This window comes from Drosophila teissieri, chromosome 3R (assembly GCF_016746235.2).
Source record: "Drosophila teissieri strain GT53w chromosome 3R, Prin_Dtei_1.1, whole genome shotgun sequence".
In the NCBI taxonomy this organism is placed as follows: Eukaryota; Metazoa; Arthropoda; class Insecta; order Diptera; family Drosophilidae; genus Drosophila; species Drosophila teissieri.
In genome coordinates this window covers 18057553-18194761 of record NC_053032.1, presented here as the reverse complement: position 1 = coordinate 18194761, position 137209 = coordinate 18057553, and the positions used below count along the sequence as shown (strand labels likewise).

The 137209-nt window shown below is 47.5% G+C and overlaps 19 protein-coding genes and 1 non-coding gene across 29 annotated transcripts; 11 read left to right on the top strand and 9 right to left on the bottom strand.

Moving 5' to 3' along the window:
• Positions 1–9344: 9344 nt before the first annotated feature.
• Positions 9345–11411, bottom strand: LOC122619657 (MAP/microtubule affinity-regulating kinase 3). Its single transcript, XM_043796710.1, has one exon. The coding sequence runs from the start codon at positions 11310–11312 to the stop codon at positions 9519–9521; it is 1794 nt and encodes a 597-aa protein (XP_043652645.1). The 5' UTR covers positions 11313–11411; the 3' UTR covers positions 9345–9518.
• LOC122619655 (MAP/microtubule affinity-regulating kinase 4) lies at positions 11373–13676 on the bottom strand. Its single transcript, XM_043796709.1, has one exon. The coding sequence runs from the start codon at positions 13647–13649 to the stop codon at positions 11508–11510; it is 2142 nt and encodes a 713-aa protein (XP_043652644.1). The 5' UTR covers positions 13650–13676; the 3' UTR covers positions 11373–11507.
• Positions 13677–35781: 22105 nt separating this feature from the next.
• LOC122619383 (homeobox protein prospero) lies at positions 35782–49085 on the top strand. Of its 2 annotated transcripts, XM_043796287.1 has the most exons (5): positions 35782–39532; positions 40022–40926; positions 41741–41895; positions 46140–46284; positions 46549–49085. In XM_043796287.1, the coding sequence occupies exons 1-5, from the start codon at positions 35782–35784 to the stop codon at positions 46726–46728; spliced, it is 5136 nt and encodes a 1711-aa protein (XP_043652222.1). In that variant the 3' UTR covers positions 46729–49085. The 2 variants fall into 2 exon arrangements, with proteins under 2 accessions (XP_043652222.1, XP_043652221.1); XM_043796286.1 differs by having other exon boundaries at positions 35782–40926.
• Positions 49086–62615: 13530 nt separating this feature from the next.
• Positions 62616–63481, top strand: LOC122621764 (39S ribosomal protein L40, mitochondrial). The gene is made up of 3 exons (XM_043799742.1): positions 62616–62739; positions 62798–63043; positions 63104–63481. Exons 1-3 carry the CDS (start codon positions 62714–62716, stop codon positions 63420–63422), a joined length of 591 nt encoding a protein of 196 aa, XP_043655677.1. The 5' UTR covers positions 62616–62713; the 3' UTR covers positions 63423–63481.
• On the bottom strand, positions 63472–64639 carry LOC122621765 (prefoldin subunit 3). Its single transcript, XM_043799743.1, has 3 exons — positions 64454–64639; positions 63982–64376; positions 63472–63915 (listed from the first exon to the last, which is right to left on the bottom strand). The coding sequence occupies exons 1-3, from the start codon at positions 64538–64540 to the stop codon at positions 63813–63815; spliced, it is 585 nt and encodes a 194-aa protein (XP_043655678.1). The 5' UTR covers positions 64541–64639; the 3' UTR covers positions 63472–63812.
• Positions 64640–64835: 196 nt separating this feature from the next.
• Positions 64836–67228, top strand: LOC122621761 (ATP-dependent DNA helicase 2 subunit 1). The gene is made up of 2 exons (XM_043799738.1): positions 64836–65591; positions 65839–67228. Exons 1-2 carry the CDS (start codon positions 64919–64921, stop codon positions 67059–67061), a joined length of 1896 nt encoding a protein of 631 aa, XP_043655673.1. The 5' UTR covers positions 64836–64918; the 3' UTR covers positions 67062–67228.
• On the top strand, positions 65632–65768 carry LOC122622730. The gene has a single exon (XR_006326330.1). It is a non-coding gene; the product is annotated as a small nucleolar RNA SNORA79 (small nucleolar RNA).
• A 108-nt stretch (positions 67229–67336) lies between the features above and the next one.
• On the top strand, positions 67337–70981 carry LOC122621760 (importin-9). The gene is made up of 6 exons (XM_043799737.1): positions 67337–67627; positions 67710–68357; positions 68414–68832; positions 68903–69454; positions 69512–70300; positions 70358–70981. Exons 1-6 carry the CDS (start codon positions 67489–67491, stop codon positions 70868–70870), a joined length of 3060 nt encoding a protein of 1019 aa, XP_043655672.1. The 5' UTR covers positions 67337–67488; the 3' UTR covers positions 70871–70981.
• A 123-nt stretch (positions 70982–71104) lies between these two features.
• LOC122621762 (sodium-coupled monocarboxylate transporter 2) lies at positions 71105–73962 on the bottom strand. The gene is made up of 8 exons (XM_043799739.1): positions 73137–73962; positions 73009–73074; positions 72595–72869; positions 72281–72530; positions 71845–72225; positions 71604–71788; positions 71364–71547; positions 71105–71312 (listed from the first exon to the last, which is right to left on the bottom strand). Exons 1-8 carry the CDS (start codon positions 73494–73496, stop codon positions 71250–71252), a joined length of 1764 nt encoding a protein of 587 aa, XP_043655674.1. The 5' UTR covers positions 73497–73962; the 3' UTR covers positions 71105–71249.
• LOC122618890 lies at positions 73495–74223 on the top strand. Its single transcript, XM_043795487.1, is given in 4 exon segments — positions 73495–73567; positions 74016–74122; positions 74124–74168; positions 74170–74223. Coding segments are annotated over 4 exon segments (279 nt in total).
• Positions 74224–74450: 227 nt separating this feature from the next.
• On the bottom strand, positions 74451–76643 carry LOC122621763 (neither inactivation nor afterpotential protein G). The gene is made up of 6 exons (XM_043799740.1): positions 76625–76643; positions 76438–76572; positions 75066–76342; positions 74801–75012; positions 74698–74738; positions 74451–74560 (listed from the first exon to the last, which is right to left on the bottom strand). Exons 1-6 carry the CDS (start codon positions 76641–76643, stop codon positions 74451–74453), a joined length of 1794 nt encoding a protein of 597 aa, XP_043655675.1.
• Positions 76644–77096: 453 nt separating this feature from the next.
• On the top strand, positions 77097–85066 carry LOC122619120 (zinc finger FYVE domain-containing protein 26 homolog). 2 transcript variants are annotated; one of them, XM_043795855.1, is made up of 9 exons: positions 77097–77516; positions 77575–79362; positions 79421–80699; positions 80757–81739; positions 81777–82493; positions 82551–82809; positions 82865–83934; positions 83996–84123; positions 84196–85066. In XM_043795855.1, exons 1-9 carry the CDS (start codon positions 77442–77444, stop codon positions 84623–84625), a joined length of 6729 nt encoding a protein of 2242 aa, XP_043651790.1. In that variant the 5' UTR covers positions 77097–77441; the 3' UTR covers positions 84626–85066. The 2 variants fall into 2 exon arrangements, with proteins under 2 accessions (XP_043651790.1, XP_043651789.1); XM_043795854.1 differs by having other exon boundaries at positions 80757–81745; positions 81783–82493.
• Positions 85067–85134: 68 nt separating this feature from the next.
• LOC122619122 (D-aminoacyl-tRNA deacylase) lies at positions 85135–85865 on the top strand. Of its 3 annotated transcripts, none has more exons than XM_043795857.1 (4): positions 85135–85219; positions 85275–85365; positions 85434–85666; positions 85722–85865. In XM_043795857.1, exons 1-4 carry the CDS (start codon positions 85177–85179, stop codon positions 85829–85831), a joined length of 477 nt encoding a protein of 158 aa, XP_043651792.1. In that variant the 5' UTR covers positions 85135–85176; the 3' UTR covers positions 85832–85865. The 3 variants fall into 3 exon arrangements, with proteins under 3 accessions (XP_043651792.1, XP_043651793.1, XP_043651794.1); XM_043795858.1 differs by having other exon boundaries at positions 85275–85369; XM_043795859.1 differs by lacking the exon at positions 85722–85865 and having other exon boundaries at positions 85275–85369; positions 85434–85558.
• On the bottom strand, positions 85862–86674 carry LOC122619121 (probable ribosome biogenesis protein RLP24). Its single transcript, XM_043795856.1, has 2 exons — positions 86504–86674; positions 85862–86433 (listed from the first exon to the last, which is right to left on the bottom strand). The coding sequence occupies exons 1-2, from the start codon at positions 86582–86584 to the stop codon at positions 85939–85941; spliced, it is 576 nt and encodes a 191-aa protein (XP_043651791.1). The 5' UTR covers positions 86585–86674; the 3' UTR covers positions 85862–85938.
• A 203-nt stretch (positions 86675–86877) lies between these two features.
• LOC122620540 (apyrase) lies at positions 86878–88649 on the top strand. The gene is made up of 2 exons (XM_043798047.1): positions 86878–88046; positions 88101–88649. The coding sequence occupies exons 1-2, from the start codon at positions 87088–87090 to the stop codon at positions 88396–88398; spliced, it is 1257 nt and encodes a 418-aa protein (XP_043653982.1). The 5' UTR covers positions 86878–87087; the 3' UTR covers positions 88399–88649.
• Positions 88584–90885, bottom strand: LOC122620538 (exonuclease 3'-5' domain-containing protein 2). Its single transcript, XM_043798044.1, has 3 exons — positions 90523–90885; positions 89339–90466; positions 88584–89069 (listed from the first exon to the last, which is right to left on the bottom strand). Exons 1-3 carry the CDS (start codon positions 90735–90737, stop codon positions 88661–88663), a joined length of 1752 nt encoding a protein of 583 aa, XP_043653979.1. The 5' UTR covers positions 90738–90885; the 3' UTR covers positions 88584–88660.
• Positions 90886–90968: 83 nt separating this feature from the next.
• On the top strand, positions 90969–92849 carry LOC122620541 (solute carrier family 35 member G1). The gene is made up of 2 exons (XM_043798048.1): positions 90969–91242; positions 91313–92849. Exon 2 carries the CDS (start codon positions 91364–91366, stop codon positions 92405–92407), a length of 1044 nt encoding a protein of 347 aa, XP_043653983.1. The 5' UTR covers positions 90969–91242; positions 91313–91363; the 3' UTR covers positions 92408–92849.
• A 138-nt stretch (positions 92850–92987) lies between these two features.
• LOC122620537 (DNA ligase 1) lies at positions 92988–106875 on the bottom strand. Of its 4 annotated transcripts, XM_043798040.1 has the most exons (9): positions 106842–106875; positions 102848–104093; positions 96408–96531; positions 96182–96271; positions 95202–95952; positions 94015–94122; positions 93652–93914; positions 93361–93583; positions 92988–93300 (listed from the first exon to the last, which is right to left on the bottom strand). In XM_043798040.1, the coding sequence occupies exons 2-9, from the start codon at positions 103896–103898 to the stop codon at positions 93100–93102; spliced, it is 2811 nt and encodes a 936-aa protein (XP_043653975.1). In that variant the 5' UTR covers positions 103899–104093; positions 106842–106875; the 3' UTR covers positions 92988–93099. The 4 variants fall into 4 exon arrangements, with proteins under 4 accessions (XP_043653975.1, XP_043653974.1, XP_043653977.1 ...); XM_043798039.1 differs by lacking the exon at positions 106842–106875 and having other exon boundaries at positions 102848–104678; XM_043798042.1 differs by lacking the exon at positions 106842–106875 and having other exon boundaries at positions 103214–104673.
• On the top strand, positions 93185–121743 carry LOC122620539 (trichohyalin). 2 transcript variants are annotated; one of them, XM_043798046.1, is made up of 2 exons: positions 93185–93318; positions 119942–121743. In XM_043798046.1, the coding sequence occupies exon 2, from the start codon at positions 119970–119972 to the stop codon at positions 121473–121475; it is 1506 nt and encodes a 501-aa protein (XP_043653981.1). In that variant the 5' UTR covers positions 93185–93318; positions 119942–119969; the 3' UTR covers positions 121476–121743. The 2 variants fall into 2 exon arrangements, with proteins under 2 accessions (XP_043653981.1, XP_043653980.1); XM_043798045.1 differs by lacking the exon at positions 93185–93318 and adding an exon at positions 119531–119662.
• On the bottom strand, positions 108533–116449 carry LOC122620542 (peptidoglycan-recognition protein LB). 2 transcript variants are annotated; one of them, XM_043798049.1, is made up of 3 exons: positions 116296–116449; positions 109181–109549; positions 108533–109016 (listed from the first exon to the last, which is right to left on the bottom strand). In XM_043798049.1, exons 1-3 carry the CDS (start codon positions 116408–116410, stop codon positions 108721–108723), a joined length of 780 nt encoding a protein of 259 aa, XP_043653984.1. In that variant the 5' UTR covers positions 116411–116449; the 3' UTR covers positions 108533–108720. The 2 variants fall into 2 exon arrangements, with proteins under 2 accessions (XP_043653984.1, XP_043653985.1); XM_043798050.1 differs by lacking the exon at positions 116296–116449 and adding an exon at positions 113397–113959.
• Positions 121744–137209: the final 15466 nt, after the last annotated feature.

Genomic DNA, 137209 nt, shown 5'->3' with positions numbered 1-137209 from the left:
TAAATTTTTTTTGGTTTCTTTATATTCATTTCTATGTTGTTAATCGTAGTAATAAACAAATACAATTTTAATTTCCTTACAATTAATTATTAATTGAAATAATGAAATAGATTTATTTCTCATTTTTTAAATCTCTAAGAATATTAGATTTTTGTTATGTTATTTTTCTCATCTTCGGATTTAAATTTTATTAAAAATATTTTTTTCTTCACAAACAGAATATCGAAATCTAGCTAAAAAACAAAGCCATAAAACACACAAAAAAGAAAAGTCTTGCAAAATAAATAAGAAAGCAACAATGCTCGAAATTCTAAATTAAACTTCTAAAAAAAAACGAAAGCGCTGCGGCAACAAACCTTTGGAAAACCCTTTCGAAAGAAACGTATAAATTAACTAATAAATGCAAAATAACTAAATCCATAAAACCGGAAAACCGGAAATGCTCTGAAACAGTGAAAAGTGTGGCATAGTTTTCGGTGTGCCTCGACATGAAGTGACAACAAATGCAGCAAGCCGTGCGGCGGCGCCTTGAAAATAAATAAAAGTTACCATAATTAGTGACCCCTGATGACCCCACTCCCCGGCCCCCGTTGACCGCAGCGCTAGAGTGAATTGTGTTCGCCCCCCCAAAGTCCCAAACGAAAAGAAATTACCCCCCGAAAGTAAAAAGTCTGTGCACAGCGACTCGGCCAGAGAAATGAGCCGCCCTCATCCGAATTCCGAAAAAATGCATCACCAGCGACCGGAGCGGTCAGCGGCCACCACCCGCCCGCTCCTGCTCCTGCTCCTGGCAGCGGTACAGTCCCGCTCCTCGCGAGCGACTGGCGCTGCCGCCGCTCCAGCCGCCAGCTGCCAACGCTGAACACACGGCCGCCATGCAGCGGGGCGATCCTCTGAAGCGGCTCGATTCGCACTCGCCACTGGCACTGTAACTTAAATTAAGGGTAAAATATCGCAAATGGTATTGGTGCAAAAAACAAAAAACAAAACCAAGCAAACAAACAATGAAAACAAACCAAAAATCTAAGAACATTTCATCCCAACTCGAACTGAACATTCAAGAAAACCTTATATGTTGTGTCTATACAAATCTAAAAAATAGTTTTAGGCAGTTGAGAGCGCAGATAAAATACAGAGAAGCTGCAAGTTTTTACATATTCTAAATTAATTATTCATTTATTATTCAAGATAGAAACTGAACGTAAAAGAAATTTGAAATTTATTAGTATAGTAATACTAACAAATATGTTCAATGATGTGAATTACTTTTGATATTTTTGAAGCTGAAAGTCAAATATATATTTTATTATTTTTATTAATTATTTGTTATTGTAGCTTCGTGGATCTAATTTATTTATACCCATTGTTTTGTCAATACCGAATGCATTTTATTTTCGCTTGCAGCTTGTGACTTGCAAACCCATCCGATTACTGATAAATATTAAACCGATAAAACCGCCAAATAGCTCGCACTTAAAGCCATCCAGTTGAGTTAGCATTTCGACAGCAAGAGAGACAGATTCTACCATAAGACATAGGGCTTGTGAACTCCCCCCATTGAATTCTCCACAACATTTTCAGCCTACCATCTGAACCAATTGACCAGATTACTAATCTCACATTTACGTTGCGCCCCGTGCCATCGTCTGCTTTCTACTTGCAGGTTACACCATATCGAGAAGTTATCCAATGAGAAAGCCGCTTAAATTTTGGTAAGTCAACTCCAGTCCATCTTCATCCTCTTACTTTAAGTCTGCGTCCAGTCTTGGTCTAATGAAACGCCTTTGTGCTCGAGTGGACTTCATTTTTTAATTAGAAAGTCAACACACACACACACACCACTCACACTCACACACTTGGGGGGGTGAGGCGAAGTATCCTTAATCGAAAAGTGCTGGCATATGGAGAGGCGCCTTTGTGAGCTGCAGGACTCTGCAATCCCCGCTCGCTTGTTTGCCTTTGTTTATTTGTGTGCTACTTAAGATGAAATGGCAAAGAAAACTGACAGAGATGGTTGTTGGGCTACTAGGACTACAAGGACTTCTAGGTGGGGTGGATGGTGGAGGGTGGAGGGGCAACTGAATCCCGCATCTGCCCTGTGTCCGTTTCAATTTCTCCTACCAAGTCAGCTCTTCACGCAGACATTTTCTTTGACTTTCCACCCGCCAGGGCTGCTGGGAGAAAATAAAAAAGGAAAACAAACAGAGGCGTCTGGGCTAGAAGTAGATATAGTAGAAGAAGGCGAGTGTAGGGAGCGGTGTGCAGTGCAACAGCGGAAACGGAAATTGCTGAAGTTGCATGTGTGTGCCGTGTCCTCTCCTCTCCTCTCTCACGTGTGCTTCTCTCTCTCTGTGTGTGCGTGTGTGTGTGTGTGTAATGAGGCACCGTGTTATCCTTTTGCTGACAGCAGACGCCGCTAGTTGCTGCGTTGTTGGATTTACAAGCAGGCTGCAATTATTTTCAGCTTAAGCGACAAAATAGAAGGAAGCAAGTCTTAAGCATTTACCATTTCCCAGTCTCGTTATTATCCAGCTCGATGCCGTGTAAATGAGTTTGCTGCACTTTTTACTTGTTATTGCCAACTTCACTGCCAGTTGCTGCCAGTTCTGCTCTTATATTTTTCTCGTTTAAATCCACTCGGCGTAGGAAGTTTGGCCCTACGGCTTGAGTTGCTCATGTGCAGCCATCGCAGCCCCTTCTGCCTGTCTTCATTCCTTGCAGTGCATAAGTAAGTGCACCCAAGGCTACTTATGAAAAATGCTAAATTAAAGTTGACTTTTAGGCGCACAATGCCGTGGCATGCCACCAACTCATGCCCCTTATACTCGTGCTTAGCTACCCAAGACCCGGCCAAGTTGCTTGTTACATTTGTTTTATTCGCTGCGAAGAAAGTTTCACGGCGACCTACACACAAAATGTTTAGTACATTGTACGAAACACGGAAACTTTGGCCAGCATCCAGGTGGAAATGTCATGTAGAAAGTTTTGGGCCTTCGAAACTTGGCAGCATCGAAACCTTTCGCCATGCACGGCCAACTCCTCTGATGGTCGGCCGGAAATCGTTTTAAGAACGGAAGTGAAAATTTCTACCATGCAGCTGAGCGCAACCATCTAAATATACATCTATACATGGCCCTCGAATAATCTCTTATTGAGACCGAACAATATAAAAAACACACAGTGTACGAGTATGTGGGGCGGGCATAGAAGGTGGGGGAAGGGGTTGGTGGCGGCATGAAACGCAAATTCATTCAATTGCGAAAAGAAAATTACCCCAAAACGCGCCACAGAAGCCGAAAGAGACAGAGACACAGACAGAGGCAGAGGCAGAGGCAGAGCGCCGCAACAAGTCGCGATGATTATCTGGAATTAAATAAAGCACACATTCGCGGCATATAGTATAAACCGATTCCGAGTCCGAGTACGAGTCCGACTAAAGTATCCAACTTGCGCCGGCCAATGGCAGCGCTCACTTGAGCGGCGACCAAGTTGCACGCCTCGCTGAGCAAATGTCGCGGCCCTCGCCGAACTGACCCCACAGCCCGCTCCTCAAAACAACCACCCAGCCACCCATCCACCCACTGACCACCCCCCGCCCAGTGGAAACTACAACTACAGCAGTCTGCTCGGTTCCGTTCTATTCCGTTTCCAGCGCTGGAAATTAAGTCAGCAAATGACTTGTAGAATATCAACACATGTCCAGCGTCCGTCCGTCCGGCTTTCTGTTAGTCTGCGATACTCTACGAAAGGGTACGTTGAATTCCCCAAGTGGAAGGTATTTAGGGTGAACATACAAATTATGAACAAATCTTGTCCTTAGCTCCCTGGAAAATGTAGCAGACCATAAATAACTACATGAACATTTAATTGATCATAACTGAACAGCAGATAAGATAGTACGATAAAAGCAATTAGTGTATGCTTTATGTGTGCTCAATAGTTGACTTTGTTTGGTATAGATAACATATTGAAATTCCCGATTAATAAACCAAATACTAGTATGTGATCAAGTTGCTCAAGCTATTTCGTAAGCCAATGAAATTTGAAATGGAAGTGAATGAAAATGAGAGGGCATCCAAGTGGCGCAGTGCTGGCTAGAATAGATCTTTCTTGTTTTTGTTCGCCCATTTCGGACATGGACAAACTATTGCAACAGATCAGCGGCCGAGCAGCAGCCAGGCGAGCAACAAGATAATCAAGTGTAATTTATTTCGTATTTGGTGCGCGCCATGCATGAGTTCGAGCACCACGACAAGTGCGAGTGCGAGCTGCGAGCTACGAGCATCTGTGCGATGTCATCTAGTTCGAGTATCTAGTATTTAGTATCTAGAGAGTAGCCCCACACACATGCACACTTGCATGAGACAACCATTTGGCGTAGACTTATATAAACTAGCAGGCGAATCAAGCCTCAGCCCAACCCCCAAAACTAGACCGGATGCACGAGCACTTGGCGTGAGGCGATCTGAGTCGATTTGGCCTGGTGTCACGTCTCATATGGCGAAATCATTCAAGCATCCCCTCCCATTCCATCCCATCCCATCCACTGCAGTTGTGTTCTGGTCAGATCTGGCTTTATTCGGCGCTATCTCGATCGCTCGACTGCAGTGCACTGGTCATGCCAAGGCTCTAAGCTACACTTGAAATATTGGGTTAATAGAAAACAACGCAATTAAATGGCCATTATCATTAACTGGTTTTATATAGCACATATATTTATCAATTTTTACAGTTCGCCAGCAATTGGCATTTCAAACCCAATATCTTATCTGATTACCATTTCAATATTTTGGTATTATCTTCAAGTTAGTTTAAGTAGACTTGATTACTGTTAATCATTTGTTGCATAATTGCCAAGCGAGCAAGCCGCCCATTGTCCGAAATTAATAACGATATTGTCAAGTGTAAGTCCAGGCGGAAGCCCAATGCTTTCCACTTTCCCACGTGCTCCGGTCCACAACAAGTGGTCGAGACACACCCTCTGTCCACTAACCCATCCCCTTTTCCCGACCCAACCACACCACTCCACTCCATTTCCATTTCCACTGCCACTGCCACTGCCACATCCACTGCCCATTTCCCCCGCCATGCAGCACGCACCAAAGTGGCCGAAAGCAGGGGAGAGCCAGCACAAATACGTATTAAAACGTTAATAATATGCGAGGGCCGGCAACTCATGACAGCTCCAGCTCCAGCTCCAGCTTCTGGTGCAGAGCCTCAGCCCGCGAAAGTTGCCGGTTGCGATGAAAAGCCGCAGACAGCGGAGCAGCCGGCCAGGTGAAGGTGCCTGCCTGCCTGAGCTGCCTGCCTGTCCAGCACAAATCTTTCAAGAGTAGTTCCGCTTTTTTGTTGTGCCCACAGTCACGGCGACACTTCCGCTGCTGGGTCATTTAAAAGGTGGCGTGGCCGTGGGTGTGGAGTTGGACGTGGACGTGGACGTGGAGGTGGAGGTGCTGGGGCATGTGTCACCAAGAACTGGGCACCTGAGCTGCAGTCTCTCCCCTGCACCTGCCCCTGCCACGCACTGTTTTCGGCTCTCTGATTATCTTCATATTGTTTACAATTAAAACAATGACTGGTTTTCCAAAGGGGGCGGAGGCGTGAAATGTGCGGCACAGACCAAGTTGAAGCCTCACTGGACTGGCTTCCAACTTCCAACTACCAACTCCCGACTTTTGGTAATTACTTTCGGGCCGGGCGGAAGTGCTCACCATTTTGTTTGTTGTTTCCTCGACTTTATTTCTTACTGCGTATTGGCCAGTAATAATAATGCCCAAAGTTTCTGTGGGCCGGGTCCAAAGTTTCGTTCTGCCAGTTGAGCAGACTGAATGTTAGTTTCGATTGGTATAGTACAATTGTTCCGTGCGAGAGTGGTGGGGGTAGTGGGTGTATTTCTTTGCGCTTCCGTAAGCAGCAAAACGCTATTTTTCTATATTCTCCAGTCGCTGGGAGGCGGAGAATTGATTTCGCCGCGCTTCGCATTTGTTGACTTGACTCAGCAGGCTGCTTGAGTTAAGTGGGGGAAGAAGTGAGCCCCTATTATGTCTTATGAAAAAAGCTAGACGGACGCCTATTGGTTGTCTTGTTGGAGAGAGCGGAACAGACAGAAGAGGAACCTCCGCCAGCTAGAGGAAAGTCGAAAAGTTGAGCGGGGTGACGGCGACCACAGAAAGTTTGACCAGGCCGAGCTCTAATCAATAAATCACTTCAAGGTTTTCTTAATTAAAACTTTTCCCTTGCGCCCGACCACAAAAAGACTTGTCGAAGCATACTTGTAGACCAAACTTTTTACACAATCCATGGGAAAAAAGAAGGACATAAAAATTGATTAACTACCGGGCGACCACAAAAAACAAGGACGAGCGCCAGCAAAGTTTCGAACCCTTTCCAATAAGAACAACTTTCGACTTGAGCAAGAAAAGTGGCAGCCAAAGAAGACACACCAATAAGGATCGGAGCAGGGATATGAAACTATTGCACATACAAACTGAAAACTATTAAGCGCTTAAGTCAGCCGGAAAATGAGACAAAATAGTTGGCCAACTAAGCTCCGGCTGAGCACAAAGTTGAGTTGAATAAGCGAGCCATTAATTAAGGGTTGCGGCATAAGAAACCAAGTCATTTTGGGCTGGGTGAAACGAAAATAACTAATTGGCAAGCGCGAAAAGAACAATGGTAAAGAAAAGCAAAAAGTCAAAGATGAAAAGCCTGGAAAATGTTTCTTAAGCGACCGCAAAAGGCCGGCGAAAGGAAAAATGTGAAAAATCAAAGGAAGCGCCGGCCCCACTTGACATTTCAGCAGGTTAAGCCCCATAGCCCGGGTCTCGGTTACACTTTCTTGTGGCACTTCTTGGGCCGTAAAATATTTACCCAGTGCAAACAATACAAACCGCTCTGTGGGAGGAGGGAAACGGAAATGGGCGAACCTTTTGTCACTACCAAATCTCGGCTGGCCCTGAAAACTTGGCTATTGACATAATTGTGGGTGGCAGTGGCCCAGGACTCAGGACTCTGGACTCAGGACTAAGAACTCAGTACTCCGTACTCCGCACCCAAGTCACACTCAAGGCGTTGCCGGCAGACACTTGAAGGCGGTGCGGCCCCCACTTTTTCCGAAGAAACGAAGACGAATCCACCCTCAATTAGATGTGAAGAGCCTTGGCTTACACTTGGCCAATTTGGCACCCAGTCCACTGGATAAATGGGTTTAAGTTGCAGTTACAGTTGAACTTCCATTTACACGCTCGTTACGAGTTGTTGCCGCAAATTAGCCCGGCTCTTTGTTCTGCGAGACGTTGCTGATTAGTCCTAGATGGCTTTCTTATTGGCACTTCCGGGCGAAACATTTGCTGCATACTTTCTGGGGCGGGCGGGGGCACTCCAATTGGAGCCGGGGCGAAAGGATGAGAATGGAGTAGTGCTTGGTTGGTCTGTGGAGTGGCTATCTTATCGGATTCAGTCCTTGATAAACCTCAACTGTCGCCGTCTATATCTAATCGATGGCGCGCGCTTTTAGTTAAATTATTGACTCGACCTGTTTGCATAGGCACTTTTATTTGCTTCAAGTACTATTTCGATTTATCAGCACCATCTATATGCATATATCTGTATCCGTATCTATAAATGCGAGTGCGGTTTACCCTTAAAGCAAACAATCGAAGCTCCGCTCCGCGTTCTAGTCCCATGCAAATAGACCGCGAGTAGTTTTGTTTGCATTTCGGTTTCCAGCCCAATCTTATCAGTCGGAAGGATTGCGATTGCGATTGGAGTGGGGGGCTAATTGCTGGGCTGGCATTGTGGGAGAAGTTTTCCAGGAGTGGGCATGCACATTAATGCACTAGCTGGCTGTCTAATTTATGTGCGACCTGTTACTTGCAGTGACTGTAGTAGTCACCTTCTTCCGCCAGTTAACGAATTAAACGCTCCGCTTCCGCTCTCAATGGGTCCAATCAGTCCAAAAACCACCCTTTTGGCCAGGTAACCCACCCCTACCCACCCTACCGCCATCCTTTTCCCAACTCGGTTCCCACCAAAAACACATAGTCGTCGGCCCTTCTGCGGAATTTCCCGTTTATTGGTTTCTTTCCGGATATTGTTATGTTCGGCTGTGAACGCCTTTTCCTTCCGCCGCTCGACGCCTTCGAATTACCACCCCCCACCCCTTGAACTAACCTGTAGTGGCGGCTCCTCGGTAGTTGCTGTTCCTGCCTCGACGAAAAGTGCAAAATGATTGCGGTTTCGTGTTGCTCGGGGGAAACTCCCTCCCTCGGATATTTTCACTTGCAACCCCCATCCAAAACTCTCTCACCGCTCCACTTAATGTCGCAGCAACACGCAAGTGGAAATTGTTGCTGCTGTTTTGTGTGTGTGGCCCTTTTAATGTTCCACACAATTGGTTAATGTTTCTTTCTCATAGGTGATCATACCAAAGCAATTAGCAATCATGAGTAAACCGTTTTTATTATACCCGTTACTCGTAGAGTAAAAGGGTATACTAGATTCGTTGAAAAGTATGTAACAGGCAGAAGGAAGCGTTTCCGACCATATAAAGTATATATATTCTTGATCAGGATCAGTAGCCGAGTCGATCTGGCCATGTCCGTCTGTCCGTCCGTCTGTCCGTCCGTCTGTCCGTCTGTCCGTCTGTCCGTCTGTCCGTCCGTCTGTCCGTATGAACGTCGAGATCTCAGGAACTACAAAAGCTAGAAAGTTGAGATTAAACATACAGACTCCAGAGACATAGACGCAGCGCAAGTTTGTCGATTCATGTTGCCACGCCCACTCTAACGCCCACAAACCGCACAAAACTGTCACGCCCACACTTTTGAAAAATGTTTTGATATTTTTTAATTTTTGTATTAGTCTTGTAAATTTCTATCGATTTGCCAAAAAACTTTTTGCCACGCCCACTCTAACGCCCACAAACCGCCCAAAACTGCCACGCCCACAATTTTGAAAAATGTTTTGATATTTTTTCATTTTTGTATTTGATTTGTAAATTTCTATCGATTTGCCAAAAAATTTTTGCCACGCCCACTCTAACGCCCTCAAACCGAAAAAAACTGTCAGTGTTGAAGACTCGCCTTCGCACTTCCACTAGCTGAGTAACGGGTATCAGATAGTCGGGGAACACGACTATAGCGTTCTCTCTTGTTTTTAAGCTGCTCTTATGTTAACTAGCGAATAAAAAACAGTACCAAACTTTTTACATATAACCTTATATAAAATGTATTTGTTATATATTTATGTGATAAAATGTAAATCTTAAAATGATAAAGCGATCGTTATAGTTTATTGTAATGGTTTTGACAGTCCAGTTTCAAGATCAGTTTAGAACGATCACCTTAGCGCAAACACATATCCATCAACATTTATTTGTAACACTACATTTAAGTCATTTTAATTAAAATACCATTTAGACATAAGGTCGATCGTCCATTCGGGCAGGGCTGCTATCTATATCACTTGCGATTCTCTATGCAGGAAGGAATCCTTTTGGGATGCGCTGAACCCCTTGCCTATTTGGTGAGGTTCCTGCGCTGCTCGTCCATGTCCTTTTCGTCCTTGTGGACTGACTTGCGAACAAAGCGTGCGGACAGCTTCGAGAAGAAGCCCACTCGCGAGGTGCGTCCTGTGTCGTCGGCGGATGGTGGAGTCTGGAAGTTGGATGGCAATCTAAGCACCTTCAGGGGAGTGCTTGTCGTGGGTGGGGGTCTTCTGGTGGGTCCTGGAGCTTGACTTGGGGTCTGCGGACCGGCACTCCGAATGTGGTGTGTGGTGCTGGTCAGCTTTTGGTTCACAGCCAGCTTTCGTTGGGCACTCAGTAGAGTTGGCTTCACATCGACTCCTTTCTTGGGCAGTGCTGGTTGTGGGAAACTGGGAAACGGCTCGGAACGTCTTGGATTGGCGGCCTTGCTGGCAGTGCGGCAGATAACTTTTGAAGGCGGTTCCGCGGGTGGCGACAAGGGTGGCGGAGTGAGGGCATTGGCCAAACGTGGAGCCATGGGACGGATGGAAGCGGCGCCAGGCTTACTCGGTGTATGCTTGTCCGGTGCAAAGGTTACTTGGCTTATGGTAACATTGGGGGAAGTTGCAGGGACAGGAATCCGACTGCTGGCTGGGGTAAGTGTGGGAGCATCCCCAAAAGAAGCTGCCGATTTATCGCTGGAGGTTGAGGAGCGCGGTTTAGCCATGTCCAGGAGCATATAGGTGCAATAGATGTCGTCGAACTGCTGGTTCTTCAGCGACTGCTCTACATCGTGCAGTTTGTGACCCATGTTGAACAGCAAATCCAAGCGATAAAAGTCCTGCATATCCATAGGTTTCTCCTGAAAGGGCCTCAATCCATTCCCCTCCTCGTAGCCCATGTTAATCCACCGATCCGCCATGACTGCCGATAGAGTAGTACGTTTCGTGGGACTCAGAACGAGGAACTTCCTAATCAGATTCTCGCACTCAATGGAGACGTAGTAGGGAACACGGTACTTGCCCCGCAGAACGCGATCGCGTAGCTCCTTCAGATTAATGCCATCGAAGGGCAGGGAACCACTCACCAAGGTGTAGAGCACCACTCCCAGTGACCACGAGTCCACCTCCGGTCCAGAGTATTTCTTGCCTCTGAAGAGTTCAGGAGCGGCATACGGTGGACTGCCGCAGAACGTCTCCAGTTGGGCTTTGGGGTCAAAGGTGGTGCTGAAGCCGAAGTCAGCGATCTTCATTTTCATATGCTGGTCCAGCAACAAGTTCTCCGCCTTGAGATCGCGGTGCACAATGGACTTGCTATGGCAGTACTCAATGGCCGACACCAGCTGGCGGAAGAGCACCCTGGCATCCCGCTCCCGCATCCTCCCGTTTTTCACCAGATAATCGAAGAGCTCTCCCCCGCTGACGTACTCCATGACCAAGTAGAGCGTCCTCTCCGACTCGATAACTTGGAAGAGGCGCACAATGTTCGGGTGGTTCAGCATCTTCATGATCCTGACTTCACGGTACAACTTCTGCCGTGCAATCGTATTCAACGTGGTTTTATCGATCAACTTGATGGCCACTTCACGGCCGGTGGGCAGATGAATCGCCAGCTTGACTTTGGCGAAGTTGCCCTTTCCGAGTGTCCTGATGATCTTGTACACTCCGTGGCCGTTGCCATTTACATAGGACTGGAACTTAAGGTTGGATGTGCCTCCACTGCTATCAGCACATCCGCCCACATCCTGGGCAGCTGCAGGAGGGGACGTGGCTGTGGTGGACTTCGATGTATGGGGACCGGGATCGTTCTCCTTGTCGGACGTTTTGTCTGTGTTTGCTACCGTCATTTCTGGTAGGATTATTTTTTCGAAGTCTCAGCAAAGCGTTCGCCGCACACTTGTAAGGCAAACTGATTTGTAGACTTTTTCGCTGGACTTAAGTTCGTTAGAATGCTCGGGCAGGGCCTGCTGTATCACTTGCATCATTATGTATCACTCAATCTTCCCATCACCGTGAGATGCCCCAAGCCACCGGACAACTGGCTATTTGGTGAGATTCTTGCGCTGCTCGGTGACATCCTTTTCGTTCAAGTGGATCACCCTTCGACCGAAGCGTGCGGTCAGCTTGGAGAAGAATCCTACCCGCGAGGCGGGCTTGGTGTCGTCCGCGGATAAGGGTGGCGTCTGGTAGCTGTCCTCCTCCCCGCCGGCGCCACTTCCTGATCCGCCGCCCCGTTTGCCATTGCGAGCCTGGCCGAAATGGAAAGTGGCCCGCGCAACATTGTGTCGGGTGAAGGGCTTGTCGGAGGTCTTTTCCACGGCTCCCGCTCCGGGAATCCGTTCCAGCAGTCGACCACCGATGGCCGGCGACTTGGGCACCACAAGTGGAGTGACTGCAGGCTCCGCTTTCTCGTACAGGGTCGTGGGTCGTCTGGAGGATCCCTGCGCTTGATTCGGAGTTTGTGCAGCGGGGTACTGGAAGCGCGGAGGAGTGTTGGCCAGCTTTTGGGTCTGGGCCAACTGTCGCTGGGCACTCAGCAGCGTGGGCTTCACATCCATGTTGGCACTGGCTCTCTTTGACTGTGGCGTGTGCGGCAGACTCGAGGGCTCCGGACGTCCTTGGCCGCCCGCATGGTTGGTGGCCTTGCGGGCTGGCGTCCTGGCTGGAGTGCGGCGTGTGGGCTTGGCAGGCGGTCCTGTGGGCGGCGTCGAGGTGGGCGTATTGGGGGCATTTGCCAAACGCGGAGCGATGGGTCTACTCGAGGCGGAGGCGGTGGCGGCGTGGATGGGCGGATTCTTGTCCAGCGCAAGCGTGACATGAGCTATGGTGACAGTGGGCGTGGTGATATTGGGGAGCGGGCTACTGACAGATGGAGTAGTCAAGTCCACTGTTGGTATAGCCTCCGGTTTCGCACTGCGGCTCGAGGAGCGCGGCTTGGCCACGCCCAGGAGCATGTATGTGCAGTAGATGTCGTCGAACAGTTGCCCCTTCACCGACTGCTCCACATCACGCCGCTTGTGGCCCATGCTCATCAGTAGATCGAAACGGGCGGCATCCTGCAGCTCCATGGGCTTCTCGCGAAACGCGCGCAATCGGTCGGTCTCATCGTGGCCCAGATTTATCCACTTATCCGACATCACAGCCGAAAGCGAAGTGCGCTTGGCGGGATTCAGGACCAGGAACTTCCTCATCAGATTCTCGCAGTCCATGGAGATGTAGTAGGGCACACGGTACTTGCCCCGCAGCACTCTTTCCCGCAACTCCTTCAAGGTGCCGCCATCAAAGGGCAGCGAGCCACTGACAAGTGTGTACAGCACCACGCCCAGCGACCAGGCGTCCACCTCCGGTCCGGCGTACTTCCGGCCCATGAAAAGTTCTGGGGCAGCATACGGTGGACTTCCGCAGAACGTTTCCAGCTGGGCGTTGGGATCGAAGGTGTTGCCGAAACCAAAGTCCGCGATTTTAATGTTCATGTGCTGGTCCAGCAACAGGTTCTCCGCCTTCAGATCGCGATGAACCACGAACTTGCTGTGGCAGTACTGAATGGCGGACACCAACTGCCGGAAGATCACCCTGGCGTCCCGCTCCCGCATCCTGCCGTTCTTGACCAGGTGGTCGAATAGCTCGCCGCGACTCGCGTACTCCATCACCAGGTACAGTGTCCTCTCCGACTCGATGACTTGGAAGAGGCGCACGATATTCGGATGGTTCAGCAGCTTCATGATCTTCACCTCGCGGTACAGCTTCTGGCGAGCACTCGTATTGAGTTGCGTCTTATCGATCACCTTGATGGCCACTTCGCGACCGGTGGGCACATGGATCGCCAGCTTGACCTTGGCAAAGTTGCCCTTACCGAGTGTCTTGATGATCTTGTACACGCCGTTGCCATTGCCATTTACGTACGACTGGAACTTGACATCCGTGCCTTTACTACTGCAGGCACCGTCGCCCAGATCCTGGCCCGCTGGCAGAGTAGGCGTGGCTGGCAGGGCGGTGGCATTTGCGGCAGTGGGCGTGGCTGGCTGGGCAGTGGCGCCAGTGGTGACAATAGTGCCCGTAAGATGGGAATCCGGATCGTTCTCCTTATCCGACGTTTTGTATATGTTTGCCGCTGTCATTGCTGTTTTCTCGCTCTCCTTACCCGCAGAGAAGTCTAGAATACCCAGGCTGTTGTCCACGGACATTATAATACTGGAAATTTAGGAGCTCCTAGTCTGAGGCCGATTCTGATTGCCCAGGCGAAAGTTGCTCCTCCTATTCAGTGGATCTCCAAGTGTGCCGAGCACGCGTCGTGGGATGGAAACTATCGCCTCCCCTCAAGCTGTAATTGCTGGGTTTCGTCAGTCGTCAGTCTCAGTCATCAGTCATCGGGGCCGTTGTTTGCACATCTGCTCTACTTCGTCACCCTCCCGCCGACAGCCTGAGCTTTAAGATAAGAACGCGTGTTTGCAACCCTCAGCCACCCCAATACCCATGCATGGCTGATAAGCGACTCGTCCTGCTCCTTGCGGCAGGATCACTTTGTCTCGACGCACGACCGCATGAGTCGGTAGTTCTTTCAGGAGGCGCTATCAACAACCCCCTGCTTCATGTGGCACGAGTCTTTTGTGATATTGCGATCCTGCGATCGTGTGCCCCTGTTGTTCTTGTTTGCGACTGGCGAGGATATATCCCAGCTGGTGGTATTCGGTTTCCTTGGTCAGAGGAGCGGAGTAGCAGCTGCCTTCTGGTGAATGGAGAGAAGAATGATTCGATTAGATGTTGCGAGTAATCGGAATCGGGAATTTCATGGTTGCTTATTATAGAATCTATGTATTGGGGTAATTTCGTGTCAAATGAATAAAACTAATAACAACATTTACATGTAATCCCTCATTATAAACTTTTTTTCAGTAAAATGTTGTTTTAATAACTATTCCCAGTCAGAATTTGAATAAACAATTGTTTTTTGCAATTTTAACACAATTACTTTATGTTCAGCAGTGTTTCAGTACTAAAAATAATTTTTTGAAAGGGGAAAAAATCACAATTATGACAAAATTATTATTCATACGAATTGTTATATGCGATAGTACATAAATTTTCCATATTTCTCTAATCGCTTAGAAAGTTGAAAGAAACATCTCTTATCACTTAGAAAACAAGCGACAAAAAAATATAAAAATTTTGTATATTGTATATGCCTTGGATTTGTAATATACTGAAGATCTATCACATTATTTTTATAGGCCTTGCACCACTGTGCACTAAGTGATTGGTCTCTCCCCTAACAACAGATTTTCAATCGACCTGAAAAACTAATCTTTCCCTTTGTGACAAAAAGTATTTTCTTCGGCTCTCCGTTCTTTCAATTATGTTTTTTGCATGTCCTGCCGATCCCTGGCTACACTCACACACACACACGCACGTGATTACCTATGAGGAAACTACCCTAATGGGTTTTACCTACCTATGGATGTATTGTAAAAAGTGAAGTACTACAAAGGAACGGGTCCTTAATCTGCCTTTTCTTTTGGCCCGCTCGTTCGCTTGCAGTTCTCTCTTTTGCTTTGCGTTTGTGTAACGATTTCAGGTTTTCTCTGCCTGCTCCTTTGTGCGTGCGTGTGTGTGTGTGTGAGTGTGTGTGTTTTGGTGCCTGCGTGTCCTTGATCCTGCTGACTTGTTCTGCTTGCAACCTTTTCTCGTCATCCCTGCTTTGCCTTTTGTGTCTGGTCTCCTTTTCCTCCGGCTCTTCGCTTCCTTTTTCAGCTCCTTTGCTTGAATCCCTCTCTCTCTTTCTCTCTCTCACTATACTCGCCATATGCATATGTGTGTGTTTTTGAGTTTCTGTGAAATGTTGAAATTTCGGAATTGCAGCTGCTACTTTTGGGTCTTTGTAGTTATTATTTTTGCCTGCTCTTCTTGTTTTGCTTCCCCCTATCATCTTCTTTTCTCTTTTTCGCAATAACAACAGCACAGATCTGTGGAAATTTGCCATAACAACAAGAGTAACAACAAGTACTACTTGGCTTGGCTTGGTTTTAATTCTGGGAACTGGTGATCTGTGATCTCTTCGTGGGCCAGTGATCGCTCCCCTTTTGCCGCCAAGTTCAATGCACCCCACCTAGGGTTACCCCCACTTTTCCCGCCCCACAAAAGTCCCTTCCCCCTCACCCTCACCCTCTCTCCCTCTCCCTTCCGATTTTCCCAAGATACCAACACATGTCAACATGTGCGGGTCTCGGTCTCCCATCTCCCATCTCTCCTCTTTCCCCCTTTTTCGCCTTTGTTTTTCTGCCTGCCCATGGGATCTTTGGCTTGTTTTTTCCGAATGCCTCTCCGCTCCTCCCTTCTGGTTTCTTCTATTTTGATTCTGGTTCTCTGGCCGTTCTTCTTTGTTTTTTCCTTAACCGATTTTTATCCGCGCCAGCACTGAGTCATCGGCGACTTTGGGGATCTTCAGGCGCCTCATTCTGTCTGGCACTCATTCGTTAGCACACTTACTCTGCACAAAGCGATCAGATACAGATACATACAGTTGATCCATTAGCTGACCTTAATAAAACGCCTCTTGTATCGAGAACCAAAGAACGCCCCCCTTAAAGACACACACAACGGACGCAAGAATAGGCATTTCGGTACCCAAGGGATACGGATACGATCTGGCTTATCTGGTGCCATGGATGCGAAACTCAGAAAACTCACAGTGACCACCGCGTGCTTGCTTAATTACACTCTTTACTTACGCATCGGTCCATTGGCGATCCCCCCTGGCGGCAATCAAAAACGAATTAGCGCTAATCCAGTCCACACAAGTGTACCATCCGTACACTCGCTGCGCATCCGTATCGTTGAGCGAGAGCGAACTTTCAGATACAAGGCGCGCCGTAGTACTGAAACGCATTGAGCGGAATATCTGAAGACAGGTCTTGAACGTCTGAGACGGGTTGCTGAGCGGAGAGCGAAGAGCCAAGAGCGAAGAGCGTCTTCTTGCGCTCTTCTTATGCTCTTCTTATGCTCTAACTCGCTCACTGCTCTTCCTCCATTACCTGCTCTTCCATCGCTCGCCTCGCATTCCCACTCATTCGCTGCGGGCTGCTCTGAAGGTCGTTTCCTTGAGCCTTTCTTGAGGTGTGACGTCACGGCTGCGGAGGGGAGGCGGCACTTCGGGTGCCTTCGTCCGTCCGCCTTCGTCTCTGTTCGTCTTTGCGGCGAATTTGGCCTTTGTCGTGGTATTCGTCTTCGTCTTCGTTTGAGTTTCTTCATTGGTATGGGTTTTCTTGTGGTCGTGCTGTCGATGATTGTTTGTGTTGCCCTGTGTGTGTGTATGTATATGTATGTGTGCCATCGAGACTTCCCCATTCGTCGTCAACAGCTGTGTCGTCATCGTGCCATCGGTGTGGGAGTAGCCGATGGCCATATCTGTCTGCGCTGTCCGAGTGGTATTGGTGCACCAATAAGAATCGGCCAGTGGTTCTAGTGCTTCTTGAACAACAGCCCCATCCCCCTGTGCCCCCGTCTCCATCTCCATCTCAAACCAATCCGTTGGAGCGGTCTGTTTTGGTAGGGAATGATTAAAAAGTCGCCACAACAAATAATAATAATAATAAAATGCATTTCTTTTGGCCCGCAAAAATTTCTTTCATTTGGCATCGCTTTGGCCGGCTGAAAGGAAAAATTATAATGACAAAGTAGGCGACAAGAAGGGGTGGTTGGGTGGGTGTTGGTCCGATTGTAGACGTAGACGATGATTATAATAACAGTTTTCTGTGATTTCTCCTCGATTCCCGATTCGTAGTCCCCTCCTTGAAGGCAGGGCTTAATTAAAAAGCTTTTGGCCATTCACTTGGAACAAAAATTAACCCTAACTTCAAGAACATTTCCATTCAAAGTTCGTATCGTCTGAGTGCAAGAAAATGAGAACTTTTAATTCATCGCCACATTCAAGTACTTTCATTTCTTTTTAAATAAATTAAAACAGTGAACTTACTTTAAAGAAATGTTTGTCTCAGTGCCCTCCTTAGCTTGGCAGTTGGAAACTAACAATATTCTCTTGGCTTTGAGATTCGAAATTGAAGGTGTTTTTGGAATTTAGGTGGGGGAATTTGCATTTAGATGAAGCAAAGAAGGCAAGACAAGTAGGCCACAGTGAAATGTTAATGAGCAAGCGGGTAATTCAGCATGCAGTCGATAAGGCGGCTGCCTTTGGCAAAAGTATCTGCCAGATACACGTGGCACGCACACCAGCTGACGCCCCAAAAATAGGTGAACATAAGGCGATTGCAATTCCGATTCCGATTCCTATTCCGACCGACAAATCACAGTTGGCCACCAGAGGACACGCGCCACCTGATCAGGATGCGATATCTATAAGGAGAGCTCTTTCTTCGGCAATATTTGATCGTGCTGAATGCGGAAAAAGCAGATTGCAACTGCAGCTGACTTCGAATGTGGACAAAAGGATCTCCGCTCCGGCAAACAAAGCAGCCACAGGATATGCGATACAGCCACTTTTGCACATTGCCCCGATGAGTTATGGACTCCAGATTGCGGACCAGAAAAGGCCAGCTTCTTGGCAGACAAATGCGGGTGCATATCGATTTCGACTTCGGAACGGCAGGAGCGATGACTCCTTGGGCCGTGATCTGCATTTTTGCGTCCTTCTTGCCGCATCGCGAAAGGTGCAAAACGAAGGACGAACGTGCCGCAAAATCTGTGCGGCGACTTAGGTCTTTAATTGGGTTTTCCGTTTCACTGTCGATATTCAATAACAGCTGGCTCTCGGCTAAATACACAAATTAACCCATTCAAACAATGCCTTCTTGGAAAGTGTCAAATTCAACCTCCGATCAAGGACCAAACAATGGCCAACCAAATGAGGGAAACCGAAATGCATGCATATATCTGTATCCCGGACAATAAACGAAGAATCACAATTTTCAGCTGTCAAGGGAGGGGGTAAAATCTCCCGATATTCATCAAGAAAACGGCTGATTTTCTCACAGTTTTCCCGGGGCATTTTCGTCAATCATTTGTCGGCCACTTCAGCCCTTTGGTCGTGGCAAATCCTTTGCACTTACTTTGCATCGCCGTACTCTGTGCAGTTAGATTCATCGTTCATTCATCCATTCATTCATCAGTCCGCCATCCCCTCCCCTCAGACTCCTCTACCTGCCATTGTCAAAGAGTTTTCCTTTCGATTTGGTCGCAGTTCCACTGCTTTCTAGGCTTTTTGTTATATTTTTGCATAGTTTTGCCGGCTTTGTTCCTTCCCGGGAACGGGGCGAAGACTGCTTAGGGATAAACAATATTAGCTGACTGAAGGATTTGCATTCGGCATCCCCCATTGTCCTCACGGCGACCCGAAGAATTGTCAATAAAAAAAATATTTTGCCCATGCGGCAGTTTGCCTCCAGCTCCGCCAAATGCAACACTTCTGCTGTTGCCCACATGCGGAATAGATAATGATGGAACTAATCCTTTGCCTCTCACCAGCATCGCGATGGCTTTGCTTGCCTTGGATTGGCCTAATTGAAAAGCGGCGGCAACAACAGGAACGGGCTCAGAATAAGAGGCAGCCGCATAATGCATTTCGGCACAGCAATTCGGAAAACTGAACACTGAAATGTGAAATCTGAAATCTGAAATCTGCATAATGCAAGTGCATCATCTCATCTGTGCCATGTGTGGGTGCACAGAGAAAAACCTTTTGAAATCGAGTAATTATTACAAGCAGAGTGAGAAAGTAGAGACAGGTTTTTGTGCTAAATTGACTTTGTATTATTAGGACTGTCTATTTAAGCTACTAAAAAATATAAGATATATGATATAGTTAGTTGTTTCTTGATAGTTGTTTCCAAGTGTAGTTGTGGCGCCTGGGGGCCGGCTTATTAGCGAAGATTGTCAGTCAGCCGCCGAACAACAACGGCAGCAACAACAGAAATTGATTACCAAATGTGCACGGCTTTCGAGTGGTTTTAGGCCTAAATGCGAGGGTGCGGGGTGTGAGGAGGGTAAAGGACGGATAGGCAGGCTAATAAGCACAAAAATCCACATAGAGCAGCAATTCCTTTTAATTGAAAATCTCGCTCTCGCGAGCTTCCCCTTTTCCTTTTTCCCAATTTCCCACTTTTTGTTGTTTTCATTTTCGCAATTTCTTTGCGGCTGCAGTGCGTTTAGTTGATAGGGGGGCGGGCAAAGCAGGGGGGCGTGGCTGCAGCTCCAAATGCATTCGATATTGCATTTTTTTCTCCGGCAACATGCAAGGATAATAAGGACTTTAGCCAGCTTGGGACTTTTTTGTTTTCGAGCTGTTTCATTTTTCTCTCTCTTTCTTTTTTTTTTTTTTTTGGACTGATTGACTTGCGAAGCGTCCGCTTAACCATCGCCTGCTGCCTCGTATCTCACACCAGTTGGCGTTTCGTTATCCTGGCGAAGTTGATTGCAGCAAGGACTTGCGTCTACATTGCGGCCCGAAAAATTGCATTGGATGCATTTGCTGGGCAAACAAACTGCCGAAACAAGAGTCATGAAAAAAGTTTAAGGGCCCCAAACTCGTGGTTCTCCCGCTCCGCGTAAGACTCGCTGCATGTGCAATGCATATTAGCCGAGTTGTGTCCTGAGTCCTGCGACCTGCGTCCTGAGTCCTGCCTCCTGAGTCCTGAGTCCTGAGTCCTGAATCCGGTGCCATCCTCGGCCTGTGCATTGTCCTTTTGGTCGAGCGCCTTTCCCGCCTCCTCCCACGGCGTTGGGTTTTTTTCTGCGGCTGCCTTTTGTTTGATTTGCGAAATTGCAATATGCTGGCTGTCTGGCTGAACTCGTCTCGTCCTGGTCCTGGTCCTTCGGAGACCCCACCTCACCAGCCCCCTCTACATACGCAGGATAACTGCAGTTAGACTGCAGTGGAAGTGCAACCGGTTTGCGCCAGGACATTCCTATTTCGGGGTTAATATCTATAGGCTTTGCCAGCGCCCCTCTTCATGCTTATTAATTAATTGGAATTGTGTATACAATTTTTGTAAATTGCTTATAAATGCTTTTTAATCTGTTCACTTGTTTTTAAATGGTTTTCAGTTCAGTTACTTTTTGTTTCAGCTTTGTTGTTGCTACTTTAATATACATTAGGCACTTAATTTGACTAATTATTACCAGACAAGTAACTAGATTAATTAACATTTTTTATTTGACCTATTGAAAAGTAGATTCTTACATTATTAAATATTATTCTTGAAGTAATAACAGCACTGCAATTGATGCCTTTAACTATAATATATTTACCCCTGGCTCGTCGAAAATTCACTTGTTCAAATGACAGATTATCCCCATAAATATTTTAATTTGATTCATTTGCAACCACTCGTAGTTCAACCCCCCAAAGCGCTGCAGCTCCTTCCCCGACATCAGGTTGATGTCCGGTCCCCCGTTTCCAGCAAAACCTTTTAATTCGAGTGCGTTTTTCATCATCAACTCCGCTTCGTTCCTCTGCTCCTCCGCTCCTGCGCTCCTTCGCTCCCCAGTTCCCTGCCCCTTGGCCAGGTTTCCGTTTAGGTCGTGGCGCACTGAAAGTCTTGAGGCTACGCCGGAGACCCTTCAACCGGCTGCGCCAAAATGCACTGGACGTTGGTCACGACGCGGAGCAGAAATCAAACAATCAAACAAAATGAAATCGCCGGTCTGCCCCTTTTCGCTCCTCGCCTCTTGTATTTTTCCCCCAAACCTGCATTTTTTTTTCTTCTTTTTTTCTGATTCTGCTGCTGCTCGCGAGTTTTTGTTGGCTTTGTTCTGCTGCTGCTTTTGTGCACACGCCCCCTCAAAGTCCAGTTTTGCAGTCATCAAGTTTGGCCCCCCCTCTCCTTGCGGGGGGAGGGTGGCAGAGTATAATACCCCTCTGCTGGCGGGCTTCCGGCTGCCCATGCTTCTTTGGCATGTCTTCGCTTCCGTTGCATCCGTCCATCTTGCCCGTCGCCGCAGTGCTCCACTCCGCTGCAGTGGCTGCCAGACGAAGGAGCCACCCTTCGAGGACTTTTCCAACCCCCCAGCAGCAGCAGCAGCAGCAGTAGCACCGAAAACTCCAACTCGCCCTCTATATATTTTATTTTTAATTAATTAATGCGAATGCAAAGTACAATTTCTACAAGGAAAACTTGTTTTGCAACTTGCTGGCAACCCTTTTGGGCTCGGGATCCACCCAGCCGCCCTTAGCCGCCCATTGCCACCCCTGGCCACCCCGGTCCACCCTTTTGCCACCCCACCACTCAGACCACCTGGCTGTGGCGCCTCCAAATATGCGGCGAAACAGCCGTGTGGCAGGCTGTGAAGAAATGCAGTTAATTTACTCAGAAGTAGCAGGGAATTGCAGTGGGAAAAGCGGCTCAAGTGGGCGGAGGGCTGAAGAAAATTGCTGCTGCAGAAAGTTGCTGCTGCAGTTTCTTTTGTTTTTGTGTGCACGCCGTAATGTATGCAACATAATTTTTGCGCTCTTAGCTGCCGCTGGATGAATTTTTGTTAGTACTCAGGTGGGTGGGGGAGGGGGGGAAAATCCTGGGAAATGGAAGGAAAAAGCGAGGAGTTGCCTGGCTGGATATGCAGTCACCTCCTTTCAGGCATAGCGCGATATGTGTGTTCGTGCTCTGTGTGTGCGTGTGTATCTGTATGTGCGATTTTCTGAGGTAGTTGGCGCAGTTGAAAAACTTTGCTCCGCAAGGTGAGTGGGGTTCGGAAAAACCCTTACAGCACTCGTTCTCTAGGCCTCCTCAGTTTTTCCAGCTTTTTATACACACACATATATATATATATATATATTTTTTTTTTTTTTTATTTCGGGGGCGCTGGATGGAAATGTTGCAAAAGTTATTTCTTCACGGGTTTGCCATGGCTCTTAATGAAATATCTGCATGGATGCGAGTGGATGCAGTTGGCAGCAAAGTGGTCTCCACGGGTTACTTAATAGGCAACAGCCAGCTCACATGGCCGGGCAATAGACTCCATACGTAGCTGCACAGGAAAAATATTTGGGCCATTTTATATACGTATAATTTTTGGAATATTTGTGACCTATTTAAGAAGCAAGGGAATTCTTAGGCAAAACGTGAGAGTTCATCTTAGACAATTAAATGGCAATTAATTTCACATCGATTATATCGGGTTTTTTCAATTTTTTTCGGTGTGGGCTTTAAGGCCGAATCAACTGTGGGGAATCGGGCTGAAAGTATCCGGCAGTTCGGGCGACAGTTCAGCGACACGCTCAAAAGCCTCAAAAGGAGTGCGGGCACGTCTTTCAATCTGTGACTTTTGCGCCAGCAGCAGCGCCACCCTATGCAAATAGACGGCCCTCCACCTTGAGCAAAGTAGGATAAAAAGAAAATGCAGCAAAAACGCAGCTGCAGGGCCGAAGGGGGGGAAGTGGCGGTGGGCCGTTGCCGCTGCAGACACATTTTAATGATGCATGCAACAGTAAACTGCAATCAGATATGCGCACATCGTTAGTCTTCAGCATCAGCCGCCGTTTGTTGATTATCTTAGAATGGAGAGCACGGCAAGAAAGATAACCCATACGCCCCGTTGGCCGCACAACCTGTGCACTTTCCGCATTGCATGGAAATTTATTTGCCGAGCAAATAAACTGCAGCCTCCTGTTTGCAAGAAGTCGGTCCCCGGATTCTTGGCCCCCACTTCCTTTTATCCAACTGGAAGGCAAAAGGATGGCGGAGGGGCAGCAGGGAGCGAGGGCGGTGCAGAGGAAACCCCTAACGGAGGCACTTTTTTATGCAACTTCTTCAGCACGAGTGGTTTCCCAAGTTGACGTTTCAAATGTCAATTGTGTGCTTAACTGCATTCTTTTGACGACTCCGTCGTCGTCGCCGTCGTCGTCGTCGTTGGCTTTCCTTATTTGCCACGTGTGTGTGTGTGTTCGCGTTGAGTTCCTCGGAGTAGGGCAACCCGTCTCGGATCCAGATTCCCTCCCATTCCCATTCCCGTTCCCAGGACCCTGTCTTTGTCTAATTTTGGTTTCTTTTTGTTGCAAATTGCGGCCTAAGCGGCATAGGTTGGGGTAAGGAGCGGAGAGGTGAGTGAAGGGCAGAGGTCTCCTTCTGGATATCGCCTTCGCTGCTAGTTGGCAGCTGGCAGGCACTTGCAGGGAGCACAGGACTAACACAATTGATCGACTATAATATACTGTGTTTCACCTTATGTTAGATAGATCCAAATCAGGAAATACCGATCTTAATCTGTGTGTTAAACTGTAAGCAATCATACGTATTGTAATATTCGTAACTCCCTTTCAATATACTGTACTTTTGCAGTTATTAGTTAAAACCCACTTGAAATGAACCCAAAGTCGCATATACCCCACTTGCAGCATCTGGGACTGGGCACGCGTAATTTCTTTTCTTTGGCTTTCACTTTGTTTGAGCAACGTTGCAGCGACTTTTGCCAAGTCGCTGGGAAAATATGCCGCATTCACACACACACACACACTCTCGTGAGGAACAGTGGCCCAGAGTCAGCGAGTCAGACTGCAATCTTGCCTTCAATTAAGCTTTGACAAGTGCATTGCACACAGGAGCAAGGGGAGGCAGGGGGAGGGGGGAGTCTGGCTTGGGGACTGGGGAAAGGGGGGGCTGAGACAAGGAGAAGAAGAAGTCGCAGGAGCTGCAAGCTGCCAGCTGCCTTCCACAAAGCGCATAAATATGAATGAAGGCAGGACGATGGCTCCTTGCCGTGAACTGGCCAAAAAAAAGAGAAACAAGAAGTGGAGAGGAGAGGAGAAAACAGAAGGCCAAAGAGCCCGGAGTGAAGAACCGTAGAAGGAAACGCAAATAAATGAATTGCACTTTTCCTTTGCTCGAATTTTCTTCTGGCGCCCCGTTTCAATGGGCCGCGCCTCAATGGCAGTGGAAAAACTTTGCATATTGTGTTTATTCTATGCCCGCGGAGATAAAGAGCTCCAAGCTCGCAGCTCCCAGCTCCCAGCTCCAAGCTCCAAGCCAGGTGGAAGTCGCAGGCGGAGGCAGAGGCGGCCTTTAATTAAGCGGGTCCAAGTCGCAGTCCGTTGGCATTATGCCCAGATAATGGCAAGGCCGAGCTGCAAAAAGGGGGCCAACGAGGGGCGATGAAGGGAGGGGGTGGGGGAAGACAGATATGAAATGCAAATTATGCGGCGAATTGTGTGCTCATTAATTAAAATTGAACCAAACTGAGGCAAGAACTCGGCCTGAGAAAGAATGAGAATGCTCAGCCATCAAAGCGCCAGCAGCATCATTAGAGCTCGTCCAGCTTAACCAGCCAAATCCTCAGTTCTTCATCCTTCTATTCTACATCCTGAATACTCAATCCTCCATCCTCAATCCCCAATCCTCCTGCTTTCCAAGGTCCTCTCTCACTGTCCACGCCACTGCACTTTGAGGTGAACACTCAAAAGTTTTTCCCGCCACGGAGGGGGGGCGAAAAATTTGAGAGAAATATTATATACATATATTACTTGTGGTCGGGGGTCTGAGTCAAAATGCAAATCTTGCAGATTTTTAATTTCTTTTCAACGAAAATTTTATTTTCTGTTTGCATTTCTTGTTGTTCGCCCAGGACGTTGGCAGGACCAACCCTTTTTTATTTGCCATCCTGCCAAGGATCCCGATGGCCCCCGTTCCACCGTTCCTCTCGAGATGGCGTGCTGCTTTTAAGCTTTATTATTATGTATTATAGATTCATATTATGCACTTTTTAATTTTTTGTTTTTGTCTGACGTCTCAGGGCTTGAGACTCTCCACACCGACAGCCCAAAATGAAATGCGTTTTGCCTCAGCGGTTGGTAAGATGGAAGTTCTAAGCTATTCAGAAGTCATGTATACGCTTTTAATATAATTTTTTATGATTTTATTTAATTTATTTAGAGTAATTAATAAGTTAATATTATAACCAGTAGTTGCTTTATATGCAGATTATTTTATTGAACATTTAAATTGATTGGCTAGAGAACTAAAAGAGATATTTCATATTTCCCAAAGTATATATTCTTACAACTTAAGATGCTTAGTATGTAATACCTCGCTACCAGTTAGGGTATTGAATAAAGTACTCCTTGGACTGGGCAATGCTGCTGCACTCAGACCTCGAATGTCCTTGCCAGAAGCCACCCTTCTGTGCGAGAAGTCCTGCGGTGTGGGTTGTCTTCTGGTTGCATTGCCACAACTTGCTGCTCGAGATACCCACCCAGTGGGGCACGGCTCCTTTGGATGCCGCCTCCTTGTTCTTGTGCAGTGCCTTTCAAGACTTTTTGCCAGCCTTTCTTGGCAACATTTGGGGGCGGCTTTTGGGGTTGCATCCGTGAGATACATTCGCGTAATGAATTCGGCCCGAGGGTGGCGACAATGAACTTGCCTGCACTCGCCGCACCAGCCCCACCCCACCGAAAACAAGTTAGGGCGTTGACATGTCAGGGCGAAGTATTCCGAAAATTACTTGCAAGGCTGGCCGGCCAAAGGAAACCCAGAGCCAAAAAACGAGGAGAACTTCACGCATTGCTTGTCAGGAGGCCAGGAGGAAAGGAGGCCAGGAAGCCAGGACCTCGCGAGGGGGAGGAAAGCGGGTTTGTTGTCGGCCAGCTGGGAACCAAAAGTGCCGATTCATGTAAAGCTATGCCGGCAAGCGCCTTGAAGCAGAACCAAACGAAAGGAAACCATTTCTATGCATTTGCATGGCGATCGCGGAGCTCGGAGCGCAGATCGCTGAGATCACGGAAAGCGGAGGAAAAGGCGAGGGTGCGCTTTTCACACGGTTCGCGCGGAGGAAAAGACCCAAGGGTCGCTCATAATTTTTAATAATTTCCTTTGTTTAAATAGTTTTTCCTTTGGCATAACAAATTCCCACCGCCACCGCCACCGCAGCCACAGCAGTGGACAATTGAAGTGTTAGATGCAAAGATCCAATTGCCAGCAAGTGGCTGTAGAACAACACAGATACGCACAAGATAACTTGATTGCACTAATTTGACTGCTGCACCCAAAGAGTACTCTATATATATGTATATACGAGTACGAGTTGTTCCCATGGCGGACCAGTTTCATAGTTCCGCATCGGACAGTTCCCAGTTCCTTCTTCGAAATGCAGCCCAAGTTGAGGTCTCAACTGGTCTGCTGGGGGTTGCTTCAATCAACTTCTGACAAGAAGTGTTAAATCTGCACTCGCTGCAATTGCGGCTGGAGGCCGCTTTATTAGAATTTCCGGCAGCTTAGGCCGCAGACAGTCTGTCTGCAGCAGCACCATTACCATTATCACTATCTGCCCTGGTCCACATTGTCATAATTCATAAATCAACTAATTCTGAAGTCGTTGGGCCAGCACAACGACAGTAACAAATAGCTTCCTCCCCCCAAAAAAATGTACACAAATCTGTGACGAAGACAGTTGGTTTAAGTCGAAAAGTTCTCAGGCCTGGCAAAGTCAGGAGGAAGACGAAACAATTAAAGGGTTTCGAGTTGCCTTAATGAACCGCAGCCAGACAAAAGGTCAAAGACAAGACCATCATCGTCATCGCCAGCGCAAACAAAGGCCTAGAAGGCCCAAAACCAAAGGCAAACAAAGGTGGGCCCCCACAGCCAAACAAAAGCGAAAGGGAGAAGACGTCACGGCGGTTGCCTGCACTTCCTGGCAAGGAACAGCAGGCAGAGGCTACAAGACGCCGCTGGGTTTCAATTACCAGGTCCCAAGACCCAAGTCCCAGGTTCCAAGTTTGAAGATTTCTCCCCGCTGTAAGATGAGTGACCTCCCTTAATTGAGCGTGAAGCGCTGCAATACTTTGACACCTTTATGACACGGACATGGAGTTCGACAGCGCCATCCACATTGCATTGACATCGCCATGGATATATGGACAGTAGATACGGACTACAGACAGTGGACAGCGGACAGTGGACAGTGGCAACCCCCTAAGACAGACGGAACCGAACCGACGGGCCGATGGACGACACTAATGAACATTAATGTTCGTATTGTGTAATGTCGCGACTTTAATGTAAAGTGCAATGAAGCAATGCAAGGCCAGGGGGTAGTAGTGCATCCACCGGATGCACTCATTAAGTGCTGCAGCCTTTGACTTGCGGACCCGAAAGAACTGGACGCAAATGCGAGCTGAGTTATGATGCCAGCTGACGAGCTGTCAGAAGCGTCATCCACCGCGGAGGAGGAGGTGGATTCACTGGGTTGGGCCACTGCGGCGATGGATGGCTGCAATGGGGTTACTGCCGCCGACTGGCCGGCAAGTGGTTGTTAAGTCTGATTCACGGCTCGATTCGGAAATCAGCGGGCAGCACGTGTTCCCCTGCTTTCTGCACCCTGCTCTTACCCTTTGATCTGACCAGGGGCCACTACTCAGCCCCTTTCCCCCTAGGTGCCACTTGATTTTCCTTCGCGTTGCGAAAACCATTTTCCACAAATTTAATTCCATTAATGTCGCAGCAGGAGCAACAGGAGCAGCAGGAGCAGCAGTGTCGTTAGCTCATCCTTTGGCCCTCCTTTCGCTGCTCGCGCTCCTCCAGCGGCCCTTCAAAGGTTCTTCAAATGTCAAGCGGCAAGAGGCCGGGGCAGGATTCTCCAGCAACTAAATTATCATAATGAATCTCGCAACTACTTGAGTTTTGTTTGCCCAAGCGGCAACTCAACTCGGTCCGAGGAGGGTTAAGCGATGGCTCTGCTCCTAACGATTTTTTAATTGAAACTGTCACTTGTCGAGGAGCCAAGGATGGCCAGGATCAGGATACAGCCGCAGAGGGTGGACAGCCGCAAGAACGCTGGCTCCAATCCTCATCCTCATCCTCTACGCCTGAAGTAGTTTCCATTGCAATTACGAAGGAATTAAATGCAGTTGCAGGAAGATGAGTGGCGATGCGATGAGAACGACCCACAAATCGCTTCTAAAGTTTTCCAAGAATTTCATCTCCGATGCATAAATCAACAATTGTCTCTGCGCCACAGACATACAGACATGGCCATTGTTTGATTAAGAAAATCTTTTCCATTCAATCCAAACACAACCAACTGGTGGAGAAGGAGGAGCCAGCTGGAACAATGGGAATTGAATTTTATGCTTTACAAGATTTTATTGCGACTTTTCGACTCGACGCCTCAGCTCGATTCCCAGTTTCCCCACCAAACTGCTGCAGTTTGTTATAAAAGCGAAAACGAATCGCAGTCCGCAGTCCGCCTTTATTAGCAGCAAATTTCATTATTCAAGTCAATTTGCCTCGGAGATGCCTCGAAAACTTGCCCGATAGTGACCCCCCACTTGGCTGGGCTCTTTGCATGGGTTCAATTGAATTAAATGCAATCAATTTGTTGATACGCAGATGAATTTAAACAAATTTAGCCCGAGAGTGTGCGGCGAGCGAGGCCAGCCGAGGATGACTCAGCCGCTTTGGTGTCCGGACTCCGGAGCCCAGGGTCCCATGTCCCCGGTTAGTCACTCCGGCGGGGCAAACGACACCCAAGTGCCGTCCAAGGCTCTGGACATGCAATCAGAGTCACCCCAACCCCCTTACCCTCTTGCTGCTCCGCCGGATCCTCTGGTAAAAAGCACAAAAAACAAAAAGTATAAAGCACAAGATAGACTAAAAGGGAGTCCCTTGTACAACCTCTAATTATCTCAAGCCATGACATGAAGTCATTTCTCCCATGTATCCTATTAATGCCAGCGCTCACGCTGAAATTGAAACTTCAAATATTTGTACGCGGCTCAAGGACTCGGCGGCAGGACTCGTCGGCCGGACTCGGACATGTGTGGGTAATTTCCTTAATAACCGCCAGCCTATCGCATTAACATATCTCGCATTTGTCATAAAAATAAGTCAACCACCGGCACCACCCATCCACCTACGTTTACCTTTACCTTCACGTTTACCTACTCACCAAATGGCCCAGCTGGTCTCCGCGGAGGAGGCGTTTTGTCAAGGAAAACTAAACCCCCCTTTCAGGTGGGCGGCGGAAGGCGGTGGGTGAAAGGCGAAGGAAGGAAGTGTTTATGCCTGCTCATGTGCGTCTCGTAATGACCACGGCTAAATGGACACATTACGCGGCGGACACACGAAAAATTGAATTATTCAAGCAAGTTTCGGAGGCGTCGCATTCGGAGCCAAACGATGTTGCGTGTCAAAGTTTATGCCTTATCCTAGCTCCACACCCACTCCTTGAACTTATTTCGAAAACGAGGCTAACAAATACGTTACAAAAGCCACTGGCAGCCGGCCCAGAAACTAAGTTGGAAAACCCTAAAGATGGTGTGAGTGTGAGTGCAGCGAGTGCCTTAAAGTTCCACTTGGTGACTTTGAGACGCCGTTTACGCTCAATGCTCATGCAGCACACGCCAGACCCAGGACACAGCCCGAAAACCCATAGTCCACCACTACCACTACCACTACCATAGAGCCTGAACCCTAAGGAAATGTAACGGCCGACGATCGACGACAGTTGGTTTCCCAGAGCGTCTTCAAGACGTTCGAGGGGGTGACTTATGCGGAAAAGGCACCCGGCATCTGCCAGCTGCGGATCTACCTCTGATTGCAACGTTAATGGTGCAACGGCAGGGGGTTACTGCCACGCACCAAAGCGGATGTTTGAGGGGGAAATCACTGGGACTTAAGAGTGGGTATTACTGCTACCTTCCATAGAACTTTCATCGCTTGGCGGGACTGTACTCACATTAGTTGGGAGCGAGTGCAAAAAGCACTTACGATTAAGAGCCAGAGGAGCAGGAGCTGTGGGCGGAGGGGAGAGATGGAGAGATGGGGGCAAGTATCATTTGGCTAACGCTTGAAATTGGCTTCGTGACGCTTATCGCGATCAATAAATAATATACGAGCAGCTCTAGACAGAGACGGGTAGCAACGGATGGATAGATACACGAACGACATCGAGGCGGAAAACAAAAAGTATCTGCCAGATACATTTGAGTAATTTGCGTCGTTAGTGCCGGAAAGAGAGGCAAAATAATAATAATAAAAGAAAGTACGCTTGATTACAATGAAAATGTTTTTAATGCCCAAGCTCCTCTCTCTCTCTCTGCTCCCCCACACGCCCCTCTACACCTCCCTGTACACCCACACAGAGACAGAGAAAGATATCTGCATAGATAGGCGAAGCAAAAGGACACACGTTAGGCATGCATTTTCCCCCATTTTCCTTTCTTTTTTTTTCGATATCAAAAGCGCGATAAGCGCTAGACACGAATGTGGGGAAGTGGGTTGTAGTGGGTGGTGGGAGGTGGGAGTTAGGTGGCAGGTGCAGGTGCAGGCTTGCAGGTTGGACAAAAGCCCATCGTGGGCTCTGCAGGCGGCAGAAGGAGGTGGAAAAGCCTCAAAGTCGAACGCGACCAGCGAGAACGACAACGACAACGGCAACGACCACTGTCCAAACAAAAGTCGGAAAAATGAGCAGTGGGAGCCGACTTGGCCACATATGGCCATTTTCTGGCCATTTCCATTGCGTGCCTGGTCGGAATACTAGTACGTATCCGTATCTGTATCTCGTCGTGCTCGTGTCTATATCCGTAGTATCCCTAGCTGCAGTGTACGGTACGGCGGTGTGTGCTATCTAATCAAGCGCCGAAAGACAATAAAAGCCAACAACGCAGCCACGACAAACAGCGACCACAAAATGTGCTTATGTCTGAAAACGACAGCAGGACAAGACCGTCCAGTTACGTGGAGACCAAAGGATACCCCGGAATTTCTGGAGCTAACAGTGACTTCCCATAACTTTTGACATTAATAAATCATTTGAAGTAGCCTAAAAATTACATTTACTCATTTTATGGTTAAGTTATGCAGAATACACTTAATCAAATGTAATCATAGTTTCCCAATTTTGGTTGTTGTTACAAACGCATGGCCAACCACATCCCCTAATTGAAAGTACCCCGTTCAACGAAAAATCACAGAGAATTCCGGGAAACCTACTTCTGTGCGACTAAGTGCAGCGGGAAAACCTTGCCGGCCACCACTCGAAAGTATCGCACGGATGTCGTATCTGTGGACCGCCATATGGCGAGCAAACGGCGATATCTGTGAGAGTGTTTCCATGTACGAGTATCTGTATCTTATCTGGCAGTTGGGGTATTAGCCAAGAAGCGTGCACCCCATCCTCCAGCTCCTCTGGGGCTCCGAAATCCAGCAGTGGCCATAACAATAACTGAGACTGGGCTGACATCATAATAATTCGAGTTTACTGCATCGCAATGCCGACAGCGAGACCTTTTGGCAAGTTCGTTGGAAACTTTTCGCATTAAATCCCTGTTTGAGACAGCGACTGGAGAAGGCAGAGAAGGACATTTTCTTTTAGCACAATTCGCAACACAAAGTTGCTGCCAATTCTGGTGGAAACTACCAACTGCCAACAAACTTTGCAGCAACATAATTTTAATGGCTTTTGCGGCAGGATTAGAGCTAGCGAGCTGCATCTGCATTGCCAATGGATGCCAAAACAAGTTGAAAGGTGTTTCTGAACTTTATTGATGTCGTCGACTTCGGGCGACTTCCGCTCCACCCGTTAGGCAAATAGGGAATGCTATCAGGTAAAAATCGGTTCCATCCCGACTGGATGGATGTCAAATGCCACCACCAAGCACGCCCTTCGGTTCCGTCTGCCTGGGCTCGCCTCTTCGCCTCCTCGATTCCTTCTGCTGCTGCCCCTGCTCCTCATCCTCCTCCTTCCTCCAGCGATCCCCAGCTTGTGCGCACGCGCATTGAGGCATAGACGAGCGAGTCCAGGTGTGCTCCGATCATCGCTCGCCGCTCGTGGCTTCAAGTACGTGCCATAAACACAGCCCGCACACTCGAAAAAAAAATACCTAAGAAATTAGAAGATACATTTTTATGAGAGAAAACTATCACAACCGTTTAAATATCAAAATATTCTCTGTGAATATAATTTAAAACATAAAAAACCCATATTTTAGAATTTTTTTCAAGTCATCTACTTATTAATATAAAGCAAATAAAATCAAAACTATCAATGAAAAACATCCATAAATAAATTGTTGAGAAGAAAACATAAGTAATTATTTATTTCAACTTTTTTTGAACCGAAATCAACCCCCCATTATCCTCAGTGTACCGAATCTCCCCTTGCACTCAAGCTGTAGTTTGCGATCATCAGCTGTTGGCTGTGGCGATCGTTTCCTTCCGCATCCGTATTGGCATAGGGGCTGCAGATTTTGCGCCGGTTTCGCGTTGCTCTTCGTGATTTTCCCCCAACCAATTGTCCATTTTCCGTTTGCCGTTTTCCAGCGAATCTCAGCTCGCCAGATTGCTTTTTAATCTCGCAGAGTGGATCTTTGAAGCGGAATCGTAATGCCTAATTGCCACTAGTTCGTTATTGGGACAGTTTTTTGTTTTAACGGATTTTAGGGTCACTTGACCGTAACACAACACCAAACCACCCCCCTCCCCCTGCACCTATCCCAGTGGGCTCTTTATGAGCCAAAGCATATTTTAATGATGACACCCGACCACGAGCACGAGGAGGATAGGATGTACGGAACACATGGCCGTGCCACACTTCGGTCGCTTGTGCGATGAGTACATTACCGTGTGCCGCGATCTGTGAAGGCACATTCCAAAGCACACTTTGAGATATATGTATGTATATTCATACCCCGACACCGTCCCTCCATGAAACACAGGCGCCTCCCTCATTTCCAGCGCATGCAAAGTATCCGAAGTTAGCGTTTTCCATCGGCCCATGCACGGAAAATGTGTTAAGGTCGTAATTATCTGCGCTGTCGTTTGTAGGTGGAAGTTCGCCTCAGCTGGCAACTTTCTTTGCTCCTCGTTCGCCTTTCTTCTCCTCGGCCAGCGCCATATGGTCCCTGTGGCCCTCCATTTACTCCTTGCGGGGTTGAAGCTAGAAAGAAAGGCCCATTGATAACGCTCCTAGATGCAAGCAAACCCATTCCAAGGTGCATTGAACTTGGAAATGCCAACTGTCTATGGCAGCAATTGAAAAGTATCTTGGCAAAGCGTTCCTCGAGAAAAGGTGGTTAACATAACGAGGCAATTAAGTAGTTTTCTTCGACTTAAGTATGCGGGCGCGTGGGCTCAATCTACCTATCAGATTGTACAGCAAGGAGTAGGGCATGTATCTTATCTTATTTGTATAACACTTGGAAATGGATTTTTAATTGAGATCTTATAAAAGAAGTGCAATCTGCTATACTATAGATATATTAGCTATATGTACTTAGGGAGTACTTAAGTAACCTTTAGTTGTTTTTCAATTTAACTTACTAACTAACTTCATTTCGTTTTCTCTTACAGGAGGATCTATGATGGACGACAGAGAAAAATAACGCTTTGTTTGTGGTAAATTTCTGCTATTTCCAATACCTCGATCTACTACTGTGCATAGGAATGGCCCTGCCCTCCTCTAGACCAAGCCCAACTTAATAAGTCCTGCATAGGGGTGGCTGTTTACGGATCCTGTCCCCTTGCCCGCTGCCTCTTTACCCTCTTTGCGTCCGTTCTTGTCCCTCCGGGTTGTCCTTGCAAGCTGCAGACTGGAGGAAGTACAGTTGCCCTTTGCCCAAAAAAGGGATCGAAGAACGGAGGGGTGGCATCCGTTGACATTGACTTGAACCTACGGGCTGCATTCCATTGCATTCGCAATTGAAATCGAAGGGCCCGAAAGTCGAGAGTCGAGAATGCGGCCTGCCAAAGGGGAGGATTCTGTTTGGTGGTTCTTGGAAAATGCACATGGCCCCTAGACACTGACGACTCGTATACTTGTATACGGTATACGGTATACGAGGCATTTAAGATACACACACTAAGTGTGATCGATAGTCGATGCTTTGACGCATTTGGCGAGTTCCAAAGTCCCCATATTGATTATTTCGAGTGCTTACGCATTCGACCCATGGCCATATGCAAAGTATCTACGTGTCTGTATCTGTATCTCTATCTGTATCTGTGGCAGAGAAAAGTAAGTCAAACTTTTTTATCAGCGAGAACGAAGTGACTTATCTTTATTTTGTACAAAAACAGAAAGGGGCGGTTAGACTCACTGACTCACACCCTCACACTCCCACTCCCACCCCCACTTACACACTCACACACATACACACCCACATACACAGAGACGGGCAGAGAATAAGCTCAAGTGGAGAAATTAGATAAAAACCTGTCTGGGGCGGGAGGGTTGGTGGGCTGTGCTGAATTAAGGACACCACCCGGAGTAACCCACCCGCCACAGGCTCGCAGGATCTAACAGCCATCCCCTGGACAGCCCCAAACCGAGCACCAATCAAGTGGCCACCCAAACCAGAAGCTTTTGGCCAGCCACTTTTACTTTCCATTTAAACACTCAGACCCATTTTTCCACAGCAGCTATTGCAACTTACGCCTTCCATTAATTTTACAGAAAGATTTTTTGAGCGCAAGCAAGGATTATTAAAACGAAAACCAAGCCAAACCAACTAAATACCCAAAACGACAAAAATCGACAAAAAACAAAACGACGAAAAACGAACAAAAATCCTAAAATCCATTCGCAAGTTTTTCGGGCAAAGCATCGAAAACACACTTTTGAGATTCAAGAAATCAAAGCGAAACGAACAAAAACAAACTGGAAAGGAGCAGAAAAGACCTGGAGGACGAGAACGGGTGTAAAACGAAGGGAAATACAAATCAAATTTAAATAAAATTAAATGCAAAGGACATTCGCATGTGTGTGGTGGTGGAAAGAAAATTCAAAACAAAATTCACAATTAGAAAACGCAGGAAAAAACGTAGAAAACGCAGACACAAAATCAAGAGTGCCAGCAGCAACAGCAGCAACAGCAGCAACCAACTGTCAACAGCGGGAAGAATTTTGAACTGGAACATTTCGACCAAAAAGTTTGTTGGGCGACAGCAAAATTTCAACGTTTGGCGCACTACAACACAGCAGCAAACAGCAGCAAGGACATCGCGGCCAGGCAGCCAGGATTGCAGGAGCGAGCGGTTTTGAAAGCGCAACACACATCGACAAACCCTTCTCACACGGACTAGTACTCACACTCGGATCGGAACCAGGATACCTTTTGGCTTAGAAATACTAGGCCCAAGGAAAAGCCGCAGCCAGAACCTTAAGCTCGAAATCACGCATACGCCGCGGCGAACTCGCGCTCTCTTTGCCGGAACGAAGGGGAAGCGCAGCCAGAGCAAAAACCCACCAGCCAATCCGAGGAAGCGGAGAGGGTGCCACAGGGTTGCTGAGGGGAAAGCAGGCAGCGAGGGCAGCGAAGGCAGCGAAAGCAGGGAGAGCTGAGAAGCGCGAGGCGAGAGAGCTGCTGCTGCTGGTGGGCATCATCTTATGATGTCATCAGAGGAGTACGAGGCGGACTGTTTTGGTTTGTACAGCGATGAGAACAACGTGCTGCTGAAGGCAACCGAGCCGGAGACAACTTCCACCAAGCAGCAACATCAGCCACAGTTACAACAGTTACAACAGCAACAGCAACAGCAACAGCAGCACCATCAGCAACCACCGCCGAGCAGCAACGGTCACACGTCACCAATACCCTTACAAGTCAACGGCGACGGCAGCGCGGCGAATTGCGGCGAGAGCGCCAAGACTAATACAAATACAAATACAGGCAGCCACAGTCACAGTTACAGCAACAGCAACAGCGGCCACACCAACACAGACGCAGACAAGGAGCAAGAGCGAGAGAAGGCGAAGGAGAAAGCGAACGAAGAGGAAGCCGAGTCCGACGATTCCGACGACGACGTCGTGGTTGTGCTCGAAGGCTGCGAAGGCAACGCCAGCAGCAGCAGCAGCAGCGCCAGCAACAGCAGCAGCAACAGCAACGCCAGCAGCAACAACCATAAGGCAGCGGCCACGACGACGACGACGGCGACGACGGCGAACCATTGTAATCGCAGTGGCGGCAGCAGTCGCAGTCATCGCAGCGCTCGCAGTAGTCGGCAAATCAGTCAGTCAACGGCCGTCGGCAAGACAACAACGTGCGCGGCTAAAAAACCAACAGCAGCAGCACAGGCGACAGGCAAGAACACGAACGTTAACTCGCACTGGCACTTGCACTCAAACTCAAACTCGAATTCGAACTCGAACGTGAACGTGAATTCAAACGGTAGCGGAAACGGAAACGCGAACAGTAAAGTGAATCGTCGTTCGCGCCAAAGATCCTTGAGCAAAGACATTAACAATCAGCCAGCGAGCAGCAATAGCAACTGCAATAGCAATAGCAACAGTAGCAACAACAGCAACAACAGTAACAACAGCAGCAACAGCAACGGCGGAGCAACGGCAACCGCTGCTGGCTTCATGAGTAGCGCTGCCGCGGCTGCTGCGGGTGCCGCTGGTGGAGGAGCCCTGTTCCAACCACAATCGGTCAGCACGGCCAACAACAGTAGTAGCAACAACAATAATAATATAAACAATACAAACACACCGGCTACTATTGCCACCCACTCGCCCACGAGCAATTCACCAGTTTCGGGCGCCAGTTCGGCATCGTCCTTGTTGACGGCCGCCTTTGGCAACCTGTTTGGTGGCTCCTCGGCCAAGATGCTGAACGAGCTGTTCGGCCGCCAGATGAAGCAGGCCCAGGACGCAACGAGTGGCCTGCCCCAGAGTTTGGACAACGCCATGCTGGCCGCCGCCATGGAGACGGCCACCAGTGCCGAGCTGCTCATCGGCAGCCTCAATTCCACGTCCAAGTTGCTGCAGCAGCAGCAGCAGCACAACAACAACAGCATTGCTCCCGCGAACAGCAGCACGCCCATGAGCAATGGCACAAACGCATCGATCTCGCCGGGATCGGCACACAGTTCCAGTCACTCGCACCAGGGTGTCTCGCCCAAGGGTAGTCGCCGGGTATCGGCCTGCAGTGATCGCTCCTTGGAGGCGGCAGCGGCCGATGTTGCTGGTGGCTCGCCGCCACGAGCGGCATCGGTCAGCTCGCTGAACGGCGGAGCCAGCAGTGGGGAGCAGCACCAGTCGCAGTTGCAACACGACCTGGTGGCGCATCACATGCTGCGCAATATACTGCAGGGCAAGAAGGAGCTGATGCAGCTGGATCAGGAGCTGCGCACCGCCATGCAGCAGCAGCAGCAGCAACAGCAGCTGCAGGAGAAGGAGCAGCTGCACTCCAAGCTCAACAACAATAATAACAACAACATTGCTGCCACCGCCAACAACAATAACAACAACACCATGGAGAGCATCAATCTGATCGACGACTCGGAAATGGCCGACATCAAGATCAAGAGTGAGCCCCAAACGGCTCCGCAGCCCCAGCAATCGCCGCACGGCAGCAGCCACAGCAGCCGGAGTGGGAGTGGCAGTGGCAGCCACAGCAGCATGGCCAGCGATGGCAGTCTGCGACGCAAGTCCTCCGACTCCCTGGACAGCCACGGGGCGCAGGACGAGGCTCAGGACGAGGAAGATGCCGCGCCCAATGGCCAGAGATCCGAGAGCAGGGCTCCGGAGGAGCCACAGCTGCCCACCAAGAAGGAGTCCGTGGACGATATGCTGGACGAGGTGGAGCTCCTGGGCCTGCACTCGCGCGGCTCCGATATGGAGAGCCTCGCCTCGCCCAGTCACTCGGACATGATGCTGCTGGACAAGGACGATGTCCTGGACGAGGACGACGACGATGACTGCGTGGAGCAGAAAACATCCGGCAGCGGATGTCTCAAGAAACCCGGCATGGACTTGAAGCGCGCTCGCGTCGAGAACATTGTATCGGGAATGCGATGCAGTCCATCCTCCGGATTAGTGCAAGCAGGACAACTGCAGGTAAATGGCTGCAAGAAGCGCAAGCTCTACCAGCCCCAGCAACACGCCATGGAGCGCTATGTGGCCGCCGCAGCTGGTCTGAACTTCGGCCTAAACTTACAGAGCATGATGCTCGACCAGGACGATAGTGAGTCCAATGAGCTGGAGTCCCCGCAGATCCAACAGAAGCGTGTGGAGAAGAATGCCCTCAAGTCCCAGTTGCGATCCATGCAGGAGCAGCTCGCGGAGATGCAGCAGAAATATGTGCAGCTGTGCTCGCGCATGGAGCAGGAATCCGAGTGCCAGGAACTTGACCAGGACCAGGATGTGGAACAAGAACAAGAGCCGGACAATGGCAGCAGCGATCACATCGAGCTGTCGCCCTCGCCCACTTTGACCGGCGATGGTGACGCCAGTCCCAACCACAAGGAGGAAACTGGACAGGAACGACCCGGTTCCAGCTCGCCCTCACCATCGCCCCTGAAGCCCAAGACATCGCTGGGCGAGAGCAGCGACTCGGGCGCCAACATGCTGTCCCAGATGATGAGCAAGATGATGTCCGGCAAGCTGCACAATCCGCTGGTGGGCGTGGCTCATCCCGCCCTGCCCCAAGGATTCCCTCCACTGCTGCAGCACATGGGCGACATGTCGCACGCGGCCGCCATGTACCAGCAGTTCTTCTTCGAGCAGGAGGCGCGCATGGCCAAGGAAGCCGCCGAGCAGCAGCAACAGCAGCAGCAACAGCAACAACAGCAGCAGCAGCAACAGCAGCAGGAGCAACAGCGACGCTTCGAGCAGGAGCAACAGGAGCAGCAGCGCCGCAAGGAGGAGCAGCAACAGCAGATCCAGCGCCAGCAGCAGCACCTGCAACAGCTGCAGCAGCAGCAGATGGAGCAGCAACATGTGGCCACTGCCGCCCCCAGGCCGCAGATGCACCACCCGGCGCCCGCCCGCCTCCCCACACGAATGGGCGGGGCTGCTGCCCACACGGCCCTCAAGTCCGAGCTGTCGGAAAAGTTCCAAATGCTGCGCGCCAGCAACAACAGCTCAATGATGCGCATGTCGGGCACGGACCTGGAGGGACTGGCCGATGTGCTCAAGTCCGAGATCACCACCTCGCTGTCCGCCCTGGTGGACACCATTGTGACGCGCTTCGTCCACCAACGGCGGCTGTTCAGCAAGCAGGCGGACTCCGTGACCGCGGCTGCCGAGCAGCTGAACAAGGACCTGCTGCTGGCTTCGCAGATCCTCGACCGGAAATCGCCGCGCACCAAGGTGGCGGACAGGCCCCAGAACGGACCCACGCCCGCAACACAATCAGGTAATAATGGTTCACTACTCCTAGCTAATAGTCAAATGCCCTCCCAAACGCCCGCGAGCGGGGCGAGTGCGCAGCAGCAACAGCAGCAGAATGCACAGCAGCAGCAGCAGCAGCATCAGGGCTCGCAGCAGCAGCAACAGAATGTGGTGCAGCAGCAGAGTGTGGCGCAGCAGCAGCACATGCAGCAGCAGCAACAGCAGCAGTCGCATCCATTGCTGCCGCCCAACTGCCAACAGTTGATCTCCGCCCCCCGCCTAAATGGCAGTCAGTTATCCTTCGCATCGCCCGCCGCTGCTGCAGCCGCTGCCATGGGTCTGCAGATGCACCATGCCGCCGCAGCAGCAGCAATGTCCGCCCAGCAGCAGCAGCAGCAACAGTCGGGGGATCCCGGCGCGAATACTAACCCCAACAGCGGGCCAGCGAACCCCACTAACAGTAGCTTAAGTACCCTTAATATACCGCCACCTCACATTCGTCCTTCGCCCACAGCGGCTGCCATGTTCCAGGCGCCCAAAACGCCACAGGGCATGAATCCGGTGGCCGCCGCCGCGCTCTACAACTCGATGACCGGACCCTTCTGCCTGCCGCCCGATCAGCAGCAGCAGCAACAGACCGCCCAGCAGCAACAGTCCGCCCAGCAGCAGCAGCAGAGCTCGCAGCAGACGCAGCAGCAGCTGGAGCAGAACGAGGCCCTCAGCCTGGTGGTGACACCCAAGAAGAAGCGCCACAAGGTGACCGACACGCGCATCACGCCGCGCACCGTCAGCCGCATCCTTGCCCAGGATGGCGTGGTGCCGCCCACCGGAGGCCTGCCGTCTACCCCGCAGCAGCAGCAACAGCAGCAGCAGCAACAGCAACAGCAGCAGCAACAACAGCAACAGCAGCAGCAACAGGCGTCGAATGGCGGCAACAGCAATGCCACGCCCGCCCAAAGTCCGACAAGGAGCAGCGGAGGAGCCGCATACCACCCGCAACCGCCGCCACCACCACCACCCATGATGCCCGTGTCCTTGCCCACCTCCGTGGCCATACCAAATCCCTCGCTGCACGAGTCCAAGGTCTTCTCGCCGTACTCGCCGTTCTTCAATCCGCACGCAGCCGCTGGCCAGCCAACGGCGGCCCAGCTCCATCAGCACCACCAGCAGCACCACCCGCACCACCAGTCCATGCAGCTGTCCTCGAGTCCGCCGGGCAGCTTGGGCGCTCTGATGGACTCGCGCGACTCGCCGCCGCTGCCCCACCCGCCGTCGATGCTCCATCCCGCCCTGCTGGCCGCCGCCCACCACGGCGGATCGCCGGACTACAAGACCTGCCTGCGGGCCGTCATGGACGCCCAGGATCGCCAGTCCGAGTGCAACTCGGCCGACATGCAGTTCGATGGCATGGCTCCTACTATATCCTTTTACAAGCAAATGCAACTTAACACAGAACAACAGGAGTCGCTGATGGCCAAGTGAGTTTCCACCTAGTCCACCGTGTGCAGCAGACAGCGAACAGAGAGAGAGAGAGAGAGTGATAGAGAGTGATAGAGAGGGGTAAAGAAAAGTAGTAGTAGTAGTAGGTACTTAACCCGACCCCGGACCTCGCTTACAAAACGAAACCAATCAAGTGTCTTCTTCAGTTTATTTATTTCCCAACTAAATTCTTTTATAAAATGTAATCAAAACCTTATTTATTGCCCCGCCGCACACTTAAGCCCCCAAAGACCCTCAAGTCATCATCATCATCGACTTGGCCTGGCTTGAGTTGCATTTCGCAACAGCCACAGAAATGGAAAAAATCAATGACGAGCAGCCAATCGAAAGAGCTGCACTCGTTGGCCTCTTACTAGCCCCCATTCCCATTCCCACACCCAAACCCATGCCCATTCTCAATCCCAATCTCAATCCCCTTCCGATTGCGATTCCGATTCTGATTCACAGGCGAGCTCAGCTTTTTCAATCAGTGGGCTGAAGGAGGAGAAAGCGGGGGCTTGTGCGGTGGCACCCTTAGACATTCATTATTGGCACTCGAAAGTGCAGCCACGTTAGACATTGCCAATCCAATCGAATATCTACATATATCTACATCTCTCTCTCTGTGTGCGGCTCTGCCACACACGAACATGGAAATTTGGAAAGACAATCGACCATCCGACACACATATCTCATTCATATACCCTATATCTGTAACGCCACCAGACATTGCGAATCCTTGACTCCTTTGCACTCTTCTACATTGACACCGATGCACCTGCGCAAGGCCAAGCTGATGTTCTTCTGGGTGCGCTATCCCAGCTCCGCGGTGCTCAAGATGTACTTCCCGGACATCAAGTTCAACAAGAACAACACAGCACAATTGGTGAAATGGTTCTCAAACTTCCGGTAAGTTGTGCAATTAACAATTTTACAGCTAGAGCTAAAGCTAAGTCAATATGTATTAACCATTCAGCAGCATTCATATTTATGATTTCGTTACGTCGCTTGAGTTTTTGGTCTTTTAAGTTTTCTGGGAGTTAGGCAGGGCAAATTGATTGCCCAAATTCGAGACTGCCACCTGTCGAAACCCTCGACTTGCACTCAAGAAGTAGTCGCAGGACATGCAACACCATTCGGCTGTCATTCCGCGCCTCCAACTGTCAGTCCGTCAAATTGCGCAAGAAGTTGCCAAAAAGAGCAGAAAGAGCCGACGACTACGGAAAAACGACAGCTGCCAGATAGTCCGTGGTGTGGGTAATTCGGATATTCGGATATTCGGCTATTCCGTGAAAGGAGTGGGCTGTTCTCAATGGAACAGAGCCAACGTGAAGTGAGGTAGGCCCGCATGCAGTCGCCGTGATTTGCGCGCCAAATCCGGGTCGCATCTGTCCGCCCCGAAGAAAAACGGAAAACGGAAAAAATGAAAACAGAAAACCGAACACAGAGCGTGGCACAAGGTCTCACCTGGATTTGTAACTTGCAACCCTCTTTCGTCGCCGGCTTAGCAGCTGCCCGTCCCCGATTTGTCTAAGACATGCGCAACGTCTTAAGGAATTGTCCGCAAGACACCCTAAGAAATTCCCCTACCTGCGCGCACAAGCGAACTGCACACAAAAGACAACAAATCAAGACCCGGCACGCTCGGGGTTTGTTCGCAATTCTCGTGGTCGGGCATTTCTTACTTCTTATGGGGGTTGCTACCCCTGCGATGTGTGCCTACCCTAACCCTACTTTGCATGGGAATCGGGGAGTTGGCATCTTGTCTTTGCCTTTGCCTTCGACTTCGGCGACTTCTTCGGCGAGAGGTTAAAATGGGTGGGAATATTTTTTGATTTCCTAACTGCTACTCGATTGTTTATTTTCCTTCTTTTTTTTTTGGACCGTAGGGGTAGTTGGAATGTAACGGTTTTCTTTGCGTTCCTTTCTCATGCTGAGTTGCCTAGTTTGATTTTAGTTTTCTTTGTTCTCGGGGAAATGCTTTCCCTCCTAATCGTTTGCCCCCTAAATTAACCTAGGAAATGAATACTTGTAACCGCTTTCTGCTCTCTCTTAGCCACTAGTTAATATTATGAGTTTCCCACACTCACAGACACTTTTGCGAACACACAGCACCACACACACAGACACTGGGGCTGAGTGCTCTAATAACATGTTGCCTAAAGTGGCCACTTAAGAAAAATGCAAGGGGTTAGGTCCCCCGTTTAGGATGCCGGTGCATATGAGCTGCAGAGTCCGGAGGATGAGCGCCACGATGATGAGCTGCCACTCGAGCTGAGGAGCCAAGTGTGAAAATAGCGGAGAGCGAGGCCAAGAAACTTGTGGCGCTGGCATATTAAAAAGTGTTGCCTACTTAAGTGGGCCCCACCCACGCACACACACCAAATACTCCGACCCCTCTGCCACATCTATGCATGTGTATGCTGTGTGTGTGTGTGTGTGTGTTGGCTAATTAACAAAAGTGCCTTTTGTTCGAGGTCCTCAAGCAGGCCACTTATATAATTGCATTAGCTGCAGTAACTTCTTTTTGTGCTCGCCAAAATGCAAATAATGAAAAGAAAGCGGCAAAGGACATGCATTCACACACACACCCACATACATATGCAACCACAGCCCCACGGACACTCAGACTCCTGGCGGGCTAATTAGTTTGTTTGCCAGGATACATTCAGTGAGTTTCTTTGGCCGCTTTCAATGGCGGCAGCTACTTGAGAGTCTCGTGCACAATGGCCAGGGCCCTACTGGCAAAAGGCGCTCAAGGATACGCCCACACACACACACACACACACACACGTACGCTCACATACTCGCACATCTCCCGCTGTTCTTTTTCTGTGTTTTGTTTCTCATCGAGCCGCTTTCCGTTTTTTTTGAGGTTAAGTGTCCTTTTGGCGCTTAGAGCAGCTCCCCAGCTTTTTCCCACCGCCCTCCACCTTCGACGAGTGAAAAGATCTTGCTGACAACAACAACAACAAGTACAACAGCAACAACAACAAGAGCAGCAGTTACAATTATATAAATACACACACTCACACATGCCACATACCACATTCAGACACTCAGATACGATACACGCTCCATTCTGTATATGTATATAGACGTATATGACTTGTACAGATGCTTATATATAGATACAATGCAAAAGTGTTGCCAATTACTTCATTAATGTATGAGGTAGAGATGTCTGCATATGTGTGGGTGAGTATGTGTGAGCTTATTAATAACATTCTACTCGTTCGTATTCGTAACCGTAATCCGTGATACGTGATTTATTGCGGAGGAAGTGAAGAAGAAGAAGGTGCAGCGAAGAAGGAGACACACGCACACACGAACAAAAAACCCACACACACACACACAGAAAGCACACACAAACTGGCACGCACACACACACAGTCAAGCGAAGTGAGAGTGAGCCAGGGGGGTGCGGCGTGGGTGAGAGATGAATGCACTTGACAAAGCAACGCCTGCCTGCCTTTCAACAAGTGTTTTAGTGGTTCTCCCTCTTCCATTCCCTCTCCTTCTGCCTCTCGCCTCACTCTCTCTTCGTGCGTGTGTGTGTGTGTGGGTGGGTGAGGGCCCAAATAAATAGGCTACGAAATATTATATGCAAACTAATTAGCACTTCCGTCGAGCCCCAACGCCATCTGCATTGCATCTGCACATCTGCAGTTCCACTTGCACGGCTTATTATCTAAATTAAGTGGCGCATTTGAAAACGCCAAGCCAAGCTTCCTTTTCCTGCCACATGTGGTTGCTTGCATAAGGATCGCCTCAAGCTCCTTTTCACGCCAGCCACAAAGCTAATTGCAATTCAAACCAAACCGAGCCCAACCAAAACGGGGCGGGGTTGAGATCCCGACAATCCCTAATAACTATGGACACCCGGCACGGCACAATGAACTGTCACACAAAACTGTCACACAGCGATTCCTTTCTTTCGGCCACGCCACGCCACGCCACGCCAGGCCAGGCCAAGCCATCAGCCTCATTATCCATCCAGAAGCCATCCCAAAACCACCCACCCGATCCCAGCACCCCTCTCCTCTTCAAGTGCCAGCGCCTCCGGGGAGCCGCAAGGGGGGCGCGCCAATGGGCTGGGGGGCCAGAAGGAAAAGATTTTCTATTTGCGCATTCTGCGCTTATTGTTTGGAAAATCAACACGAGCGCCGTGGCACAACATGAGAAATGCATTTGGCGCTGCTACTGGGAAATCTTGAAATTAGCGCGATTATCGGAGCGTTGTCAGAGGGGGTCGATGCGGGGGCGGGGGCGAGTGGTTGGGGGACTCCAAAGGATTCCCGGCAAAAAGACAACAATTAGTGCGCGGCAGACAATGCAGGATCGGTGAGCAGAGAGGAGAATCAGGGGGTGAAGGAGGAGGAGCAGCAGAGGCAGTCAGGCCGGAAGACAAGCAATCACTTACAGTTGCCAAGTAAGGCATATACCCCCAGTGCTATCCCCCTGCCACATCCTCGCCATATCCCCCTGCGAATGGCAGCTCACACACAAATCACTTGACTAAACAAGGCGACGCAGCAGCAGCGGCAGCAGTGGCAGCAGCGCGCTGCACTTGCTAATTAAATCCCCAACCCCCAAGGCAGTTGTGGCATAAAAAATAGGAAAGAAGGAATAAACCGCAGCTAGAAGATGCCGCCCCGACTTGCAATTGTTATTGCACCACCACGAGCTGCTGCTGCACATTTGAGATTTATTAAAAATTCTTTACACACCCACACATAGCCACACCCACACAGACACCCACACCGACACATACACGACGCGCCTAAGAGTATGCAGCGAATTATTAATAATGTCATACTCAAACAGCTATCCAATATAATGCATTAAGGGACCCCTAGGCACAGAGTGAGCGAGATAGCGTGACTGAGCGAGTGGGTGTGTGAGAGAGAGAGAGAGAGAGCGAAGCATTAGCGATTTCCTTTGAATTTGGTTTACCACTTTACGACTTTCCCCCTTTGTTTTACCCACCTCTCGCCTTGGTTCGAACCTTGATTATTCTTTCATTTGCGTTGCGATTTTGTAAATTTGAATGCTGAACTGAACAATATAAAAATAGAATAGAATAAAAAACAAAAAAAAAAACCAAACAGAATACTGACCAAACCAAACATTCCTCATCTACGCATCTGCAGAGAATTCTACTACATACAAATGGAGAAATATGCACGACAAGCTGTCACCGAAGGCATCAAGACACCCGATGATCTGTTGATTGCTGGAGATAGTGAATTGTATCGCGTGCTCAATTTGCACTACAATCGCAATAACCACATTGAGGTATGCCAATAACCACACCCACACCCACTAAACCTAACACTAGCCCACTAACATTAACACTAACCACTAACCACAAACCCCCAGAACCCCGACTCTACATGCACACACACTCCCAATTTCCAATAAAAAAAAAAAAAAAATCAAAAAAGAATTCAAAATGAATAACTAAAGTGTGTGTGGATGCGAGCGTTAGAACCACTAACCAGATGAAACCAGTGAAACCCCTTGCGGAGTCAGTCGCTAATCGAGAAACTCGGTCCACAGGTACCCCAGAATTTCCGCTTCGTGGTCGAATCGACTCTGCGGGAGTTCTTCCGTGCAATACAGGGTGGCAAAGACACCGAGCAGTCGTGGAAGAAGTCCATATACAAGATCATCTCGCGCATGGACGATCCCGTGCCCGAGTACTTCAAGTCGCCCAATTTTTTAGAGCAGCTGGAATAAGTGGAGGAGTTGGCGCTGCCGACGCTGCCATTGCCGCACCCACTGGGAATGCCACCGCCCATCAGTCCGGCCTCCATCTCCACCACCTGCAGCACCGCTACCACCACCAACTCCAGGCCCGGCAGCAGCCATCCGAAGGCGAGGCGCAGGCCAAAGCTAAAAGGCTAAACCTGCGCAGGAAACACGACTGGATATGACCAGCTACCAGCTACCCAGCAATAAAATCGAGGATAAACACGAGTATCCACACACAGGGCAGAAACTTAGACATAGCTGAGAGATATGCAAAAGCACACGAGTCGAAAACGCGTTTAGAAAACACATTGAGCAAAATATTTTTTCAAAAATTTCCAAAACCACACAACTAAACACACACACACACATACAATTACAACACACATGAACCTCAGCAAAAGAGCGACAAGAACATGAAGCATGTGGGCCACGGATATGCAAGTCCGGTGGGCCAATTGAGCAAAACCAAAACTTAACATAGAGCAGCAAGTCTTAATCTAATAATGTGAAATAGTGCAAATTGAAAGAAAACCTGAGCCACACACCTGAGAACACCCACACACCGAGCGTAATTTACAGGCAGTGTAAACTGTACTCGCCGTTGGTTTGTTAGTTGAAATTTTTTTGAAAATATTTACAGCAGATTACGTATACGTATGAATATTTAACAAATAGTTGAGCCGTCTAATGATCTACCGAAAGTTGACACACATTCCACAAGGAAATACCTACACAATAACCACACGCATTCCACGCACACACACACACACACAGAAACACACACGCTCGCATCGGTACAAAGTGTGTGTTCATTTGAAAGCGAGAGAGAGAGAAAATCGCTCGGCCAAACGGAAATGGTTTTTATCGCACTGCTTGGCCGACCGACTTTCCGGTAAGCAGTTTCCCCGCCCAGTTGCGCACTGCTTTACAAAAGCAGGCGCAGCTCCGACGGCCGGAAATCGGGAATTAATCTTAAAAGTTTAAAAGTCACCCGATCACTAAGGTTGCTACTTCCCTATATCCCCCATTTAAGCGCTAAGCATATATTCGATGTCTATTAAGCGAAACTAAAAGCAAAAAACTATAAAAAAAAAGTTAAGAAATTTGCGAAAACTATTTAGATTTTTAATGAGAGAGCCAGAGTTATTTGTACGAACAGCGGGCGTTAGGGTAGTTAAATTTACCATCTTATCTTTTACAATACGTTATGCGAACCTTCGACCAAAGTTAATTGTTAACATGAATCCCTTGAATACGATTTATTTTTAATCAATTCTTTTCCTTTAGTGCCCCACATTTGAGCACGCATCTTAATTTTATAGAATAATCGACAAACACACAAAAAACACACCACAAACAAAACACACACACACACTAGTCTGTTATTTATGTAAATAATTTATACGTTTAGTTAAGTTAACGTTTAGTTTAATTAATTTACTTTACTTGGCCTTGAGTTGCAACAAAACAAAATATACACAAAACACCAAAAATACCAATTAAAAATATGGTTTTTTCTTACTCCTCATTTTAAGAATATATATGTATATCTTAATGGCCCCCATATCTGGCTGGCTGAGATCGATCATGCACTTCTCACTCATCAGCACAGCAGACACAGCATGGAAAGTGGGCGGGTTTAGAGGGATATGTTTGCCTGCTCTCCGTCCGGCGACTTTTGGGGCTGGGGCGGGCAAACCCTGTTGTTCCTGCAGCTGCAATAACTCATCACCGATTGCAACTGCAAAGCGACAACAGCAACAACATCATTAACTGCATGCACAACATTTGAATATTTGGCACAGACTAAATCATATTCCTCGAACGAAACGAACGCAGCGAAATCGACCATTTCGGCCCAACAATTGCTCCGAGGAGCTCCATCAGCCAGCCAGCCAGCCAGTCAGTCTGTCTGTCAGTTACTAAGTCAGTTAGTCAGTTACTAAGTTAGCCAGCCCCGCACCCTAGCGCCCTCTGGTGGGAGTTTAGATTAGATGGATGGGAACACCGCCACAAGGAGCAGACGAGATCGCACCACAGCAAACCTTTCGGCCACAACAATGATCACGAAATTATTGAACAATAGTTGAATTTTAGCTAAAACTAAATTGAAACGAACTAAGCGAGTTTTTTAGGCTAAACCAGAGTTCCCATGGGGAATGTGAGCTAAATTTGATTGCACTTTGGCGTCACTATGACAAAATTAGTCGCGTTTAAGACGGTGAGTTTCCTAATCCGAGAAGCGAGATCGAGTGGAAGAAGAAACTGAGGTTCTTCAAAACGAAAACGAAATTGAAAGTGAAATTCAAGTTTGGATAATTGAAAAATAAGAAATGCATTTGCGAAATTAGTATTTAGGGAATCGTACAAAGCAGATGAGGCAGGCCGAGGCATTCGCTAATCGAAGTAATCGAAGCTTAAGTTTATCGCATTACCAAGTTGAGTTACCTTACCCCTAAGTTTCACCCATCTTCACCGCAGACAGAAGTCGAAATTCAAGCCCGATTTTGGGGCCCCAGGAGTGACGCGTTGATTGTTAATGCCTTTACAAAATTTACGAAGGAAGCGGCTTTTGGCAATGAAGTTGAAATTTAAAAATGAAATTTGAAATGAAATTTGGAAATGAAATTGACATTGAAATTGAAATTGATCTAAATACAATTGTAACTGATTTTGTGATAGAAAAGTAACTAACAACAAACTAAAAATCGAACTAACTTCATTATTGTTTCGGATAAAACCAATATGGAGGCTTCGCGCAGAAGCCTCCATACGAAATTATTGATTGATGTAAAAATAGTTAAATGACAATTGCGAGACGAGCGAAATTATGAGACGAAAACCATTTAGGCAATTTAAGGCGTATTAACAATAAACGTTTGGCTAACAAAACTTTAGGCGAAATTTTATCTTTAAGCAAAATTCGAAAATAGCGAGAAGCATCCGTATCTAAACCGTCGAAATTCAGAGAGTTAACACTAATACGAAGCAAAAAGCAGAAACTACGAAAAATTAATCACTCAAACCTTTCTGTTCTGTTCAGTTCAGTTTGAATCAGTTTTAGTCAGCGCTTTCTTTCTTTACCTCAAGGAAGGCGAATGAACCGATATACTTGCGTACCAACAAATGACACAGGAGCACACTTACACTTGCGTATATTTAATGCAACATACATATTTCATACATTTATACTAACATACATACTAAACATACATACTTAAACTTAAGTCAACAAATCAAAGGGGCGGACCACCAAAGGGTCCGTCACGAACGATAATTGGTTAATAAAAGCGAAATTAATTGAGAAAACAGAAAACACAAATGACGGCGCTTGGATTTTTCTTTACCAAAATTTAACCCCCACCTTTTGGCCGCTTATAAACTACCCACATTTTTGGTTCAACTCTCCCCAAAAACCAACCAAACGACCAAACTCCGTCAGCAGACTTTTTGGCATTTGTCACCGCAAAATTGGAACTGATTGGCAAGCACAACAACACCACCATCACACACCTCACTAACCCACAGCCACGAAACAACAAATTCAACTAATCGGTGGAGCGCAGAGGCGAGAAGGGTAAGCTAAATTCATTCTAATTCATCTTCTTCGAGCGACGCAAACCAAGCGAAAGAGACACCTGGCGGACGCGGACAGCAGTTGCGCCAGCCTTCAGCCACGCCCACCAAACTTCGGAACGCCCTTTCGAGAACCACTAGGAAAGCGAGTTTATTTCCTCCAGATCAATCTTTCGGTGTTGGAAAAATTCCAAAATGAACTACAGATCAGCCATAGGCCAAAGCAAAGTTCCTTCCTCGTTTTTGTGGCCAAGCTGCTGCCGCTGTTCGCCAGGTACAGTTTACACAGGGAACTAAGTTAGCATAAGCATTTAGATTAAGTACAGCAGCAGCAGGAAACCAACCAGACGAGAACCGGAAATGCACATTTCCGGACAAAGCAACCAATCAGCGACCCGAGTGACCAGTGTTGGTCAGCAGACCGAAATCGAGTTCACAGCACAGCAAATCCAAACTTAAACCATTAATGAACACCGCACGCAAACCGATAACGAAAACAAATCGATCAAATGATCGAGGCAGACGATGGGAAGCGAGATCGAGATGGAAGGCGAGATAAGTATATACCTACTACACGTAAACCAATTACCAAATATAAAAGCAGACGCAGCCATATGCAATTTTAACTAGATTTTAAAAGCATTAATACCGCAGAATACCAAGCAAACCAAAAGAAAATTACCCAAAGCATACCGATTACTGATTACTGAATGAAAAAAACAAAAAAACAAAACCGATAACAGAAATTGATCAGATTTGTACATAGCGACATTTAAATACAACTACATACACGTAATTAAAATATTACTACAGTCTAAGCATAAGCAAACCCCAAGCCCACTCAGAGCCCCTGAAAAGGACATTCTGGCCATGGCCAGGACGATATTCACTCACAGCCTTACCGCATTGAAAATGCTCGCATTGCGATTTCCGTTAGGAGGGAAGAAAGATGGAAGAATGAGGGAGTAGGGGATTGAGATAGAAGGTGTGCCAAACCCAAATCGGTATATATATCAAGCAGATCCCCTTTGGCAAGCCCACACACGCACAAAACACTGAAAAGCAAATCAGTCAAACTTACACGTAGGGTACATACTCCATGGTATAAATCAAAGCAACTCTATTCGTAACTTCAACTTCAGAGTAACCATAAGTTAGTTAAACATCCTTGGTTTGGAAAACATCTGATCACAAGACAGAAAGAACGATGAAAAACGAAATACACATAAATTTGCAGTTTTGGTATACATGAAAATGAAAAATGAAACGAAAAAACTTTTTAACGATGAAATATTTCCAAAAAAAAAAAGGAAACAATTGCGTTTTTTTAGTAGCAAGCGCGATTCTCAAAATTCCCAACAACTTTTGGCCAAAAATCGAGTCACCGAACAACAAACAAAAACCGTTTGGATGTCAAATTTTTATCACTTATTTGGCGTAGGAAGAATCAGACAGACGAGTGTAGAAGAGGAGTGTATGAAGATTAAGCCGTGGTGCATCCGAATGAACCACATCTTTATTTACAACAAACTGCAATAGAGCAGCACACAGTGCGAATACTTTCGGCATGCACTGTGTGCCTGCACCAATGGACTTAGTTAAACAATCAAAATTCCTGCAATTATTGCAACAGCAACCAGTATTACTAACATTTTTCAGTTGATCAATCAGGAATCAATTTACGCATCCTTATTTCTGAAGTTTATGAAGAAGAGGTTAAAACTTTTGGCTTATGACGTAAACCCAACTTTTCGGCCGCAATGAACATTGCCCATGGAAATTCCAAATTCGAATTGATATATATACATATATACAACAACATCAAAAGCACACGAAAAAGTATAAAAATATAAAGAAAATGTTGCATAAACCCCTAAAAAAAACGATAACCGAATAAAAACAACGATAACGATAAACAAATACCTTAGTAACCGATAACAGTGAAGCAAGGGAGGATGAGAATTTGCAATTAAGTTTTAACAGCCAACAATAGCCAGGGAAACATACACAACTCGTATGTGATATTTTTAAGTTAATCTCTCACAGTTTTCCACAACCACAATAAATATTTTTACTCAAATATACAAAGCGAAAAAGCATAGAAGACAAAAAACCAAAAAAAAACCAAACAAAAATCGAAATATGAAGGAGACAACAACAAGCCCAATTAGAAGCGACAATACATAAAAAATAAAGATTGGTATAAACAACAGCACAAAGCACTTCCAGCAGCAACTTTTTTTGGGTTGCGTACACATATCAAAGATAAATACGCTATATATACTATATGGAGCGATAGGAGAGAGATATTTCTTTTTTGTTGAGTCCTTAAGCCATCCTGAGTTCAAATTTTACACTGAATATAACTGAATATTTACCCATGATCGAATACAAATATAAATATATATACATATAAACCAATACCAAAACTAATCCATAAGTGTTTATAGTTGAATTTTGACAGGAGCGCATCAGCGGGAGAATCAGATTTAGATTTTATGCCACAGTTTCATTTGCAATAGTCGAGCGTGCCACGCACGAACCGGGATAATTTATAGTACAATACAATGCAACAAGCAGACAAAGAAACAAATAAACAATTAAGCAACAGCAACCAATAACTTTTTATAAAACGATTTATATTTTTATACTCAAACGAAATCAATCAACAACAACCGCAGCAATAGCCAATTAGCCAAATAAGCCAAAACTTTTAGTTCGTTCACCGAGATTTTCAGTTAGCAATTAACGACAACAGCAACAATTATGTTTTCATTTACGAATCAGCAATCGAGCGTATCTGAGTGTCCCCTTCGATCCCATCCCAGGTGTTATATATCCGATCCCCGGTGCAGCCAAGCATGCCACACAAGAAATTGCCAATAGAAGTGCAGTCCACGTGCTGCCAGTGAAAATATTTCAAGACGAAGCCCCGAAGAAGATGCCTGCCTGCTGAACCCGAGGGAACCGAGACCAGAGACCAGAGGAGTAGCCACAATCAAAACTTTATGCAACTCGTGCTTGGCCAGTCCGGGATCAGGATATATCTCAGCTGCCGACGGGTCAGTCAGCCAAACGGGAGCCACACTCAGATCACGACTCACATAGACAACAAGAATAAGTGATAAAAACCCTTTGTTTCACAATTCTCTTACGAGCAGGCCCAAATGGGCCAGAAAACTTTGCGTGCGTTTAACTGGTACCGTTCCTGGTAACAAGAAACCAAAAACCAAAAACCAAATCAAAAGTATATACAAATACATAGGTGTATCGCATATCTGGGGGACGTGCAACGCGCTGCGAAACGAACTGCAAAACTCCTTTGGTTTACTCTCACACAATAAAGCAAACAGTTACAGATACAGCTGCACTTGCAGATGCAGCAGCAATAAACAGGTGAAAATTGACAAATCGCAACTCGAGACGGGGGTCCAACACGGCCCCCAGACAATAGCCCAGCAATATTATTATTATTTCCCACTCGGCGTCCTTTGTAATCCCCCGAGGATTAAAGGTGCGCCACCAGCCGTCGTCAACTGAAGTACAACCAAACCGAAATCGCACCCATTGGCACCACCAAGAAGCAAGCAGCCGTTGCATTAGTCCCCCCCCCTACCACAGAAAGATAAACACTAAAACTAATTAAGCAGGTTACCAGGAAAGGGCCCAGACGTTTGTCGAAATTCTACACGAAATTTTATGTAAAACAACTGTAGGAGCAAACGAAAAACGCAATTCCAACGAGCCAACGAAAGAGCTAAGTAAACGAAATAAACGATTTTCAGTTTCAAGTTTTTCCTTCTCGGCCATCGATCCAAGTTTCGATCGATCGCCCATCCTATAATTTAGTCAAGATAAAGGCGTGCCACGGCATGTGGCATGTGTACAATATGTAAAGTAATTAAAAACGTAAACCATGTAAACGAAGGCGATAAGCGAACAAATGAAACAACAATATTTATACAGAGACTGCAAACAAATGTGATCAGATATTTTATAATATATAAGTTTACAGAGCAATCGACAGGCAACATCGACTATAGCCATAGCCGATGCGATGCTACCGATCAAATCAAAAGCCAAGAACAGCGATAGCTACAAACACAGCAACAGCAACTGCAACTGCAACAGCAACCACAGTAGGCGTTAAGGTAACCGTTAGCTAACCGTAACCCTAACCGTAACCGTAACGAAACGAGAGCCGTAAACGTAAGCAACCGATAAACAAAAAAGTATTTATAATGATATTTTTTACAATAGCATATACAACTAAATATAGCAAAACGACAAACAAACCGAGCGGGAGCCGCAGCTAGCGAAAGTACCCCAAAAACCCTCTAACCCTTAACCCATACCCTGTAATCCCCCAAAGCCGCGTTTATCCCAAATGTCCCGAAGGTCGAAGCTGCGGCCTCCACGCGCAACAGTTGCCTTTCACAGAAACAATTTACCGATTAAGTTACCAATAGTGAAATAGACAAGCCAAAACGGTGATCCCGCCCCCCGCTGATAAGCCCAGCGAAGGGGGCGTGGCGCCGCAGTTTTTCCAGCCAGTTTTCAGTTGAGCATTTCCTCAGTTCGTTCGAGTACAACAACAACAAAGGAAGAGGGCAGAGCAAAGTTCTTAAGTTCACGGTTCATACAAAGATTATACTTAGTTTTCGGGAGAAGTGGATGAAAGTAGTAGAGAGAGGAGCAATGGAAGCGGAGACAGTGAAGCGTCGAATAAGAAGTCTTAGGATGGGGTAACCAGTAATATACAGCAAAACACATGTATAAAGCAATCATATATATGTGACCAATTTGTTTCGATTTAGTGAGTCGAGTTCTTCAGTTGGATCAACAAAGTTTGGCAGCATTTTCAGCCTGAGTTAAGCGATGGAAGCGTTATGCGAAATTGAACAATACTTGAGTTCTGAACAATAGTGCCGGTAACATTTATACGATAAGTGAAACTATATAAATAGACATATATATAAAATACATACTCTAGACGTCGTAATCCGTATTTCAGCATAGCTAACAAATGTTCTAAATGTACACTGAGTAATGAAAATCCGGAACCCAAGCAACAAACAAAAAAAATGAAGAGAAATCGAGTGAGTGAGAAAGTTAGAGGGTATTCGCCTGCGCAGCATTTTCCGAGCGTAAACTGCAGATTGAATATTACCTGGTATTGGCCGAGTGACCCCACAAAACCCCCGAAAAACCCCAAGTAGCCCCGCCCCCAGCACACGAACCACACTCAACCACATTACGATCCACAACCTTATAAATATATATAACTTATTACTTATATAAGGAAATAAACTCAAAGCAAGCAAAACAAAATAATAATAAAATACAAATACAAGATAATGGTAGTTGCTATTTTAAATATGTATTACAAAACCAACGAAAATGCAAAAAAAAAAACAAAGAAAACAAAACTAAATAAAACCGAATGTCAGTCGAAATAAAATGATCTTCAGCGCAAGCAGCAAAAGTCTCTAGTAAATGTTAAGCAGGAACCAAAAGCCAACCTAAGCAACAACAGCAGCAGCAGAAACCGATTCAGAAGCAAAAGCAAAGCAAAAGCAAGAGCAGAGCAAAGCAAAAGCAACAGCAAATCAGTCAGACACACCTATATATTACCTTAATATATATACGCAGTTTGTTCTAAGCCAAAATCAGTACGAGAAACTATATGATATTTGTATGCTTTTTTACTCACACCATATAAGCCAAGTGGAAATTGGGACAGATCGGCAGGACCTATTCGCCAGGATACTCCGCCGCCGCATTTAGGTTTAATTTACGCACTCAGACACGCAGACACAGAACACACTCGAAAAAAAAGAGAAAGAAAAACAGAGATACTACGAAATTGAATGTCAGCATACATAGGTATAATCGTAACGAGAATCAACTAAAATTTATACTCATAGTTTAGCAGTCGCCGTAATTGATTTATATTTTGTCAGCCACACGAAGCAGAATCAAACCGACAGACGAGACGAACTCAACTAAGCTAGATACAGATACAGATACAAAGAATATCCAAAAGATACATTAAATAGAACTCATCAGCAGCCACCTAAAACAGAACAACAACCACAGTAACTACAACAACTCAATGCCGTTCAACCAACAACAAAATCGAGCAGGATCAGTTCACAGATGCAGCAGCTTACTTATAGTTTTTCAGGATAATAAAGATAACGATACATACATACTTATAGCCAAGCCCAGCCAAAAAAAAAAGGAACTCCAGACTCCCACAATCAAAAGCAGCACAGGTACAGATTTCAGAGCAGGATCAGAGGAGAAATGAGGAGGAATGAAGGGAAAAAGGATGAGGAAACATTTCAATCAAGTGGTAGCATTTCGAAGAACGTTTTAGCATTTCGGCTTAGAAATATGTAGAGAAAAATGAAAACTTTCGGCTCAAAAGCAACGCGCTGCATTTTGCAAAAGAAAACCAACAAGTATGAGAATTCTTGCAAATATGCAAGACTAAACGAACACCTAAATGAAGTAAATCACTCTCGGCTAAGACTTTGGCGTGAATTTCGGAAAATAAATGAAGAAAAACTCAGACGAACGTTGGATACAGACGTAGATTCAGATTGCGACATCAAAAAGGATATAAAACCAAATGTGACCAAAGACGCGGTGCAAGTGGCCCAGTAGTTTTCCAGATACTTCCAACACTCGCAGACCCCCAAAAAAATCATGTTTAGGTGTAAGTGTAAAATTATATATAAACGTATTTCGGTAATGTTCCTAATAAACATATGACACACATTCGCTCACAGACACACGTGTGCGCATATATGCATATGCAAAAAGGATATATGTGCGGATAAATTGCAGTTTCGGCCACACAGTAGAAATTCAGCATTTAACAGTTTGGCAAGTAAATTAGCGGGTATAAACAAAAACTAGGAAACAAAAATTGGTCTGCGAGCTCGATTTAGCTGGCAAAAAACTATCAAAGACTGGGCTGCTTGCAGAAACATTAGAACATGTAAAATGAAATTACCTTAATTGTTTACAGGCAGCATTCTATGAGGAGATTACTTTCAGATCAGTTAGATAATCTTATTTCCCGTTGAAAAGTGGACAACATCAGTGCTTTTCAATCAGTGACAACGCGTTCAAAAGCCCAAAAAAGAATAAAGAAATCATGCAAGTACGAAACAAATCACGAAATGAACTAAATTAAAAACCTCTCGGCCATGTTTGGATAATTCTCTCTCGGTGTAAACATTCAGGACAAATTTACAAAAAAAAACACAAAAAAAAAACAAAAAGAAAAGAAAAACTTTAGGATTAAAAAAAGGGAAAATACGAATTCAAAATCCAAAAATTATACGCAAAATTACTGCATTTTGGAACACAAAATTACGTAACAAAAACTTAAGATGTAAGCGAAAGCAGCGTAGAGCTGCATTTCGGAAAGCAGTAGAGGAAGCAGTAGACGAAGCAGGGAAGTAAGCAGTAGAGAAAGCAGCCTAAAACCAGAACGGGAAAATGGAAAACTTTGAAAGAAATTTTGAAAACGTGTTGGAAAAATATCAGAAAAAGTACAAGCTTATTTTAAGCACCTTCGCGCCTTATCTTTAAGAACGTAAATAAATCGATGCAAAATGAGAAAAAGTAACCAAAACAAAGCGATAACAAAAGACAAACTTAAATTAACATAAATTTAATACGAAAACATTGTACATTTAGAAAATACGAGCAAAATTGAGCAAAGTTTCGATACATCTCCGGGTAGTTAACCTTATCTAAGCTTAAGTTCGATTCGATCCGGCTAAATTCGGGCTCGGACACTGCAGAAAGCACCTTTAGTTTCCCCTCAGTTCGGGTTTTATGAAGAAACCAGTCCTAAATTGTATACACAAGCAAGGAAAGGATAATACGAAAAAGCAGTAGATGAAAAAGCTGAAAAGAACATGACTAGTCGACAACCAAGGCAGTGGCAGGAACTCATTGGAAAAATCAGTTCCGGTCCTAGCTGACAATTGAAACCGAATAAACAACAAACAAAATTCCAAAACATTGCAGCAGCAGACTTCAAAATTATAAAAAGATAATTAAAAAAGCCAACCAAATTAACAAAATTCATAACTGCGGTTCGGAGCACATAGGAAAAGTGTATGAAAGTATGAAAGGTATGATTAAAATAAAAATCCAAAAAGCTAAAGCGAAGATTGAAAGAAAAAGTAAACTTTTGTGTTCCCCAAATCTCTGTAAATGTTTAGATGTATGAAAGCAAACCAGTCGAGGACACTACTTGAGTTAGGTTTTGGTGGGGCTGAGACCGACTTCAAAATAAGATGTGTATGTAAAAAAAAAAACTAAAATGAATACTATAAAGGTAACGCTATGAATCCTAACCCAATTGCCCGACATTTAGTTTTAAAACTTGATATGTATCTAAACCTTGTCCACTATCCACCAGCTTACATTCGTGTATGTAACCCCCATTTCATTGTTTTTGAGATTTGCCAACGATCGATCGAGTGCGATTCCTTCTACGCTCTTGAGTTCCTTCCCCAAAGAACCGCATCCAGACAGATCCGTTGTGATTGTGGACCGGGCCAAGGAGTGGCCAGTTCTCAAGCCTCGAAAATAAACCCAAACTGCCCGGCCCAGTGGCCAGTAGATCGGCATTCGGTGGGCCGGGCAACTCCAGGACATCCAGATCCGTTTCGCACCATAGCACTCAAGGCAATACAAACAACCAGCGGCTAGAGAGAAGCAAAATGAAAAGAAAAGCAGAAGACAAGGCAAAGGACAAGTTTCGAACCAAGGATTTCGGTAACATTTCGAACGCAACTTTCGGCAGAGTTTCGAACAACTTTGGATTAGGCTTTTGTTGTTAATTTGTTTTTTTGCGACCACGTCTCCATAGCACTCGAGCAACATGCAATATGCAACAGCAACATGCAACAGCAACACACAACACAAGCAGCAAGCAGCAAGCGGCAACGTGATACACGAGTTGAGCAAGTGAAAAGCAATTTTTGAAATGGGGCCACAACGTCCGATCTAAAGTGCCTTCAAGTAACAATGAAAACAAAAGAAAACAAAAAGAAAATACCAAAACTAAAAACTGTTAATTTTTTATGTAACTAAAACCAACGCGGAGGAAGAAATTATAACAAAAAAAAATTGTATAAAGAAATTAATCGTGTAAAAAGTATAAAAAATTTAAACAAAAACTAAGCGATGACGATGGTGAACGCGAAAGCGGAAACGAAAACGTAAACGAAGAGAAAGGGCTCCAAATAGACCGGAAAGCAAGCAAAAACCAAAACTGCTCCATTCTTTGGCCTGGTCACACTGTCTCTCCGAAGGAACTCACACATATTAGTTACGCATAGGAAAAAGCGTAGGAAATCGATCGCAAATCTCATAAAACCCATCTTAAACATTTACTTTCGCATCCCTCCCTAGCAAAAAGTTGTAATTGACTACCTAATTAAGCGAGAAAATATGTATGTATTTAGTTGTAGTATGTAAGCGAATGGAAATTCACATAAAACTCGATTTAGACGAACATTATGTATGGGAAAATTAATGATTTAGACTAGCGAAAGCAGCAACAAAGGTTTGGATATAGACACCACGAGTATACCCCCAATACCCCATACATACGCCTATAGCGCTGAGTTGCTCATCTATCAATGTACTTAAAACCACAAGAACACAGCCACACTGACACTTGCATGTACTATGCTACATTTAATTTAGATTTAGATGCGAATAACTAAGTATTCAACTCAAAGTTAAGCGGAGAACAATGCTAGATGAACTGGGAACGGCATACTGACGAGGTGGCAATTAGGTATAGAGCGAACTATATTTAAGGACTCGGAACTAGCGACTCTCAGAAAAAAAGAAAAAAAAGAAAACGCGAGTGCGCAGCGACACAGGATCGCAGATAAACTATAAGACTTTCCAGAAACGAAGGGGGAAACCTGCCGTTTCCCACTTTTGTGCTTTTTCCTACCCCTAACACACTGCAGACACACACACACAGGAGATCTTGAGTTGGCAGCATCGTAATCGTTTCTTTAGTCGACGATGGGAACGAACTAGCAAAAATTAGCAAAATTTAAAATTGATTATGTATCACACGGCACACTGCACACCTCCCACTCACTCAAACACACACACGCACACCCACACACACACACACTCACCCAGATACTCCATGTATATAAGTATGTATATTCCTTTGAGCTGAACATTGTATAACCGAACGATTACGATACCACACACACACACACATGGAAAAACCATAAACTAAACCATCAGAAAACAAGGACACACCGAGGTGTGTAAAGGGTTCTTTGCTTACAACTTTTCAAACGAATTAAACCGTTTCGGCCAACCTTTAGGATTGACAAAAGATCGACTTGAGGAACACAGCCCCGCCCACTCTGCTCCGAAATTCAATGAGCGGGGGGCGGGAGAATGCATCGTTTCGGTTGATGGATGCAAACGATCAAAAATGTATTGGCCCCCAGGCCAAGTGAAACCAAATCGAGCCAAGAAATTGATTTATGTTCTATTAAGCAAGCAAAAACAACATGCGAAAATTGTGAAATATAGAAAAATAAAAACTTTCAGTTAAAATACAACAATAGACCGGAATGATTTCCAAGCAATAGTACAAACAACTTTAGAGATAACTTTTATAATGTAATTGTAAACTAAGTGGTGGAAGGCGAGCTCCGGAAAATGCAAATGGCGGGGAAAAATGCCAAACTATAGTATTCCTCGAAAATCTGAAAAATCTGGAGCGATGTGAGAATTAAATGGGAGGAAAACCCCGCGAATACATATACGATTTACCCTAATTTATACTGAGTTGAAATTTTAACACACATTGATTTGAAATTTGATTAGTGCGAAGTAAGCGAAATTGAAGGCCATCAGAAGCCGATGACATTTTCGAAATTCCAACTTGACATACGAGCATGCAATGCCGCAGGACCTTCCCTTCGCCAGAAGCTGGAGGTCAAGTAAAACGATTGAATCAAGTCACTTCACACACAGTTTAAATTTATAAGAATATGTACTAACAATAGGAAACGTCTCCCAATTTTCCAATTTCCCGATTTCCCGATTTACCAACACCCCCAGTGTCCCCTTGCCCCCAAAAACTCACACATTACTATTTACCACAATATGAAAAGAATGCAAATGAAAAGAAAACCAAAAGTAATGGAAAAATAAAATCAAGCAAAGCAAACATATATGAATGTAATACGCGGTGGAAACATACAAAGTTGGGAAACGAGAAAATTTCACAATCGACTATGTCGCGTATACACTTACGATAGTACGATATACTAACTTTATATGATTAACTAACTCATTTCGAATGAACCATAGCGATATATGTATAAGCCACGTTTTGGTTTCGGTTTCGATTTCGGTTCCGTTTTATACTTTGGTTTGGTGTACACTTTTGGAAACTTCGGAAACGCATTTCAGGCCAACAAATTGAAAATAAAAGAAAACATTTTGGACCAGTTTTGTTCCCGCTAAATCGGATAAATCGCTCAAAATTGTACATTTAGCGCAAACGAAAATTGCAATTAAATGATTAAAAGACCCGAAAACGGAAAATCGAAATTTGGATTTACATTTAGAGAATGCATTTAGCGCAAAACAAAAGAAAACGACACCACACCACACAACAACATCACCACACAAAATGAATGAAAATATGTATGAGATAAATTCAGTATTTCGGATATAAGCGAATATAATAACATACAAATTTATATTTATGCAAGCGACAAAATCGAAAGACATCATACTAAAAATGTGTAATGGAAAGGTAAAATTGTAAAACAAGAGGAAAACACTAAACTACAATATGACATTTTTAATCGAAAAAAAAAACAAAACTTATTTTATTGAAAAATTATGTAAAATTTACTAAGAAAAAAATACAAAAAAACACACAATAAAACTATATTGTTTATTTTCATCTTTAAAAATAAAGTTTTAAAATCGTATAAAAATAGTAAATGCATTGTTTTAACTTGGCAAAGTGAATGGTAAGTAGTGCAACAATTTGGCGATTCCAATTGCGGCTTATATAAAACAAAAAGGGAGCCAAAAAAAAGCTAAAAAGTAACAAATTTCTTTGTACTACATGTCGTATGCGTAATTCTAAAGGATATTTTGAAAATAACGTATCTGCGGTATTTTTTGGTATTTTCAAGTTGTCATACTGCTTTCTACATTCTACGTCACTTATCACCTATCGATTTTCCAATTGGACTCATCAATCGAGAAAGCACCATCGCTAGATTAGTGAACAGCAACAAGAACAGCTGTTCGTACATTACGCAAAGGTTTTTTCCACATTTGTTTATTAAAAATGTCGCTGCTGGGCGCCTTTGCCAGGTAAGTGGCCGCACCTGGTCCCTGAGTACACAATCGCTTACCCTGTCCCCTGTCTCAGATTGGGCCTGCAGAGAAGTGGCGGCGTCGCCGGTGTCGCAGTTGCACGTTGCCTCCACACGACTCCTGTTCTCTGCGCGGAGCCCCTGAAGAAAAAGAAGAAACTGGATCCGCAGATTGTCAAGCAGCGCGAGGACCGCAAGAAGAAGAAGATCGAAAAGCAGATTCGCCGGCTGGAGAAGAATGCCCGTCAACTGAAGCCCGTGGAGGAACTAGAGGTTCCACTGGAGCTCATCGATGAAAAGGAGTAGGTTTCCATACGGGTTTCCCTCTTTAGACTGAGATGTAATGCTATCCCATCCTTCAGCAAACGGCAGAGGAAGCTAGCCCCACTGTCCAGCGCCCAGTTGGAGGAACGTGCTCTCCTTAAGAAACAGTGGGCGCACTACAAGCACGACGAGCGCGTAGCAGACTTCCAGATCATCGACCGGCTGGTCCAGGCACAAAACAAAGCACTGGCGGAACTGCGGAGTGAGTCCGAGGAGCTCTACCAGGCGGCCATCGATATCGATCCCCAGCTGCTGCCCGTCGCTGTGAAAGGACCCGTTGCCACGCCCCCCATTAAGGATTACGTCAGTCCCGATGGCGACTACCTGCACCAATCCATGAAGTGGGAGGTCAAGTGAGACGTGCAAGTGCCGGATGTTAAACATTTCAAATAAACTGAACCATAAATCCAATGAAATGAATTCGAGTTTATTAGATTTAGATGCAGTTAAATGCCTTTTCAGAATTTCCTTACTGGTATTTTCCCCAAAGAAAGCAAATAAAATCATTAACTTCTGGGGCGGCTGTAACCAAAGTAAAATATTAGATTCCTCCGGAATAGGCACCTCTTTTGGAGTCAACTTGATGCGTTGTGTTGCGGTTTTATTGTTATCAGTGGAGAACAAGATTAAGCCAGGTGAATTGCCTGCCGAGCCCTTGCAGTGTACTGTCGAAATAAATAATACGCGAGAGACGTAGCAATGGCTGCTACCAATGTTGATCTTGGGATGGGATACGGAAGTGGCTTCTTAGGATGGGGTAGTTGCGGTGGTCTTGGCAGCGGCCTGCCGCTTTTTCACGCCCCAGTTGTATACCCGCGCCATGTTTACCTCCGTGGTTGTGATTTGATCTCTGAAATATCAATACAGACAATAAGTAAATATAACACATATGTAGGAGAACAGCAGTCGAACTAACCTCAGAAAGTCCTGATCGTGCTCCACGGACTTCAAGTTGCCCACGGCCGATGTGATGTTCTGCTTAAGCAGAGCCTCCGCCTCGTCCAGCGGATACTCCAGCATCACGCTGGCCCCCAGCCAGAGGTAGACTGTTTTCGTGGGCGGCACCAGTGTCTTGATGAACACCTGGTCGCTGAGCAGGAATTGCGTCTCGCGCTCCTCGTCCTCCTTACGTAGCACATTGACCATTTCCAGGGAGCGCTCCAGGTCCGGAATCTGGGACTTCAACTTACGCCGCCGCGCCTCCAGATTGTAAGCCATGAATCGGTACTTGCCGTGCTGCTCGTCCAATCGCTGGAGCGCCTTCTCGCAGTTTTCGTTCTCCGGCTGCGCCATGAACGAGTCGATCTCCTCCTGCAATTGCCAAAGGAACGTGAGTTAGCCTCCAGTGTCCAGCTGCAGGTGCACGCTTGTAGGTTAGGACCACTCACCAGGAACACTGCCTCCGGGATGCCGGCGAAGGTTTTCTGGTTTTCCGGTAATTTGGGCATTTCCACCGTGTCCATTATGCCAGTCATCCTGATGCCTTTAGCTGTGTCGTCTGCAATTGCAATTTAATTTCCAGGAGGTCAGCCTGCCGCTGTAAAAGTCGATGAGTCAAAATTGGGATGGAACAATCGATTGAACAGCTGCTATCGATAGGTGGACATCTTATAAAAACTACATTTAATTATATTAAATAAACTGCTTTTAATACACGGTGTTTCGACTTTGACCGGGATAATTATTAAAAATGTCTTAATAAGTTTAAATAATTTTCCAATCCCATCGTTACTGTCATCCCTATCTAAATCGATAAGAACAGACGATAACCACTCGCAGCGTCGATAAGCGCGCCCGCCCGCTTGTGAAATTAGCGGAAAATCAGATCTTCAGCAATCTGAAATAGCCGCGGAATGAGCACCTGGAATCCAGAGAACGATGTGGACCTGCTGTCCGGTTCCGAGGACGAGGAGGCAGTGTCCATGAAGCGGGACTACCATGGGCGCGAGGCCATTCTCTTCGTGGTGGACGCCAATCTGCAGACAGCAGGCGTGGAGCGCCTGTTGGAGGCACTGAACATCATCCGAACGGCCTTTATATCCGGAATGCTTGTCAACGACAAGGACCTTATCGGACTCATCTTCGCCAACACCAAGCACAGTCCGCCGCCGCTGGAAGCCAGTGCCTTGGACAACATCGTAATGCCGGATAACTGCGCTGTGTTCCTGCCCCTGCGCCAACTCACCAAACCCATTGTAGAGCACTATCTGGAGTTCATGGGCGGAGTGGAGACGCAGTTTGCCGATGTATATGGCCTGGCGGAGCCCGATGGCCGCGGTCGGTTTGACCTTATGATCCGGCTCTGCATCGAGATGCTGGAGAAGTGCGGCAAGAAGCTAAACAACGCCAAGATCGCCTACCTTACAGACGTTAGTACACCTCATCCATCGAGCAGCAATCACTTCCAGGCTGCCCTGCAAAAGGCCAGCGATCTGGAGGGCAAGGAGTTCGAGTTTCATGTCATTCCCATGGTCGATGACTTTGACTACGAGCCGTTCTACAAGGAGTTCATCACGCTGTCCAGAGGTAAGTCCTGAAACTTCAATTTCTTAGGGTTTTCAATGTGCGAAGTCTGTTCCCCTCATTGGCGTTCAATTTTCGCCTGTGAGGTTTTAAGATTTCGTAGATCAAATATGAGCAATCATTCACCCGCGTCCAAGTGAAGCTCAATTGGTTCGTGGTTTTGGATTGGCTTACAAAATTCCTACTTTCAATAAATAATATTATTCCAATCCAAACATTAGTTTTTATATAAAGAAACATCTTTTTACAGCCATCGAGCTAGACGCCTTTCAGGTGCCGGATGCCCAGATGCTGCGTGAGATCCTGGCAGATCGCAAGCTGAAGCAGGATTTCCTTCGCCGATGCCTGGGTCACTTCAGTTTTTATCTGGGCCCCAACCTATCCATGTCCGTACAGTACTACAATTACTTTCAACGACGCGCCTATCCGCGCAAAGTGCAAATCCTGCGAAGGGACAACAGTGTTGTGCGCACCAAGCGGGTGATTACGGTGCAAAAGCAGAAGGACGATGGGTCGCAGGATATCGAGCACGAGTACCAGATTAAGGTAACGGGCGGTTGGTACACTTGCTCCGTGGGCCAGAAAGACCTGCGCATCAGCACGGATCTGATGAGCAGGGTGCGCAACCTGCACAAGCCTCAAATGATGCTGCTGGGCTTCAAGCACCGATCCTCTATGCCCGAAGTGAGCTACATCAAGCCCTCGAATTTTATGTATCCCGATGATCAGAGCATCATCGGATCGAAACGTTTGTTCCGGGCTTTGTGGGAGCGTTGCTTGACGCGAGACAAGATTGCCATTTGCCTGTTCATGTGTAAGCGCAAGTCCATGCCTCGCTATGTGGCTCTTGTGCCAGTCGAGGCCCCGGATAATGGGGAGGAGAAGAGCTACCGCTCTCTGCTATGCGGTGATGGATTCAAGATTGTCTACTTGCCGGAGGCCAAGCACATCCGGCACATAGACATGCAGGACTGGAACAATACTGAAAACACAGCTGACGACAAGAAAGTCGAATTTTTCCAAAAGATCATCAAGAAGCTGCGCGTTGACTACCAGCCTAATCTCATCAACGACCCAAGTCTGGACGCCCTGCAGGCGAATCTTCTGGCCCTTTCATTGGACTTTTCGACGGACACCAAAGGCCTTGACAATCTGCTGGACACCTCGCAACAGGATAAGCGCATTGAAAAGCTCTTGCCAGACTATGAGATGTTCGCCGCAGAAGCGGAACCCCCCAAGAAGCGAACAGCAAAGTCCGCAACAACGGGAGCGAGCGCTCCTAAAATGGCCAAGATCGACGATGAGCACCTCAAGGAATACGATTTCGTAAGGGGCCTAATCAAGGATGAAGCTCTGACGAGTTGCACAGCCGCTCAGCTTCAGTTTATTCTGCAGCACCACTTCGATGTTACCATGCCCAAGTCGTCAACGAAGGCAAAAATGGTGGCCAAAATCGAGGAACTACAAAAGTAGTTAATTGATTCCATGCCATAAAGTGATAAATCTGTACCATTCTACTAGTACATACCATTAGTAAACATAGAATTGCTAGTTGATAAGAATGTTTTGTTGGCCGAATTGTTAATTGGATACATACCATATTTATAAAATAAATCATTAAATGTTATTTATAAAAAAGATTTGAACATCGTTATATATTTCCAGTGAAAAGGGGCCAGTTCGTATAAATGTTTATACTTAGCAGGCTTATCACTTTTTGAAAACAGCTAAAAATAATATTTAAAAATCGATTACTCGCCAATCAAAATATTGTCGTCACTAGATTAGCACGAAGCAGTGTTGTGAAGCGCTTGTTGACTACATGTGATAGCGCCGCGCCGGCTTCTTTTGTGCGAAATTGGACATTGCGAATTAATTTATTCCGAACCACTGCCGCAGAATGTCGCTGCAATTCCAAAACGACTGCGGGGACTCCGTAAAGCAAGCTATCATCGAGGAGCTGCAGAACCTCCTTAGCTCGGATACAGGCATCCTGCAGCAGGCGGAGAAAAGGACCAAGCAGCTGGAGTACACGGAAGGTGATTTGGCGGGCAGCCAGATTCGCGTGGCTTGGGCGCGGTTCACATGTAGCCCCTTTTTAACCATCTCATTCATTTGCAGGCTATGGGGTCTACCTGTCCGAGATCATTATGAACCAGGCGCACGAGCTGCCGCTCCGTCAAATCGCGATCGTGATGCTCACTCGCTACGTGGAGAACCACTGGACGGACGACGACGACGACGTCAAAGGAAAAGCTAACGGCTGCATGGCCAGCGAGCAGGCAAAGCGAACCATCCGTAACATTCTGCCCAACGGACTGTACGATCCCAACTCCAAGATACGCTCCTCGGTCGCGCATACCATCTCCACCATCGCTGCCACGGATTATCCACATGGCTGGGCGGAGCTGTTCGATATTATTGTCAAATGCCTGGGCGGCAACGAGGACTCCATACACGGTGCCATGCAGGTACTGCAGGATTTCAGCTACGACGTGGAGCAGATCAAGGAACTTGGTCCAGTAGTCATACCCGAAGTCTATCGCATTTTTGACTCGGAGCAGAATTACTCCATCAAAACCAGAGTATCGGCCATCCGCATCTTGAAGCCACTTTTCGCTTCAATTGCAACACTGATCACCAACAAAGATGAGCAGAGCACCATGATGAGCTCCATTTTGACAAACTTCATGGACAAGCTAATGCATTACCTGAGTATGAACAGCGGTGCCGGTTCCAGTTTCCTTCTTCGCTCGGAAATCATCAAGGGTGGGTTTTATTTTGTCTTTCCTGAAAGTAAACTAGACTTGATTATCTCACTTTAGTGTTTACCCATTTGGTCAACGAGATGCCTAAGTACATCAACCCCTTTATGGACCGAGTTCTGCCCATAGTCTGGCAGCTACTCACCCAAATAGCCGAGACTTACGTGAAGGTGTCGGTGAACCAGACTGAGACAAATCCCCTGGCCAGCGGCGACAGTGAGGAGGATGACGAGCAAACCAATTTCCAAACACTGATCATCCAGATTCTTGAGTTCATCAACTGCATACTAACATGCAACAAACTACGTGGCAGCATCAAGAATGTGCTGGCCGACCTCATATACATAACCATTGTTTACATTCAGCTGAGCGAGGAGCAGTTGGAGGACTGGCAGGATGATCCGGAAAAGTTCGTGGATGATGAAGACGATGGCGGTGTGGAGCTCACAGTGCGCATGTGCGGCCGCGATGTCCTCCTGGTGAGTGAAAAAGCGCTTTCCCGAAGACCTCATCATCAGATATAAATTCCAACTTTCTATAAATTCCTAGGCCATTAACGACGAGTTCGGAGCCAACGCGATTCAGCCGTTGCAGGAGGCGTTGGGCAGGCACTTTAGTGTGGCTGAGGCAGAAAAAACGGCCAACAATCCCAACTGGTGGAAGATCCAGGAGGCCTGCATGGATGCCGTGCACGCTTTCCGCGACGTCATCCTCGGCGGCGAGTCTACGTTTGACCTCCTCAACTATTTGACCATTGTTCGGAATTTGCTTGTACACCAAGAATCTCCGCCACTTGTTGGTCGTGCCCTTTGGACTTTGAGCATCTACTCTAAGTCGGACCTTTACAATCCGCAAATGTTGACCGAGATCCTTGATGTTACGCTGTGCAGTCTGTCTCCGGAAAAGTCACATATCCTACGAATCAGCGCAGTGCGCACCCTCAATGGCTTTCTGCAGGCGAACGAAACAATCGATGGAGAGAAGCGAACTTTGTTGGTCTCAAAGCTGCCAGGTTTCCTAGAGGGAATTATGGCTTTAGTGCCGGGTTGCAGGGCAACAGTTCTAGCTCTGCTTATGGAAGCCTTGACTTTCATGGTTAAAGTAAGTAATGAAAATACAGGTATTGTCTGCATATTTAACCCAATTATCTTACTCTAGTTCGATGCTGAGTTTGCCTTTGCTAGCCAGGCAAAGATTACTCCACTGGCCATTGCTGTATTCCTAAAATACACTGAAGATCCTTATGTGCTCGAAACTGTCCAGGATCTTATCAAGGCTCTGTGTCAGCGCAAGGAGTGCCTAGGACCGCTACAGGAAAAGTTTATACCAACTATCGTGAGCATTCTGGGGCTGACAGGAGCAGCTTCCACGGAAAAGCAGGATATTGCCCTGGACGTTCTCAACACAATCGTCCGCTACACGGAGCCACCGCTGAACAATACCCTGCTAGAGACAGCATTTCCCGCGATAATTAACTGCGTTTTACACACGGACGACCATGCTGTCATGGTAGCCGGCGGCGAGTGCCTGCGCAGCTTTATTAATGTCTCCCCGGAGCAAATCTGCAGCTACAAGAACGGCGAGGGCATCAACTGCATTATGCAGGTTGTGGCCACTGTGCTGCTGAATCCGATGAACAGCGAAATGACGGCGGCCGGCCAAATTGGACGCCTCGTCATCACTATTATCACCAAGATGGGAAGCATGCTCGGCCAGAATGTGGACATGCTGCTGAAGGCTGTGATAAGCAAAATGCAGAACCTCGAGTGCCTAAAAGTGATTATGAATCTTGTATTAATCTTCGCCCATTTGTTCCTGACGCAAATGGACGCCGTGCTCAACTTTCTGTCCACCGTTCCCGGACCCAACGGAGAGCCAGCGATGCAGTTCGTTCTCACCAACTGGCTCTCCCGCCAGAACTCCTTTTTCGGAAACTATGAGCGCAAGGTAAGTCACCATGAATTTCCAAACATACCTTTATTTTATTAACTTTTCTTGTTACAGGTCACCACCATGGCTTTGTGCAAGCTGTTTGAATATGGTGTGGCCACTCAGGACAACCGTTTGACCACAATAACATTCAAAGAAGTGGTGGACGATCCCACCGATACGCGCAGACGTACTCGCTCCGTGGCGGCTACAACCCAGAAGTGGGTAACAATTCCGGCGCTCGTCAAGATCTTTAAGGTTTTGATCTCCGAGTACCAGCACTTCCAAGAGAGCAAGACCGACGAACCTCTTACGGACAGCGAAGAGGACGGCGATGATGAGGATGCGCCCGGAAATCCGGCCAAGCCGCGTTACATCTCCGATCTGTTCGAGGCCGACGAGGATAACGCCGATGACGAACAACTGTTGCAGGAGCTGCTTAAGGAAACCAACTACCAGGGCGACATAGCCGACAACCTGCAAAAGTTCCTTACCACCTTCGCGCAGAACGAACACTTTCCCACTTTCTATGAACACCTCACTGAGGGTGAACGTCTCATCCTGCTCAGCAAGGTCCAGCACAAGTAGGATGTAGCTCGGAAACCTCTCTGTGTGTGTATTGTTCGTAATATTGTGTTATTCATATTTATGTATTGTTACTAACTCTTGAAATGAATATACATTTATATATTTTATTAAGAAGCCAGTTTTGAGTGGAGATGAAAGTTGATAAGGAAAACATGAAATTATTAGTGGGTAGTTTATGAGGCTTAAGAATTAAACCTGTTTGGCTAACCTTAAAAAATCGATAAGAAATCCAAGTGCTTGTTTATAAAAAATCAAAAAATGTAGTTATATATTTTGAACTTGTAACATAACAATACGGATCGATTTTGCTTGGATTAAAATGGAAACGTTTACCCAGCTTTAGATGCTGCTTTAGCCAGCTTGGATTAAGTTCGCTTGATCATAAAGCCACCTCGTCGTTACGGAGCTTGTGCTGCAGTGGAATGTCGGGCTTGAAGGCATCCTGTGGGAATTTGAAATGAGTAAACCATTCGGCAAGTTCCATTTAACTCACCATGTGCTTCTCTGAGCCAAAAGCAAAGAACTTTCGTATGCAGGGCGTGAGTAGCACTGGATCCACTTTGTTGGGATTGTTTTTGCCAAATACAAAGGTGCCCAGCAGTGCCACGATAATCGTAATGGAGGCACCGAAAGTGGTGTACCACATGTACGAGATCCGATAGAGCGGAAAAATGTCCCTGAAGATATGGATAATGGTAGGAAGTGCTCTAGTATGTGGGTATATCATTCTCACTGTGCAGATGCTCCCAGATGAGTTGTGTTGGCCAGACTGGTGGTCATATTGAAGCTGTAGTCGCACTGCTCCACGTTTAGCGGCTTTGTGTTGTAAGTAATGGCTCCAGAGGCGATGGCCCACTGTGCATTGAGGCTCACCCAGGACATGGCTATTAATCCCATAATTCCGCCAAGCAAGGCGCTCTGAAAAAAGATACGAGATATAGATCCGCAAAATCGATTGGATTAAAATAAATTACATTTCCGTTGATCCAAGGCAGGAAGAGACCGATAGTAAAGATGCCAAACAGTGGACCGTTTGTGATCGCCTCCAGGCTCATGGTCAGCTGGAGAACAGTGCCCATGTGCTCCACCACGTAGACGAGGCACACGCAGAGTACCCCTACTCCGACGACCACCAGCCGCATGATCCAGTTGATCGCGGAGCTGGAGAGCGGCTTCTTCACGTACGGCTTGACGAAGTCCTCCAGCACCACAGCGGACATGGAGTTTAGGCAGGTGGAGAGGGAACTCAGAGCCGCACTGAAGACGCCGGCAATGAAGAGGCCAGTCATGCCCGGAAGCTCACCCAGGGTCTTCATCACAAAGAGAGGCAGAAGCTGATCTCGGGCCTTTGCCAGCTGGAATCGAATGGATATTCCATTAAGTAAGGAAAAGACTGATGACTAAACAAACCTTGGTGGTCAGCGGATCACAGTTCTGGTAGGTGGCGTATATCAGCAGACCATTGTAGCCACAGAGCGCCATTAGGATGAGCACACCGGCGCAGAAGATGCAGAGCGCCTTCCTGGCATCGCCGAGCGACGGAAGGGACAGGTACCTTTGGATCATGTTTTGTGACACAGCGTTGGTCTGCGTCCAGTAGACGATCCCCCCGAAAAACAGGCACCAGAATGTGTGCCGCACAGTTGGATCTATGCTGAGGCTATAGGTATAAAAAAAGCACAAAAGGATTCCCAATATGAAAACATGATCTATTATACACTTACTCTGGCGCCTCCAGGCGATCGCTGTTCCAAGCCCGCTCCAGAACCACTCCAGCTCCTCCAATGTCGCGGGTGCCCTTTATTGCCACCAGGCACAGTGCACCCAACATGGATATGGCTTGCACCACGTCCGTCCAGACCACTGCCTTCAATCCGCCCAGGCTCGTGTAGAAGACGCAGATGATGCACACGATCGGCGTGATCGTGTGTACTCCAATTCCCGTCACCTGGTTGAAGGCTAGCGCCGGAACATAGATCACGATGGGCAGATAGGCAACCTGTAGGATAAATGGTATCATCAGTGAAGGTTCAATCAATAAAGTTCAAGTGTATAGTAACAATTTAGGTAACTAATTTATCCGTGAACAAAGCGCAGATAAGTGAATAATGGACTCGCCCTCTCTGGCATTTACTCACATTCATTATGGCAAACATCACGGATCCGTAAAGGCGTAACCTCCGATCGAAGCGAACCTCCAGATACTGTCCAGATATAGTCCAAAAGTAACTTGGCAATTATCACAGTGTTCTCAAATGAAACTCACCTCGTATGTGGAGGTGATGTTTAGGTCGTGAAATACGGGCAGATAGAAGACACCCATAGCCACGCCCATGCCGATGACGCCGCAGGATACGTAGAGGTACTGGACGCCATAGGAGTACACTTCCGTGGGCAGGCCGAGCAGCGTGATGCCGGACACAAAGCTGGCCACCAACGAGAAGGCGATGGGAATGACCAACATCTTACGCCCTCCCAGCATGTAGTCGTCCTCGGATACGGACTTGTTCATGAACCCAAAGTATATGCCGATGCCGATGCAGAGCAGGAACATCGAAACGAAGGCCACATAATCCGGCCAGGCGAAGCGCTGCAGCTCGCCCAGCACTTCCTCGATGTTCGACATGGTTTCTAGCTACGTTTTGTGGTCTGTAGCCGCCGCTGGATGGGATGTATGGATGGATGTCCGACTCTCAGGTCGGTCGATGGCTCACTGAGCCCAGATTTGGGTGCCTCTGCTTAGGCGGCTGTGATTCAATTCAATTCCGCTCAATTATCAATTGTGGGGTAATTTAGTTTTTGCGGGGCACGGGGCTGCGACTATCTTTAGTTAAGCCGGCGGTCGGGAGAATTGCTACACCTCCGTCTCTCAGTTCCGGGAACGTTCCATTGATCATCGCTCCACTTGGCGGGCACTGGCACAATTCCCACTGGGATCGTCACAGATCCCCTTGTAGACAATTATGTCACTGTCACCCAGTACGCAAACTGATCTTTCGAGAATTCGCCAAGAGCACAGGCGCCGCACCTTAATCTCAATCTCGACACCAATCACAGCCAAATCCCGGAGGTTGCACCACGGATCGGCATGGCCCACCGCCGGAGCCGGAAGTGTAACGCCTAATTTTTACTGATGTTGCACAAGAACTGATTGGAAGCCATGCGCCACTCGGGGTTTACCACGTATATAGTCATTCATAGAACCACCTGGCAGAGAGCCAGGAGATCGGCCGTGGGGTTCGGAGTGGGATGTGGGATCAAGTGCAAGATCACCGGCAAATCGGTGGGAGCTATTGTTCGGAGCACTACAAAAAACCAGAACATCCGAGAAAGTATTTTATAATGAAGAATGAAAGATTATATAAAACAGAAAATTTGTAAGTATGTTAGTACAACACATATAATATCTTAAAGTATTTGAAAAATCTTAAAAATTTAAAACATGTTTTGAAAGTATTTTTGAAATCTTTAAACAAGTTCTTAACTACTTTGATAATGTAAATTGTAAACTCCTGATTTCGCTCAGTGCGGTTGTCCCTCAACTTGAACGCATTAGCATCAATCTCCCAGAGAATTTCATTCATTTGAAATCGCCGGCCTGCAGTTCGCTCTTCAGAATCCAAGAGGCGGCTCTCAACGCGATGGCCACCACCACCGAGTTGGGGTTTCCTGAGATCGGACGGGGCAGGACTTGGAGAAACATTCCAAAAAAGTAATTATTATTTATTTATTTACAGCTTAGACAATTTGTATGTGAATAACTAAGTTTGAATACTTGTGAATTTGGAATTGTGAGTTCAAATGAAGTGTAAATAATTAGGACTTACCACTCGCATCCACCACCCGCACATTGGATACCCCTTGTAACCTGCGAACGAAATGTTTTATTTTATCAACACTTACATTTATCTGCAATCGGAAATACTTTACCTTAACTGCGAGTCCACGACGCTGCCGAGGGCGCATGTGCCAGCCGGATGATGGGACCCCAAGCCAACGTGCCGCATCAGACACTCCAGGTAGTGATCCGATGGACGGTTGTCGAAGAAATCCCGCTCGAAGGGACCGAAGTTCGAGCACTCCTGCACGCGCGGCCAATGGATGCGGGGATGCAGTGGAGCAAAGGCGGTCGAGTTGACCAACTGAAATGGAACTTTACTTAACATCGGGCTCTAAGAAATATTTAATAACTTACCTCGACCGCAGTTCGAATGGCGGAAATGGTGCAGGCCACATCCTCTTCGCTGCTGAGATAGTTTGGATCTATCAGAGGATTCCTCCGCATGTGCCGGTTAAGGAGTCCCACAGATCCGCGTGACTTTGGCTGCAGGCAGCTGGAAATGACCACGAATCCCTCCTGGGAGGCATTGTAATAGCGTGGAAATAGCGCCCGGAATGCTGAACCCTTGAAATTTGATATCGACATCAGAGCAGACTCGTCGATGGCGCCGGCTCCGAAGAAGGTTATGCCGTAGGGCTGTGACTCCGATCCTCCATAACTGGCCACATTTCCCAGCACTCCAAAGTTTCCCAAGGGTCCCGAGCCCGAGCTGAGATAGTTAATCAAGGTCATGGGATTCAAGAGAGTATTCTGGTTAAGTGATGGCCCAGTGACTCCCGTCGATACAAAAAGTGGTAGATTGAAGTGATCGTGCAGGTTTTGGCCCACCAAAGGCAAACTATGCTGAACGGGAATACCCATTTTGTTCAGAGCGGATACGTCTCCGATTCCAGAAGCCATCAGGAGCTGCGGAGTTTGGTAAGCTCCAGCGCAGAGGATTAACTCTCTTCTAATCTCGATGCTGAATTCTTTCTCCCTGTTCTCCTCGTCCTTAATCCCCACGAGAATCGAGGTGGCTTGGAGGAACGGGCTTGGGGAAAGTTGTATCCGTTTCACCAAAGCATCGGGCAGCAGTCGCAGATTGGAGTGATGGATCACCGGGTTAAGGAACTGCTGTACCACTGAATGACGCATGCCATTCCTTATGTTATACGAAGAGCGTCGAAAGATCCAATCCTTGTGGGCAAACTGCGCCTGCGCTTCGTCCAATGCTTCAGTTAATTTGGAGTAGCGACGGGGTATTTCAAACATTTCTGGGCTCTTGGGCTTGGCGGCGGACATAAAGGATCTCATTTGGGCCCAGCTCCAATCGCTAAGATTGTGAAGATCCCGCCAGGAATCAAAATCCGGTCCATGACCATCGAAGTGCAGCATGTAGTTCAGATTGGCGGATCCACCCAGTCCTTTGCCTCTCGGGAGGCACTGCCTTTGTTCGATTAAACCTTTGGAGGAGTGTTTCTGTGGCACAGAAAGGAAGGACCAGTCATTAATGCCTTTCTGCTGAAAGGTGGTCAGCAAGGGAATCCGACTTAGGAGGCCAAACTGACCACCGGCCTCGATGAGCAGAACACTCCCATTGCTGTTCCTGGCCAGCAGCGATGTGAGTGTGCTTCCTCCCGTTCCAGCACCCACTGCATGTGAAGTAAATAGTGGTATCAGTACACAATTTATGCCAAATAAATAATGATTTAGTAATGTAACCTCTCTATCCACATCAAGCACTTACCAATCACATAGTCGAAAGCAAAGTGTCGCTCCTCAGGTGCCAAGACATTGGGTACGGAGTTCTTCAGCAGAGTGCCGGCCAGGACAACGATGACGGAGAGAAATCCTATTACAATCCCCGCCAAAACCAGGATCTCTGCAAAAACAAACCCTCAAGATGCAGTTTCTAACAATACTTGGAGGCTTACTATGGAATTTCAGGCCCATGCTGTTCTCCGTGATGACGAAATCTAACTAGTTAGAATGCGAGAACCGACTGCCGTGGACTTGGTCTAATCCAATTAAAGCCTTCAGGGGGTGAGATTTGGTTGGGCGCCAAATTTGAATACAGTGCACATCGGTTAGAGATGAACTTTTGGCGAAAGCTGGTCGCTAATGATGCGTCACATTGAATGGCTAGAAAAAATGTATTTATAAATTGATGGGATTGCTAAATTACTTAAACTCGTTGATTTTAGCTGGATTTTGTTCGTTACATATAACAACATCAAATGCCTAGCTCTTCCTGCTATTTTACAGAATACGTTATATAAATTCATTTAAATTAAAGCCTTGTCTGCAATATGCTTTTCCCCACCAGCTTTTCTAGCGCTTTTCGCGCCAGATCTAGCCAACTGCACTTCGATTTTCGGAATGCTATCGATTTGTTCTCATCACTGGCCAGGCAACCGTAAGCCTCCTAAATTCATTGTTTTTGCATTCGGCTGCTCCGAAGATCGACGGAGTCGGATTATTCGATCGACTCCAAGCTCTGCGAAGTAATATGCAGGCCTCCCTTATCAGTTGCCAGTGGAAGCCTGAAGCCAGAACAGCTGCTAGTCGGTCAGCAGTGGAAACAAAAGGCGAGCTGTAACAATAGATCCAGATAATCAGCAGTGGAAGATCACTCGGCGAAGAGACCCAATTCAGAACAGAGAACTTCGAACAATGAACTAGCATCAGTACCAGCAGAACAGCAGAGCTCACAAGAAAGTTGCACTCCCGAGGAGCCACAGGTGTCTCGCAATGGACGACCAGCAGGAGGAGAATATGCAGCAGCTTTTAAATTTGTTGCCCAAGGATCAGCGGCAGGTCTTTGAGGTGAGCTGAGAAAACCAACTGACACACATTAACCTACTTTAATATGAACTTTTTACAGATCTTCATACAGTGGTTGCACGGCAAATCATCCGGGCCCATTCAATCCCACCAGAACGCCCTGCTAACTGTGCTCCAGGCGTCGCCCTATCCCGCCCTGCAACTGCTGCAGTTGCTCCACGAACGGTCCAAGCTGCACATTGGCCAAATAATTTCCACCTTGCTTCGTCAGCTGCTAGATGGCGATGTTTCATCGCCGCGTTCTCTTTGTGTGCTGGCCAATTTTCCGGCGAGCGTTTTGGAGGCGGCTACACTTCGTCAGAAGTTGATGACTCGCCTTGTGGTTGATTCCGTAACCAGTGAGCACTTAATGCTGGCAATGTTGTCACGCAGCGATGGACAACTTCTGGATGATCTGCTGAAAGAGCAGCAACTGGCCATGCGGAAGCAGTGTACTGAGGCGGCGCCCACTAAGCTTTTGGTCTTGTGGCTAGCTCTCAACCAAAGGGAGCACTTTGTAGCCAGCGTGTGCCAACATCTCAAGGATTTTCAGTGCTTCCAGGATGCCACTTTGAGGAACAACCTGCTTATCCTGCGACTCGCCAATGAGTTTGCTCTGGGCCCGCAAACTTTAGACGAACTTGGATGCCTGGAAAAGTTCCTATCGGAATTTGATGTCAGCGCTGTTCCTGAGGAATTACAGGAAGTTCACCGGTTTTTCTACGCTGACTATCAACGCTTGTCGACTTTGCTCAATTTCCTGCGCCCGCGGGAGGTAAGCAAAACGCTAAGAGTAGATGCCCTTCTGCGGGCGCCGGGCGTGCTGCCCTTGATCCATGAAAATGGTATTACTTTCGAGCACCAAGAGCTGCAGCGTTTACTGGAGGATACCTACAAATGGCAGCAGCTAACCCCTGCACTAAAGTGTCACCACCAGCAGGAGGTAGAGATTCTGAGCTACTACACCGCTCTCTGTCACGTGTACAATGTGGTCCTCGACCAGGGCGAACAAACGACGAAGACCAAGCTGGTACAGCTCTCCATGCAGTTACGGCAACTGCATCAGCTGGGCGCCTTGTGCTCCCTGCTAGAGGACATCTTCCTATTGGTTTTTCTTCGTTGGGAACAGCTTGAACCGAACACTCAAAGGAAAAGAGAAGATGACGAGAATGACGAGGAAGATGATGAACAGTACGTCGATGATGACGTTGCCTCGACACCGCGTCCAACCGCTGTTCACAGCCAGCGCACCCGCTATGGATTCATCTGCCGATCGGCCCAGTTGCAGGCACTTTTTACCTTTCTTAAGGCGTTTGTCACCAAAAAGCTTCATTCACAAGACTACAAGTGCGCCCCGGAGCATCAAGGTAGATTTCAGCGCCTGGTGGATGCCATTAGCGAAGCTTTGTGGAAGCTGGGAGTTTTGCAAAAGATCGAGCAGTCCCTGCTCAAGTCGGCGCCATCGATCAGCTGCCTGCTAGAGCCTGATCAGCTGCTCCAGTTGGTTCAACTCCATAGCACAGCCAAGGAGAAGGCCTCCAGCGACGACGAAAGCCGGGAACGTAGCAACCACGCATCCAGCCTTAACCGGAGAAAGGCTCGAAAGCAGCGCCGGGCGGTCAGCTTTAGTGGAGGGGTAGCTGGCAAAGCATCCGTGGATGGTGGCCTCACCATGGAGCAGCTGCGGGCACGGGCACAGTTACTTAGTGGCAGTGGCAGCAGGAAACATTCTTGTGCTACCTCACCATGTGAGCGGTCCATCATCCCCAAAATGCTGAGCACGCCCGAACAATTGGCCATCATGGCACTGGCACTGAAGAATTTTAACGATGTCAAGCAGATCATTGAGGTAACCACCAATCAACCATACCATTTCTGTACAGTAACGAAATTTAATATTTTTTTAGACTTTTCATCTGGAGCAGAGCCAATTAAACCGTGAACTGCATTTCATGGAACAGCAGCAGCTTGTGAAGCAGAAGCTGTCTGCCATCTACGCAAACTACCAGATTTTAGAGGGGCAGCAGTCCAACTCTGGGGAGACCACGGTGGAGCAAATCAAGGGCGTGGCAGCCAAGGGTTTTGAGTTGTCCAAGATCATCAGCGTTGTGGACAACTTTGCGCAGGCTCAGCGTCTTCAGCAAAGCCCAGAGCTAAAAGCGCTCATCCAGCGACACAATTCAAGCGCACAACAGGGGTTCCTACAGCAGTTCGAGGAGCGCAATCTGAACGCCCTTATCATTTGCGATCTTATTGTGAACCTGGGCTTCAATCGGGAAATCACAAGCAACCTGTTATTGGTCATTCGACGCCAACAGCAGCAGAAGAAGGGCAGCGATGAGGCGTCTAGCTCGTCTGGTTCGTCCGAGCTCGGAGCCATGAATCTCCTGCAGAATCTCTGTGAGTGCATGCGTTTGCTTGAGCGATCTGGTCAGCAGGCTGCGCTGAATGAGTTGCTCTCTCTAAAGAGTTATCCACTAAGGCCGGCAGTCTTGGCTCTACAACTCCAACGGGAGGCTGCTTTCCAAACGCTCTACCAAAAGGAGCCATCCGAATATTCGCATGGACAGGAGCTGCGCTCCAACGCCAGTCAATTCCAACAGCTGCGTTCGCGCCACAACTACTACGCCCGCTTCTGCACCTATGTCCAACAACTAGCCCGCCTCTTGCAGCTCAGGGATCCCAACCTGGAGTATCACACTACCCAGCTGCTTCGCAACGATCCCTACGAAGTTATTGGCGAACTGATCTACGAGTGTGGCATAACTCCCTTGGAGATCGAGGCAAGTGTTTCGGCACTACACCTTAATCTCGTTCACGTGATTGCTCTAAACATTTGCCCCCAACTGAGCGAGGAACCCACAAAGCGATTACCACGCGTTGTGGCTCCGCAAAAGCAGGAATCTATTCACAACTATATTTCGCAACACAATCAGTTGTTGGCTCAAGTATTGCTGGCCATACAGCTAGGCAGTCTTCCCGATGCTGATGCGGGACTAAACTTCTCTTTTCTGGGGCAAGTGGTTCATCTGCCTGAGGTGGAGGTTTTGGCATCCATGCACGACGGAAACCGTGTGCTGGCCGCATTGAACGCATATAAGCTGGAAAGTGCACATCTCGACCAGTTGGTGACGGATCAGGAACAACTATTGCAGATTCTTCTTCTTGGAATAGGTGGACAAACAGGTAGATATAACCAAAGTTTATTCTCTTTCCACCGCTTTAAGCTATCGTTTCTTTTAGATTCCCCAAAGCAGCTTAAGTCACGGATTGACCAACTTATTGAGAAGCAAATCGAAAAGGATCCGCGAAATATACATCTCGTGGTCCACATGGGCAATCTCGGACTGCGAGCACAGCTGCTCAAGGAGCACTTCACGCGCATACCCAGCAGTCAGCAGGCCAAAGAGCTAATAGAACGAACTCTGCAGTACCGCTCGGCAGCTGAGGCAATCGCCCCCGCCCTGCGCAGTGAACTGGAGCACACGCTGTCAGACATCACCATATACGCCAGAGTGTCGGCTCTGCTCAAATTCGAGAGCTGGCCGCAGGCCTATGACTTTGGACGTCAGACGCCGAATGTGATCTTCGAGCAGTTGCTGCAGAGACGGCGATTTGGCCTCTGTTTGGAGTGGAGTCGGGTGGTATTCCTTGCTGGATCCGCTGGACAGCAACGGGTGTGCTTGCTCACCCTGTTGGATGCTCTTTTGGAACTGAGGGATGGCGAGGAGCTGGATGAGTCCCTTCTGGGCATTGTGGAGATGTTTCCACCAAACCCATTGGTGAATTTCCTGGATACACACAAGGATAAGTTTAGGTCGCTGCCGCTTCTGCAGTGGGTAATTGACTACCTGCAAGGTCACGCCCGTGATCCGCGTCTCTACAGAAACTATCAGCTATCCCTTGAGTTCCTACGACAAATGGATACCACCGAGCGGTCGCAGTTTTGGAAATTACTCCGTCATCCCTTGCTCATCGTAGAGCAGTTGGTGATGAATGCTCGCTTTGAATTGCTGGGAAAGCTACTAGATGCGGCGCGTTCCAAGTTGCTGAAGGAGAGACCATTAGGTCCATGTCCGTACTGTTTTGAAAAAACAGGCCATGTCTACGATGTGCAGTCTAGTGCAGGTTCAGGAAGCGGAGCAGGAGAAACACCCGCAAAGTTACGATTTCAACTGGGACAAACAACATCGGAGGCTTTTATTCTGCTGAACTTTAACTCCTACCAGCAGGATCACTTCCTGGCCCACAAAGTGATCCTACCAGCAGGATCACTTTGTGGGCCAGGATTGCTTGGACCTGTTACTGCGAATTTATGCCAGCAAAGCTCTGGACTACCATGTGGCAAATGTGCGTGCTGCTTCCGAGCCGAGTTCGCTGGGCACAGATGTGCATAACTCGCTGGACTCACTATGTGGTGCGTTCGTGATGCCCAAGCAAGCACCCAACCGGCAGCAGTGGACGCGCGACGAGGAGGCCAGCCACTGCATGTGCTGCCGGCGAGCAGCCTTCACTATGTTGATGCGACGACATCACTGTCGTAGGTGTGGGCGGGTGGTGTGCTATGCCTGCTCCACCCATCGAATACGCATCCCAGAGCTTTACGACGAGCTGGAGGTGCGCATCTGCAACGATTGTGCGAGCAGCACGGCTGCCAAGGATCAAGGAGATGGCACTTCTAGTGAGCGAAGTGCTACCTCGGGACTAGGATCAAAGTCTTCTGGACGGAGTGATTCCTGTAAATGGCAGCTAAGTGGGATTATTACACACGATAAACTGCTGCGCGAGGAGTTCTCCTATGAACACGCTCCCAGTGTGGCCCTCAGTTTGTCCATACTTCGCAATCATGTCGAGCAGCGCAGCTGCGTTGATTTGCTGCTCTTCCACTGTCGCAAACTGGAAAAGCTAATCGTGCCCAATCCAGAGGTGGACTACGGCTTGGTGGCCAAGATGATAAACTGTCTGGCTTTCGCCGCAAAGGTTGGTTGTCCTTCTATAACTAAAGAAGTTGTAATTATATTGTTTCACATACGCTAGGTTCGTGGCGCACCAGGAGAGCTGGAAAACATTCGTGAGCACTCGGAAATTATTATGGCAGTGGTGCAGCAGGGCTGTGAGTCGCTGATCCCAACTGGACCACTCAACAACCACAATCTGCGCAAGCTCGCAGACGCTTTGGTGGAAGCGGAGCACTGGACTCTAGCTCTGGAGGTGCATCTGAAGTGTGGTTTCGCCACCACCGGCGTAATGGCGGCCCACGGCCTGGCCTGCCTTCGTGCCGGTTGCTATGATGCAGGTAAAATCATGCCATTACCGTCCTTAGACCCCAAATAATCGAAACTCTTTTTTAGCCCGCGAAAAGTTTGCTCACTGCATGACTCGCCTCTCAAGTGAGCAACTAAACAGCAGCATCTGTAAGAACATGTTTGGAGTAGCTTCGGCGGAGGCAGTGCTCTTGCCCAGAAAGCGGCCACAGCGCGGTCCAGCACTTCTCCAGGAAATCCTACAGCTGATAGCCGCCATTCCTCAGGTTCAGCCTCAACCGGAGACCCTTCACCGAGCCTCGCTTATTCGCAGTTCCAATTCTTCGCTGGTCTCACTTTTCACACGACGTCGGGAGCCCTACGTTCAGCAACGTCCGCTCCAGGAACCGGCTTTAAACATCATGAACGCGTTGGCAGGACTGAAGAACTTATCCAAGGGCCACTACGGTGGCCAAATGCCAGTTAGCGAGGAAAGTCGCCGGCAGGAGCGCGGCTTTGAGGAATCACTGCACTATGTGCTTACCTATGGCAGTAACGGCGATATTCTCACCTTTCTGATGCGTCGGGAAGAGCTGCGGGCAGCACTTCGCTACTGGCAGCACCAGCAGTTGGACGCGGATCTCTTCATCCATCACATTTTCTACCCGCAATTGGCCGACGGCGGTCTAACCGTCTTGATGGACGAACTGCAACAGCTCGACGATGCTCAATTCACTGCTTGGCGCCTGCCGTTGCTGCAGACCTGTCGCCATCTGGAGCAGCAGCAGCAACTCAGTTCGCTATACCAATTGCAGCTGCTGCTAAAGGATCCCATTCGGGCCAGCATGACATGTGTGAAGTTCTACGCCCTACAGTGCGAGAACTTTCAGAAACTGCATGCCAACGCCCAGCACTTGCTCGCGGCCCTCAGACATCTTCAGGGAGAGCTGGATATGTCGGAGTGGGAGCACCTACAACGACAACAGGGTCGCAGAAACAGTGTAAGTAGCACAGCGAGCGTTCGAGGTGCCTGCTTTGCCATGCAAATGGATGCAAGGGCGCTTAATGGTCACATCAATACCATCCGCCGGCAGCTGGAGGTGGCAAAGTTCTTGGACAAGTGTGAGCGAGAACAAGCTCAAGAAGAGCCACTGAAAACTATACAAACTCTTAAGCAGGTACTGTCGTGAATTAAGCTTATTCTTTCTTTTACGAATACTAAAATTTCCCTTCACAAAGATTCGACTAGAGTCCAGTCGAGGAACACTGCCGACTCTGTTTGAAGGCGCTGCAGATCGTATACAAATTTGCATTCTGATCCTAATGTGCGGCAAGAACATAGACGAAGGTTTTGGCCTAGCTTACGGGTAAGCATATTGATAGGAAAATATGTGACCACAATCCAAGTTGAAATTCTTTTAATTTTCCCAAATACTTAGCATCATGCAGGACTACAAGCTGGCTGCAATAAAGGTGTTTGGAGCCACTGCTAAGTACCTGTCAAGAAATCAGCGCTTGGGTGAGGTAGAGCGCCTGCTGGACTGCATAGGAAGCAACAACGGCGGAGGCATTTCCACGGAGTCCGACGAAATACTCTCGATTGCCATAAATGCTGCAGTGCACAGCAGTGCTCCAGAGACCAAGCAGATGCTGGACCGGTTGATCAAACGCATCGGCAGCGTTGAGCTGCGGGTCTCCTCCTACATCTACATTGGGCAGCTTAAGTCCGCCTATCTGCTGGCCAACAAGCACGAGCGATTGGCGGATATCCGGCGAATCCTGCGGCAGGCCGAGCTTACCGGCCAGGTTCACATCAAAAAACTGTGCGAGATGAAGCTCCAGCTTAGCGCCACGCCAACGTCTCTGTGATATCCTAACCCCTGAGCAATAACATATTATTAACCCCTTGTTTTTGGGATTCACTAGCTGTGATAAATACCAAATGATGAATTCCTATCTTTGAAACATTCTTCATTCTAAAAGACCTTTACATATCCAAGCGAATTCAAGCTCAATTTAATTGAGTATCAGATGTACATATATTATTTGGAATTAGAAATCATCATTTGAGTATGCACCTAGTGAGGACCAAAGTTGTTTTGTAACTGGTCTAGCATAGATAATTTGTTTTTAGAATTTAACATATATGTAGATCAATTTTAATCTTTCCAAAGGGCCAGCAAGTATTCCACCCTACAGCTCAAAAAGACTCTCCCAGCAAGTAACCAAATTATATTATTGATTGTACTGTATTTTATATTTATTATGTTATTTTTTATATTATACTGTTATATGTTTATTACCCAGAAACACGCGCGCTATATTTGAATTCTTTGGGCGGCTATCAACACTGCGCGTGAAAAATTTACCAGCACTGCGATATACCGAAATAAGTTGTAAATAAATATAAAAATCAAGCCATGCGGGCGGTTATACAAAGGGTTAAGGCGGCCAAAGTGACGGGTATGCAGGATCAAGTAGTTTCCATATTTGATATAGACATATACTGCTACCCTAGTGCTGGATGAGCTGGTGTCCTCCATTGGACCAGGTCTGTGCGTCCTGGTGGGGATCAAGGCCAGCGATACCGCCAAGGATGTTGAGTATCTGTAGGTAAATTCCACTCTGGTGATAACCATCCTAGTTCTAGACCACCTAACACCGCTCACCATTTAAGTGTCCGGAAAATCTTGGCACTCCGTTTGTTCGAAGAGGAGGGCAAGCGTTGGCAAAAGTCCGTCAAAGATCTGAACCTGGAACTGCTGTGCGTCTCGCAGTTTACACTGTATCATCGCCTTAAGGGCAACAAACCAGACTTCTCGGCTGCCATGAAGGGCGAGGAGGCGCAGGAGTTGTACAATCACTTCTTGGATCGACTGGGTCAATCCTACGACAGCAGCAAGATTAAAGGTGGGTTATGGAAACAATCCAGCTGGTCATATGCTAATCCCACTCACTCTAACAGATGGCAAGTTCGGAGCATACATGCAGGTGCATATAGAAAACGATGGACCCGTGACCATTAATTTGGAGTCACCCGAGCAAAAGGATGCCGACAGGGAAGTGGACAAGTGATTCGCAAATATACAAAGACCATAGACAACATTTATGTACCACGGGGTTTTTATTTAGTGTATTATTTAGCAGCAACTTAAACCTAGAAAAAATCAGCGTACTCGTCCTTAGGCTTCTAACATCTCCAGATCCTCGATACCCAGTCCCTCCTCGAGCTTCTTCTCGAGTTCGCGTGCATCCACATAGGTGATCTTCTCTTCGGGCAGATCCTCCTCCATGAGGGCGGCCTCTTCCGCCGCCTCCTTGGCACGTCGTTCCTTGAGGCCGGCGGCTGGAGAGCGAATCAGGGACATGTTGCGCTGCACATCCTTGACGTCCATCTGTATCTCGATCTGGCGACCCTTGCGCAGACGCTCCATGACGAAGTGGCTGGTGCGTTTCTCCTTGATCTCCGTCACCCGCTTGATTGCCTCCAGAGCCCTCTGCCAGGTCTCGCGGCTGTATTTGATGGGCACGTTGCGGCGCTTCTCGAACTCGAAACTGGGATCGATGGCCAGCTCCTTGCCGGCGGCTTTGCGGTGCGCCTTCGTCCATCCAACCTTGCGGGGATTCTTCTTCCGCTTAAAGGCCTTGTGGCACTTGCCTCGACAGAATTTGAAGATCTACGACGGAAAAAGGTGAAACAATATAAACATTGGAGCACATGTAAACAGGACAGTTAATCGTTCCTACCTTGCAGTCATTTCGCACAAAATTCACCCCGTGGCCTGGGTATATCTTGCTGGAGCAAAAGAAGCACGTTTCAATGCGCATTTTCGCAAATTACGACGAATAATTTGCGAAAAAAACAAAAGCGCAAGCAGCAAGCACGTGTGCTGCTGAAGAAGAAGAGAGATGAAAATATATCGCTAGCCAGCAGTGTGACCAGGGGGTCATTACTTATCGATAACGATAGACAAATTTGAAAATAGCTAGAAGTAGCCAAGAACTTTATTATCTAGGATTCATAACAAGAAGTACTGATTAGTTGGTTTGAAATATGAAAATTAGTCACGATCTGCTTTGAAATTAAATTATTTCAATTTAAATTAACTTCGGTCTTTGTCAAAATTATGTCTTTCCCAATATGTTTATATTAATTTAAATCGCTTCGATGCACCTATTTTCCGCTAGCATCGTATCCAGTTCGCATCAGCTGTTGCGCCAGCTGACCGCCCGCTGCTGCGCTGGTCACACCGCCAGCATCCAAACAAACCGAGCGGACCCAGAAAATCGGACACATCACCGAGAACGAGATCTTGCTGACGTGCGACCAGATGCAGAGCCCTGCCTTCGCGTACCGGGAACACGCAGAACACTCGCCGCGCGCCATGTACATGCGCGACTGGCGGTCGGCCCTGCGGACGCCCACGTACCGGATCGGGAATCGGACGGTGCGCTTCAACTATCACTTCGCCCTGCTGATCGTTTGCGCCGTCGTACTCGTCCTGCTCTTCTACTTTGCGCGCCAGGGATCGCACTCCTCCTCCGACGGCTACTGGCTGCGACGGAGCCTTACAGGTGCCCGAAGTCTGGACATTGATGCGGTGGTGCATGCCTACAATGCCACATACCCGCTCACACCGCCCATGGTGCTGCGTGGCGGTGTCATAAACTACCGGATAGCCATGATTGCCGACCTGGACACAAACTCCAAGGTGACCAAGGGCGATGGGAGCAGTGTGTGGCGTAGCTACCTGAAAAAGGGCTACCTCACCTACACGATGGCCAGGTCGGAGATCCAGATTAGCTGGGACGACGGCGCGCCTACAGCCCTGGAATCTGCATTTGCCCTTAAAGGGCGCGGAATGGAGCTATCTGAGCTGGTTACCTTCAACGGGCGCCTACTCAGCTTCGACGACCGCACGGGTTTGGTGTACGAGATTGTAAATGACAAGCCCATTCCTTGGGTGATCCTGCTGGATGGAGACGGACACAGTGCCAAGGGCTTCAAGGCCGAATGGGCCACAGTTAAACAGCAAACTCTATATGTGGGCTCCATGGGCAAGGAGTGGACGACAAGTGCGGGCGATTTCGAGAACAACAATCCCATGTACGTAAAGGCTATAACTCCGTCCGGAGAGGTGCGGTCGCTGAACTGGGTGGACAACTTCAAGCAGTTGCGCCTGCAGTCGATGCAAATATCCTGGCCGGGCTACATGATCCACGAGAGTGGAACCTGGTCAGAGGGAAGACACCGCTGGTTTTTCCTGCCTAGGCGATGTTCTAAAGAGAAGTAGGTATGCGTGTCAGCCTTTAAATCCCTCACTAATCTATTAATTTTTTAAAGATACAACGAAACCAAGGACGAGTACATGGGCTGCAATGTCCTGGTCTCGGCCGACGAAAGCTTTACCAACGTAGAGACTGTACGACTCGACAGTGAAAACACAACGCCCACGCACGGCTTCTCCAGTTTTAAGTTCTTGCCCGGCACCGATGACTCAATAATCGTGGCTCTGAAGTCGGAGGAGCTGAATGGCAAGACGGCCACCTTCATCACAGCCTTCGACATTACGGGCAAGACGCTGCTGCCTGAGATGCGGATCGAAACGGATTACAAGTATGAGGGATTCGAGTTTATTTAGCTCGCCATTCCACGCCACCACACTCCACTCTGCTTCGATCCAGGTGCTTCAGTTTTAAGCGTGTACATAATGTATTATTGTCCCATACGGTAAGCTTTATATTTATAGTCACCTAGGTTAGTCCAGAGATGCTCATCTGCCTCATGAACCGTGACTCCTTGTCCTGTCTTGTACCATAGCACAAATCAAATTTTAGTTTATTTTTATTGAAATTGAAATATAAAACGTACAAAGCCGGTGGCAAACTCAGAGACGTCCTGCGTCATATTTCTTTAACCTTTGCATCCAAACCGGCCACTAGAAGATCGGCTTTATCGACGCGTCCTTCGCTGGCGCGAACCTCCAGTCGATCGGCGTTGTGGTTGACGTTCCAGAGTTCGGGCAAAAAGCGCGGTTGCATGGTGTGCAGAAAGTGCTCCCGCCACAAGCGCTCCAGCTCCACCAGGCCGCCGAAATTATCGCGATATTGCTGCACTACCCGCTCGCCATGCTGACAGTAGTCGGTGTTCTCAACACGGTATTCAACATTGGCTGCTTGCTGCAGGAGCTCTTCTGTGATGTCCGTTTGATCGGTGTAATAGTCTAGGAGGGTTTGCTGCATCTCGGCCTTCTTAGCAGCGGGTATTTTCGCGCCATGGTGAAGTAGGGCCTTGCCAGCGGATTGGACGCGTCTGAAAGTGAAGAAAAAACATTATCATCGACTCATTGAGAGCTATATGTATTATGATATGGGCACTTATTAGACTAATAATGTTCATTTCATTATCAGAAATGTTTTGGAAGTAAGGTGCTACAAAGGAGACAAAATATGTCTGGAAAGATCATTGATAAGGCATTATACATGCCTTTCAATACTCCAATTAGCTTAAATATGGTTGTGAACTTTTAACTGAGTTAAAAGGAAAGCTCTTATATTTACCCAAAAATGTTGAGTACTTACTTGAGCTGCGGATCATCGTGGAACTTGACGGATCCGTCTTCATGCTTAAAAGGAGCTTCGCACTGGTCGGCCAGTTTGCTACGAACCCGTAGATCCGAGATGTTGCTCAGCTGGTGGCAGGTGGGGCACAGAAGCAGCACATCGTGGGAGGTGTGAGATTTCATGACCAGCGGGAAGTGCTTCCTGTACTCCCGCGGTACTACGTTCTTCCGAATGTAGGCATCTCGGTCACCGCACACCACGCACTGGTTTTCCTTTGGAGTTTGGTAGTAGCGGCCCACATCTCCCACCGCTCGACCTGCTGGTTCAAAGTTAAGGCGCACTGTAAAGGGCTCTTCGCTTATAAGAGTGCCCAGATTTTGGCTGAGATACCAGGACGCCTTGCGCCTGTCAATGGTACACAGGAGTTCGCCGTCGGGCGCCTGCAGCAGGCAGTTGTCGTAGAAATCCTTGGTTCGGGTGGCCATTTGCCGGTATGGTTGCTTCTTGGACAGCCATTTATTGTTTTTCAATTGGGTGGAGCCCTTCGAATGAGTCACTCCACCGCCGGTCGTGCTGAGTGAGAACCCTTTCGTAAAGTCCACGTCGAGGAAGGGCTCGAATTTGTTGCGCAAGCTATGGTCGTCCAGTTGGACTCGTTGCCAGAAGTATTTTGGTTGCAGATCCCTGCACAGCTTCTGATAAATGGCTACCGCCATAAGTGCATCGTTGGCAGCATAGTCAAGCTGTTTTGGCTCCAAATTCTTGGCCTCCCAGTTGGAGCAGGCCAGGCGCCAGTGCTTGTCCAGTGTATAGTTCAGATGAGTTTTGGAAAGCTTTCCCAGTCCCTCGGGCTTGTGACCTGCCATTACGCAGAGGAAGCGCAGATCCAATGTGCTGGCCACACCCACTCCATAGTCATGAGAGAGTTTGACGGCATCCTCCTGGGGTGCCACACCCACTTTGATTACGGCATCGTCTTCAAGAAGGTCCCGCAGGTCCTTTGGTATTTGTTTCATATGGCACAGGCGAAATAAGGCGCATAGACCCCGATGGGAGCTCAATTGGAGCAAGGCCACTGGCCTGCGGCTGCCGCCCACGGTGATCCACTCGCAGTCGAATCCGAGGACTTTAAAAGCCTGGCAGTGACTAAAGAGCAGAATGTGAATTTCGACTGTTGTGAAATAAAAGTGCTTTCTACTCACTTCTTCAGTTCATTCAAAACCCATTGCGTGGCAGGATCCTGAACGGAGTTCACCACTTCTATGTGTCGCTGGGGCACCAGACTGCCGAGGGACCACACGCGACGCAGTGGACCCAGCAGCCTCTGCCTGTGCCGCACCAGGACGTATACCAAGCCCACTCCTGCGGCCAGAATCGCCCATTTTCTGTTGGTGGCGACTGCCGATTCCCGAGTCATTGTTTTCCTTTCGGAGTTCAGCAGCTGATTGACTGGCCTGCCAACTTAGCTTTTCTCAATTTGTTAAGGCGGCTAAAAAGTTGCTGGAATACTTGTAACAGTAATTTGAATGTGCTACGCCAAAATTAATTAAATAAGTATATTCAAATCTTTCAGATTCAACAAAATAGCTCAAACATTTTTCCAAACTTTCAAAAGTGAGTAAAATAAATCGAAAAAAACCGTTAGACCTGTATCACCATTTATAAGGGTGGCATTATTGGCTGCATTAAGGAAGTTCGGGCTGGCAACTCTGGTCCACAGGGTTTTCCGAAACCTCCGTTCGCGAAAAGATTTAAAATGTTTAATTAAACGCAGTCTGCGCGTGAAAACAATGAATAAAACTCAGTAAAACGGGCGGCGGGGAAACGATGTGCAAGTGAAAACTGCGGAAAAGGCGGCAGCAGAGAGCGACACAGCGCGTAAATAAGGAAGGCAGTCGAAAAAAATCGATTTTTCAGAGCAGGTGGGCCTCCGTTATACACCCCACAATCATACACACACTTGCACACATACTGATGCTGATCCATTTGCAGGATGCTGAAACTTTGAAGGAATTCAGAAACTGTAGAGAAGACACCCCCAGAATGCCGGAAAACCTGGAGCTGCAGCAGTTCCAGGAGGGCGCCCCGCCCCCAGATCCCGCCCCCCGTTGGCTGGAGCGCCTGCAGCGTCGATTGGGCGCCGACTGTCCCTACTTGGGCATCCTGCTGGCCACGCTCTCTTCGCTGTTTTTCTCCCTGTGCTCGGTGATTGTAAAGGGACTGGTGGACGTGAACCCCATGGAGCTGGCCTCGTTTCGATTCGTTGGTGTCCTGCTGCCGGCACTTCCCATCCTGATATACACCCGACAGCCGGTGTTTCCGGAGGGCAAACGGGTGATACTGCTGCTGCGCTGCTTCATGGGCACAACGGGTCTGATGCTCAGCTTCTATGCCTTCCGACACATGCCCCTGGCGGATGCAAGTGTCATCATCTTCTCCACGCCCGTTTTCGTGGCCATTTTTGCACGTGCTTTCCTCAAGGAGCCGTGCACGCTCTTCAATGTGCTGACCATCAACTTGACATTGGTCGGTGTGGTCCTGATCACGCGGCCACCCTTCGTATTCGGAGACACCGCCGAGAGTGAGGATGTTGCTGGGAAGACGTACGACATCTGGGGTCCTGTGGCCGCCATATCATCTACACTCTTCGGAGCCAATGTGTACATCCTGCTGCGGGCGCTCAAGAACCTGCACTTCTCCGTAATTATGACGAATTTCGGTACCATCGCTTTGGTCTACACGCTTATCGTTTGCGGATCCATTGGAGCTGTGTGCTGGCCCAGCTGCGGACGGGATCGCTGGCTGGTCGTTGTACTGGGCGTGTTCAGCTTCCTGGGCCAGATCCTGCTCACTCTATCCTTGCAGATCGAACAGGCCGGACCAGTGGCCATTGCTCGCTGCGCCGACATCGTCTTCGCCTTCATCTGGCAGATGCTCTTCTTCGGCGAAACTCCCACCGCGTACTCGCTGGTGGGTGCCGTGATGGTGATGGGATCCGTAGTTCTGACTGCGCTGAAAAAGTGGGCAGGTACCCTGCCACGCGAGTCGTCGCTGAGGAAGCGATTCAGGCTCATCCTGCTGGAATGAAGTGGTTATACAGTGATTTTAACTAAAGAAGTTCGCGGTTTCTCCCCCGTCTTGACATCGTTCTCACCCAATCCCGGCCAGCATCAGAGGCCGGCAAACAACCCAGTTCATTCATCGTAGACTCTACTTATATCAAGGCTCAGATCGTAGATTAATCAAAATATATAAGAAGGGACGCGTGATATCCTCTCCACTCATAAGTAAATACTCGTAGTGCGTGTTTAGTTTAGCCAATTTCGCCGATTTGTTGTTTTGTACATTGTTATACATGCTTAAAATACGATAATAAATACAACTTATGAGTAAAATAGAAACCAGTCATAATTTGAATTTCAACTTTGCGCTTTTTCCGCCGTTATCGGTTTCTACACTCTACGTACGTAGTACACACCAAATTCTAAATGATTATTTATATTTTTTGTTTAAATAATTATAAAAATGAAATGAAAGCACTTTCATCAAATTTCAAATCTACAGCAAGAAATTTTACATTACATTGTAAGTAATCAGCGACATGTAGAATGTAGACGGCGCGTAACCGATACATCGATTGCAGAATCAATTTGACTTCCACCACTAGTTTTTCGTTTGTTTGTTTGTTTATTATTGTTTATGTTTATATTCTCGAAGCACACACACTCGAAAAAAACAGAGCAAGGAACGGAAACAGAAACGGAAGACAAGCTGAAGGACTAGAAGCCCAAATCGGCAATAACCGCGTCCAGTTCGTCCTGCAGATTGGTGGCCCGCGATCGCACCTGCACAATTTGATCCTGCAAATTGTCGACGTTCGCCTGGAGCAGCACATTGCACTTCTTCATCGCCGCGAACCGGCTCTCGTGCTTCTTCACCCGCGGCTCCACATTCGCCTTCTTCGCGGAGTTGGGCGAGTCCTGCGGAACATAGAACAGGTGAGCTGGCTGAATAGCTTAAAATTCGCGGTGCTAACTCACCTCTGGCTCGGACTCGCTGCCCGTCTCCGCCTCACTTTCCTCCGATTCCGACTCCTCGGACTCGTCGTCGGATTCCTCCTCCTCCTCGCTGGCATGCTCCTCCTCGGCCTCCTCCTCGTCCTCGTCCTTCTCCTCGCCGTCCACATCGTCCTCGTCCAGCTTCATGGAGGCAGCCATCTTCTGCACCTCCTTCTCCAGCTTCTTGAACTTCTTGTTCTCCTCCCTGGCAATAAAAGTTGTATCCAGCTTAAAACCAATCCTATATTTAAATTTGCCATGTCATGTACTCACTTGAGGATTCCTTGGTTCTTCTTCATGGCTTGCTTGAGGGCGTCCTTCTCCTTCTTGGCCGCCTCCTCCTTGACCTTCAGTTTGGTGAGCTTGCTGCGCAGGATCTTGAGCTCCTTGCCAGAGCGACGCTCCCTGCGCTCCACCTTCTTCTCCTCCGGCTCATCAGGATCGCTTTCGCTGACCTCAGGCTCCAGTTCCGGCGAGCTATCCCTTCCGAAGTTGGCATCGCTGGGTCGACGCGATCCGTCCAAGGATCCACCGCCCTGCATCCGCAGTTAGGCCAAAACGGAAAACGGGAAAGATGGGATACACAGATTAGTGAGTGGATTAGTGAGGGCGTCCTCGAGCGGGGCCTGACTTTACCTGGTGCCGTGCTGCATGGTAGTGGTCGTAGTGGAAGCAATCGTCGTAGTCGTCGTCGTCGTAAGCAAAGCAATTACTAATGTGCGGTCTGTTAGTGCTTGGTGTCGCCTTTGCAAGAGAGCGTGAACGGGTTAATCGGTTAGTTGTTGCGCGGAGTGCAAGAGCAAAGCTTCCAGGGGGAAAGGATTTGCGACCGGACGTGTCCTAGACGGGTCATAACACCGCTTGGGTCTGGGCGGAAGCGAGAAGCGGGATGCGGGAGTCTTTCATGCAGCATGCGTCCGGCAGTTGGAGTTTAAGGTCGTCTGCACACGAGATCTTTGGGCATTGTTCATATGTAACTCTCATTTCATTTCGTTAGAAAGTCTCATTTAAGAATGAATATTTGAATGTTTAACATGGCATGGCCAAGTCCACCATTGAATTAAAGAAAAATTCTTGAACATTTGAGCTTTTCCCAGAAAGTTGATTTTGTTTTGCATGGAAATGTGTGTCAGCAAACAGATAGCATAGGTAGGGGGTGAACCCTCTTTGAAAGGTATAAAGTATGGTTTCCGAAATGAAATACAAATTGAGCTTTGATAAAACATGGTCAGTTTCGAATTTCATTTTTCGGTTGCCTTTTGTGAATAATTTTAATATTCAACTTGTCTGATTCCGTCTGTACATCATTCATGTTGTATGCTGCATTTAATCAGATTTCTGGATTTTTTTTTATTGGATTTTAAGACTCGTATGCAAACCGTGTTTAGCAGATATTTACGCACGAAGAAGTAAGTTTTTGGGGACGAACAAGGTGTGCTCCCGGGTAATCCATTCCCAGACCCATCCCACATTTGTGTCAAGTGTTGTCAGCTGATCTGTTTCTCTGGCTACAGTGGCTACTACGGCTACAGAACTACTAGGGATCTAAGGCGGAGTCTACGGATTGCGGTGGCTTCTTTAGCTGCTCCCGTCTACTTGCCGCCCTCAGCGGACGCAGCGAGGCGACGCCGGCGACACTAAAAACAAGAAAGAAGGACTAGCTTCCGAGTCCGATGCTTGGCATACCCTTGGAGATAGTTATGTTAACTGCATACGAACATTGAACTTAAATGGTTGTAATCCGAAATCCTAGTCTCAACTGACAACACTTTGAGCAGAATCCCAAAACTTTGGTGCCAAACCCGATCTCCAACATGACTTACCTGTAGAGCTGCTGCCAGCTTGCGCTCGAGCAACTGAATCTGGCGGCGCTGCTCCTCGATCTCCGTCTTGGCCTCCACCAGCTGCTCGGCGGTGCTCTGGTAGTTCTGCTCCACCTCCTTGGACACCTTGCGTGCGTCCTCCACTTCGCGCTTTAGGGAGTTGACGTAGGTCTGTTCGGCGGTGGGCGTGGGATCCATGGTGGCCACAATCACATTGGATCCGTACTCGAGATTCTTTTCGCGTGATTTCTCGCGTTCCAGTTCGGTCTCTAGGGTGCGGATTTTGGCCAGCAGCTTCTTGTTCTCGCGATCCTGCGCCTCGCGGTTGCGCAGTTCCAGAGCCAGCATTTGTTTGGTGCTCTGCAGATCGTCGCGGATCTTGTCGATGTCGTCCAGCTCGTCGGGACTCTCCTCGTCGATGGACATGGCCGATACGATGCTGGGCCGTGATCCGCCGGCTCCCAAGGCCGTGGCACTGCTCGGTCCGAGCGCATGGCTGCTGGGCGCCTCGCTGAGCATGTTGACCTTGGACTGCGACTTCTGCAGCTGCTCCTCGATGGTCATCTGTCGGCGGAACTTGCGCAGACCGTCCAGCACCGGCTTGCTGCGATCGTTGGTCTTGGTTGGCTTCAGCTTGATGCCGCCCTGGATCTGCTTGAGCAGCTTGTTGTGCGAGTTGCCCTTCTCCGTCTCGTATATGAACTTGTCATCCAACTTGGTTATCGACTTGCACGTCAGGATGGGCTGAGATCTATAGAAATTTGTATTGTTATAAAAGAAACTTGTGCACAAAGAACTCATCCAGTTTTCAATTAAGCTTTAAGCAAAAGTCATTAACATTCGACGGATAAAGTGGCGTTAGCACAGTAAATAGCGCAACGTACTTTTGTGGTTTTAAATAACTTCGGTTTCCATTCCGTTTTTAATTATCGGGAGTATTGCAATCGGTAATTACTGCACAGCATGCGGACACCACTCACCTATCGTTGCAGGCCACATGGCGCAGCTTCTTGCCGCTCTCCACCTCCTTCATCATCTCGGACCAGTCGGGGCGCCTTCGGGGTCGAGTCCTGCGAATCGAAGCGAATCGGAATTATGGCCGTCCTGTGCCTTGAAGGGAAAAGCTATCCCGATGCAGGATATTTGGGGCTGCAGGGTCTGCAGGAGGTCAGGGGTCGGGGGTCAGTCGTCGGGCCTTCCACTCACCTGAGCTTCTCGAGGGTGTCCTTCTGTGTGCTGCTGAGCACTCTCTTCTCGCCGGGGGCTAGGGGCGGGGGCGGCGGTGGTGGGGCCTTGGGCACCAGCGAGGGCAGCGGCGGCGGGGCGGGAACTGCAACAATAAAACACGGAATGCACCCAAGTGGGTGGCGGTTATTCTCTGCCAGAATGTTGGGCGGAGGCACTCGCTGCAAGTGGTGCAAGTGGGCGCGAGGTTTGGTCGTTGGGCATTAGAGCAAATCGCCGGGCGCTGCGTGCACTCGCGGTTATTAAATATAATTTTAATTTAATGAGTTTGCAATTTGTGCCAGTTGTTTGTTGTTCTTTCGGCTCCCGCGGGGTTCCTTAGTCCACCCGCCGGAGCATTTGCCACCCCACTATTTAGCAGTGCTTTGCGAGCAAAGTTGCACCATACATAGCAATAGAGGGCAAAGAGAATGGATGGGGTTACACTTTAAACATTAATGGTTATTTATTCCTTTGCGGGCTTCCTAAAAGGTTCTGTCTCTACCAATGCCCCAATTGTATTGGTTAAAATCTATTTTCAACTTTTAGCTACGCTCTTTGAAAAATAGCAGCCATTAAATTACTTTAATGCCCATCCTAGGCATTTCTAACATTTTCTATACAAACTACTTTGTCAGCTGGATTATATATTTTGAGGAATTTATTTTAAGAATTACCCAGTGCCTTGGAAGATGTCAGTTTATCATTTCCGCTTTCAGCGAAACACAATATAAATGGAAAAGGCTTATAGTCTGTTTATCTGAAGTTTCGCCTGGTGTAGGGGGCACCTAATAGGGTGGGAGCCTAGACACATGGCTGTCTCTGTCGGAAGTTGCAGCAGAGATTGAAAAGTTAGTGCCTGCCTCCGCTTCGGCCTCCGTCTCGTCCTCGTCCTCGTCCCCCTCCCCCTCCCCCGGCGCTGTCTTGTCCCGGAACGTGGACCTGGCTTTGATGGTGTTTTATTGCCTTAACACCATTCAATTCGGCTCACTGGGGGCGGCCGAGGCGGTGGCACCGAGGCGGGTGGCACAAAACTTTGATTGCATTTTTTACTTTGTCGGGTTTCGCTCGACTGGCTGCCGCACTCACTAGCCTGGCTTTTAAGTTAGTTTAAACTCTTCTGGCTGGGACCTTTTTCCGCCTTCACGTTATTTCTTATTCGTGTTCGTCTTGGTGTTCTGTTAACGAGGCCAATTAGGATTGGCAGTGTGTGCGAGACCCCTTGCAGCCAGCTGTTTCTAATAAATTTCCGCTTAAATTGTTCGCCTAACAATCTTCACTTGGCGATGTAATGCCTTTTCCCCTTTTCCCCGTGTGCCCACCAGTCGCTCGCAAGTCGAGGCCGTCTTCGCTGCTTGGCCTCGTAATTAACAATTGAAAAAGTTGGCCACTTTCGATTTCTTTCTGACACACACACACACACACAGCTCACACACAGGCGTGCATCAAAATGATTTTCTTTCATAATTTTTTATCGAATGCTTTGCATTTCTTCACGCTTTTTCCTTTCGGCTTGTTGTTCAAAAGTGTAAAAGTCAAACAACAAAAAGAAGAGGGAAACAATGAAGGCACCACCAAGTGATGAAAAGCTGACAAATCTGTTAATTAGCTTTGTTTGAGTGAGTCCTGGCAGGAAGCTGGGGCAAGGGCAGAGGACAGGGGACAGGGGGCGGGAGATTGGATGCTTTATGGGTGGGTGGGTGTGTTACCAAGGCCACCCCGAGCTTTATCCTTTGTCTGAGCTCCAGTTCAGTCTGCCTTCTCCTTTTTCGGTTTTTCGCTTTTCGGTTTCTCGGTTGCGCCTGGCTGGATCTGCACTTAATCTTTAAGTGGTTGGCTGCCTTTTGCGGTGCATTAGTATCCGAAATACTTTCCGAAACCCCCTTCAACCTGAGTGAGAAAGAGGTGGATAACTTGGCGAAACTGGATAGGTAATGAAACTAATCCGAACTCGTGTTACTTTGCTGAATAAAATCAGTGCAAACGACCAACTTGATTATTGTCTAGAGCTCCGTTACCTCAAGCTACCGATCCTGCTGCTGCTCATGAATTTTCCCCAATTCCATTCCCCCATGTCTGCATGTTAATGAACTGCCTTTGGGGGGGAGTGGGAGGCTCTGATTAAAATACGTGGTCAACTTTTGGACAGCCAATTGAGGACGCGTTTAGTGAGCGTGAGTTGCGCTCAATTCGGTTTAGTAATTTATGGACAAAAGCTCTCCCCTTAACCACTAAACCCGCCCTCGAACCCCTGGCAGTTATCCTAAATCAGTGGCAAACAAAAGTGGAAGCAGGCAAGAAACAAAAGAAAGCACAACAACAACATCACGCGAAGTGAAACGAGGGAAGGGTGCCGGGCAGATAAAAGTCTTCATTCATTCATGTCGACAAAATTATTTCTTATTTAAATAAAAAGCAAGCACTGCCACTGAAGATGGAGAGCAGGAGGTCCTGCTTCTCGGAGCTCCGAGTTGAGGCTACCCACTTAATATACCGCAAAGCCCGCACTTACGACGTCGCAGAATGAATAGCGGGGTATGTAAACATAAATTTTGCGAGCTCACTCTCGGTGTGGCATGGCAGTGTGGCACCCTCCTCATAAAGCGCCCTCCTCCTGGCTCATTGTGTTATCATCAGCGGAATATTCTATGCATGCACAAATGTTGCCGTTGTCATTGAATCAACCCGGCGGAGTGTGGAGTGTTGAGTCTTCAAAAACTGGCAAGCCCCAGCTAACTGGAGTGGGAAAGGGGAATCTTACTGGTTACTGGTTACTGCTTGCTGGTGGCTGGTGGCTGGTGACTGGTTCCTGAGAAGTGGAGTCCTGGTCATGGACTGCTGCCAGCCGCCCGATGAGTGACTTCCCAGCTTCCCAGTTTCCCAGCTTCCAGGCTGTGCTCATTCATTGTCTGCCGGGGCATGATGAAGCACCGCTCAGCCAGCTCATATATTTCATGGTGCAGAATGGCAGGGAGTCGTTTCCCCAAAGCTCCCCCGTATGATTAGCGTTGCTGACTTGGCCAGAACGCTGTGCGAAGGGGCTAGCAGGGATTACATGGGGCTTTTTGTAAACTATTTGGAGCCCGATTAGCTCGGAAATGATGCAGTTGTTTCACCGTAAAATTCCAAGCGTTTCTCTATGATTTTACCTCAAAAACAAGTACATTTTCCTCTCTTCCATGTACATTTTACTTATTTTGGAATTTTGAAATCAGCTTAGGTTTCGAACTGTAATGTTTTTCTTTTACAATCATTAGTAACCCCAAAATATAATCTGCTCAAGTTTGTTGATTTAGATTTTAAAGCGTAGTTCTACTTCCAATGTTTTCTAATCCAAGGATAGCTCTGCTTTATTTTGTAGCATTTGTGTAATATAAGCTGTAACCTCTTTATAAACTAGATATCATATTATTTTAGAGCTTTCTTTGTTTACCGAACACTTTTGCCGTTTCCGCTAGGCGGTAATCTTCATTTAATTTCCTTTGTGCCTCCGGAGACGAGCCTTAAGTCCAATTAGAAAATTCAATTTCAATTTGGATTTGTTGTGGCGTCGTTTGGGGGACACTAATCCAATTATGCAGTCAACCATTTCATTGTCGCCCAGTATAATTATGGCCAACAGCAATTGGCCAATATTAGCAAGTGTGTATGTGTGTGTGTGTGTGCCACTGAGCTTTGAACCATTTCCTTTTACGTCATTTTGACCACGCTACATCTAAATTTGAAAGAGCCTAATCATCTTTTATGCTTCGCTGGGTGGGCCACACACAGAAAACCCAAAATGAAAATCACCCTCACCTATTGAAAGTCGACGTTTCTAATGACGGCCGGACCCTATCGGGCACCACCACCACCCATCACCCACCCACCACACCACCCATCGCTTGACCCTGGAAAACCACGCGACGAAGAAACAAAAAAGAGAACTAAGAGTTTTCCAAAAAAAAAAAAAGGAGGAAGGAAGGAAATATGGGGCGCAGCCGTTACATGTCTCGCATCTACAGAGGGATACATAGAGATGAGGCTCATTTAAATAAAAGAAAATATTTTTCGTCCTGCCGCTTTTTGTCCTTTGAAGACATTCGAGCCTCTTAAGAGGGGAACTTGCGGCCAGCGCCGTCTTTTATTTCGTTTTGTTTTTTAGTGGCGGATATTTGAATATAAATGGCGCATTTAGTTAGACTCTATCAAGCTCATTGCCATATATCTTTGGCTGCTTTCGGCTCGGCCCCCACTTGCCGCTCTCCAGGATTCACTTCCAATTCGAGTCCGAGTTGCCTTTTATCATTCGATAGTTGCGAGTTTTTTTTTGGGGCTGGAAACTTAAGAGACCAGCACGCTGGCCGGCCGTGTCCTTGTGCCTCCTCGCCATTCCTCATTTGGCTTTAAAACATTCCATTTTATGTTGTAGTTTTGACAGAATGAGCAATAATCATGAATTTTGTCTTAGACCATAAAAACGTACCCACTCCACTTGGGACCCTTCCTCCCAAGACTTCACCCGAACACATTAAATAAATGTTTCGCCCTCTTTTCCTTGTGTCCTTCTGTGCTGCTCCCTTTTTTTTTACTTTTGTTACTTTGGTTATTTTTGTCCTGTTTGATAGGGTGACAGCTTTAAAAAGGACGAACGATGCTCTGTTTTATTTTTGGCGGACATCGTTTTTTGGTCATTTTATTTAGTGACCTCTTTGGCCAGTCTCCGCCTCTTCGATCCTTTTGTTTGTCGGTCAAGATTAGGAGGCATTTGCGGTCACGTTATTGCCCACTGATTAGGTCGGGGACAAAGGCAAGTTAACTGCCTCACACGTAGCCGTAGCCGTGACGGTAGCCATAGCCCTTTCACCCAACCCATTTCCCCACCAGATCCTAACGAGCTTTTCACTTCATTTTAGTTGCCAGCCCCAGGGGAAAGCTGGAGGCCTGGCCCACGGACAGGCTTTCTGCAATTCAATTTTGAGGCCAGGTGACAGCGTGCTTATGCAACATTTGGTTGCTTTGTTTTTTGAATGTCTTGCCCCTGCCGCCTTGAGCCCAGCCTCGCGGCAGGAAAGTCCATTACAGAATTACAACCTTCTCGAGTTGAGTGTGTGGCAATAAATACGGAATTAGACAACATTTGCTCCGGCATACCTTTTCTGCTGTTATGCTGAACGCCCTTTCGAACGAGCGGATGGATGCTACCCGGAAAACGAGATGGTTGCCCAAATAAAACCCACTCGCAACTGCAGTCAGGCAGGGAAACACTTTGCGCCTCTTTCGGCTCAATGCACAACACTCACTAAAATTTAATAAATAAAAAATGATATTTATATTGCTTTATAGCCTTGTTTTTCCCACTGTTCCTCCGTTGTGCTCGTCCCATGTCTGTGTGCGCTTTGTGGTTTTTGTTTGGGGCGAAACATTTTGATGAAATATTTTTTACACATTCATTTCAAGTATATAAATTCCCATATTCCTATACGAGTATGTGCCTTCTGCATACAGACACTTGCATATCGTATATTTTCCTGCGTTTTTATAAATGAGCAGACAGCGATGGTTGTGAGCGACAGGTTACAGACATTGATGGCAGCGTGAAGCTGTATCGCCGGTTGGAAATGAAATCTTACAATGGACATTGATATCTTGACCAAACTAGTTCCATTGTTTTTGCTCAACTGCATACCGGATCACCGCTTGATATTGTTGTGTTCGCCATTAAAACATTGCTCGAAAGCAATCCCTTTAAAAAGAATCTCACTTTCAGGAAGTAACTGAATATTGAGGGGCGTTGGCTTTCATGGCGTATGCGTAATGATTACTATAATGCACTTATCACACAAAGGATAACTTTAATGTTAACGAAATCGTTTGTGTAATTAAAAAGGCACTTTTTGAAAACACCTAAATGGAAAATTTGGTTTTTAGTACTTTAATAGGCACTAAATGTGAACCAAAATTAAGAGATATAACTCATACGCCCCGTATAACACCTGTTTGCTTGTTACCCTAAAATAGCCTTACCAAAAATAATTTAACAGTGACACATCTAGTCTTTTGAAAATATTCTCACGTTCCCATCACCAATGCGATTTTTTCGCACATATCGCTCATCCGCCGTGGTGACGCATTATTTGTTTTGTTTGCTGCTCCCCTAGTGGCCTTGCCTTTTGGCCAGGGCCGACGAAAATCGGAAAGGCAGCAAGCGAAAAAATATAAAATACGAGAATATATCCCCACAGCCCAACCCCACGTCCCCAACGTAAATGAAACATTTCTGGTTAGAAATTAGACATTAAAGAAGCAGGGGCAGAAATTTACAGCGCTTGTTGAGTCGATCCATTCGCAGAGGTTAATCGGGTTAATCCAGTCGGGCATCGGGTTAGGTTCCATCACTGGAGTTGGCTCCGGATCGGATCGTATCGGATCGGACAACTTACCGCTCTTGCTGCTCGGCTCGCGCTTAATGGACGCTTTGCGTAGGGTCTTGGTCGTGAACTCGGGCTTGGGCTCCTCTTTCGGCTCCTTGAGGAGCTCATCGATCTTGGGTACCTTCTTGAGCACGGGCCGGATTTTGGCCAGGTCGTCGGTGCTCTTGCTGGGCAATGGCTTCTCCTCGCGCTTGACGTGCCGCAGCTTGGGCTTCTCCAATTTAAAACGGCGCCGCCGGTCGCGCTCCTCCTCCGTTTCGCCCTCCTCGGCCTCGTCGTCGTCCTCGGTGGCCATCTTCTTCAAGGACTTATCCCGCTTGACCACCACGCTGCGTAATTTGGGTTTCTCCACGGTAAAACGTTGGCTCAACTCACTTTCCGGTTCCGGCTTCTTGTTGACGGTGGTGGGTCGCAGTTGGGCCGCCTTCTTCACGTGCTCGGGCACCTTCTCGTCCACGGTGGTGTCCTCTTCCTCCTCGCTCTCCTCCTCTTCGGACCCGCTCTCCTCTTCGCTTTCCACCTCCTCAGACTCGGTCTCCTCTTCGGTCTCTTCCTCCTCCTCGCTCTCTTCTTCCTCGGAGGAGGATTCGGGTGGTGGTGTCGGCTCCTTCTTCTTTTTAAGCGCTGAAGTGGTGGCTACTGGCTTCTTGGGCCCCACGGTGGGCGCCACTTTCTTGACTGGCTCCGGTGCTTTCTTGGTATTTACAGGTTCCGGTGTCTTCTTGGCCGCCGTTGTGCTTGTGGCCAGTGAAGATTTCTTTACAGGCTCTGCCGCCTTCTTGGCCGGTTCAGTGGTCGTGGTTTTCTTCGCTGCTGCCGTGGTGGTAGCAGTTGCTTTTGGCTTGGTCGCAGTGGACTTTTCTCCATTTTCCTTGGTCGTCGGAGTGGCGGTCGGTGTCGCCGCTGTTTTCTTCGCCCACGGTGTGGCAGTGGGCTTTGTGGTGCTGCTGGTGGCGGTGGTGCCGCCGTCGTCCTTAACCCATGGCGGACGGAATGTGGTGCGTCCGCCGGGCGCACTGCTTGCACTGCTTGTCCCCGCACGGGGCGTCACAAACGGCATTTCGTAGTCGCTAGAACTGCTTGCGGTCCTCCGGACTTTTCTAGACTATTCCCTCTGGTGGTTTATTTATTTTTTTTCGGTGTTATTGCTGTTAAATTCTCCAGGGCCCGATGTCGTCGCCCGTCTGTTCGCACACTCTTTTTAAATAATTTGCCGTGAATTCTTTGCTTGTTTTTCCCGCTTCTCTTAACGTTGCTGCTGATGAAAACACAAAACTTTGCACATTAGCACCGTCGGGGGAAGTTGTCCGAAAAAGTTCTTTCATTCAGATTTTCCGTGCTTTTTTCCCGTTTATTTTTCTATTTATTTTTTGATTTTTTTTTTGCGTCGCCTTGATAATTCTATTTTACGCGTATTTCTTTTCTAATAGATTTTTATGTATTTTTTTCCGTCGCGAATTTGTTGCTGGGAATTTTATTCGTGGTCCGCTGCCGACGATGAGCAACAGCTGTTTGAGATACTTTCAATCCGATTCAATTCATTTCAATTCGTGTATATTTGGGTATGTTTCATTTCGAATTTTATTTTTAACTGAATGCGCTCATTAGCTTTGCTAGCTGTTGTTCTTGTTTATGTCGCTGTTTCTACTAAGAGACAGAATATAGGCCTTTGTGTCATAGTCATGGACAGGGACATTCATGGATGCCGAATGAGATGGAAATAGGAATGTGGATGAGGCGAGGATGAGGGGAGGTCGGCCATGGGGACCGGGACAAATGCATCAACAAATCCCAACTGAGTGGAATGCTTTTGCAGGCTCTCACAAAAACGCCTACAGTTGCAGCCGAATGTCTACATACCAGGATATTTATAGTAATCGATGCTAAACCTAAACTTCGGTTTCCTTATCGACTTTTAGCTTGTCGGGTTATCTATACACAATTTTTAAACAAGTATGGGAATGTTTACTTTCTGAGAAAACTATTAAACAAACATATTGTACCATTTGCTGGCGATTTCAAATATTTATTTCATATGAAAACCAATTATGATGGAATGAAAAATGTGTACATATCAAATGAATTTTAAATCAATTACTCAGGGTCGAGAGAAGTTATAACTTGAATTCATGCTGATAAAGCAAAGTGCAGAAGATGGAAACTATTCGCTCTTGCAGAGTTTTCTTTGCCTCGCGATTTTCCTCTACCGTTTCGCTATGTATTTATAATGACCTCATTCCTGCGAAAATTGTAAACAACAATTTGCAACTTTTCCTGCTCTCTAATTGGGCAAAAGGATAGCAAAACATTCCATTCCACGCGCTTGCCACAGCAACTTCCTGTGGCCACTATTATGTTGGCCGCCGCTGTGCTGCGTGAATGTCCAGCTAAACGCCTGCGTATGTGTGTGTCCGTCCGTCCGTCCGTCCGTCTGTCCGTCCCTCCGTCCGTCCGTACATATGCACTCCAATAAACAGCACAAACAAGAACAAGAACTAGAACAACAACAGCAATAGCAACAGCAACAACAACGGCAACAACAACGGCGCTGTATGGGAATAGAGCAACAAAAACAATAACGATTTGCTCTGCCACTGGCTGCGATATGTAAAAGGCGAAAATATTTAATTTTAGGTTCTTTGTGCCCGCCGAGAGTGGAAAAAGTGGAAAAAAGTGAAAGACACTGGCGGTGAGACGAGCGCCCAATTGGGAGAGACAAAACGGAACCAAATCGAAAGAATAAAAGGAAACATACATATCTCTGGCGCTTTCGTCTTTCGCCTTTTTTTCTATCCATTCACTTTGTTTTGTTTTTATTCAACTGGCTCGTTTCACAAAGTAGACAGAAAAACGTACACAAAACTGGGTGTACGGAGCGAAAAAAGGCCAAAAATGTTGGGATAGAACGGGGCTCTCGGGGGTCAGAATGAAATCCGAATTCGTTTCATTCCATTGCCATTCCATGGCCTGGTCCAAAACCAGCCAACACCCCCTCCTCCACATCCTCCACCATTCCCCATATTCATTTCCATTCCACTCGTTTGGGGCGATTGCAAATTTTTGGCCAGAGCGACGAACGCTTTCTCGGTCTTTCCTGCATGGAGGCGTTAATTAAACATGACATGCAAATAAAAATTATACTTAGAAATACAGTCCGCCCTCCATTGCAAGAATAACCGACGAATGCAACTCTACCTAGCGTTTATTTTGATGCCTATCTGCCAGTTGCATTTTGCTTTAAACGCATTTTAAGCGGTTTCCACTCGCAGCTCAGGTTGGCAATGTAATTAGATCCATTAACCATTTAAATGCACACGAGCCAGGGGAAGTTATAGGGAAGTACGACTGTATTAAAAAAATAACAGAGGATTCCAGAAGCGAGTAAGGGAGCGGGCGAAACAAAAATGCAATTTCAATTAAAATTGTTAATGAGACTGGCTAATTTGACGCAAAAGTTGCGCGCAACTGTGCTCGGAATGGCAACTAACAGCTAATTCCCGGCCATATTTCATCCTAAGATTGCCTGTCAACAAAAGTGCCTCAAAATATCGGACATTTATTTTTGGATATTTTGGGAACTGGTGGCCATTCATAACGCCCTCCAGAGAGATTTATTAGATCGATTGGCCAGTGACAAGAGCTGAAGCAAAGCGCTTTCGCAAGCTCTGCGCATTTCGCCGCCCAAATGTACACGAATCTGTGGCGGTGCTATATTTTTGGATATTTCACGGATTTTTCAGACATTTCACATTTTTATTATGTGTATTAATTGGTTCATTCGCTCGCTGCAGTTTGCGTGGCACGTTCGCGTCGTTGTACTCTATATATTGCACAGATATATATCTATAGACGTTGTATATCTCTTTGAACTGTACATGTGTGTGCTGGTTGGGTCAGACACCCGCACACCACCACAACCGCAAGCACACACACACCAGCACACACCCGCACACACACCGGCACACACACCGGCACACACACACGCACACACAGTGGCACGGACTCTGGGAGTGAATTTTCAGCAGCGAAGGCAACAGTGCCTATGACGGCGTTTCAAAAACTAAATTCATACATTTTCCAACGGCACGGCGATGGCTGAAAAATTTGAAAATTTTCCCGCTCGCTCTTCGAATTCCGCTCTCGTGGGATTTCGCTCATTATCTCTTCGTTTCGGTGAGCACAAAATGAAGTGAAATGAAAATTTTGTTGACCGACAGAGGCATATTTTTAGCATCTTTTTCCGATTTCGGCAAGGGGTGTGGGAACGTGGGGGATATGGGGCATGGCGGATTCGATTGACCTTATGGCAGGTGCAGTTCAATGGAATTATTAATAGCCGGATATGTGGCCCATCCCCCAAAGATACCACTCGGCCTCACAAACCCCCTCGATATCCGCTATCCGCTCATTAGGCGCCTCTTATCAGGCTGCTCGCATTCAATGGACCGCAATTACGCAAGTTTCTTGGGCGGCGTGGGCGTCGCAGCTAATTTCAGGGGAAGTGGGTGAGTGGGTGGGTGGTGCGTCTTACCCTGTGATAAAAACCACTCGTCTAGAAAGTCCAAACCCATTAGTGCTTCTGTTCGGTGGTCCGTTCTGTCCCAATGCGATACTCCTCTCCGAATCGCTTTCAATATTTACATTGTCTACCAAGTGGTTGCTTCCCCGTTTCACTCGTGTGTGCTTGACATTTAAGGGGAGCGGAGCAATCGATCGATCGATCGCCTGATCGGTGCGTATCTGTAGAATTAAACCCCTTAATCGCATATCGATTGAACTAGGGCTAAGTAATATAAAGAGAAGAACTGATAGTCTGTGCGTAAGCATCTTATCACCTTATCAACTGGTTGATATATAAAGCATTTGCAAATCGAGTTTCCGCTGAACAAATTGCATTTTAATTGCAGTGGAATCGCTGTCGATGAACAGAGCTACTGAACTACTGATGAAAATTACTGCCTGCCGCCGAAATCAATCAAATATCTCCAGCAGAGTGAAAACAAATGATTAAAGCTTATACCACTGCCGCAAATATTTATTTAACGTGCAATGTAGGTTATCAATGGCATGTTTTCAAATTTTTTTCATTCACATCTGCGCGAAAGCACGCCACTAATTGTTTTGCCTTGTCAGCAGCAGCCGAAAAGTATGCCACATTCAACGGCAAACATTCCCGCGCACACAAAATAGCCGAGCATTTTTCGCTTAAACGGACCATTGCCATTTTTTTTGCTGGCCATCCCCGTTCATCTAACAGTATTTCGGCAATATTAATTATATATTTATTTATTTCACAAAATACATCGCATATGTCTGGGGGGGACTTTAAAAAGCGGCTTAAAGGCGATTGCGCCGTGGGTTGGAATGCCAATATGCGACTTTCCCTGGGGCCTTATTAATTCATCAGTTGCTCCTAGATTGGTTCGTCCGCATGTGAGGATTGGGGGTATTGGACCCCTAACTCCGCATCATCCGCATCATCCGCATCGCCCGCATTGCGAGCCAATGTCAAATGGCTGGAAAAACCTTTCGATGTGGCTGGGTCGCCGACATTTTCAGCGCCGCGTGTCGACCAAAAACTTCGGCCATCGAAATCGAATTTGACACAAATTAATTGCTATTTGATTTGACAAGTGCGAACAAGTGCGGGCAGGGGGTCAATTGGGCGGACACAAAGAGCAACAACAGCGGGGGTTATGTTTAAGTGTTATCATCTAGAAATTGCTTTATTTGTGAAATGTTAGAAGAGACATCTAATGAATACTGAATGAACTCCTTGGCGTTGTGCGGGGAGCCGAGCTCGTTGTGGCTTCTCTTAAACTGTTAAACTCTTAAGCTTTGCGAGGGCGATGAGGAGTCTCCATCCACCCACCGTGTGCCCACTAGGCCTTGGGCGCAGCTGGCGGGGATTGGGCGAGTGGCGTTTGTGTTGCCGCCTTTGGATGGACGTGGGGCTCGACGGGCGCCGCAGTACTGCTAACTACGCCTTCGGTGTCGTTTAGGCGGGTGAAGTGCGGCCAGCTGGAGATCTCGGCGAACAGGCGGCCTCCAGGACACTCGGTATCCCGCACCTGTCGGTGGCCCAGCAGCTTGTAGGCGGGGTCAATGTAGCCCTTGAACACCCCGAAGGAGATCAGGTTCCTGGCCGCGTCCAGCATCTGCTTGGGCGGCAGTTCAGCTGAAAGGAAAGTAGAAATGGAAAAGTAATTAGTACAGAGTTAGGGAAAAGAACAAAGTAGGTTCATTAAAGCCTAATGAGAGCCAATCAAACGGAGCTGTATTCTTAAAGTTGTTAAGTAGGTGACTATCTTTTTAAAGTTAAGATGAAGTAGTGCAACTTACTTCTCCAATCTCCGATCAGCACGATGCCCACGCTCCTGTCATTGTACTTGGGCGCATGAGCTCCGACGACATTGAATCCCCTGCCGGTGTAGATCATGCCATCGCCGCCGATGCCAAAGCTGTATCCGATGTCGTTCCATCCGCGCTCCAGCTGGTGGAAGTCCTGCATGTCCCGCATGCTCTTCATGCAGTCCGGAGTGGAGTAGCACACGCCTGGCATGTACGAGTGGTGGATGATGACGTAGGGCGCGGGTCCCTGAAAGTGGTCCACGGACTTGGGCAGCCGGGCTCCCCAGTCGGATCGGGACAGCAGTCGGGCGGTGGACACACCGTCGCCCAGATTCGCCTGCTGCATGTGCTGACTATAGCCTGCAAATGAAGATACAGTCAGCTGGGATTAGTGGGGTTGTCGGTACGTGGCACGAAAACTATATTTTCGCTGGCAAAAACAGACACTGCCAGTCAATTCACTGTAATTTTGAGGAGCGGTTGGGTACATCCCACATGGAAAATTTGGCTTTCAAATTGTGTTTTGCGTGCGAGCAGTTTGTTTACATTTATTTTCGTGCATTCCTTAGCGCGGCGCAAACAAGTTCAATTTGAACTTTTGCCATGGTTTATATCTGGCCCCGAAAACCCTGCCACTTCCAAGACAGTCGGCATTTGTCGGCCCTAATTGCAAAGGGGGGGCGTGTGTACTGGGGAGGGGCGGGGAGCCGTGTGGTCTGCGGCTCTGCTACCGTACATCGCTCACATTCCATTGATAAATGATAGTCGCTCTCGGCTGCGGATGCGGAGTCGGATGCGGACTCGGATGCGGACTCGGATGCGGATTCGGATTCCCCGCGAGGCGCTGCTATCTGCGGATTTCGGCGGCGGTAGCTGCGGTGGCTGCGGTTCCGACGACCCACGATTTTCAACTGACGCGTTGACGCGGCTCCACAGCTCCACGACTCCCCAATGCCGCTGAAAATCCCCGTTACGGGCTGAGGTCTGAGAAAAAACAAGTCGCCGATCGGCTCCGATTGCCAATAGCGATCGTCATCAGCTGCCGCTGAGCGCGAACCAAATATGCTAAACTGCTGTTGTGATAGGTGATTTTTATTTGATTTCGCATTTATACATATGTATATTTGCCTGACATTCCCTGGTAAAAGCTGGGCACATCGGTTACTAGTGGATCAAACTAATAGAAATGAAAAGAGTTATTTTACCTATTTAAACATAAATATGGGCGCCCAGCTTCTGTCAAAAAAATGTTGATTTTGTTTAAAAAGTGTGGTAAATATTTTCCAGCGCTTTGGTAGCAAAAGTAAATATTTACACTGGCCAACGCAAAAACTGCGCGCTTTGTTTGTATACAAAAGCGCTGATGATATGCACATAAATGTGTCTATTTGTGTCTATCAGTAGGGCATTCTCGATTCGAGTTGGCCGGGGCCACATCACCGTGACTCAGCTGAAAGCGCTCAATGCGAAATGCTTAAAAGCCAAATGGCAGAGGAAGTGGCCGAGTCGCCTGATCGCAACAGGTGCTACAAGTCTATGGGTATCATCTATCAATGGCGTGAGCTTTTGGCCGTTGACACTGCGGGTTGGAGAAAAGGTTGGATACCCAGTTCCGTTTGGCCCTGATTCCCCCCATCCCCCTCCCCCTCCAGCTGTCGTGAGTCATAAATGCAAATTCAGACTCCAATCCGAAAACTATTCCATTCAGCTCCCACTGCATGCATGCTGCCCCAGCTGGCAAACATGGGGCTGCGAACGAGGAAGCAAAGTGCGAGGACTGGCATGTTTGCCGGCGTCTGCCGAAACTTCTCCGGCCACGCCCACAGCGGCCTTACGCCCCCAGCATTTATATGCATGCGGAAAACTTGGGCGGCGAAAGTGGGCCGCTGGAAAAGGCGGAAAAGCGAAGGCGACGGAAACAGGAGGCGCAGCACTTGACTAAGTTAATAGCGGCAGTTTCTAATTAAAATTTACGGGCAGCGAAAGTTGTGTGGGCGCACAGTTGTCGTCAACATAATAGCATCCGGCTGAATTACACTAATGGCAGTGTGACGGAAGGATCTACCATAAGTCTTTCCAGTTTAATTTTGATGCTATGACTGCATCAACCGATTATATGGGGGTTATTTCAAAGACTTAATCACAATAAACAAATTGTATTGGATACTATCAGCTCGGCATTTTGAAGACATAAAATGGGTTAATCAAATTAGCAAAGTGCTAATAAATGTTTGGCTATTACACCCAAAATAAATACAAACATGTGTGCTGTGCTAACATCCGAAAATAGCCGAGTTTGCGCAGGTGCCGAAGTAAATATTTGTTAAAACAGCCAGTCATTTTCTTAAAAAAGAGTTTATGCTGTGAAAACTCTCAATTGAAATTTACATTTTTATAGCAGCGATTGTGAGGATATCGAGTGCTGTTCCAAGTGCGAGTCTGAGTGTGAGTGTCGCGTGGCGCCCGCAGTTTGGCACCTATCCGAGGTCCTGGAACCAGGATGCTGAGTCCTGGCTGCTGGGTCCTGGACTTCATTGGCGGCACGTGCTTGAATAATAAACAGAGCAGGAGCACTGAAACGCGGGATGTGAGGGGACTCTCAAATCGTCGACTGCTTAATTTATGCTGCTTAGTTTTTAGTGTGTGTGTGTGTAACATGTTAATTACATTTATATTTACAGCCGAGCACGAAGAGCTCGAAATCAGCCCGCTCCCCTAATTGTTGTCCTAATTACGCGGCCTAATAAAGTAAACACACTAAACCCGTTGGCCTAATCAATGTTGCAAACTTTGTGGCACCAATTGGGGCCACATTCACACCAGCCCAATACCCAACAGCCCACCACCCAAAATGCCAAAACTATCGCCTCAAAAACTAATTTCGCTGGCGGAGGCGCAAAGTTCTTTGATAATATTCGATTAATCCCGGCGTTGCGCTGCGCTGCTGATTAAATTTTCGCATAATTGAAGTATTTAAATTACCGGCGAATAATTAGAGTGGCAGGAATTACTCACACACACTCGTACTCACACTCACTCACTGGCACTCACACTAGCATTCAAACTCACACTCACACTCGCACTCATGGCGACTGGTGGAATGCAGTGGTCCCTTGGGTAATTGTTTGTTTTTAATCAGGCAAAGCACATAATAGAGACATTTCAATATTATTATGTTGACGATGCCGAAGAGGCCGTCAGTCTGCCATTAAACAAATATCCGTGCATTGTACATTGTTTCGGGGAATGTGCGAAATTAAGTCACGCTCGATTACAACAAAATTGAAAAATCAAGAGGCAAAAAAGCGACCGATTCTACCCGTACAGCGTGAAAACAAAAAGTACCCGGAGCAACAAACAGAAAAAATTGCACAATAAAACCAGAAAAGAGCGAAAAGCAATAAAACCAGAAAAGAAAGCGCAGGTTCTGGCTCAAAAAACCGAATACTTAATTCCCCTTTCATTAATGTAGCTAATATTTATTCTCTACACTCCAACCGATGTTATCTGAAGAACTCTGATTGAAATTACTATTTTGAGGATTGCAATACACTTGGATACTATTGCTGATTATATTGTTAATATAGAATTATTATTATTATATTCTTTTCGACTAAACTCAATAACCTTCGACAAATTAGCACACTACGTGCTTACTTTTCGCTTTGGACATGGAACGCAGGGAATATTTCGGATTTGTTTATTTTAATTGTTGTCATTGTTTCATATGATTTCGACTCCCATTGATATGTGAGAGCATGAAAGCTGTCTTTTTTTGGTAAATTATGACGTAAAGCCGACGATCTCGATAAGCGACTCTCGTTCTCGGTTAGGGTGCGTTAATAATTATGAATATTAAAATCAAAAAACCATCTCACTCGCTCGCTGGCTGTCAGGCCGTAAATGACAATTTTGTTAAATGTCAGTAATTAATTGAAACAAAAAATCACACATCTGACATCGGGCGATGTGAGTGGAGTGTGCATACATTGTATATCGAACACCTATCACAGCACAGTTCGCTGCATATATTATCTCTTCGCTATCAGTGCTCAGCTGGCGCAGATTGCAGTTGCTTGGCGCTCAGGAATTCAAAAAAACGAATAGATAAAATAGCCCCACATTCCGCAATTCGGCTGCTATCTGCACAGTAAGTGTTCTCAGGACCTTGGCGATAAGGAAAAGACTCCTAACACCCGGCACTCACCCATCATCGATAGCAGAACTAATCCCAGTGCTGTCATGTTGCTGCTTTTAGCTGTTGTGCTTCTGTTGCTGCTGCGAAGTTGTTGCTGCGAAGTTGCTGTTGCGAAGTTGCTGTTGCAATGTTGCTGCTGTTGCTGCTGCAATTCAGCTGCTAAGGAACTGTGACTTGGATTTAGGAACTTTTGTATCAACTGCTAGTCACTGTTGCTCGATTGCTGCTTGTTGCTCGTTTGCTTGTTGCTTATTTGTTTTTTTCTTTGTTTGTTTGCTTGTTGGTTTGGTTTGTTTGCTGGCTGCTGGCTGGCTAGCTGCTACCGTTCGCTTGTGGCAAGAGTTGTGCGAAATTTCGACTGTGTGTGAAGGTCAGACTTTGGTGCGGTGCGGCAGTGCTCACATAGCGGCGTTATGCTTCGTATCAAGCGTATAAAGCGCGAATGTTGGCCAGCATAAGGGCGGGCCAGAGTTTATAGAAAAATTCACACACCGAATTCGCACCGCTGCTGCTGCTGCCGCTGCTGCTTCTGCTGCTGCTGGCGTCGCTGCTTCCGTTGCCGTTGCTGTGGCCGCTGCCGCTGCCGTGGGAGCAATGCCAAACAAATGGCTAATCGCATCGAACTTATGGCCCCAACGCTCTCGCCGCTCGCTCTTTCGGTTTTGATTTCGCTCGGAGTGAGCTTTTTTTTAAGCGCCGCTGCCGTTGTTACCGCCGCTGCCTCGGTTACCGCCGCTGCCTCGGTCGACGTCGCAGCTGAGTTTGATAAAGCTGTTATCAGCCGCACTAAGTTGCGCTAAGGTCACGCTGCCGCCTTTAGGGAATTTGAATACGGCGATCGATCTAGCGCTTCGTGTGCGGTGAATTACCCGTGCCACCGCGAATTCATTGGCCCCATTCAACCGCATTTCACCTCCTCGGATCGCCGGTACTTTTTTTTGCAATCCGAAGGGTTCTTTTTCGAGCTCTGCGGCTGCGAGGGCTATCACACGTGTCACTATGAGTCGGCATTTCAAATTACAGATACGAGTGCACAGAGAGAAAATACTTGCACTAGACAAGCAGTACAACGAATAGTTGTTTTATTCAGTCAAACGTGTTCACTTAAACTGAGTGCATTTAAGTATGAAAAAAGTTACATTGATTAGCTTGCATTGAGTGATTACCGTTCATTGTTCATGTGAGAACTTATTTACAAATCATTACTTTTCTTCGCGTGCACGAAATGACTACACTTTGGCCCAACACTTAGATAACCAATTAGGGTTAATCACTGAAAACGTTGCATAGACTGTAGGGCCAAACTCACGCCTCGCCATCACAACTTCCGACAAGCGTGAGTGATTAACAATTTCCACTGCCAGATGATCGTGATATGGATCGCTGATCGTACGGATCAGAATGACACTCCAAACATCTGTACATCCATACATCCATACATCCACACATCCATACATCACCACACTTTCAAGCAGTTCAATATCGGTCATTCTCGAAGGTCGCCGCTGATAAGAACCCTCTATGGAGGGCATAAATTAGACGTGGGGAACTTTTTTTTTGACCAACTCTGAAAACTGTAGAAAAATTCACGCAGCTGCAAGCTGATCTTAGCATTTGCCAATGGCAAAGGTTAGGTTATTTTCGAATAATCGCCCTGTGGCGATTTATTATTGTCACTGGTATTTGCCGAAAATGATTTTGCTGTGAGTCATCATTTTTGGTTTTAACCATCTCTTTTAAAAATGTTAATACTGGGGTTTTACTTCTGGCACTGTGATAAATTAATCAACAATTTCAATAGCTGGAGGTGACAGTGTATTGTTAAATATTGTTTGCAGTCAGGAAATTTGGTTGCTGCCATCTAAAAACACACGAATTAAAGTTGAAACTAATGACAGGTCGCAGATGTGATATGTCTTCTTCCGAAATTCCTTATTTTATATGTAAATTAGATAGATTCTGTGTGTCATTCCATAGTTTTTGAATTACATTCCCATTTTAAATGTTTATAGTGTAAAGTGTCTTAATATATTTATGCTTATAATTAGAATCCCTGAAAATGCGAATTTTCAATAGCTATAATGGTTTCGGCTTACTTTGATTTACAAGTAAGGAGAGATAGGTCCCATCCAAATTCTATCTTCTTTAAATTACGTCGCATTATTTCAAATCTGATATTCCTTCGGCATGATTTCAGTTTTCCGGTTTCTGAACTCGAAACCGTGACTTTTCAACTGGTTATGTAGTGACAGCATCGCAGCCCTAGTCGTTCGCGGTGTCATTTGCTTTCTTTGACCACCGCGACCGGACATACTCTTTTTTTAATTGGTATTCGTGTGATTTACTTTGTTGTTGTATTTTCGAATCGGGGATGCCCCTTGGTGGAATCGCTTTAATTTTTTTTGGGGGAAGTCCGCTGCAAATGCGGTTGGTACTAAATTGCTTTAGTCGGAGTGTCGAGATCGGATGGATAGACAAATTAACAGCGTTTTATTTTCCGTCGTCGATTTATGGCGAACAAGCACATTCCATCTTCATCTTCCTCTCGATCTTAATCTGAATTAGTTTTTGTTTTTTTTTTTTTTTGGTTTTGTGCTTTGTGTTTTGAGAGCGTGCACACAGGTTTTTCAAGTCGAAAATTTCGGGGGATAACCGCCAGATGCGTTCTGGCGCCTCGTCCAAAGGAAGTCCAAATCACCGGGCTCATTTTCTCCCCCTCTGCTGTCTTACTTTATTTGCTGTTTATACTTGCGGCAAGGTAAACACGCAGACCACACCTCACCCACCACCCTGCCCCGTCCCCCGTAAGCATTCGATATTTATTACACTTCAAAAAGGGGAAATTTCTGAAACGCTCTTTGAAATTGTTGGATAGTTTGAGCAGCCAAATAGTTGTGGCTCCACTTACCACAACTTGTGGCCAGCTGTTGCTGCTCCCAATGCTCCCGATGCTCCGAGTCCATGAGGATTGCCGGGGAAGTTGAGCTGGAAGTGGATACGGATCCAGACACCTTGTCGCCCATGTGGTGTGCTATTGTCTTTGACGCTAACTGAAATGAAGTCCGAAGTTCCAGTGGACAGAGCTCAACGGGTGCCTTTGATTAGGTCTTGTAATCTCGAGTTGCTCTTCCTTTTGCGAGAGGTCCACCACTTGGCACTTCATAATCCCGCAGCCCAAATCAAATAATATGTATTGTTTGAATGTACAACATTTATTTTCATGTGCAGGGGCGTCAATTTGATGAGCCCATCCAGTTGGATACAAGGCTAATAAAGATATTTTTACGACCCAGGTGTGCAAATCAGATAAACACACAGCGAAAAATGATTGCTTTGTATCTTTTACTTCAGCGTTTGTTTAGAAAATGCATCGAGACCTTCAAAAATCCCCCAAATAAATCGGGAATACAATTAAAGTGCGATAAAAATCGAATCAAATGAGTTAATCAATTGCTGCCTGAAAGCCCCCGGACAGAGCATTGCGCATTCGACTTTCGGCAGCTGGAAGTGCTGGCCATCGTGCTCATAACTTACCATTCGACTAATCGCACATCTTATCAGGGTATTAAGTGCCGCTCACTAACTACGCCTTGGCACGCTCTCCCACTGAAAAATGCCGAGGGGGGCAGAAATCACACGCAAAATCACAGGCCTTCTTTGATTTGATCCCCCCATCGCCCCACCCAATATTCACAAGGTGGGGTTTGGGGTATGGGGTATTCACCCAGGTAAACATTATCGAGCCAGAAGCCAGAAGCTTTACACATTAGACAAATAAACGGGTGTCTCTGCGGCTGTGTGTATTACAATTAACAAAAGTAATTGCACTCGCCTGGGAATCCCCGGGGCCACAATGAAAACTCTTTGATGGGCCAGCCATGCAAGAGTCTATCTACACGGCGCGCAAAGTGAAACAGTATAATTTCTATAATTTCCACGCGGATACTGGCCCTATCTGTTTTCAATATTTCATTTTCACTATCGCCATAATCACAATCGTAATAAATGGCTCCCAGGCCCAATGAATATCAGGCAATAATGAGAAGTAGTAATTTAATGATACGAATTCAAGGGCCCGGTTTTTCTGTTTTCTGTCCGTTGAAAGTCGGCTGCCATTCCAGATAACGTAGGGGGTTTTTCTACTTTTAAGTTCTCAGCCCGCGAAAACTGACCTTATTTAATTTTGATATCAGATTCGAACTGAATGGAGTGACTTTTGATCGTGATAGCGTGTAATACATTGCTTTTTTCTGAGTGCACACTCATTGCGATGTGTATATGTATGCCAACACCCCCAATTGAAATCTTCGGCTGTGCGAACAATTCATCAGATGTCGCCATATCATTGCCTGTGCTGATTAGTTACGCCTTGCTGGTTGGCAGGAAAACGCGTCCCCCCAAAAATGGAAGTTACCAGGGAGGGGGAGGGGGGGCGCAGGATACTGCTGCTGGTATCCTTGTAGCGGCACGCACATGCCATATATTAGGACGCATAAAATGACAAACGACTCGCGAGGCGCGTAAATTGAAAACTCGCTGAGCCTGTGCGAGATTGCCTGTGGAAAGGATCCGGGGTGAATTTGTGGAATTGGGGGGTTTGGGGGGGGACTTGAAATGGGTGGCGGGGAATTCGGATTTCGGCGACTTTTTGGCTGTTTGTTATTGCTGCCTGAGCTGTCTCACTCGCTAGCTGGCTGTCGGCCAAAACTTTGCCAAAGTATTCAAATTAAAATTTCAATTAAGGAAGTGAATTTGTGTGTGCCGAAAGTGTATTAAGTCTATACAGCGGTGGCATCTTGGCATTTCACTGCCTCCGTATTCTGTATTCTGTATTCCACGTGTGCCTCTCCTGCCACGCCCCCTTCAACCGCCCACATCTACAGCTGAACTGAGTTCAACCACACTGAACAGATCTCCCATCCAGCTGAAGCTGCGGCTGTGGCTGTAGCTGTAGCTGTACCGCCTACCAACAGCGTCGTCGCCTGTTGTTTGATTTATTGCCAAAGTTTGTCGTCTGTCATATGACATAAGGAGTACTTTGTTGGAATATTTTACATTTTACGCGCCCCCAGCCACCCCATTTACCCCCTCTCCCCGCCAGCATCCCCACGCACCTTGTCTGCTGACATTTTCGATTGAATTCGAAATGAGAACGAAAGAGGCTTTGATCGGGCCTCTGTGGGCATTATTAATAATGCAATCAATTTGTAAACAATTTGGCATATATCAATGCGCTTCGTGCTGGCCATAAATCTTTGGGAAATTAGCTCAGTCACTCTGCCCCTGCTGCCGCAAACGGTTGCACTTAAAAATATTGCAAGCTAGTGTTTCGCGTGAATAAAGTTTTGTGGCTTTGGTGGTTCGGACATTTTGCAAGTGGCCATAAATAAAAAAGGCTGTTACGCCGAAGTATACATGGCAGGTATCATCAATTTGCACACTATACATTTTTAATCAGAAGATAGTCTATAGTATTTTATAGACGCACCTTTCGAGCGTTTATGCCATAAGTTTAACTACTTGCATGTGATAGTTGCAAATGTAAGAAGTACTTTTGAAACAAAGTTTTGTTATGCCTAGTTGAATACAGTTTGGGCAAAGAGAGAACTAGTTTTAAATTGTTATTTCTTCGCTGTATTTGGAGCCACAACAACCACATATTTCGCTGGGATTTCCCCAAGTACATTTTGCGAGTGTGGTCATTTGCAATCCCGCCCCACTGACAGATTGCTGGGCCGCCCTCTTGATGGATTGGCGGCTGGTTCTGGCCTGGAAATATTCCGGGAGCAGGGTCATGGCAGCGGGCCCAGCTAGTTGGGAGTGTGGACAGGGGGCGGTGCCAACTGATTTTGCCATATTTCTGCGTTCTGGCTGCTCCACTGGCTCCTGCTGCTCTTCTCCTGCTGCTGCCTTTTGCTGTTGCTGCTGCTGCTGCTGCTTTGGCAGTTAGTGACAGCTGCGGTGATGGCTGCAGTTTGGGGGCACAAAAAAAAAAATGAACAGAAATGGAGAGGAAAGCCGGGAAAACCATAACGCTTGTCCGTTTGGCAGCCATGCATTTCCCAGCAACGGGATGGAATCGGGGTGGCAGGCCTTTGACCGAACGAAGAATGGTATTTCTCTGGCGCTGTTTGCCCGAATATCTGATATCCACTGGTCGGAGTAGGCAGCTCACAAAAAATAAAAGTCAACAAGAGAGAGAAAATGCCACTCGTACAGTAAACTTCCAGCCTTCAGATCCCAGTGTCTGCGGCGTATATATCTTCTTTACAAAGGTGAGTTCAGAGTTGAACATCCTTCAGCTAATTGAATGAAGTTGCCCCATTAAGTGTGTGTCCAGCTGAGATTCTTCCCCTGCGGAAGGGCAATCGCAAATGGGGTTCCCACTCCCGTCCCTTGCTCCTTGCTGTTCCCTGTTGCCTGTTCCCTGTTCCATTCTCATTGCCTGGCTCGCCTTGGCCCCAATTTAAAAGTTTATGAACTTGTCAGCCAACTGGCGCCTCCACTCACTCGCTCATCCCTCTCTTTGCGTTCTCTTTTCCATGTTTCGGCAGGAGGAAGGAGAAGGACCAAGGGCCAAGGATGTCGGGGCGCCTCAACCAGCAGCACGCGGCGTATGCGCATCGCATGGAGCAGGAGAACAACCGGGTGCAGGCCACACAGGCGGTGAACAGCTACTACAGCCATTGGGGTAAGGTCACGTCGCGCTTCGAGAACTGGACCAACAAGGAGTACTACGAGAAGGCGGACCAACAGCTGCAATCCCGACGCGATCAGCAGGAGAAGCAGACGGCCCTCAGTGAGCGTCAGTCCAGACTTCGCCAGCTTTTGGCCTCGGAGAGCGAGGAGTACAACAAAGAGTTGGAGCGACGTCGTCGTCCGCGGGAACCGGCTGGTGGAGACCTCCAGATGCTTGGTCGGGTTAACCAGTCGCTCAAGGAGCAGGAGCAACTGCGTCGCAAGCTCGAAATGGAGGCCAAGTTGTACGGCCGCTGGCGTCATGGCGTGGACGACGAAAAGCTGCTCTACCAGTCCAAGTCGGACAACGAGGTGCTGGCCAAGCTCAACTGGCTGGACCGGCAGATCGAGAGCCAGCAGCAGCGCGAGGAGCAGCAGGCTCTGGCCGCGGAGAGGCAGCTGCTGCTGCAGCAGGAGATCAGTCGCACGGAACAGGCTCAGAAGGAGCGCCAGCAGATCCGGGAGCAGCAGTTGCGAGAGCTGCGTGCTCTGCAGGAATCGCACATGTCGGAGCTTCGCCTGCGACAGCAGGAGGCGGATAAGTTGAAGGAGGAGGAGCACCACTTCCAGCTCTTCCTGGGGGAGCTGGACAAGGAGCGGGAACTGCTGGAGGAGAGCAGTGCTCTGGTGCTGAAGCAAGTCGATTCCGGACACGCGTACAACCTCAAGAAGATCAAGGTGTTCATCCGGCAGCGCAGTGAGACCAGTCGCAAGCAGATCTCCCTGTGCATCAACATGTTGCAACGCATGTCCAAGTATGTGGTCAAGACGGAGGAGCTGAAGACCCTGCTGGACAGGTACCGCTCCCAGTTGGAGAACGAGGAACTAGCCTGCGCCCAGATTGAGGCCATGTACGAGTCGGAGGCCAAGTACAACCTACAGCGCTGCGAGGAGAACTGGCGGGAACAGCACTTGCAGCGCTACGGCGAGCTGAGCAAGTTCATTGACCAGGAGAAGGATTGCCTGGGTGCCCTGCTCCAGGAGAATGTGAGCCAGCAGCAGACGTTGGTGGAACTGCGGAGCCAGCATCTGAGTGGCATCGAGCAGGCCAACAAGCAGCTGGAGCAACTTAACCTGGAGCAGGCGGACCAGGTGGCTGTGCCATCGCTAACCAACCTCAAGGAGGTGCAATCTCAATCTTCAGTTTCCGTGGCTTCCGTGGAGGAGAATCTGCTGCCCAAAGTGAGCGATTCCTTCTCCAACCTGAACCTGGATGTGTGGAAGGACCTGCCCCCAGCTCGCAGCGAAGTCGACATGCAGCGCCTCAACAAATCCCGCTCCCTCAGCGTGGTCACCTCGCAGACAGCAGCTCCTCCGAAGTTCGCACGCAAGCGTGTGGCCTGGACCTAGTATTTCGTAGTTCCCGTTTAAATTTCAATGGTATTATTAGACATATTGCTAGTTTAGTGCCCGTTTAGCAGTAGTTGAACTTCTTGTGTAACCCCTCCGCACACTGTACCTACAATCCACTTCATTGCAATACTCGTACACTCCAGCCCGATGAATAGCACTCCACCCAAGCGAACACCACTCTGTGCACTTGTAGTTGATAAGGCTGATAGATAGGCGCTCCCCCGAGATGGGGCAATAAATCACTTAATTTGTGGACCGGCAGAAAGTAGGGCTTTAATTATTGGCAAGTGTAAAGCGGGCTTTTTCAGCCAGTTTGTAGCTACCACATATCTCATATACTGTGTTAACTTAAATAGCAAATGTATCTGGTAAGTACAAATATTGTCACTGGAAAGAAGTGGCAATAAGTCGAAATCACAAGCCGCTTAGTGCATTTCATCTGGGGAAGTACATGTGATGGGCGTGCGAAGTGCAGGGTGTTCGGATCTCAAATTGTCCAATTTCGGCATACACACAACTCCCTCGATCCAGATGCGATTAGCATTCAATCGAAATTAATATTTGTAGATTCCGGCAAGTCCCCGGACAGTTTCCGGTGGAGAGGCACTGGAGGAACACGAGTCGGAGTAATAAGGTTACACATACACATTATTTAATGCATGTTATTCATCATCTATTTGAATAGATTGCCGACACTCGCCCAATCTTCATTCCATCAGCCGTAAGCTGCTCCTAATGGCCAAAATGCTCGCAAATGATGATGAATACGTTTCAATTACTCCGCTCAGAAGCAGCATCAGAATCAGAATCGAAATCTGAATCTCAATCTAAATGGGAATGGGAATCGGGAGTGGAGAGCGTAATATTCTGGGGTATAACTAAAGTGCGGTATTTCTATATCATTTGATTGCTGCCCGAGTCCGCTTTCAAGGGGGTCCGTTCGTTCATGAAATATTGGTAATTGATATCTGCATTTGTTTTCGGACCAAAGTCATGTCATCGAAAGGCGCTTCACTCGATTTAATGGCCATAAAAGCCAGGTATAACCAGATGAGGCCACGTGCATAACAGGCGTTTTCCATGTGCATGTATGTATTTATAGTAGATGGAGGAAAATATGCCAAGCGCATCGCATCGCAGCGCCTTTGATTAAATTTCTTTGAGTGTTTGGGGCACACAAAATGCAATTTCATTTGCACTAATGGCTGGCGTCGCTGCCTCTGTCGGCTGCACTTCCGCTGCCGGCAACAATGCAGCGCCGCAGCGGCGCAGCAGCGGAGGCAAACTGGGCAAAAAACTGCAAAGCAGAGCGAAAAAACAACAAGACGAGCGAAAAAAGATTGTTAAATTGAATTAAAACCAACAGCGCAGCGGGTTGCTGGTGTTGGGTGGTGCTCGTTGGTGGTGCAGTGGGTGGTGCAGTGGGTGAGTGCTTGCCGCCAGCGGCGACCAAGCGGAAGGTATATCATGATGCGAAGAATTGCATGCCGCTCCGAAGCAGAAGTAGCAGCGAAGGCAGCAGAAGAAGTGGGAGCCAAAAGCCTTCACCCCGTCTACGGGTATTCGTCTTTAATGGCGTTACTGCCACGGTGGCCATTACCAACTCTTTGGGCCATCTGCACAAGGTTTGTTCAAGCAATAAACGGAATTTGAAGGCTTGTCCCGCCACCTCCCACCACCCCACTTCCCAGCCAGAAGCCCGCAAAAGATTACAATGTTTGTCGGGTGGAAAAGAGAACTGCAACTATTATTTTCGCCAGAGCCCTTAAAAGGAGTAACAACCAAGTTCAGAATTCAATTGTAACTAGGGTAAGCCATCACTTTGAAGTTTCTAAAAACCAAGATTGCTATGGCGATGCAATTATTACACAAATTCAAAGTAAGGCGAAAAACGCCATTAACTTAAAGTACAATGTTGTATAATTATTGGTTGAATGTTGAATTGGCTGACCGGGATTAATAATTAAAGCCCAATTAAAATGCATATGTCTTATGCAACGTAAATATCATATTTATTGCAGCCACATTTAAAATGTGTTATATAAAGTTTACTCTTACACTTAAATTTGCTAAAATATAAAGCATATTTGTTCAATTTAAAGTAATTAGACACTCATCGAAATAAAGAATGTGTGGAATCCGGTAAGCCAATATACGCTTTCAACTAAAAAAACATTTTTTCATTCTAAATAAGTGGATACTAATTGAGGATTAATAATTAAATTCTTTACTATTTAATTTGTTGCATGTAAACTGGTGGTAAAGTGGTGCGCTGCCCTCTTATGTGGTGGACTTATTGCAGCAATTATCATAACATAATAAACGATGCTTGGCCAGCATAAATAAATAAGCCCAAAATCCATCCGGTATTTGTTAATTTCATCATTCGCATTGTCAAACTATCAGTCAGTCAGTTAGACAGTTAGTCCCTCCGCCAGTCAGTCAGTCATTCATTTGTGCTGTCAGTCAGGTTGTCATCCCAACAGTATCTCAATTCGCACAATCAAGTTATTTGCTTTGGCAGCGGAGTGTATGTGGACTAGGCAACTAGGTAGGTGGCTTTTCAGCGACTGCCACACAGACACACGGCCACACGGCTACACGGCCACACGTGGAAATGTGCGTGGAAATTCGGGGTGAATTTCCGCATCAAAGAGTTTGCGTGCGCTGGATTTCTGGCAACGTGTTGCCGTCAACGGATTACGGAATGATTACAACAGGTGCGGATTGACTGGGCATGGCCAGCATACATCCTCGCTCTCTTGGGTGGCATAATCTGTCAGCCAACTGTCCCTTGAACAAGATTAACAGCGGATCCGAAAGCGGATGCGACTGCGGATGCGAGTGCGGATGAGGATGGCAAGGAGCAATTGGGCCGCAAAGAAGCAATAATGCGATGAAGTCGACGCGTGCCCACGTCTGACACACCCGCATCCACACACCCACATCCACACTCAGATCCACACAAACCGGCGACTCAGGATTCAGGACTCAGGACTCAGACAGAGACAGAGAGAGAGAGAGACTCGGGCTCAGACGCACAGGGCCTTTTCATCCGGGCGACATTTACGTCAACAATTCAGCAAACAATTGGCAAATGTGGCCATAAAAGCATGACAGTTTTCACTGCCATAGTCGCTGTCCTTAACACCAAAATGCCGCCGCTGCACCTCCTGCTGCTCTCGCTACTTGGAAATGCACAAAGCGGAAACGGAAGCGGATGCGGAAATACATGTGCATATATGCATGCCCGTATGTGAGAGTGTGGGAGTGTGTGTGTGATGCTGAAGCTGCAACTTGCAGTTGTAGTTGTAGTTGCTGCATGTTGCCTGCTGCCAGTCATTTGTCTGCCCGCCTGCCTGTCCATTTGTACCAACGTGCGAGTGATGGCTGGGGCCAAAAGCCAACATGTCGCCAACAGACTAAGCCCGGCCAGGCCACACATAATGTTGGCTAAGCCCTCAGTCAATTGCATTCAAATAACCGACCGACACAAGGAGTGAGAGCCAGCGAGACCTTGCAGTGTGGGAAAAACGTGGAATGGATTGTGCGATGGGCGCTGGGAGGTGACTCCGGGAAAATGGTTGGAAAATGCGCTTTCCTCGCCCCCGCTCACATATGCAGGGCTTTTGGCTTTCAGCTCCCAGCTCCCAGCTCTCTGGCGGCAGCTCAGCAACTCTGGAATGTTCAATTTCACCCATGGCCAAGCTCCGGCATCGTTTCATGTATCACTTTATGGCAGTGGTTGGGGATTGCGTTTAAAGTTTAAACAACGTTTGTATTATCTGCTCGGCACTCGCAAGTCTGTAGTCGGTAGTCGGCAGTCGGATGCCGGTTGCCATGGCTGGCACACTTCAATGCCACTCCCGATCCCAATCCCAACCGCCAACAGTTTGCTTCATTACTCACCCACAACACCCCACTTTCCACTTTCCCCTGCTACTGCTCCCGACCATGGGTTTTCCCTGTTTTTAAGCATGCAAAAAATGCTGCGTAAATATGCCAGTAAAAAATTAAAAACAAAAAAGGGAAAAAGAAAAACAACAGCAGCAGCCACAACAATAGCAGCGGCAGCAGCGGTGTTCGTGTGAACCGCAGCAGCAGCAGCAACAGCAACAGCAACAGCAAAAGCAACACCAACTCAAATCGGATGTTTTTGCTCTTTATGGCGCTGGTGTAACATGCTTGCCATTACACACATCTACATGTGTAATTCAGTTTCAGTTTCATAACTAAAAAACCATAAAACAAAATTGTGTACACACCGCCCCGCCCCGCCCAAACTACGGAATCCCACAGCTGAGTGAGCCACTGAGTGAGCGATCCCAAAACCAAAGCCATCCACGCGCCAACCACCCACGCACCCAGCCATAAAACCACCCACTCAAGCACACTGCGCAAAACAGTTGGGGATGGGGCCACGAATGTTGAGTTGCCACTTTTAACCCACTGGAATCATGTGTTGCTATGCGTTTGTTTTGGTTCGGTTTATAATTAAGCATAAATCCGTTTCACGGCTGATAGGACTCTCTAATTTGTGTGCATAAGCTCGGCTTATTGGCAAACATATTTAGATAGTACTTATTATTAGTTTTTCATATTGCACACTTTTTCCGGAGTGTAGGCAGCATGTAGCAAATTATTAGCCTTATATTGCAGTTGCCGAAATTACGTTACATTTTTTAGTTCTCGCCGTGTAGTCGAGCGCCCACAGCAAAACAAACAGAGAGGATGAAGAGGCAGCATGGCAGTGCCGGGATAATCAGAAGCGTCGACTGAGCGGCTACAGTGGAGATTAGCTAAATGAAAAGCCCTCCAAAGGCAGCTCATGCGCGTGCAAAGAGGTCGCAAGTTTGTTCTGCGGCCAAACTTCCCTGCAGCCACAAAAGGCCAACGGGAGTGCAACACCAACAATGGCAACCTTTCACTTTCGGCCATGATGATTCTGAAATTACCTACATAAACAAAGGAAATCATTCCTTTTAATACTTGCCATTTCTCTCAGTGAAAACGAATGAATGAATGACTTATCCACTGCGAAAGAACTCGTTCGCCTTCGTATTAGTCACACGTGATTAGACACGAAGGGCGATTAAATCATTGGGGAAAGTCCCTGGGAACCATGTGAAATGAAAACCCAAATGCCGTAATCTTTATTGACTTGTACTCAAATACATATATAAAAGCACAGGTATTATCAAGCACTCATTTGTCTTCCAATACATGCACTGCTGTGGAATCGAAGGACGAATAGAGACCTCAAAACCCAAAACCCAAAACCCGAAAAAATATATATATTGGCAAACAAAGTAATCTTTATTGACTGGCACACAAAACTATTGAGCTGAATTTAAATATTTATTTATGTAGATAAAATGCGTTGGGTCAATGTGTGCATTTCCAAATTGAAGAACAATTAGCATGCATGATTTGTTCTGGGTAATGAAGTCGAAATTTAAATAATATCCACAGATTTCCACACGCTAATGCACTTTTTGTTGCAAGTGCATGAGGCAAATACAAAATATACCTTTTTCATCATGAATCCGAATGTTCAGGCGAATGGACAAGGTCCATTAACTAAGTGTGGTCATTTTGCATTTGGATGAAAGTCCTGCTCACTGACTGACTGCGGCTTGTAAGTGAAGTCATTCGCCACTTTGCACTAATCTGCGCGCTCATGGCCGAGTTCGCATTTAGGCTGTCTCCACTGTGCGCCACAGCAGCCACTACAGCTTTAAAGTTTGTGCAAAAAATTAGAATTCATTTGCAGGGACACAGCACTCGAAATGGCCGGGAAAGTGGTGAGCAAACACACACAACCGAACTGAGACCATAAAGCACACAAAACTGCCCAGCAACAAATGCGACTGCAAACACAACAGCACACGCACACACCCACACCTACTCCCATACACAAACATGCATACATATATATGGACCTCTCATTCGGTTATTTCGCATTCAGAAAATGGCACTAATTATACAGTTATACAGTTATATGCGGCTTGCAGCGCCGCTGGGTTGCCACATTTTTGGCCACGCTTCCTGCTTGCCATTATCTGCCACCCGGCATCCTGCAGCCACGTCTATAGTGTCGCCATCGCCATCGCCATCGCCATTCCATCTGAACCCGGTTGGGCACCTCTGGCACCCCTGGAACCTCACCTGCAACGGTAATTAACGTTCTCGAACGGAACCGACGACTTGAAGCGTTGCCCTGACACAGGTGCCACGCCCCCACTACCCACACTAGCCCCACACCTCCACGGCACCGTTGTCGTGCCGCCCACTTCTGGCCAAGTCAGAGTCGCAGTCCATTGGCAGTGGCATGCCAGTCGCAGCTGCAACACCTGCAGACAAACGACAGCGCCGAAGGACGCGGTGCACAGGACGTATACGTAACTTTTGTAATTAAAAGCATCGCACTGCAGCAGCAGCGGAGCGACTGAGCGGCGGCAGTGGCAGTGGCAGCGGCAGCAGCGCGGCAGAGCTGTGGCGACAACAATGCACTCATGCAAAAAGCTGCAGCTGCAGCAGTGGCAACGACAACGGCGACTGAAGGGGCCAGCAGCTGCCTCTTAGTTACTCGCCAACAAAAGGACAGAGCACTAGGAGCAGGAGGAGTAGGAGGAGCAGGAGGAGCAGGAGCTGGAGCAGCTGGAGGAGAAGGGTCTGCCCCAAAGGGACTCCAGAAGGGGCAAACAAAGCTTGGAGGAGCGCACAATGGTTTTTGGTCCTGGGGTCGCCGTTTGCCAAGTGGGTTGCGGCAAGTCGCACTCTCCACACTCAAAACTAAAACGTTCCTCAAGTGCCAAACATCCAGCAAGGTAGGGAAAATGGCACAGATTCTCCTAAACGCAGGTTGGACTTTAAATGAAACATTTGTTTCTCAAGAGCTAAGTTAACTACTTTACCAGATGATTAATACAACGAATTACTCAGAATAACTTTAAGTCATCATTTACCTTTCGTTGCATACCACTTAATGTCATTAGTTTTTCAGAACTTGGCCTTTTCCTTTACGATATCGACTTTCTTCGAGTGCAGTGCATTTGTAATAGGCGCTGGGTGGGCGGCAGGCGGCAGGGATGAAAGTGGGTCCTAAATGCGGTCGCGGTTGCCAGTGACTCGCTGTTCTTGGAGGCATCTTAGCGGGTTGGCCAGGCCGCAGCATGCGGATGCATCCGCAGCAGAATACAGAAGACAGAAGACGAGCCGGGAGACACACAGAAACTAGAACTAAAGCTGGATAAAATAGCAACAGCAAAGAGCAGCTGGCATGCCATCTCTCATTTGCTAAATCAGAATCCTGGTCTCGGTGGCACAATTTCAGAAAGTGCCGCCAAGGGAGCCGGCGGGCACAAGCACCTGAACACACCTGGTTCCGGCGAGGTGATGATCAGCTGCCCGGCTGTTTGCCACTCCATTCGAAGATGCGTATCTGGATGCGAAAGCCAGATCTCCATGTCTCCATGTGAGACATCCGGCTCGGTTCGCACGAGTTATGGCAGCATTTAGCCTGGGGTTTAACCCTGTGGCCGGAAGGCTGGATGGCTGGTTGGCTGGAGGGAAGGGGGAGCTCGAACTCTATCATTTAGTCGCATCTCTCGTCATTGTTTTTCATGGGCCTGCCTGGATAGTTGTCACTGGGCCTGGCTTTGAGCTGCCAGCACTGTACAAGGATGGCCTGCGGGTGCGTGGTCCTGCATAAAAAATTGCCAAGTTTAATTGATAAAGTTTCTCGGTTGGTGCCATGACGCCGCATTAAGCCACGTTGTCCTTTTCGAGGTTGTGGGTAAAGGGCTAAGGGCTAAGGGGAAAGACCTAACAGCTGCGTTGGGAAAAAATCTGTTTGTTCAGCTTCAACTTTAAGCGTTTACGTGTGTATCCTGTCGCATGTCCTTTGCCCCGGCGAGCTGGCGTACCGATTCCCCCGTCGCTCGTTTGCTCAATCGCAGCCAACTACTTTCTGGGCCCATATTGCTGTGCATGCTGGGCGAAAATATTTGATCTGCATATGTATCTACGAGTTTTATTAAGTAATTTATAAATTATGAAGGAATTAAAATAAATAATTAAATTATAATAATATACTAATATTTGTATATCCATCATATTATTCTGTTAACTTTCTGAATATGAAGTTACGCACTTAGTTATTACCTATTTATTTGTATTTCCTCTCTTACTAGTAACATCCGTTTCTCTACGTGTCCCGATCCAGGGCACATGTCCTTCAGTCCCAGCTCGTGCGATTTTCCCCTTAACCGGACGAGGCAATCAATGCAAAACAAAAAATTTTATTCCATCACTTCATCGCCGACACACAGAAATGTATAAGTTGCCCCGGCTGCCCTGCGGCTCGCACACGTGGTGTCTTCGTCATCAGGTTGCGCCACTGAAGAAATCCCGGGAGCCTGTCGTGGATTGGTGGATGCCTCGCCTGGTCACGTCCTGTTTGGCCGAGCTTTTATTAAAAACGCTATGCAGAGCACATTACAAGTTAATAATTCCCGTGCCGATCTGTCGAGATGTTTCGCACACGCATTCATGGCGGCGGGGCAACGACCAGGCTGGTGGCATATGCCACACATTCGTCGTGGTGCTGAAATATTTTGCCCCTTGGCCAGGCGCAACATGAAACGAATAATTTTTATTATTCCCACGCCCGCGGAAGGACAGTTTCCTCGTCGTCCATCTGCTGTTGCTGAAACGAGCGTTCCATCCATCCGGCGTTCCAGCCCCGGCATCCAGAATTCGCCGTACCAAATTGAGCAGCCAGAAACCCGCATCCGCATGGAAGCCCTCTCTCGGAACGTACGAATAATGGTGTTTGTGTTCGAAAATACATTTATTTGAGGGCGTTGCCAGGGATTACGAGAGGCGGCAGTGGGTGTGGCAGTGGCAGCTACTGTGGGTGTGGGCATCCGTATGCCCTTTGCTCTGCGGCTGCGGCAGCGGCAGTTGACACAAATTGTCAGTTCATCAACGCCTACCGGGCGTATGCGTGATGTGGCAGTGGACGAATTGAGGAAGCGGCAGCAGCAGCAGCAGCAGCAACAGCAAAAGCAGCAGCAGCAGAAGCAGCAGTGGCAGCCGCAGCCGCTGGCAAACGAGCTTCGTTAGCCAACTGAGCCAACTGGGCCAACGGGGCGGATGGTGCGTATAAATCCTGCACGTTTAACCATAACCGAATCGAAGCTAAACGAGCACTACTCCCCCCACTCTCCCCCCCAACTCGGAGATGGCAAGTCCATTGTTGGCCATATCAGTTTGGTCGTTGCTTTTGTCGGCAATGTCATTGTTATTAACTTTTTATGGCTTATTACATAAGCAGCGCAAAGCCGTCTGACAACGCATACGTGACAAATCCCAACGAAGGGCCGCCAGTCTTGTGTGTATCACTAATTAAATATATAAAGCGAATGCTGGCCATAAATAAAACAATAAAAATCCAGCTGATTGCCCTGATAAATGCTAACCCCTAGTGCCAAAGTGGCGACGATACCTACAAGCAGAAGCGATATTCGAATTTCGAGTCTCAACCTTTCGAACCCTTGACCCTTGATCCTGGCCAAATCCCTATCAATCGGCCGGATTTGAATCCAATTCCCAGAACAATTAGTTCCGTCAGCTGCGAAAAAGAAAAACCCAACCCAACCCAAGCCGGAAGAGGGATTTTCGCACGCCGAATCAATTGACAAAAGGTATTAAAAGTTTCGCAGCTGAGACGGAAAAACTTTCTGGCCGTGCCGAAATCACAGCAAATGCTAAACAGCAATTCAACACGACTTTGTGCCCCATTAAATGGCAAACCAATATGGAGCGCGGGGGCCAGACGGGAGTCTATATCGTAAATTGTGCGAGACGCAAAATGAGATACGTAGTTCGCATACCAAAGGATTTGTAAGTAAAACATTTCTGATTAGCTGCCTGCCGGGAGGTCCTTCTATTGCCTCTGTCTCTGTGTCTGTGTGTGTCTCTATGTTGCTGAGTGTGTGTGTTTGTGTGTGTGTGCTTGTTTCGATGCCCACTGGCTATTTCTATTTGATGTCCTGTGCTGACCTCGCTGCGGTTTCTCGAAGGATCCCCTTCCATTTGCTGTGGCTCAGTTCGTTTTGGCCGACACTAGAAGTGCGCAAGCATAATAAAATCAAGATACAGATACGATTTTTGGGGGGCGGAGGCGGTAAGTGCGGGGAATCCGTATATCCAGAGAACTAGAGAACCAGAGAATCGGAGCAAACAGGACGGGAACTCGGTCTTCGCCTCTGTCTCTGCCACTAATTGAACTTGTGTGAACGTATTAAGGCTTATGTGTGCGAGCCAGTGTTTGTCTGGGTCTGGGCTGGGTGAGCTCGAATCCTCTGCAGCAACAGCAACTCGGAACGCCTGGCAGTGCTTAGGATGAATAAAAATATTGTGTTAACTTTGGAACAACTCTCGGTTGATATAACAGCCTGAGGGTGGGCGTGGCAAGTGCCGAGTGTCGCCCCCCCTTCCACTCTAAGTGTATTTGTTTCATTTGCCCTGAATGCTAATGATGGGAAAATTTGCGAATTTGCGCCAGGCAAAGACGATGGCGCTGGCTTGCCGACTGAATCGAAGTCAGCTTTTGACTACACTCGCACCAGACTGTCACTGAGTCGCAGACTGAAATGCTAATGATGTAAAAAGCTTTGCCAAAGCTGAAACAAACGACAGCCGTTTTGGCTGGATGGGGGGATGGGGGAAACGCTGTCTCGAAATGAGGAAACTGACTTAACTTAATTGAAGTTGCTGATGGCCTGGCCCCCAACCTTCGCATCCTGCTCACCCCAATCCAAATCCAAATAGTGCCCCTATTCCAGGCAGGCCAACTCCGATCGGAAGCGCGCTCGAAGTGATTTCGTAATTAATGAATTAGTGGGGCCCTGCGTTAGTGGTTATCCCTGGCCATGGCCAGCACACTTACCATCTTGCGCAGCGGAGTTGCACAGTTCCCCGAGCTCCTGGGGTTGAACAAGTTTGCTGAACTGATTACAAACGAAACTTGCCTCGCTGACTGGCTAGCTGGCTGGCTATTCCATTATCGTGCTAAGAGCTCATTGATGAGCTGGTGCCCCTCCGCAGACGCTCGTTGAGAACACTTGCCGGCTGAGTTATGATTTCATTAGGATCTATCTTAATGCCCCACCCGCGGCACCTTGCATAATAACTCATTATGGCAGCTGCATTTAGCCGGCTTTAATCGGTTTTATCATCAGTTGCTTGGCTGCACTCCGCTCTGTGGTTGCTTCTCCTGTGTCTGCGAATGCAGAGCATTTCCGGCTCGTTAGCTTCACTGTACTGCGCTATGTGCGGTGCTGGGCTGTGGAGTGCTATGCTGCACTGTAGGTGTACGTGTACGGGCCATGCGGGCATCAGCCTGTGGTCCTGCTCCACGTCCTGTTCCGGGTCCTTATTGCTCCTGCTGGCTGCTGCTGCTGCTGGCTGCCGCAGACAATGCTCCATTAGCATGCAGCATATTTTAATTAGCCAAATAAATTCACCATCCCTCCTGGCCAAGTTGACTAAAGCCAAAGCTCTCTCTCTCTCTGGTTCAGCCTCTTCCTTTGGCCAGGATTTATTGGAGCGAAGAAGCCGCATTAAAGGCTGTGCAAGTCAGAGAGAAGTGTTTGCGACTCAAGCATACCTTCTTAAATACTATATGAGTAAATAGCATAACTAGCTTTGCCTTGAGAGAATCCATTTTGGTTGCATTAAATTTATAAAAATGTGTGTAACATATAAGCTCCTCATTAAAACATTTTGGCGAGCTATCATTTGATTCTGGTTTGTTCATTAAAATGAATGTATAATGGCAGGCCATCTCGACGACTTCAATTACCGAATTCTCGATATTGGAAATGTAAAACACAATTGTTTTATTCATATCCGTAATATATTATGTTAATGTGGCTGCCAGTTACATGCGCCATTATGAATGCCACATACCATATACCCAAGGACACTGCTCGTAGCGGGTATGAAAAGTATACAAAACACGTCGGACTCCCTGGCGCCTGTTTAATTTCACTTAACGTTTAACCTGCTGCCATTAATCGAGCGCAATTAACGCGCCTTTAATGGCAACTTTGGCCGGCATCGCAATCAGTTGGCCAACACACACACACACACACACACACACACACACAGTGAGTGTAAACACATCCCTACATACATGCATATTTAATTAGGAAAGTCAACGCTCAGTACTCAAAGAAGGTTAACTGGAAAAGGGACGCCAGGGACCCGAGGGGCGGGCGGAGGTGGAGGGGGAGGTGGTCAGGAGGCAGCAATGCGTCGCTTGATAAATAGCCAATAATTCTTACGCAGCCGTGGCGCCTCTCCTCCGCGGCCCTCCTCACTCAACCACCCACTTCAGCCACTGAGCCACCCAACCTCTGAGCCACCCAGCCACTGAGCCACCCAACCTCTGAACCACCCAGCCACTGAACCACCCAACCACCCACTGAACCGCCGGGCAAACGCTCGAGGCTCGTTGAGAACGAAATAAATTGCCGGCATGGCATCTAACCTTGAGCGTGTGTTGTGGCTATTATCATTCGTAATTTGCAGCAATTAGTTGGGGCTCAAAAATTCTAAAGCAAACTTTGTCGGGAAGCAGCAACAACCAAAACAACAACGACAACAGCCGCAGGGCGTGGCAGTAACTAGGATTGGAGCCAGCGCCCACGTGGTCCTGTTCCAGGCCGGAACCCAAAGTCCTGGCAGAAGGCAAAGAACAAACAGCGGCAAAAAAGAATTTATTGAGCAGGGACCGACCAGCTTACATATTTATAAGGCACATTAAATTAATTTACGCATGTTTGTGCCTCTCCGGGCGGCACGGCCAAATTGGCCAGGTGGTCGGGGCACGGGGCACGGAGCTCTGTTTACAATGACCACAGCGCCGCGGGGGGAGCAGTGGAGTGTTGGGGTGGGTGGTCAGTGGCAGAGCTCAGTGGCCATTGATGGGGTCTAATGCTCCCGGGACATCGGAGACGCCTCACTGAACCTCAAGCACTCGAAGCGCCAAAGTGCAATTGAATCGGTAATTACGATGATGGTCGGACCAACCAATGCTCTCACGTAGTTTGGGAATCTTTAATTTGCCAGCTGACGACAACTAGTTATGTAGCTCTCCTATTGAGCATTTCATGCGATGGAGGCAGAGGCAGGTGAAACTAGTTTTCAATTTCGCAAGTGCGAAATTACTTTTCTCCTTTCAATGCCAGCCAGTATAAAAGGAGCTACCCTTTAAGGGAGGAGCTCAAAGTAATCAGTGGCATGCCCACCACCCTCAAGTCCAACTGGGTGCAACTGCAACTGCAACTCGCCCATTCGAGTGTCGCCAACATATCGATTTAGCCAATCAGTAGCAGCCATCTTGTTTTCCATTCAAGAGGATGTCAAGGGGATTTCCCCATCGTGCATCGTCCGTTTCCCCCTCGCCAGGAGCCTTTAATCTCTGCCGGAGTGCCTTGGGTATGGAAAGTGCAATATGTGCTCGCATAAAATCAATACAAGATGATAGCCTAATTCATGCATTCATGGCATTCTGTCGCCCTTTTCCCCCTCTCCCCGACCAGTGTCCTTCCTGGCAAGGACACTCGTACGCACAGAGCATTTATAACAAACAGCCAGACCAACAACAATTAGTTCTATTGATGGAAGCGATGCCATAACACATATGTCCCAGCATAAATAATAGATTCGAAGCCGCCACCGCACCACATTCACATTTTAGCAACGTAGCCAACCCACTGGAGGCACAGATGTACATATGCAAAGTTTTTCCTGTCCTCCGAATCCATTTCACACTCGCACACCAGCACACCAGCACACTCGCACACCAGCACACTCACACAACTCAAGCCGAAGGCAAATGGTGTGCGACTTATGCTGATCCGTATGCCACTTCCACTACCACTTTTCCAGAAAGGCAGAAAGGAGTGCGGGCGGGTCTTGGCCCGGTCCCCTTGTGTTAGATAAATTGCAGTTTAAACCTACTTACATGCATGTGCTGCTGGCCCCACCCTCAAATGCTACCAACTGCAGAATGGGTCCAAACCTCGAAACTGAGACTGCGACTGGGTCCACGATTGCCATAAACATTTTGGGCGCAGTCAGCAAAAGGAATGTTTCCAGGGGCACGGAATGTTTCACTGCCTGCACTCCGCAAAAAGACCGCGAAATCAATTTTTAATTGGCAAATTTGCGGACAAACAACTTTTGTGTAGTGTGGTGTAAAAAATGCACATACATACATATATGCGCTTAATTGTGCTACCGTTTAAAATTGCGATATTAATATTAAATCGCGTGTTGTTCTAAACAAAATTAATTTATGCACTTAATTGGCCTAAATCATTTTGAAAAGCCATTATTCGATTTTGAGTAAATAGCTTCGATTTATGTTCAATATAATTAAAACAAAACGTGATTATTTGATAAAACTTTTAGAGGCTTATTAAAATAAATTTTTTTTAAGCCACTACACAATCTGCCCAAAAGCTAAATCTCCTAAGCTAACTGTTTTTTTAAGCGTAGAGCTGGTTAAATGAAATGGGCTGCAAGCGCTGCCAATGTTGCATGCCACATGTGAATGCATTTCCCCACCTCCGGTGCCGTTTTTTTGACTGCCTGCCAAGCTAAAATTGGAATAGACTCCGGCTTAGTGTGCTGGCATTGTACGAGTAAGCGGCTCAATATATTTTTAATATACTTAGTTCGTTGGCGACATTGTGCTTTTGTGGCGGAAAGACGGGACGGCGCGGCACGGGATGGGGGGCAAATCGGGTTCAGACAGTCAATTGGAGCTACAGCTACAGCTACATCGATGGCGGTAAAAGTTAATACGATTTAACCGGCTCAGAGGCCGCAGACAACGAGCAGCTGAAATATGTAAAATATGCCCGAACTACGCCACTCTGAGTGGGGCCCAAAAATATGTATTAGGCCACTTGGCTGCGGCTGCCACTCGAGGGCGGGGCTCAGATTTGTTGAGCTCATTCGCTTCATGAATAATTTGCGCCACAGCGTCGGCATCCCGAGGGTCCCTCGACCCGGGGATCCCCATTCCCATTCCCCATTCCCAATCCCCAGCCACATCCTCCCGCCCAGCGGGCTAAACAATAAACAAATGGGCAAAAACATATGCAAAGAGTTTTCGCCTAGGAGCAGCGTATTCAAATAGAGTTGACAGACAGAGTGACAAGTGGCTGCGTGGGTGGGTGGCCATGGGTGGGTGGCCGTGGCATCGATGGCGTCATCGGGCGGAGGGTGGAGGGTGGAGGGCTGAGTCCTTGGAGTCCTCGGCGTTCCCACAGTTAGCAAGTCATCCAGTCATCTAGCCATCAGGCGCCTCCGAACAGCAAACAAATGGTCTCAGGTCGCAGCGCGATAAAAACGTGTGAAAAGGCATTTGGCAAAGGCCGTACCCTCATTCCCATTCCCATTGCCATCCCCATCTCCATCACTCCGCTCCTCATCCGCAGCCTCTTGCTCATCTCGGGACTGACATCCTGCGTCGTCCCGGTCCATCTCACTTCACCTTTTGGCAAATGATAGTTTTTATCGCTCTGACCCCGGGACTCGAGTGTTTTTCGGTGCGATGAGTTATGGTAGCTGCAACCAAAAGGCTTTTGCTTTTGCAAGCGAAAAAAAACAACATCGAGCAGCTAGGAGCTGCCGAGAAGGTGTAT

Bases quoted from the DNA above. Each gene is read 5' to 3' on its own strand.
- LOC122619120 (XM_043795855.1), top strand. From the start codon at position 77,442: ATGGACGACCAGCAGGAGGAGAATATGCAGCAGCTTTTAAATTTGTTG. The intron at 77,517-77,574 runs GTGAGCTGAGAA...AACTTTTTACAG, and splicing joins ATCAGCGGCAGGTCTTTGAG to ATCTTCATACAGTGGTTGCA. The intron at 81,740-81,776 runs CAGCAGGATCAC...AAGTGATCCTAC, and splicing joins TGCTGAACTTTAACTCCTAC to CAGCAGGATCACTTTGTGGG.
- LOC122619122 (XM_043795857.1), top strand. From the start codon at position 85,177: ATGCGGGCGGTTATACAAAGGGTTAAGGCGGCCAAAGTGACGG. The intron at 85,220-85,274 runs GTATGCAGGATC...CTGCTACCCTAG, and splicing joins TAAGGCGGCCAAAGTGACGG to TGCTGGATGAGCTGGTGTCC. The intron at 85,667-85,721 runs GTGGGTTATGGA...TCACTCTAACAG, and splicing joins CGACAGCAGCAAGATTAAAG to ATGGCAAGTTCGGAGCATAC.
- LOC122621761 (XM_043799738.1), top strand. From the start codon at position 64,919: ATGAGCACCTGGAATCCAGAGAACGATGTGGACCTGCTGTCCGGTTCC. The intron at 65,592-65,838 runs GTAAGTCCTGAA...ATCTTTTTACAG, and splicing joins GTTCATCACGCTGTCCAGAG to CCATCGAGCTAGACGCCTTT.
- LOC122619655 (XM_043796709.1), bottom strand. From the start codon at position 13,649: ATGTCCGTGGACAACAGCCTGGGTATTCTAGACTTCTCTGCGGGTAAG.
- LOC122620541 (XM_043798048.1), top strand. From the start codon at position 91,364: ATGCCGGAAAACCTGGAGCTGCAGCAGTTCCAGGAGGGCGCCCCGCCC.
- LOC122621760 (XM_043799737.1), top strand. From the start codon at position 67,489: ATGTCGCTGCAATTCCAAAACGACTGCGGGGACTCCGTAAAGCAAGCT. The intron at 68,833-68,902 runs GTGAGTGAAAAA...ATAAATTCCTAG, and splicing joins GCGGCCGCGATGTCCTCCTG to GCCATTAACGACGAGTTCGG. The intron at 70,301-70,357 runs GTAAGTCACCAT...TTCTTGTTACAG, and splicing joins TCGGAAACTATGAGCGCAAG to GTCACCACCATGGCTTTGTG.
- LOC122620539 (XM_043798046.1), top strand. From the start codon at position 119,970: ATGTCGGGGCGCCTCAACCAGCAGCACGCGGCGTATGCGCATCGCATG.
- LOC122621763 (XM_043799740.1), bottom strand. The intron at 74,739-74,800 runs GTAAAGTATTTC...TTTCGTTCGCAG, and splicing joins GTCGTGGACTCGCAGTTAAG to GTTACAAGGGGTATCCAATG. The intron at 74,561-74,697 runs GTAAGTCCTAAT...TGTTTCTCCAAG, and splicing joins GCGGGTGGTGGATGCGAGTG to TCCTGCCCCGTCCGATCTCA.
- LOC122621762 (XM_043799739.1), bottom strand. From the start codon at position 73,496: ATGTCGAACATCGAGGAAGTGCTGGGCGAGCTGCAGCGCTTCGCCTGG. The intron at 71,789-71,844 runs GTAATTTATTTT...ATCTTTTTTCAG, and splicing joins TGCCTTGGATCAACGGAAAT to AGCGCCTTGCTTGGCGGAAT. The intron at 71,548-71,603 runs GTGAGAATGATA...CCATATCTTCAG, and splicing joins CATCTGGGAGCATCTGCACA to GGACATTTTTCCGCTCTATC.
- LOC122621764 (XM_043799742.1), top strand. From the start codon at position 62,714: ATGTCGCTGCTGGGCGCCTTTGCCAG. The intron at 62,740-62,797 runs GTAAGTGGCCGC...CCCCTGTCTCAG, and splicing joins CTGCTGGGCGCCTTTGCCAG to ATTGGGCCTGCAGAGAAGTG. The intron at 63,044-63,103 runs GTAGGTTTCCAT...CCCATCCTTCAG, and splicing joins GAGCTCATCGATGAAAAGGA to CAAACGGCAGAGGAAGCTAG.
- LOC122619657 (XM_043796710.1), bottom strand. From the start codon at position 11,312: ATGACGGTAGCAAACACAGACAAAACGTCCGACAAGGAGAACGATCCC.
- LOC122619383 (XM_043796286.1), top strand. From the start codon at position 35,782: ATGATGTCATCAGAGGAGTACGAGGCGGACTGTTTTGGTTTGTACAGC. The intron at 41,896-46,139 runs GTAAGTTGTGCA...ACGCATCTGCAG, and splicing joins AAATGGTTCTCAAACTTCCG to AGAATTCTACTACATACAAA. The intron at 46,285-46,548 runs GTATGCCAATAA...CTCGGTCCACAG, and splicing joins ATCGCAATAACCACATTGAG to GTACCCCAGAATTTCCGCTT.
- LOC122620542 (XM_043798049.1), bottom strand. From the start codon at position 116,410: ATGGGCGACAAGGTGTCTGGATCCGTATCCACTTCCAGCTCAACTTCC. The intron at 109,550-116,295 runs GTAAGTGGAGCC...CTTCATTTGCAG, and splicing joins ACAGCTGGCCACAAGTTGTG to GCTATAGTCAGCACATGCAG. The intron at 109,017-109,180 runs GTAAGTTGCACT...CTTTCCTTTCAG, and splicing joins GCTGATCGGAGATTGGAGAA to CTGAACTGCCGCCCAAGCAG.
- LOC122620537 (XM_043798040.1), bottom strand. From the start codon at position 103,898: ATGCCGTTTGTGACGCCCCGTGCGGGGACAAGCAGTGCAAGCAGTGCG. The intron at 95,953-96,181 runs GTGAGTGGTGTC...AAATTTCTATAG, and splicing joins CATGTGGCCTGCAACGATAG to ATCTCAGCCCATCCTGACGT. The intron at 93,584-93,651 runs GTGAGTACATGA...TTTTATTGCCAG, and splicing joins AAGAACCAAGGAATCCTCAA to GGAGGAGAACAAGAAGTTCA.
- LOC122620538 (XM_043798044.1), bottom strand. From the start codon at position 90,737: ATGACTCGGGAATCGGCAGTCGCCACCAACAGAAAATGGGCGATTCTG. The intron at 90,467-90,522 runs GTGAGTAGAAAG...TCTGCTCTTTAG, and splicing joins GTTTTGAATGAACTGAAGAA to TCACTGCCAGGCTTTTAAAG. The intron at 89,070-89,338 runs GTAAGTACTCAA...CTTCACTTTCAG, and splicing joins CACGATGATCCGCAGCTCAA to ACGCGTCCAATCCGCTGGCA.
- LOC122619121 (XM_043795856.1), bottom strand. From the start codon at position 86,584: ATGCGCATTGAAACGTGCTTCTTTTGCTCCAGCAAGATATACCCAGGC. The intron at 86,434-86,503 runs GTAGGAACGATT...TTTCCGTCGTAG, and splicing joins TTGTGCGAAATGACTGCAAG to ATCTTCAAATTCTGTCGAGG.
- LOC122621765 (XM_043799743.1), bottom strand. From the start codon at position 64,540: ATGACTGGCATAATGGACACGGTGGAAATGCCCAAATTACCGGAAAAC. The intron at 64,377-64,453 runs GTGAGTGGTCCT...TGGCAATTGCAG, and splicing joins TCCCGGAGGCAGTGTTCCTG to GAGGAGATCGACTCGTTCAT. The intron at 63,916-63,981 runs GTTAGTTCGACT...TTGATATTTCAG, and splicing joins CACGATCAGGACTTTCTGAG to AGATCAAATCACAACCACGG.
- LOC122620540 (XM_043798047.1), top strand. From the start codon at position 87,088: ATGCAGAGCCCTGCCTTCGCGTACCGGGAACACGCAGAACACTCGCCG. The intron at 88,047-88,100 runs GTAGGTATGCGT...AATTTTTTAAAG, and splicing joins AGGCGATGTTCTAAAGAGAA to ATACAACGAAACCAAGGACG.